General features: G+C 42.6%; 2 protein-coding genes across 3 annotated transcripts; both read right to left on the bottom strand.

The window, feature by feature from the left end:
* Nucleotides 1-19,877: 19,877 nt before the first annotated feature.
* LOC147438140 (uncharacterized) lies at nt 19,878-40,367 on the bottom strand. Its single transcript, XM_086487475.1, has 5 exons — nt 39,772-40,367; nt 38,065-38,986; nt 20,843-20,938; nt 20,419-20,555; nt 19,878-20,333 (listed from the first exon to the last, which is right to left on the bottom strand). The coding sequence occupies exons 1-5, from the start codon at nt 40,029-40,031 to the stop codon at nt 20,156-20,158; spliced, it is 1,593 nt and encodes a 530-aa protein (XP_086343601.1). The 5' UTR covers nt 40,032-40,367; the 3' UTR covers nt 19,878-20,155.
* Nucleotides 40,368-59,497: 19,130 nt separating this feature from the next.
* Nucleotides 59,498-96,164, bottom strand: LOC147438141 (uncharacterized). Of its 2 annotated transcripts, none has more exons than XM_086486068.1 (4): nt 96,012-96,164; nt 60,131-60,407; nt 59,924-60,033; nt 59,498-59,815 (listed from the first exon to the last, which is right to left on the bottom strand). In XM_086486068.1, exons 1-4 carry the CDS (start codon nt 96,093-96,095, stop codon nt 59,801-59,803), a joined length of 486 nt encoding a protein of 161 aa, XP_086342194.1. In that variant the 5' UTR covers nt 96,096-96,164; the 3' UTR covers nt 59,498-59,800. The 2 variants fall into 2 exon arrangements, with proteins under 2 accessions (XP_086342194.1, XP_086342195.1); XM_086486069.1 differs by lacking the exon at nt 96,012-96,164 and adding an exon at nt 60,676-61,510 and having other exon boundaries at nt 60,131-60,336.
* Between the last annotated feature and the right edge of the window lie 48,015 nt (nt 96,165-144,179).

Raw genomic sequence — 144,179 nt, forward strand, 5'->3', positions numbered from 1 at the left:
TCTAAAAAATATGTACATGTCAAATATAAATAATATAAGTGGAAAAAATATAAAGGGGTCAAAAGAAATCTCTCTCATTATGAAGCTACCATAAAAAGATAAATATTTTTGGTGTTCTAATTTTTTAGAAAAAAAACAAAATAGATGTAGGAAGGGAAAAATCACAATAGTGAAAAAATATACACATAAATAAAACTAGTTTTTTTGGATTTTTGTTGGGGTGGAGTTACACCAAATATAAGAGAAGCTTACATGAAAATATTTCTATATGGAATAAAGAGTATGAAAAATGGTAAGAAAAATTGTGGTAATGGTGAGGCAATGTACAGAGCATAAATAACACACACCTAGGTAGAAATATTTAAATAAATACCAAAATAATTATGAAAAAATCTTTTATTTAGGCCCTATATACAAAGAAATATTTACATACGCATGGGCCATAATATACTTATATTTTTTATATTTTTTATTTTTTTGGCTCAACTAGCCCAATGCCTAGCTAATTGAGGGTTTTTTATTTCAGTAAGGAGATATGGGAAAAGTCCCCTAACTCACACGCACCTATATACAGTGAAAGGGTGAGGGTAACCACAGTGTTTGAGTGATTTGATAGGGGGGGATAACTCACTATGGCAATCACAGAGAGCCGAAAAACGGCTATCAACAATAGTCAAAAAGTAGTGCGAAAAAAGCCAGGTAACATGATCAAAGCACAAAGAGATGTCATTTCCATACACACCAAGGGTTAGGGTAAGTCAATCCAACCATAAACTCAAATATAGAGAAAACCAGATCCAAAGCCGGAGACCTTATCCTCTCCAAATCCAAACCTTAAATTGGATACTAAGAGACATGCTACAACCCCGACCAATACCTTACAGATTTGGAGATATAGCCTTTATCGAGAGACACTAACCAGTCAACTTTCGGTAAGTACTTTAGAAAGCATGCAATACCTCATACCTATCACTCAGAAGAGGATCAAAAATCTGTTATTCTTGTAGTTAGACAAATGGTCAGTCGACAACCTCTAAGGCCAGCATAGAGTAGCTCCGAGTATCCTATACAAAGGATCAGCAAGAAGCCAGTCAATCATTTCAAATGCACATCCATTTCTCTATCAATATATAGACAAGCATGCAACCATTTGTAAGTTCAGTCAACATATACCCTTACAGCCAGTTCATCAAGCGAATCCCAGGTAAGTATTTCCACATAATCATCGAGCATGTACAACATGGCACCGCCACACAGTACTCTCTGCGGTAGTCAACAAATAACTATATGCCATACCCTTCTTATCCTAAATATTATTTACCAATGCAAAAAAAATTCTGCATAAGTACCTCTGTAGAGTCGACCTGTGCTTTCTTGCTAGGAGCCATCACCAAAATTGCTTGTAGAGTACAAAGCACACACCCGTTTGAATGCACACAACAGAATAAAGAAAAAAACCTTAACCGAATGGAAGCTAAGTGAGCCGCAGCTCACCTTATAAGGTTATTGGCTGTGGAGCCCGATCCGTAGTAGATGGCTCTGAACCCCTTGAGTATCCACCCACCAAGTCAGAGGATATGCGATGGTGCCACTTGCAACAGCCCCAGAATGGAGCAGGCGGCAATCATTTCCTGCATTGGCTCGCGTATCGTTGTCACGCTAGCATGATGGCCCAAAAAAATAGTGATACTCTTAGAGCCCCAATAGGTGCCTTAAATTTTTAGTTATTCCCCCCATGGGCTCTATTCCCACGTATTATTACCTTTACCTCTCCCCACAAGAGCCATAGGCCTAGAAAAATGTACCAAGTCCAAAATCCCGACCTCAAGCAGTGCTACACAAGAGATATTTCAAAAAAAGTCTCATTTACCAGGGTACCTATCTGATAGTATTTTCAATCCATACGGAGAGCAATCATACCCTCAGTAAATATGAGACATTATGCCATCTTATGATTGTCAAGGATTTTAAGATGGAAATTAGTGATAAATTATGGCAGTAGAATATCTATAGCCTAATTGTTTTACAATGGATACCCAGATACAATGTGGGAAAAAAAACAAGAGAGATATTTTATCAGGGTTGCGAGAATCCCAATGATACTTCACGATAGAATTCCCAATTATTCCTATCTGGGTGTAGAGGGAAAGATAGTTAGAGAAAAAAGGCTCTTCCCTTGGAAGTTTGCAAGATAAATTTCCAAAAGGGAGAGATATCAGTGTTATCAATAGTATCGAGGGGTAAAAGGTACCCCAGGTAGTTACCATAGATGAAGAGTCATCTATCCATTAGCAGGATACAGAGAGAGAGAGAGAGAGAGAGAGAGAGAGAGAGAGATTGACTCTGCATGCTTTATGCAAGCTTGCGAAAACTGGAGCAATAGCAGACTCTGCATGTTGCAGTCTTTGCTGTGTTTTGCCATGCTTCATGCCAGCTTGTGGCAACAAGAGTGGCAGCAAGATTCCATGCCTTTGCCATGCTTCATGCTAGGTGAGAGAGCTTCCACTCTAAATGGTCCAGCAGTCCATTCTTCTTAACAGGTTGACCACGTCGCTGCCCATGCTCTTCATACGCTCACCTCCATTCTCACCTTTTTGTCATTGGGTCCTCATTGCGGCTTCATGACAGCCTCTACTTCCGCTTCACACTGAGAGAGAGAGAGAGAGAGAGAGAGAGAGAGAGAGAGAGAGAGAGAGAGAGAGAGAGAGAGAGAGAGAGAGAGAGAAAGAGAGAGAGAGAGAGAGAGAGAGAGAGAGAGACCTTCATGCAGCGAGTCAGTTGCACGTTGTGTGTGTGTGTGTGTGTGCGTGTAGCTATTTTAATTATGATAAATACACACCAATGAACAAGATGTTCAAAAACAAGACTAGCTAAAGATGTTTAGGCAAAGATAAGTACAGAAAATACTCAGTCTTTGATTGATAGCTATACAACATAATAAGAATGAAGTATCATTCCAAATGAGTTTGTACAAAGGTATTAGAACTATCCTAATTGAATAATCAAGTGTTTTCAAAGTCGAACTACAGCAAGCTAAACCTTTTTAAGCCAAGATAGAATTCTCACCTGCATCCATATAGTCAAGACAACAGATATGTTAGACTTGGCTACGTATGGCAGGCTTCAAAGAATCTATCAGTTGTTATCCATGTCAAACCTAAAATTATTAAATTAGCTATTGTCCTACATATTAAAATGTCAAGGATTTTTTTAAAAACATCATATTTGTGCCAGAGTCTCTCCATATGTTTTAACTTCTTCTTTAAAAAATGTCGACTAATCCATAATATTCTATGTAAAGTATGGAAAAATCTTGTATGCAATGCTAAGTTTTGTAACTTCATCTTAAAATATGCTTCGAGGTAGAGCCCTTCAAAGCCAGAATCAACTAGGATTATCATTCGACCAATTTTTAGGCCAGATATCAAGAACCAAAAGTCATTGAGTCATCCAATATTCTGCAATATGTTATGCATATTTACTAGCAATATACCACATTCCATAAAGAATTCCCTTTGAAACTAAAGTAATAGCCAAACCATCAGCCCAGAGAAGTACCAACAAAAGCCAAAGAAGTATCAGCCAGAGCCATAGCAAGAACCAGGGCCAGCCAAAAACCAGGCCACCTCAAACCATTTCCAGAAATAGCTAGCTAATGAGAGTAGAGTCTATTCCAAAAAATTGGCCAGTCATATCCAGAGACTAGGATTAAAGACCAAAAAATGAGTTGTAGACACAGGTAGAAAAAAACTTGCTATTGAAGCATAGATAAAGATCAAATCTCAGTTTGTAAGTCAAGGCCACCAGGCTCCCCCTTATAACACTATAACCTCCTCAGGTAGCAATATTCAGCAATAGGCTAAAAGTTAGTTTTTCTACAGATAAACGGACTCTCCATATCACAACATCATAACATGTTTAGGTCAAAGCAGCAAAACTTGATTAGTAACCATATCTTGGTAAGAACCATAGGATAAGCCAAATCCTAGGTAGAAAATCATAAAAAACCAGATTATGTATGGTTTACATATATTTTTTAAGGCAGAACCACCACCAAGAACCAAATGTAGTGGAATATATATATATATATATATATATATATGGTTAAAAAAGGACTAGATCTAAGCCAGACATCCAAGCAACTAGCTGTAGGTTATATTTTTTGTTTAGTCAAAGCAAATACTTTTCCCCATATCACAATACCCCACCATACTCAAGTAGTAAAAAACCAGATCAATACCTATATGTTCAAGTATCAAAACCAGATCAGTATCAAAACCAGATTGGTACAAAAGCCAAAAATTTTACATGCATTCTATGGCAGCATAACCAGCATTGCCGCCAAGCTCTCAACACCATACCCATAAAGCACTAATTTTCCATAAGTTTTCATGATAGGCCACTACGTAGGCATGGTAGCCGTGGTATCATCAAGGGAAAGATGAGCTAGACTTGGAAAGGTAAAGCTATCACTTGTGGGCTCAAATTGCACTGAGACCCCTGGAGTAACAACATATGGAGGATCCATCGAACTTACCGAGGGAGTCTCCATTTGTGATAAGGTCGGTTGTTTAGCCTTTCCTATATCCTAGAATATTATGAGACCCGTTGAAGGCATGTTGATCCCCTTGTTCTGTCTCTCTAACTCAAAGACTCTATGGATGACCTCACAAACTCTTTGTTGTTGATCCTCCACACTAGTAGCATCCGTTGTGGATTGTAGGACATCTAACCAACCCACATGTTAGGTGTGACCTGTGTATAGGTTGGTTAGAGTTTCCGTTTGTAGTTCGTACTCCCAGTTCTCATTTAAGAACGCTCCATCTAGGATTGAGGTGCTAGTGGTGTCCTTTGAACTAGATTCAATGTGGCTCTCTATGGATCGACCCTTAGTGGTCGCTAATTCAGGAGCACTTGATTGCTCTCCTAGCATTGACATAAGGGCTTTCTCTTTTAATTATCTTCGTTACTCTGCCTTGCATACGCTCTCAATTTCCTTTTCCCTAGCCGCAATGATATATCGCTCAACCTCTTGCACTTCGGCAAGGCTTCTACCATCAGATAATATAACCTCATAGGGGTATAGCTCTAAAGAGTGAGGGGGCGCAGCGAATGGAGTATTCATATGCACACTTTGTAAGAGCATAGGATCTACGTAGGTCATGAATGGGGAATTTACTTCCCCACCCCCTCATTTACATCGTTAGCTCCATGTTCGGAGCGAGTGGCTCTACTAAATGTTTCCTTCAAGCAGCTAAGCACGCTCGGCCTGGACCATGGGCCCATGGCATGCATGTCTTGGATTGATATATCGGGATTAGGCATTGGGAAACCCTCCATGACGTCGTAGTCAGAGGAAGAGTCACTAGCCGCTATGTTTGGGTCTTGGTTTGTACTACCATGGGTCCCCGCCGAGGGCCCGGAACCCAAGGTAGGTGGATAATGAGAACTCTTGTAAGTCAAAATTCTCTCTAGTTGCTCCGTCTCTAGCATACGACCAGAGTGCATATGCATGTGCCTTTGGCACCCTACAAGCGTCGGCGAATAACTTTGAAGATTAACCGCTTACTTTTTTAAGCGTCCGTTTTCACTAGTTTTTTGATGTTTTTTAATGATCGATTTTTTAATTAAAGTGTGTGATAGCTCCAAACAAGCGTATCACTCAGAGGATCGCGGTGTGCTTTACAGCACAACGCTTGGTCACCTGAAGCTCCGTTGGTCCTCAAAAAGGTCGATTTTTAGCTACGTGTGAGACTAAAATATGTAATTTTAAAGGGCGATTGAGGCCTGAGCCTGAGCATTAGCTTGGGCTTGGGTCCGAGGGATATTCCCGATCCCGGTGCTACCTTTAAAATTTTAGGAAAAAAAAATTAAAAATTAATTTTTTTATTTTTTATTTTTTTGGATAAGGTCGCCGCGGCCACGATGTGCGCGCGACCACACACACACCTAACCTACCTACTAATACAACTACTGTTACACACTAACACACTAGTACAGCAACTCGCTAGCTAATAGAACTACTTACTGTACTTTACACAGAACTAACATTATGGATCTACAACCTTAATACTAACACCTTATCACAGAGAAAACACACTACCTTTCAAAACCTTATTAACAAAGAAAACACGGTACCTTTCAATTCCTTATTAACAAAATAATACACAGCATCAAAACAAAATCCTCCTTCTCAACACACACACCTTCCTTCTCTACCTTTCCTACAATTGAAATTGCACCACAAAGAAGCACCAAGTGCCATTCAAGCTTAGTGTATGGCATTCCCCGGCAACGGCGCCAAAAATGTGCATGTCCACCAAAAATGTGCATGTCTGTCGCACGTGTCAATGCAAAGGAACTTGCCGATACACTGTGTGCGAGCTACAAATGGCTCGAAGCACGCAACTAGCCTAAACTAGTAAGCTCAAAGATGGCGATGGTGTGTCACTCACCGCTCTACGCTTGCTGTCGTGGAGGATTCCTTGCCGTGAAGAAGAAGGAGTCGTCGCTGCGTCGCGGTCAACCGCTTTGCCGCCACCGTGCCGTCATCGAAATGCTCTCTCTCTCTCTCTCTCTCTCTCTCTCTCTCTCTCTCTCTCTCTCTCTCTCTCTCACACACACACACACACACACACATATACACACACACAAAGAGATGAAGAAGAAGAAGATGGAGATGGAGCAAGAGCACTCTTCAATTGCACAAATGAGAGAATGAGTGAATTTTAGGTTTATTTGACTTTTATATGAGCTCGCCCCATTCACACTTGGGCGCCCATGCTTAGCAAACCAATCCCTTGAATGTTCCAGTTAGAGTGCGCCTCTCATCGGCGATCATTCTTACCCTTTTCCTATTAGACCGACAAGTCCGGTACCTGACTCTACCAAATAAATACTACAACGTCTGTCTTAGGTGATAGGAATGTGCGTGAGGGTTAACAATTTGATACATAGATATGATGATCGATATTGAGCATGCAACACTGGTGAGAAAAACATATGGCTAAACTAAACTTAAGGAAGCTTTACTCAAAAATAGAGAAAGCATAAAGAAACTATAAAAGTTGAACTACACTACCAACCTAGTAATCATGTACAAATTTCATCCAAACCGGAGGACAACATTTGAGTAAAGCTACAAAAAAGCAATGTGAATAGTTAAACGTATCGTCTTGCAATGAAACGTCACAGACTGAAAGTACAAAGTATACAATGCAGGTCATGCAGAGGTGCCATACAAAAGTATGGTGGAGAGCTTGCACTGTGATCTCTCCAAAAATTATAAGAAATGGAAGCCGTGCCCTGCCTCATAGCGTTTATGTGTTACGCCAAGAAAACACAGAGTCATAGGGTGATGGATACAAATAACAAACCTTGTAGTTTTTATCGAGCTAGATTTGCCCTTCTGCAATTTAAACATCCAGTGTTGTGAATATATTTACAGGTTCCTACGATACACAAAACATGCATAAGACAAATATAGGAGATGTGGCATATTGATTAAACTTAAAGAGAAGCAGATCTAATTTTATATTCTATGTCAAAGGTTCGCTACATAAAGAGTTAAGGGTGCTTTTTGATAGAATTTCCCTTGTTAAAATTTCACTATCACTCTCTGCTCGGCCGTCAAATGCCTTATGTTGTAGCCAATTTCCTATTTGCACAGCGTCCTCTCCTTGTAGACTAAGCGGGGCTTCTCCTCATTTATGCAACTCGTCGGCCATGCAGTAGCATGCTTCATACATAGGGTCTATCCTTAAGAAATCTAGGAGCCTTTCAATCTATTCATGGGACCGGGATGATGCTTGAATCTAACCTTGAAAAGAGAACTCCATGTTGCGAACTTGCATTGGCCAAACAATACATTCGCCTACTGTTTTTCCTATGCAAGATCGCATGATACGGGCGTGTTGAGTTCGATGTCTCCATAGAGGAAGACACCATATTTAGTATGCTCATCACTATTGCTGGCAAACTTTGTAATTGTTTACTTCATTGCTTGATGTCAATCTGCATATGTCATGTTATATTCTATAGATGCTCTATAGCAAAGAATGGCTAGAGACTTACCTGAATTCATCTCCGAATTGATGTGCAATTGCAAACCTGCAAATTGATGCCTTTGTGAACCTCGAAAACTGACGCCTCTGCAAACTTACGACATTGCTTTTGTTTGCTTGCCAACCGACGCCACTTTTCACGGCCTTTTTTTAATAAATTTAATTTATATTTTGAAGATCTGATATGCCATGTGGTGGCTTCTGCGACCATATAGAGGCAAAAAGAGCCAATAATCTTCCTAAGAAAATAACGCTACCTTCTCTCTACTAGCTATCGTAAGCCCTGTGCACCCTTTAATGTGCTGCTCTGATTTGCTATCTACGTCCTTCTTCAATTCAACTCGACAACCATCTTTTGGTTGCCACTCAACCCTATTCTCATGCTCTGCAACAACAGTCCCCTCATTGTCAAAATGGGAATTTTGCTCTTGATGGACCCCTCTCTCTTGGATGACTAGCTGCCTTAATCATCAATCTCCTTTCATATCTATGCCTTTGCCATATTGTTCGTGTGCGATCGGATATTGTTTTACGTTAACCTCCTCTATTACCTGTACATCATGGATCCTCTGTAGATGGCACTCTTTCAATCCCCTTCTTTGCTCGCTATCCCCAATATGGTTGTACAGCTCGTCAACCTCTTTTCCTCCTCAAATATGTGCAGTTGCACACTAATTTTCCATGTCAATGCTTGCCATTTATTTTTCTTAACGCTTCTCCCTTATTAACAACTCATGGACTACTCATGGGGATCCTCCAATCATTACTCTGCTACCTCCCAAAGCCAATGCTCCCCTTCTACAACTCAACCAAATGCCCTTGTCAACTTCTACTTGCACTCACGCGCCTCCTGCTCCTGTCGCTTGATCTTTGGTGGTCGCACAACACTTCTTGGTCACCCTCGTCTTGACGCCATGCTCTACCACTGCAATGTTGCTGCATCTCCTTGGAGCTACACATTAATCAACTACCGTGACATCATATTCTACGTTGAATTGGTCATGAGAGATGTTTCTGTTTGTCTGCAGATCATTCTGAAATGCTTGCCTCATCAAATAGGCTATCAACAGAGCTAGACAAGGAGTGCGACTGAAGTCAAAGGCTAAATAGACCATGACTTGCACTAGTGGCAATATTTCCCAATGCCTTTCCCTCAACATTGAGTTATCTGCCACTAATTCCCTCACACATTCTGCTAAAAGCGCGAGCAGCTAGTTTCACTGAAGCCGATGGCTTAATTACTTAAGGATAACCATCATAAGCTTCGGTGTGATCGATCCTAAGCTTTTTTGCCCTCGTTCCATTTCTTTGCCCTCTATCGTCTACATCGCCGAGCGCCTAATAGCATCAGTAGAAAAATGTGTTGAACGGGCCTATGAAGGGAATGAGTTTTGTGATTCGACTCCAGATCAGGACAACTGATCATTGATTGAAATTTGACATCTTCTGCTTCAGTAGCACTAGAACAGACCTCTACCATGGGTTGATCTCACAAAATATATGATCTTTGATTGAGAGTGCTCATCATGTCGGCAAGCATCCGAAGTACCCTCCAGCTTGATGATTGGGAACGGAAGATTTGGAAACAGAAGATTATGCAGAGTGCTTTTTAATTTTATTCACTTGGTAGCTTTTCAAGGTACATTTTTTTTTTTAGCTTTCATGGCAGCGATCCTTTATTTTTATTTTCAATTTAAATATAATGCCATGTGGTGGCTTCTGCGTTGAGATACATTAGGTGAAATTTGGACTCACAAAGGGACCCTTTAAGGAGTTTGATTTTACCTCTCTCTACCAAAACGGACACATGGATAAATTTTTACAAACAAACTCCAAAGTTGACGGAGTTTTGACAGTTATAATGTCCTCTTCAAGCTCTATCTACTGATATATAGCACGCCATGAGATTCTTCATATTTTAGAAGATTTTTTTTTTGATTCACTTAGATTTCGATAGAGTTGTCACATCATAGGTGAATTTTAAAAAAAAGAATCTTCTAAAATATGAGAAATCTCATGACGTGCTATATATCAGTAGATAGAACTTGAACAAGATATTCTAACTGTCAAACGTCCGTCAAATTTGGAGTTTGTTTGCAAAAATTTATCAATGCACCCGTTTTGATAGAGAAAGATCAAGTCAAACTCCTTAAAAGGTCCCTTTGTGAGTTCAAATTTCACCTAATGCTGCAAAAAGAGCATTGGACTCGCCCACTAAAAAAAGGTGTAGTGCCGCATGTAAGGGGAGAGGGGGGGAGAGAGAGAGAGAGAGAGAGAGATCACACGAATGCCATGCATCAAGATGTGCATGTAAAGAGAGGGAGATCTTTTCTATGGGAAGGATAAGGAGGATGCAAAATAGAGAAGTTTTTGTTGTATATGGGACGGCTTGATGTTTGTGTCTTGTTGAGCACAAGGTTGATCACGTGGAAGCGCAGGAGAAGGAGGCCAATGCAAGATACACAAATGTGGGAAGACACAAAGTGTAGGAGTCATCGCACTCACAATGCCTTGGTGTGGGAGCAATCGGGAAGTATGAGTGCACTAATAGTACATTGATCTGTGGGAGCTGCAAGTCAACGGCCACGACGCAAGACAGTCATCGACCACAATGGAATAGAAGAAGCAAGACGAAGGGAGGATTGGAGATTATGGGGTTTCGATTGTTAATGTCTCAGGCAGGGCGACAAAGCAAGGGAAGTGAAAGGGGAGGAGAACATTGCAATAGCGAGGGGTGAGTGTTGTGCAGAGAGCTGATGGTGGCGATCCAGCATGTTGCACTATTGAAGCGCTTTCAAAGGAATGTTTAGGGCAGGTGTGCCATAGGTCCAACAGACGCAATGCAGTCCAGGAGAGAGGGCGAGGAGGATGGCCTGGTGTAGTTTGCAGTAGCCAGGGTGCACATGGGTCAAGGAGAGCCATGCAAAGGTTGGCTGGGCTTACCTACGCATGGCTATCATGCGCCTTGACAAATCGAACCAAGCATGGGGAGGCGAGAATAATAGAGGATTTGCATGAGTTGCAATGTTAGCCACTCAGAGACAACGATGTCGACTCATGGTGGGATGGGCAAGAGATGGGGAGACAACTTCATGTCGCCCCGTTGCATGTGTTTGATCCCCTTGACGTGTGCGAGTGGGTCATGAGGCTCTTTGAGTCTTGCAAAAACAGAGAAATGATTAGTTTAGTAGATGTGTATGTGTGTGTGCGCGCGCGTGTGTGTGTGTGTGTGTGAGAGAGAGAGAGAGAGAGAGAGAGAGAGATTATAACAAAGTGAAGTTTTCACACGAGCCTTCAAAGGCAAAAATGTGACTATTGAGGGGTCATGAGATTTAAAAATCTATTTTAAAAATGTTAAAATTCATAATAATAATGTGTGTGTGTGTGTGTGTGTGTGTGTGTGTGTGTGTGTGAGAGAGAGAGAGAGAGAGAGAGAGAAATAGATAAATAGATAGATAGATGTCATTATCGTCCTCGGAGGTCAAATATGACCCATGGGACCAAAACATGCGTACAAAGGGTATCTCCTCTCATCAAGGAGAGGGTAATGGTTGTTACATTAGCATGTGCGACCAAAAAAAAAAGGGGTCGGTAGGGCTAGGATAAGATCTAATGGATAGGTGGGACAACCTTAGGATGCAATACAAAATAAAGTAGAGTAAATGGGAACTATGGGGCTAGGGGGTGGTATCCAATGGTGTGATAGGAGGCTTGGGAGACCGAAACTCCTGTATGAGAGCCTTTCCTCCGTGATATACCGCCCACTTCCCTTGGGCTCTTGCTGCGTGTACTTTTTTGAGTTCGCTACCTTTGTGTTTTAGTTGTGTCGTGGTGAGCTCCTCGGCAATCCAAAAGCTAGTGCCTTTGAGGAGGCGCGATTGTTGGAGTAGCCGGAGTCGTCCTTCTTTGTTCTCAAACTCGAGGATGGCATGTCTGCATGGTGTATTTTTGTGGTTGAGCTTGTTGTTGATGCTTTTGATCATGTCGTAGTCCACATGGATTGGCTTGAGGGTTTCGTTGAGAAAGTTGATGCGTTCAGAGAAATCGTCTTCACACTTGTCCCATGCTTGGGTAGGCCCCCAATGCGGACCTTGAGTGTGTTTGCCTTCTTTTAGGTGTCGTTCTCGGATCTCTGTCTTCACACAGGTTTCGACCTTGGTCAATGCCACTGTGTGAGCTTGGGTAACCTTGGCCTCAACTTCCTTCACTTTGCTAGTGGCGAGCCCAACCATGGTGTCGAAACGCCCCTCAAGAACACTGAGACGTGCTTTGAGGTCACGATTTTCTTCCATCACCCTGTCAAGGGTTGCGTGGAGTTGCCCGATGCGATCCGCTTTGCTCGGTGTTGCAAGGACGGTGGCAAAGCTCGGGCAGGATCGCCGCGGTGTCAAAAACTTTGAGTTACTACTTAGCTTGTCTGGTTCTACAGACATACCTTGGACAATGTAGCACAAATGGGGTTGTTGGAACAGTGGCACGATCTCGTTCACAACAAAGATGGGAGGCCCGTGCTCTGGCTGGAAGACAGCGAGCAGACCTTGGCGGGGGATTTGTCGCGCTCACAGCTCGGGACCTGTTGTGTGGCTGGGCAGCAGCGAGCAGTGGAAGAGGTCGGCAGTGACGCGTGACCATGAACTGAGGAGGAAGGACGGGCAGGGCTGAGGCACTAACCCTCCCCCTCGGGCGCTACCCTACACCCGGGGAGAGGAGATGGCGCAAGCTAAGGCTTAGGCTGAGGGCTGTCACGCTAGGGCAGAGAGAGAGAGAGAGAGAGAGAGAGAGAGAGAGAGAGAGAGAGAATCTAAAGGATAGATTTATAAACTTTAAGCTATTAATTATTATTCATGATTAAAAGTGCACAGACTTTAGCCATAATAATTAAGGTGTTTAACAAAAAGATAATTATTGTTTTTAATTGAAACTTCACTTACAAAGCTTAGAAATACAAATTTTAAAAGATTTTGATCTACTAATTGTTTGCCTATGCATTCTTAAAGAACCTCATTAAAAGGGGTCTAAAAGCATGCTCCTTACAATACATCTTGCTCTATCTCATCTGCCATGGAGGGAGATTGCACCCTTAAAGATCATGCATGTCACTATAAAAGTACTCTTTCACAAAAAATCATCCAAACATAATGAAGATATTTTTTTCGTAACTAGTTAATGTATTTTATGTATTTGATGAGATAATTTACTATGTGTAAGTGGGGAGGGGGAGGGAGAAGAGAGATAGATTTAAAAATTTACTTTAAAAGGATGTTGGTTTAACATTTACAATATGAGACTACCAACGTCCAATGTTCGAACTATCTGACAAATCATATACTCACAATTGTGAATTTGTCAAAAAAAAACATTTACAATATGAGATTAAAATTTTACATTAACTCATTTTTGGCATGCACAAGGGGCATTGCCTTAACTTGCCTCACTCTTTTTGCTTTGATTAAAATGACCTTTGGTTTTTTTTTGTTTTTATTGATACAATCAAAATCAAAACCCTTCACCAAATGTCTTAATTTTAAAGTGAGTAAGCTGCTGAATTTTGAACCCATTTGTTTGGATAGAAAACTACAAAGATGCCTTGAGGGCTTTGAGGAAAAAATGGGAGGAAATGGCATGTGAGAGAGAGAGAGAGAGAGAGAGAGAGAGAGAGAGAGAGAGAGAGAATGTGTGTCACTCAATAGAGACAAAGACGATTGTTTTGTCATGGTTATCTCGATGTCGTGTGTCAGAGCCAAGGCCGATAGAGACAGAGAGTTTTCTTTTGCTAACCTAGTCATTTGGATGCAGGGGGTGCTCCTACCAGGAAGCTCACCGCCTAACAAGCCTCCTTATTGAGTTTCCCAAATTCAACAAGAGGAGATCATGAGGGAAGTACAAGAATTGGTAGACAAATGGATGGTGCTTCATCAACAATTTTTAGTAGCTTTGTAAGGATGATGTGATGCTAGGAATCCTGACTAGGAACAAACTCTGCTTTGTGATGGAAGATACAGAGAGCCTTGGCAGGTCTGAGGGTGTGGTTGAGAGCCATGGCCCAGTCTAAGGGCAATATGTACGAGTATGATGGCAAAACAGAAAGAGAAATCGTATGTGTGAAGGCGATGGTGGAGATAGAGATAGAGAGGTGATGAAGCTCTGTGCAGACAAGGCAAAGGGAGGGTTCTTTTCCTTTAGGTTGCAAAGATCCGGTACGAATCTGAGAAATGAATGGATTTTGGGGTTTTTGACCGAGTAGATAGAACAATTGTAGATTTGTAGTTTTCTAAAGTGATTATATCTCCACAATTTGGAAAAATGAAAAATTCCGTGTAAAATACAAAAGAGAAGAAAATGAAATGCTTCTTTCTTTTTTGCCATTCGAAGCTTTGCTTCGACTAGTTTTACGGGATGGTTCAGCCCTGAGACATGTGGGTGTGGATGAGTGGGCAAAATGAAAAGCTTCTTGCATTTGGAAAATTAGAAGACTTTTATTCTATATAAAGGGGTGGCCTTATCTATATGAAATGTGCCATGCTTTTGTGGAATACAATTAATTTTAAAATGATTAACGATACATAAAAAAGAAACAAAAGTTTTTAAACATTTATTGTATTCAAACTTCAAATCATTTGTTGCATCCCCTTCCAAAAAAAAGTTGAAAAATTGAATGCACCTTTTGGGAAAGATGATTTGAAAAGACAGGGTTTCTTTCTTTCCATTTCTCTTCAAGGCTTTTTTAAGCTCTTTTTAGGGACACATGTCAAGCAACAAAATTTGAACCACCTTCATCCATATGGATACTAAGGCCTTTAGAGGCCCAAAAAAAAAAAAGAACTCCTCCAAAGATATGTCACGGCCCAAATCCTTTGAGGGAGTTTTTTTTAACGCACACTCTCTCTTTAATAGGCTTTTGTTTTTACTCTTAAACGTGTTTAAGAGAAAACCTCCCAAAGAGTTTTCAAAAACAAAAGCCTATCCTACTCATTTTTGCATTTGGTCCAAAAGGAAAGGGAGAGAGCTATTAAAAAAAAAGGAAAAACCTCCCTCAAACGATTTGCGTCGACAAAGATCCTTTGATGGAGGTTTTTAAAAACTCTCTCTCTCTCTCTCTCTCTCTCTCTCTCTCTGTCTCTCTCTAGGGTTTTTGGAGTTGCTTCGCTCACAGCTTTGTTGCTTGAGAGTCCCTGTTGTCGAGGATGCAAAAGAAGGGTTCTGTGGTAGGGCGGAGCCTGGGTGGGGCAGTTGGAGGTCGAGGGCACTGGATGCTTAGAGGACGGCAGGCTCTCGGGTCAACCATCGGGCAGATTTGGCCTTACTTCTTCGGCCTTCCTTTGTGTGGCTCTTTTTTTGGAAATGGTGGAGGCCACCCCTCCAACCCTGCGAAGGGTGCAAACAGCGGCTCACCCTGTCTGCCGTACAACAACAAAAATCTCGCCTTGCCTCTCTAATATGACCATGCACTGTTAAGAGTTGGGTGGCAAGACTTTCCGCTACCTACTCATCATAGGTTTTCCAGAAGCAAGAGTAGAGAGAGAGAGAGAGAGAGAGAGAGAGAGAGAGAGAGAGAGAGAGAGCGATTTGCCTCTCAAGAGAATTTCCATAGATTCATCAAAGATGTACTGCACATTGAGAGAGAGAGAGAGAGAGGGAGGGAGAGGTTTTTTAAATGCAAAGAGAGTGTCTAGAGTCTTTCTTTATTGCATGCACTATGAGAGAGAGAGAGAGAGAGAGAGAGAGAGAGAAGGGGGGGAGGCGGGGGGGATTAGAAAAAGTGGGGAACAAAATCTTAATGGATTTTATGAAGATTCTCCCTTTCAAAATTTTCTCAAAAAAAAATAGTAGCTACATTCTCTATGTAGTTTTTTTTTTTTTAGTCTCCATCAAAGGGTCGGCCTTTTTTTACTTACACACACACACACACACACACACAGAGAGAGAGCTATCATGGATCTGTGGAAAGCTCCCCACCCTCCCTTTCTTAAAAATATTTGCCTCAGTCCCTTGCATTGGTGCATGGGGCTTGGGGAGGTCGAGAGGAGGGGGGGAAGGGGATAAGTGGAGATTATCTACGACTTAGCCACATTGAGTATCACATACGAAATTGTATCCACTAGTTGGGATCCTCTTTGAGATGGCTCCTTCCTTGGTTGGAAAGAGGCAAAAAGAGGAAAAAGGCCACGGCCAATCGGCATCTTTTATTTAAAAGTCTGCCGGGAAAACAAGGTAGGAGGTGAATTGAGGAATTAAAGTGCATGGATGGATGTGATGGCCCTGGGTGCAGTCGACCCCATAAGTATTGATAGCCCTTGCTCCCTAGGGTCCCCTTTTGTTTCACAAGTTTCTTACGTAAGAGGAGAGTGGTTATGCTTTTATATGACAAACATGCGACTTGGGTTTCCCCTATGTCCAAGATCGTGGACATTCGTAGAACCTGATTAGACAGGTATCATAGTCTAGTTAGTAGTTTCATGTGCTTGTATTACAATGTGTATGATACTATTTGGCTGGTAAATTTAGGGAGGGAGTAGATTTTGGAGTTAGAGAGAGAGAGAGAGAGAGAGAGAGAGAGAATGGCTCCCTTTTTCCACTGGTACAAGGATACCAGTCACATTCTTTAGCTTTCTACAGAAGGCTTCATCATCACATTGATTTGTATGGATATAGAATTGTCACTAGGATCGTCCACAATTGCAACAAGACAATTGTAGACACAACAATAATCACAGTGCTCTCCCTACTTGATTTATATGATACTCCACAATTGACAGGGTCCAATACTAAGACACCTTCAAACTAAACACCAAATATCTTTAAGATTCTTGAGACTCACGATGCAATTAGCATTGGGAATGAGGAGCTCTTTAAATGAGTTTTGTTTTCATGCCACTTCTATTCAAAACTATTCATCATAACAAAAGATTGAATCATATCAATTCCAAAATGTCCCACTATTGGATCCTACGTGTTTTAAGTGGCTCTATGGCACCTTTACCCTAGCACTCACCTTGCACCATGTCAAAATTGAGGCATCACCCACCTTGAAAAATGTATGTAGATTCTCCATGGAGAGCAAGATCCATGCGCTCTAACATGTCTGTGAGAGAGAGAGAGAGAGAGAGAGAGAGAGAGAGAGAGAGAGGGGGGAGAGAGAGAGTATATACTTCTTCTTCTTCTTCTTCCTCTCTCTCTCTCTCTCTCTCTCTCTCTCTCTCTCTCCCCCCAAAAAAACCTCTTCCATCCACCAATATGGAGTGATCGAAGGACTTATTAAGTTGCAATTTTTGATCGTGCAGGTGTATTTTTGTCGTGGAGACCACCTCCAGATCTACCTTTTTTCATCGGGAGGGGCTGACGGCTGTCTGCTTCAATTTTGTCGCAAAGAACCCTTGGCAACCTAGGGAGTGCTGTTATTTTCTAGCCAGGAGTTGGTGAGACTAGTGCTGCATTTTGAAGGCATGCAACCATTTGTGCCCAGTAGTTTTGTGATTTTCAACCAAAATCCACAGCAACCAATTAGAGAATTTTGTGTGGTGGAGGGGACCGATTTTGGACCGATTTCAACCCATACCCACGAGAGGTTGTTTGTAGTCTTGATGTTTGTTTGTGGAGGATTCCTTGCAATCAGTGTGGAGAGTCTTGATCATGGCACCAAAGAATGACATTGCAGAAGGATCTACAACCTTATCTTGATGGTGCACAATGAGATTGTAGTGGCCAAAGGTAAGGAATTGGAAAATGCTTATGCAATATCAACGCTCATGGGCTCAGCTCAATGCAACGATCTGGTCTTCCATCTTCCTCGAGTCGCTTGGACACATTCAAAGTATGACTGAGCAATGTTGAATCACATAGAGAAAGTCTGCTATTAGGTGTTGCCTATAAAGAGAACCACCTTGAGGTACAGTTGCACACTTCGGGCCCTCAGAAGTCAAAGTCCATGCAACATCACATTGAGTAGATGCAGGATATGCAACAAGCGATAGCTGATCTCTTTGAAGGATATGGATAACATTCCCCCGAGTATAGTGTTTTCTATTCATTCTTGGATAACATTTATGACTCCCAAGTATAGTGTTTTCTATTCATCCTTGATTACTTCAGGGAGAAATGGCCCAAAGAAGTTTGACTCACATTCTAGGTCCATGGAGGCAGCCAGTGTTACATGGTCTGACGATTATGCACTTGGTTCATCTAGCTTCATCTTCGCACACTCTCCCAAAGACTTGTGCGGACAGATAGCACTCTGTCATATTTATTTCTCAACACCACGGTCAGACAATTGCTCTTACTTCCTTGATAGATCCTAGAGGACCTGTCCAGTCTTTGGAGGATGGTGTGGCAGACAAGTCAAAGGTTGTTCATCTTTGTGATACTCGGTCAAAGATTACATGCATGTTGCCTTCTAGCTTTGAAAGCCAGACTCTGCAACAGGCTGGCTCGACTCTTTCCAAGAGGAGGCATGGCCGATCTCCTATTTTTCTCCCAATGACCACATAGCATGGTGTACATGTGGTGGATCTATAGCCTGTACAGTTAACACATCCACGGACCTTGGGATTGCACACTTTTGTTGCCATTGGTGGACGATATAGTCCATCATGAGCCTTGTGGTTTACGCAGAGAGGTAGTATGCTTGTTGAAGTTGTCAAATTTCTCCTCCACTCCTACAGGACCTAGATCCTTGGTCTTGTTGTGTACAGAAGATGTGATAGGGGTTGTTAAGAGTAGGACAGCTCATAGCTCAATCAAACTCTACAGTTAGTCCATCTCATGACATGGAAGGCAACACAATACACCAATCCATAGTTGTAAACAAGGCCCATTCTTTGTATGAAATGGTTGAAGGCAAGGAGTGTGAGTTCCTTGTAGGAATGGTGCTTGCAATATACCCAAGATATGAGAAGCGGTGTTAGAGTAGGACGGCTCATAGCTCAGTAAAACTCTATAGGTATTCCATCTGATGACATGGAAGGCAACACAATACACCAATCCATTATTGTAAACAAGGCCCGTTGTTTGGATGAAATGGTTGAAGGGAGGGAGTGTGAGCCTACCAAAGTTGCATTTTGCAACCATAAAAAATGCCTCTTTACATGTGCAAGAAAGTCAAAAAGGAATTGATATAGGTGGCATTGGCACCTGTCTGAGTAGCCAGCATCTGGAAAATGTTCTTGAAGGAGCTCGATCCCAATGCTCAAAAAAAACCTATGTATGCATACAATAAAAGAGGGAGGCATGAGACAAAGAGTGGGTTAGACCACAAGTAGAGGAGAAGAGATAAAAAAGAAGCCCGTTCTATAGCCTATGAGCTCCAATATGTGGATGGTGAACCACAATAATGTGTCCATCCAATGAGCTCTCACCTGGCTAGGGCATCGAACATACAATGTGTGTAAGAATCTCCACACAAACATGACGACTCTACCAAACACACAAACCATGGAAGAGACCTGCCTATGCAGACAATCATTCTTAAGCTATAATCTACACCTTTGTCAAGGAAGCACACACCCACACTAATCAATCAAGCATAGAATGCACAAAACTGCACACTGGCACACTTCAAAGAGTGCCCACACATACAATGGAGAGATCACCTCTCTCAACAAATAGGATCACATACATGGATATACACTAGAAGCAAAAGAAAAGAGAAGACAAAATCAATGGAGAGCAGTGTTGATTGCCTATCATGACAAGGGCCAGCATACATGTCAATTGGTTTCACCAATTATGCTGAATAAATCAACTGTCTATCAATCTGTTGATTGAGAAGAGCCTACACACGTGTGATTTCTGGTTATGGTCAATCATACATGCCAAATCTTCCACCGGAATTATTGCATGAAAATAACATTATTTAAAAGAATTCAATTGAAAATGTAATAGGCCCCGATTAACAGACCCACAACATCTGGAGGGCACAATTTCTGATTGAGTGGAGATCAAGCTTCCATCCACCAACTTCTCACCACGACTTGTGGTCTATATTTACAAGAGGACCTGCCATGATAATGTTACAAGTTAAAAAATGCTCCATGTTTACACAAATACCAGGGGCGCCATTTCATTTGATCTGCATGTGCTGCATTGATTTTGGAAGGCTACTCCCTTTTGTCTTCCTCGGAGTTGTCATCAAGAATGAATCCACTACTGGTTAAGGCCTTCCTTTCCTTTCTTTCAATCTTTGAAGCAATCTTTTCTGGCTCCACAACTACCAAGTTCAAAGGAAGAGCTTCCTCTTCATCAAAATCTTTTGCAGTCTCATCCGTATAATCAAACCTGTTTCAAGCAGCGAATCCAATCAGCCCAGTAAAAAGCAGTATAGGGCTGCATGACTCTTACAAATACTTGACAAACAACTCACTTTGCCAGGTTCGAAGATGGCGCCAAAAGTATACACAGTACGCACAACAATCCAAACGTTAGAACACTCCAGAAAGCACTAATAATCCATGCTTTCTGCCACTCCTCACCGAATGGGTCTGAGGATTTGAAGTAGAACTGCAATAACAAAACCACCCTCAGTCCCATCAGTTAATTGTTCATAGCCAATGTTCCTACCTTAGTCCCACTTCGAAGACTGAACATTGTCAACCACATTAGGAATATAGAACTAGTACATATATTTTGTATGTGCTTGCGAGTACGAGCTGTGTGTGCGTTCACACGTGTGCATGTAGTGCACACATATATATATGTACACACAGAAGCATTGCAAAAGAACACGCGCGAATGCACATACGACAAAAATTGCAACGAAGAGAAGTAAAAGGTAGACAGATTATCACCTCATAGCCAATCCAGGCCACCGCAATCATCACAAATACTGCTAATGTGTTTGTTAATTTTCTAAACAGCTCCAGCTTCACCAGCCACTTTTGTGCCTGCATCCAACCCAATCACTCTCTCTCTCTCTCTCTCTCTCTCTCTCTCTCTCTCTCTCTCTCTCTCTCTCTCTCTCTCTCTCTCTCTCTCTCTCTCTCTCTCTCTCTCTCTCTTTTTGCATGTAAAGTGGGGCTTGACCCTTTTACATTAGATAAAAATTGACCATCAGTCCATATACAAGATATATGGGAAAAACCCTGACAGATGTACAGTGAGATCATGGGGAAAATTCCCATAACAAACTACAGGAAACATCTAGGGATAAAGATACTTTAACCAGGTTGTGAAGTGCAGCAATCTGGATACTGATCAAGTCTACACAAATCTGCCCAAAGCTCTGTCCACCTCGAGCGATGTAGCGAAAACCATCAAGTCCAGAGCTGTTTATCTGACTGATATAAAGCATCCACTGTAATAACCTCCTATAGCAGCTCACAACAGCCAAGGGACAGTGAAACCCCTAGGCCGTGCCTCCAAAATCATCCGCATCCATTCTAACATTTCCTAATGATGAACTCCAAAAAAGGATGCGGATCTACAGCACAACCAAACTGTTAGAGAGGTAGGGGGACCCTCTCGCTGTCCACCTCAACAGCTAGGGGAAGGTACCAAGATGCACACCTCTCTGACCAAACCAGCTTTGCTAGGGCCTCTCTGAACTGACTCCAAAAAAATCTGCAAACTGCTTGATATCCATAAAGTAATTTAACCATTGTCTGCTCCTGTAAGATATCATAGACAACCTCCCTCGTCCAGAAGGAGTCACCATGTAAAACCTGTACTCTAAATCTAATCATAGGGGCTCTCTCTAGGCTGAGAAAAATGTGACCTATTATTGACAACTACAAGAAAAGTATGTCGACACATAGTGGCCCACTCCTCAAAGAAACATTTGGAGATCTCCATGGACCAACAGCAAAGAACTGAAGTGGCAAGATCTCAGAGAGCGGGACATTTGCTAGAGATGCAAAGCCTGTTGAATAGTCAAAATCCTCGGCAAACTGCAAAGACCCACTCTCCAGTTCCCCCTAAGCAAAGTCTATTGTGAGAGGCCCCTGAGACTGCATCTCCAAGAGATCTAAAGCCTGTTGGACACGTCTATCCTGGTGTAGTGTGCAGTGGAAGTGAATGACGGTGCAAGCTCAAGATGAGTAATCAGTGACTGCTCAAGGTTCCTTTTACTTATAGGAAGGAAGAGGCTTCCTTAACTTAGTGATTGTGATGTAAGTGATAGAGAGAGAGAAGAAGAAGAATTACCTTTATGCTTACCATTGGTCTTATCGTTCTTACCATTCGGTAGGTAGGTACTTTGAGACGACTTGTTCTCCTTAGGCTTACATTTGTTGTGCTTCATTTCTTGGACGAGAGCTATCGCCACCTGAGGCATTGTAGTCCGTAGGGTTGAAGACTTGCACATCGAACATGATGTACTCATCCAACCCAAAAAGGAAAGCCTCCTCTCGTTCTGCATGCGATTTGCGCAATTGAACATCAATCTGCAAAATTTGGTTAGAAAAAGACATAACAAAAGTGTCATTTTGCTTAAGACCACGCCAATCTTCTTTTAACCGATCTAGGTACTGCGGTGGCATAAATCGAGCCATGAGCTTGTCTTGGAAGTCGCCCCCAAGTAAGAGAGAGGGGTACGCCATCCTCGGCATGCTCAAGGTGCTCAGCCAATTGTGACTCTTGCCAAGCTTGATACCAATTGATGGCATCACCCGCTAGATACATGGCAGCAATCAAAACTTTAATGTTGCTAAAGTTCTTGTTAGTTGCAGAGTAAGCATTAAATTGATGCAAGCAAGAATGAATCACAGAAGCATCCATCTTACCATCATACTTACTGAACGTCAACTTCTGAGTGATTGGATTGTTGAAATTGTCGCCTCTACCTGTGCACGTGATGACTCACCGGTCTCCTTGAGTGGCTCGGTCTTTGAGGATAGTACCTGTAGGAGCAACTCCTACAGGCGTTGGTCCCGCTTTTCTTCGGCCAGCCTCCTGTGCTTACTCACGCTCGAGCTCTATAGCTGCCCTTCTTTCTTCAGCCGCTATGCGTTGTGCTTCGCGTGCTTGCTCATGCTCAAGCTCCATAGCTGCCCTTCTTTCTTCAGCCGCTATGTGTTGAGCTTCGCGTGCTTGCTCACGCTCAAGCTCCTTAGTTGCCCTTCTTTCTTCACAGTCTCGATCCATGGTGATAGCATCATCGACTTGACCAAAGTCTCCATAGGAGTTGGTGCAAGCCGTGGCGAAAATGGGGATGGGGGAGGATCAAGGAACAATCATCATGGTGTAGAAATTTTGTCTCCTCCAACTCCACTCTCACCACCTTCACGCAAAGTATCCATTCCACTTCTGGTGATGACCATGCACTGAGTTCTTGGGTGCTTGGGGTACTTGGGTTCTTGGGTTCTTGGGTGCTTGGGGTACTTGGCTTGCAATCTGCGTTTAAGAAGGCTTTTCTCTTACCCACGCTCAACTTCTTCCTACGGGTGCACCCCTTGGCAGCCTTATAGCAGATCACCCCACAGCCGCCTCCTCGTCATCGACCCCGCAGCACAAAGCACCAAGTACCCGCAGTATCTCAGTAGTACTAAGCATCTGCATCAAGTACCCATTAGCATCATAGCATCTCAACATTTAGCATCATTGTATAAGCATTTGTGCAAGTAATGAATCAAGTACTTGCTCTGGCAACAGAGCAAGGGGGGCCCTTTAGGGTGGTTGGGACCCGACATGATGTGTCGTCTCTCTTTGCCTCTTACTCTCTCATTCACTGTCTTCAGTTCAGTTTCTCTTTTCAAGTGAAGTGAAGTAACCTTGTGTTTGTGCGGAGTACTAGATCCAAGCTAAATCACTTCTGCTGCACCTGACACCTGGGGCAACTCAGGTTACTCCTGAACTGCCATCGAATTTTGATCCTCCTCTATCCCTCTGTCCAACTGCTCTGGTATCTCCTCTCGATCCTGGTCCGGTAATCTTTCCTCTAGAGGCCTGTTTGTGGGATACTCGAACCCCTACCAACCTCTATCTCACTACCCTTCTATAAACAAGGATAGGTTGTGTCTTCCCCTATCTACCTGCTTGTCTCCCTCTCTGCCTCTGTGTCTACTCTACATTGTGTTGTTGCTTAGCACTCTGCTACTGATGACTGCGCGAAGACCTGCTGCTGTACAAAATTCTATTGTGGTTGTGAGGGTCGTCTCCTCCTCCGACCAGTCTGTCTCTGCTATCGCCCTCTAGGACAATTCCTCACCAAGTGCCCCATCTCATGACATCTAAGGGACTCGTTCGGTCTACCCGTAACCACAATCCTGTACTTTCCACTCAAAAGTGATGGTATCTGGAAATATTGTGGAAGGGATAGTAGCCACCTTTATAGATGGCACAGATGTCTACGTCTGCACTTAGTGCATCAATGGTGTGCCAAAGATAGAACCCATCTGCTGTAACATGTCTGGCAACCACAACTGTGCTGGCAATTCTAGAAAAGCTATTTTCATTGGATACGTCGGAACCTTACATTTGTCCTCAAAGGCAGCTAGTGAAAAATGCTCGTACCACGGATGGAGAAAGACCAATCTGTCTCCGAAGCCGAGAGGAGTGCAGCTGATGACCCGTGATGAAAGTTTTTTTGATGAGAAAATAGCAATGAAAGTACCTCGGCCTAGTAGGATGATTTCCTCTACTTTGTCTTCATCCGACTCGTTAGAGTGCAAAGAGCCACTCCCGGATGTTGACACAAGCATAGGAGCATCCCACCAAGCAATCAATAGCTCCTCTTTGAGAGAGACCCTCAAGACGATCACCGATCTTGTTTTATTTCCCGAGAAAAAGATCCTTCCATTAGTTAATTAAATTGCCCATAGGCCTACGACCACCTCCACTAGAGAGAGCTATATCAAAGACAAGGGGAGACTCTCCCAATAAGAACGAAATATGTACAATGGGGGCTACATCACGAGATGGGCGGAGACAACAGCCACACGGGTGACGGTAGTGCCACCTAGACCATGGTGAAGAAAGTTCCTAGGCGCCAAAGTCGCTAGAAAGACTCTCTACGCTCCCGCATGCTATCAGAGCTGCCCTAGAGTCTCTCAAACTAACCCCTGAGAGTGTGAATCAGCTCCAACCAAAGATCACGAACAGTCTCTGCCGGTGGAACGGGGCGAGCCTCGAAGATGCGGAAGCAACAGGCTCGCCAAATGAACTAGAGTGCCAGGCCATAGACGAGCTCCCAGCACACCTCTCTCTCACTGCACCACTCCTGGAGGGTAAGCTCGATGGTAGGCTGCAGTGTAGGTCGACCCCCTTGGATCACTATCATCCTCCTGGTGGAATCCAACTCAAAATGGAGCGCAAGGCCCATGAGAGTGGACCAAGCTACAACACCCCAAGTTAATTGTCGAGCTGTTGAAAGAGCCAACATCAGCCAAAGAACCAAAGCCATGTTGTGCCATGGGGCAGTCCCATAAACAATGCCGATGACTCTCCAAAGCATGGCCACAAGCTGCATAGGCTACCGAAAAGCCATTGTGTACTAGCCAACTCCCAACTGCTATAGCTTTGTGTGCAACTAGCAACTGGAACAAATCGGTTGTCTGGAGTCCCACAACCGCTCCCAAAAACCTGACAAGAACTCAGCTGTGAGACTGTCACGTGACACATCCAACCCTATGTGTCCGTGGACAAGCTACAACACGACAAGGGTTCAGTCAGTCCAGTCAATCTAGATTTAGAAGTGATCTGGCACTTTTGTGAGTCTGTTCACAGACCGTGCATGTCCAGACACTTAGTGTAGATGCATATCCTCTGGTTGCACACAGCATGATCATAAGCATTCCCATCAGAATCCTTCAGGGGAATTTTCCAATGCATTTAGCCTATTTTCCCTATTTTTGACATTTTTCACTTATTATTTTTAAGTGACTTTTGTTGGAAAGTAGGTAGGGCAAATTGAGTAAGTTTGTATATAAGCAAACCTAGACTAGCGCGAATTCGCAGAAGAGGCAGCAGGAGCCCAAGCTCAACAGACAACTTCTCAGCAAGAACCCCCTTGGTGGTTTCCCTCCAAGCAAGACTTCCACTCCCTAGAGTTTTTGATCACCATCGCCTGCAGTCCCATTGCTTGGTGTTTTCAGCAGATCATCACCGTCGGGCAATCACAAGACCTAGCATTTTTGCATCAGCTTGACTCCTCAACATTTTTGCAGATCTTCGCGACGGAATCATCCCTAGAACCAACGTTTTCAGTTTTCTGCCTTTAGACACCGCAGATCAAGTCCCGAACCTCGCAGATCTCACCTTCCTGCAGCAGATCCTGGCTACACGGTCAGTTTCTGCAAGGTTTAAAGTTTCAGCCCGGAAAACGCAGATTTCAGCATCTACGTTTTCAGCGCTCGTCGTTGCATCGCCGTCACCGACATAGAGTCAGAATTCAGCAGATAAAGATTTGCAGATTTCAGCTCTTAAAGTTCTCAGATTTCAGCCTGTCTCGTCGTCGACATCATCGGCAAGTCCAAGCATTGTAGAGATTTGTGCAATCATAAGTAAACCGCTCTCGCCATAGAGAGTGGGGCCTTCGAAGGAGGGTTTTACAACGTCTCTGGTGTCGTATTCTCTTCTCTATCTCTCAGTCTCATGCACTTCCATTCACTGTGTCCATTCACTTTGTTTGTGTCCATTGCACTCTTTCACTAAAGGAACGAAAGGCTCTCCCTTCCGTAAGTAAAAGGAACCCTTCAACAGTTCGGAGCACTCGTCTTGAGCAAAGTTCAAACATTCACTCCGCTGAACCTAACATTGGTATTAGAGCTTTGGCAGTGTTCTGTATCACTCAAGTAAAGAACCACATAATTTTTTTTGCTTGTTGCGGTCGCACGAACCCAAGTTCGCTTGGGCTTGTCGATTCCTAATCGTGTTTTTGAAGAGTGACAGGAATCCCAGGAAAGAAGGGCTTGTCCAGCCTCCCCTTGTGCCTCTTTTCACTCATTGAGAGCGGACCGTGCACTTAGCGGCCGGCCAATCGACGTAAGGTGGAAAAAAGCAACCTTAGTGTGAGCGCAAGGCCGCCAAGGGGTGCGCCCACGGAAAAGAGCCGAAGTGAGGTGAAGAGAAGATCCTTCTCAAACACAGATTGCAAGCGAAAGAAAACCTCAAGAACCTCAAGACCCTCAAAAACTCAAGAACCTCAAGACCCTCAAGAATCCAAGAACCCAAGACCCTCAAGAACCCAAGTTCCTCATGAACTTAAGAACCAAAGATCATAGTGCATGGTCATCACCCGAAGCAGAATGGATACTTTGCATACAGGTGATGAGCATGAGAGAGGCGACAAAGAGTTTTCCCCACCAAAAGATTTTTCCGACCCTCCCCCTTCTCCATCTACGCCACAAGTTGTACCAACTTCCATGGAGGCGATGGTCAAGTCAATGTTGGACATGATGGCCCAACAACAAGAAGCGAATCGCGTGCGCGAAGAAAGAAACGAAAGAATTGCCATACAACAAGAAGCGACTTGCATTGCCTTGGAACACGAGCGCGATGAACAAAAAGAAAGAAAAGCACAAAGACAAGAGGAAGCTGAAGCAAGACGAGCGGCCTTGGAGGCCGAGCGTGAGGCTCAAAGAGAACTCCGCACTCAAGAATTGGTTCGTCAAGTTCTTGCCTCGAAGTCTGAACCAGCCAAAGATGTTGGTAGTTCCTCAAGTGGCGCAAGCCGGGATGCGGACTCCAACAACCCAGTCACAGAGAAGTTGACTTTCAGTAAGTATGATGGTAAGATGGATGCTACGATTATTCATTCTTGGTCGCATCAATTTAATGCTTATTTTGCGACAACTAAGAAGACAAGAAATAGCAAAGTTTTGACGGCAGCCATGTACCTTGCCGGTGATGCCATCAATTGGTACCATGCATGGCAAGAGGCATAGTTAGCCGCGCACCTAGAGGAAGCCGACGAATTCACACCCCTTCCCTTCAATTGGGTTGATTTCCAAGACAAGCTCAAGGCGCGGTTTATGCCACCTCAGTACCTCGCACGATTGAAGGACGATTGGCGCGCTCTCAAGCAAAATGGTATGCCGGTTATGGCTTTTTCTCATCGTGTTTTGCAGCCAGGTACCCAATTACGCAAGTCGGATGATGAACGCAAAGAGGCATTCCTTTATGGATTGGACAAGTATATCAAGTACGATGTCGAGGTGCTCGATCCAATCGATCTCAACAAGGCGGTAGCGATTGCTCTCGCACACGAGATGAAGCACAACAAGGGAAAGCCTAAGGAGAACAAGACTTCCACAAGTACCTCGCAAACTTCTCAAAACCCTCAAAACGGTAAGAACAGTAAGAATGGTAAGAACGGTAACTCTTCTAACCAATCTTCCAACAGACTCAAAAAAGAATTCACCTAAGGATAAGGCTAACACAATTGCTAAACCTAAGCTCACTCCATATGAAAAGGTAGCACAAGGAATTTTAGGAGGATACTTCACGTCGGAAGAGCAAAGCACTTATTCTAAGGAAGGTCGTTGTTTTCTGTCACATTAAGGGTCACTTAAAAAGAACATGTCCTAAGCTTGACTCTAATGAATCTAAAGAATCCACAGAACCCACTTCCTCTGTCAATGCAATCAATGACAACACGACCCTCCCATTGATGAGTCTCACATTAAATGTTATGGTCATATGACGGGGCAGCGCTTTGTCATATTGTTTGACCCAGGTGGTATGTATGATGTGATCAGTCCCTCTCTTGTTGAGAGAGCCCGCCTAGAGGTTAGTCAGAAATCTCCTGTCGAAGTCTCTGGCTTTGCTCCCGTTATGGATTCTATCATTACGAAAGAGTGTCTTGGTGTGTTGTTTACAGTTCAACAAGCTGCTTTCCGGTAAAAAAAATGTCTCTCCTCTCTCAGGATGTGATATGATTTTGGGCATTCGATGGTTTCGTGAGTATAACCCTCTCATTGATTGGACGGAAAATACATTCACTCTCAATGCCAAAAGTGACTCTCCCATTGTCATTCGTGGAGAGGAAGTTGTTCATTCTCCCTCTCTCATTGCTAACGTGCAGGCGAAGATTGAACGGATTCAGGAGAAGGAGACTCCCTCAATCTCTTCTTCTCCAAAGCATGACACACAAAACTTGCATGATTATGAGAAGCATGATGAATTAAATGATAATGATGAGCATGATGATTTGAATGCCAATGATTTGCATGAGGATTTAGTTGACAATGACAAGCATGATGATTTCCATGATGATCAAGATGTGATTTCTCACAAGCATGAGGATTTTCATGAAGATGATGTGATTGTTCACAAGGTTGATGTGTTAGTAGATGCTTTTTCTAGCGAAGCTAACCTCGTTGCAAATTCGATCAATCACGAAGAATCGATCTTGGCTCACGAGTTGAGGTCCAAAGAACCCCCTCAGGAAGAAGCGATCTTGGCTCTCGAGCCTAGGTCCAAAGAACCCTTACAAGAAGTACTATGTTTCGCATGATTAGTCAGCACGCACTGTACGAGTGTTTCATTCGTGATCGTTTCTTGTATTTTAGTCAGCGTCTTTATGTGATCCCTTTTCTTAGGCATGACATATTGTACGTTGAGCACGTTTCACTCATGAATGAGCACAGTTGTATGCGGATTGTTCATGAAAAGCTGAAAAGTATGTATGTAAGGAAGTCACATTCCATGTCTCTTCCTTGGCATGACACATTCGTAGAACGAGCACATGAAAGTATGAGCACCAAGCATGGGCATTTCCGTTGTGAATTGCCACAGTTGATTGCTTTAGATCAGAAGAGAAAGATTCGATCTCATTGTTTGCGTGTGTGTGGTGAACGGTTTGGCACTCCGTCTCTTTGTTCATCTACATTGCATGCACAGTCTTTGAGGAAGACAAGATTTTTTCCAGTCACTTTACATAGAATAGGTATGTTCATGGTTTTGTGTTGGAAATGGGTTCATGAATTTTCAACCATGGAGATTCTTGAAGAAGAAAGAAGCATGACACTCGACGAAGTTGAAACATTGAAGGAGCCACACAAGACTTTGTGTCGCTTTTGGCACGGCCCAAAGAAGCAAGCGTGGCAGACCTTTCTGAAGTTCAAGTACCACAAGACTCACACATCCGAGTAGGCCAGCGAAGAGTCCCTTCCAGGATTTCAGATGCTATTGGCGATCTCCCTCGACGCCATACACTTCGGTACCAGTACCTCACTTTGAAAAGGAGGGGATGTCACGTGACACATCCAACCCTATGTGTCCGTGGACAAGCTACAGCACGACAAGGGTTCAGTCAGTCCAATCAGTCTAGTCAGTCTAGATTTAGAAGTGATCTCGCACTTTTATGAGTCTATTCGCAGACGGTGCATGTCCAGACACTTAGTGTAGATGCATATCCTCTGGTTGCACACAGCATGATCATAAGCATTCCCATCAGAATCCTTCAGGGGAATTTTCCAGTGCATTTAGCCTATTTTCCCTATTTTTGACATTTTTCACTTATTATTTTTAAGTGACTTTTGTTGGAAAGTAGGTAGGGCAAATTGAGTAAGTTTGTATATAAGCAAACCTAGACTAGCACTAATTGGCAGAAGAGGCAGCAAGAGCACAAGCTCAACAGGCAACTTCTCAGCAAGAATCCCCTTCGTGGTTTCCCTCCAAGCAAAACTTCCACTCCCTAGCGTTTTTTATCACCATCCCCTGCAGTCCCATTGCTTGGCGTTTTCAGCAGATCATCACCGCTAGGCAATCACAAGACCTAGCGTTTTTGCATCAGCTTGACTCCTCAACGTTTTTGCAGATCTTCACGACGGAATCATCCCTAGAATCAGCGTTTTCAGTTTTCAGCCTTTAGACACCGCAGATCAAGTCCCGAACCTCGCAAATCTCACCTTCCAGCAGCTGATCCTCGCCGCACGGTCAGTTTCCGCAAGGTTTACAGTTTCAGCCCGAAAAACACACATTTCAGCATCTGCGTTTTCAGCACGTCGTGTTGCATCGTCGTCATTGCCGTCGTCACCGACATAGAGTCAGAATTCAGCAGATAAAGATTTGCAGATTTCAGCCATTAGAGTTTTCAGATTTCAGCCCGTCTCGTCGTCGTCCTCATCGTCGTCGACATCATCGGCAAGTCCAAGCATTGTAGAGATTTGTGCAATCATAAGTAGACCGCTCTCGCCATCGAGAGTGGGACCTTCCGAGGAGGGTTTTACAACATCTCTGGTGTTGTATTCTCTTCTATATCTCTCAGTTTCATGCACTTCCATTCATTGTGTCCATTCACTTTGTTTGTGTCCATTGCACTCTCTCACCAAAGGAACGGAAGGCTCTCCCTTCCGTAAGTAAAAGGAACCCTTGAGCACAGTTCGGAGCACTCATCTTGAGCAAAGTTCAAACATCCATTCCGCTGCACCTAGCAGAGACCCTCCTCCTACCAATGTTGCAGCAGGACGAGCCTCTCTCCGTGCTGCCAATATGTCGCGCCCCAGTCGAACTGTGTACTGAGAGAAGGGGATCCCACGGTGATCGGCCGAGGAGAAGGGATCTCTCCAGAACCACTCTCCAGGGTTCCACTGCACTCGTGCCAGAGGGTAGCTCTCCCAAGCACGCCGCCGCCACTGGCCTGTCTCAAGATGTGTTGGGTCGGAATCTATGACACAAATCCTCCCACAGATGCCCAAAACTCGTATCCTCTGAAAACAACACTCTGCAACCTGTGGAGCCTCTACTGAGACTCTGTGAAGGTAACCCTCTCCCTGAACTTCAAAGAACATGTGGGCTACGGACTTCGAGCAAGCCCGACTTGCAATAAGGACCTCTAGTCGCATGAAGGCCCCCATCCATCTGGGAGTTGTTGTCTCTAGACGGTGAGCCAATCAGTTGTTAAAGCCTCTGTAATGTCCTGGCACATGCTCCGCCCCCCACCCCCCCCCCCCCCCCCCCCCCCCCCCCCCATGCCTCGTAGTTGGATGCTTTGAACCTCCTCGGACAAACCTAAAAACTGGAGCCAATCACCGAGAGTGTGGGCTGGACCCTCTGCCATGGAACCCCAAGAAACATGAGGCCTACTACCAGCCAGGTGGCCTCTCTGAGTACTACCCATGGGTTCCAAACAAGGGGCTATCTCAAGCGCTCTGAAACCGGCCCGTAGGGCGGTAGACGTTAGCTTTCACCCGATCTTTACCACTTAACTTTACGACACGAAGCAATGACTTAACAAGACTGGAATTACACTTCAAAACAAAAGCACGGCCAGAAAGCTAGAATGCTCCCAAGCAAACAGAGACACCTGTAGGCCCCAAAGGTTGGCGTCCCCTTTCGGTATTTCTTTATTCTTTAATAGAGGGAATAAAACCTGTGATTTCCTACAAGCTGTCCCGCACAATCTGGGCTGAATTCCATATGTTCTGGCCCAATTTTGACAGCATAACTGTACTAGGAGACTTCACAGTCAGTATCCCCACGCAATAGACGACTTTCCCGATGCATACGGTCACTTTGCAAAACCTGGCGAGAATCTGCAGCACGCTGAATTCTATGTTTTTTGCCCCGAAAATGCGCCAGATCACCTCTACAGCGGTCCCCTCGCGTCCCCGAACCTCCTGGGGGTATTAGGGACCGTTTAGGATCGAAACCCTAAACCTACAAAAATACACAGCAGGCTGTAATTCCCTGTTTCGGGCTCCGTTTCGCGTGCCGGTCGCATCCATAGCAAGTCCTTCAGCTCCCACACCTGTAGGGCTACTTGCCCTTTGAATTGGACGAAATTTCTCACGTGAAACCTCTCCGAATTCACATGTACCTGCAGGGGAATAGCCGCTAGCTAATCCAATACCTGTGCAAGAGGCTCTTGCCTTGGCAATCGCGCATGAACCCACATAACTATACATTGGTCAAATGAAAAGCCCACTAGTGGGGCATAACATAACTGCTCGAAGGGGAGAGAGAGGGTAGTGCGTAGCGTGCAGGGCATCACTCCTGGCACCCCACTATACATAAGAGGGAAAGGAAGCACTCCATAGCTCTTAACTTGTTGCAATCCGCCTGTGGCTGAAAATGGCGCCCCTTTTGCTAATAAACAACTCGCCCAGTTCTCCCAAAGTGGCAGAATTGCTCACGAGCTGACACCTCGCCCAGTTTCCGACTTTGGCCAACTTGGCTAAAAATATCTCATCTGGTGCGTCAGTTGACTTGGCAGCAAAGCAATAAAATGTTCCCCTTGTCATTCCAGAGCTAATAGGAACACATTTCACGGCCCAAAATAGCAATTCCCTAAATTTTAGGAGATGCTTCCACGGCACTCACACTGGTCGTCTGACCATCAATCACCACTAGAACCACATCGGAAAATGCAATGTCTGTCAGCTATCAGGTGATTTACACTCGCAGCCCCACCGTGGCTAACCGTAGTCCATTTGCTCAACTTCAGTGCTCACTGGCCGTCCGGCCTAGACTCTCACTGTCTGCCTCACACCATGCAACTCGGGCATTGGCATTTCCAGAGGGGTGCTTTAAAACAAGTCAAATAAAATTTCCCCCAAAAAGAAATCAACAAGTAAAGTTGCCACAGACTCGTGATATACCCCCCTCTTGAAATCGCAAACGTCCTCGTTTGCATGAATATCAATCCATTAGTGTGTACAGCACTTCATGGACACCGTATCACGGTTGTCAACCTTTTCGTGTGTACACACCTGGTTAACATGGTACGAGACATACATGTTCATAGTTAACACTCTTGTGTATTCAACACTTGTTAACTCATGTATGGTCTACCTGTGAGATTGTTTCATTGACATAGTGGATAGCTTTCACACTATGCCACTGGCTTTAATTCAGTCCATAACTCCTAGTACACTTCGAATCCTTTCAAGCATAATAAACCAGCAGTTTAAAAATGCGTCAACATGTACTCATTAGAAGCAATTGTTGTACTCTTGACAACTGACAAGACATACTTACTTCTATAGCACTGAACAGACTTTTGGACAAAACTTTTATTCCCCAAGGGCAATTGCCAAGCAGGATACACTTCTATTGCACTAAATCCATAGATACATGAGAAGTGCTAGCTCCTGGATCACCCCCCTCTAGCGCAGGGTCTCTTTCCTTTTGACCTTTGCTCTTGTTGAGTTGGAGAATACGTAGGTGGTAAACCAAAGGCTTCAAGGTAGAGCTGCAATACATTTGGTGACTCTAACGGTTAACTCTCTTCCATCCACTTTGCATCCATAGGTGGATAGTTCTTGAACTTCACCAAATATCGCCTTGTAACCTTGCCTTTGACTTTTCTTTCCTTGTGTGCCATGATCTGTTCTGGGACCAAAATTTCATCAAGCTCTTCAACTTCTAGCTGCTTTTCAACTGGCATATCCTCTGGCACATCACCAATAAATGGTCTGAGAAGACTCACGTGAAAAGCATTGTGAATCTTCCAGTTCTCAAGCAATTTCAACCTATAACTGACGTCATTGACCTTCTTTGTTACTTGAAAAGGCCCGTAGTAATGCATATTGAGCTTTGTAAAGAGACTTTCTTTACCTTTTCGCTTCTTTAAGCGTGCCTTTTCAAACCGCAACAGTACCCAATCACCAAGTGAAAACAACAATTCACGACGGTGGAGATCAGCAACTTTCTTTTGCTTTGCCTGTGTCCTTTCAAGGGCATGCTTTATCTTCTGGTACATTTCATCCATATTCTGTACATATTGATCTGCTTGAAAGATCTTTTCCTTGGTATGCAAAATGGGAGAAACTTTCACATGACCTTCAACAATTTCAAAAGGTGCCTTGCCTGTTGAAGAATGCATTGTATTGTTGTATGCATATTCAACCAACTGCAAATACTGCTCTCACTTCACCTTGTGCTCTGACACATAGCACTTAAGCAGATCCAAGACAGTAGAATGGCCTCTTCTGACTGCCCATCTGTCTATGGATGAAACGACGATGAGAACTTAAGCGTAGTGCCCATATTCTCGAATATGCCTTTCCATAATAGACTTGTCATCCGTGGGTCACGGTCACTGACAATCGATTGTGGCATACCATGGTACTTAAAGATATTGTACATAAAGAGACCTGCCATCTGATCTGGTTTTATCTTCTTCCTAACAGGAATAAAATGAGCTTGCTTGCTGAATCTGCAAATAATGGTCAAGATTCCATCATTTCCTGTCTATGTTTTGGGAAGATCGAAGATAAAATCCATAGCTATGCTTTCCCATGGTTTATCTCGAATCGGCAATGGCTGTAACAACCCTGGTGCCTTTTGCCTGTCAAACTTGACCTTTTGCCAAACCACGCATGCTCGCACAAAGGCATCCACATCTCTCCTCAAGGTAGGCCAATAAAAGAATGTCTCAACCGCTTTCACTGTAGCATCTATACCATGATGCCCTGCATACACTGGGACATGAATCTCTACCATGACCTTATGTTGCAATGGCCTAGTGACACAGAGTCTGCCATGCATCATCATAAAACCATCTCTGAGGAGGTAGTGCTCATGCCGTTGTCCTTCCTGTAACTATTCGAAGATCCTTGCAAAATCTTCGTCATTTGCATAATGTTCCTTCATGTCATCAAGCTCATGATGATAAGGAATTGACAGCTGAAATTTGTGGCTTTCTTGATAACGCATCAGCCACAACATTCTTCTTGCCTTCCACATGCACAATCTGGAAGTGAAACATGAAGAGAATGTTTGCCCATCGCATATGCTTTTCCGATAGATTTGACTGTGTCAGAAAGTATCGCAAGGTCTGATGATCCGTTTGAACAACAAAATCAGCACCTAGCAGATAGTGTTTCCAACTTAAGAGCGCATGAATCACAGCCAATAACTCTTTTTCGTAGACCTGCATGGTCATCTCTAGCCCTTGCAAGATTCTGCTCTCATAGGCTACTACCCTGCCATCTTGCATTAACACTGCACCAATGCTACTGCCACAAGCGTCACACTGAACCACAAATGACTTACTGAGATCTGGTAAAACAATGACTAGATCTTAAGTCATCTTTTCCTTAAAGAGATTAAAAGCTGAAATCTCTTTCTGGGTCCATTTGAAAGTGACCTCTTTCTTTTGCAAAGCATATAAAGGTGAAGCAATCTCTGCAAAGTTGTGAATGAATCTTCTGTAGTAAGAACATAGCCCTAAGAAGCTACGGACATCGTGCACAGTCCTTAAAGCTGGCCATGTCTTGATTGCTTCTACCTTCGCAGGATCCATTCGGACACCATCCTTTGACACAATGTGTCCAAGGAAGTGGATCTCTTCCAAGAAGAACTCGCTTTTCTTGCCATTGATGAGCAATCTGTTCCTGCGCAACTCTTCGAACACAATGGTCAGGTGATGCCTATTCTCCTCTTCACAATAGACATAATTGACACGATGATGGAGACCGCAACAAAAACGATTGATATGAGAGAATGTTTGAAAGATGAAGAGACCATGACTGAGAGGATCGCGATAGAAATGATCAGCATGAGAGAAGGTATGGCAGATCATCCACAGAGTCTCCAAAACATTGAAGACTCTGTAGATGATTTGACTTGCCAATGAGATCCGACTCAATGCGGGTTGCGAATGACCACCATGGGGTAGATATGGGGCTGATTTGCGCACTTGACGCGGGACGAATCAGGGGCTGAATGCTGGCTGCAAAAACACAGACCTGAAACGCAAAAACACAGCAGATCCAATGCTTTGTGTAGGGCTGAAAACGCAACACAGCAGAGGATAGACCGGTCACTGGATGATGGGCAGCAGAGGCTCTTGTCTAAGGGGCAGATGGAGCACCAAAGGAGAGAGAGGAGAGGGGATGGCTGCAAACCGCAGGCTCAAGGTCCAGATGGGAGGGTGACAGAGAAGGAGAAAATGCAAGGTCCAAGAGGGGGCGATCGATTCCAACATGCCAAGGTAGAGGATGATGGTACGATCCCAGGGAAAACACTAGACGAAAGAACCACCATGTATGGGAGAGGGAGAGGGCTGCTTTTATAGTGGTTAAGTGGTCATTGTGGTCTAGCAGTCCGTAATGTAAATCATTGTTCCAAACTTGCAGTGTGCACATGCTATTTTACGAGACAGACCTAGACCTTGAGGTTTTGAGGCTCCGCTCAGACTTTAGGAAGGATAGCTCAAATTCACGCATAAAAGCAAGAGTATGTTAGCCTCATGGCAGTCATCCACAAGACAATGCAACCATCAGCTTCATCATGCACAGAACTGACTAGAACCTAAACATGCCCTCTGACATTCTTTGTGTTGAACGAGGTATCATATTATATGCCTATACACACCATGCCCCTCTCACCTGTCCCCCCCCCTCCCCCCCCCCCCCCCCCGCCCCAAATAAAAATAACACACACACACATTAATACAAAGTTCTACCTATTCCGTTTCTAATGTCTGCCATGAAATGAGCAATCTTGTCAATGCAGATAATGCATATATCTAGATGGATCCAGGATAAGCCCAAATTCACCTTCAAAGGAAAGTGCACCGAGACATCTTCACTCTGATCAGATGAAGCTGGGACATCTTGTAGATGTCAGGCATACTAAGCCAAATCTAGATGAAAGAAACAAAATTGCAAAAACTGTTTACAAAAATTCATCCCAGTCATTGATTTGCTCTCACAGAGAAATGTCATGCTCAGTTATGGCCCCTTTCTGTTACGACAGGAAGTATTCTCTAGAAACTGTCTAGCTATCTCACCAAGGAAAAGAGGAGTTTACCTGTAACTACATCCTAACCTGGCCGTAATTCTCTTAACATTGTGATAAATCGTAAAATATTAACACAACCTCCTATAAAATGAACTAAATGCAAGGAAATTAAAGAATCTGCTGATGACACATGGACTCTTGAGAGAAAATGAAACTGTTATAGACAATTCTATTATGCCAAAACACAGAGAAAAGAACAAGAAGCAGGTAAATCAGTAGAATGTGTGCAAATGAGAGAAGAGGAAATACACCAGGAGAATTGGGTGGGTTTTGGGGGGAAGGGGGGGGGGGGGGGGGGGGGGGGGGGGGGGTGCGTGGGGGGGTGTGGTGAGGATTGTTGTAGGGGTTAGAAATTGCTCAGGTGTGTGCACTGTGAACATACCTCAACTTTTTCGAGGGTCCTCGACAAGGAAACGAATATCCACAGTATAAAAAAGGCATCTAGAACTGCAACGGGTAAAACAAGCAGAAGTTTTGTTTTCCCTGAAAGGTCATTGATTGCTCCCACATTCTCACACATGTCCAAAACTTCAGCTGCCACAAAGTACGTCACAGCAAGGGAACCCGCCTTCGTTGTTTGTGCACCTAGAGTAGGCCGAACTATTCCATAACCGAGAGAAACTCCCAACAGAAGTAAACGAGATAAGGTTTTCTTCAACGCTCCAAATGTCACTGCCCAGAATGTAATACCAACGGGCCTTTGGCCAGTTGTATTGAAATTTGCGTAATCAAAATACCATAGTGTCATCTCCAGCATGCCAAGCGCAATGATAACTGTAATTTGATTTTGCAACTTTGACATGTTTTTCCAAAGCCATAGAGCATGGAGAAACCATACAAAGCCGAGCAGGATGTAGGCCAAGGACATTATTCCAAAGAACCCCAATAAGGGTGCCATGCTGCCCGGAAGGTAGCCAGTAGGATTCTTCCATATGGTGGCTCCTTCTATGGTCAGGCCTTTTAATTGAGGATCACAAAATGCAAAAAAAACACTGTAGAAACCTGTCTTACTGATATTAACGTTCTCTGTGGGCATGACCGCTTCTCGCATCTCTGTGTCAAAGTTAACAGATATTGTGAAGGGCCAATTTGGCTCTATGGATGAAGACCTTATAATGACTTCACCCTCCTTGCAACCCTCGCTTTTGGCCAGATCTGATGTACAGCAGATGGCATCTGAGTGCCCAACCTTGTCTCTATCTGATGCATCAAAAACGATTGCCTGAATCAAGCCTCTAGAAGAACCATCGTCAACATGCTCATGAGCAGACAACGCTGGCCGTCTAAATTTGATGGTATCAAATCTGATTCAACAGAAAATGAATAAGTCAAAGGATCTTGAATCAAAACCAAAATACAGAAAATAAATAAGCATTACTCTAAACAAGCGTTGGATGCTTAAAATTCACCTGATCAAAACTCAATTCAACAGGGATCTGGGCAAAGTATATTATGAGAAAATACAGATTAAGAGCACAAGTAACATAGACATGCTAATTAATCCATGCTCCACACTCCACAAAAATATAAAATGAATGTACAAACAATCCCTTTATTCAAGTTTCCAGTGAAATCAAGGCTAATGTTACAGGTGCAAGGATCAAAATGCAAAATCAAACTACTACACATGTTTGGTTGAACCACAGACAGTCCTGAGAAATGATGCACTTGGCTACATGTTTTCCTCAAACATCTTATCAAGATGGATCCATCAACCAAATTGGCACTTTTAAAGGTTTGGAAATCCGTGATCTTCTTGTGTTGGGTATACTCTCAAAGAATTTGTGAGGCTATGTGCACAACCGGAGGCAAGTATGGCTGATGGATGGATTGTCTAAGAAGCTTTCCTATGTCTTGCCTCTGTACATTCTACCACGCCCCATATATGGACAAAAGAGGGTTCCCGTTGATCTCATTGGACAGTAACTGTGGCACAAAACCTTTCACACAAAATCACCACTCTAAATTGTGGGTACAAGTTCTGAATGGAGAGCAGATCAGCTGATACTTTTTTATATAACTGCTTAATCCAATAATCTCTACCCCTCCATGACTAATCCAAACAAGCGGCACAAAAGAGCAAAATTACCTGATATAAGATCTGCCATTTGCAATACCGCCCGCATTCACATCAGTTGATGTTGATGCATGCATTCCTTCGCTGCCTCCATAGAAGAGAAAACCATTCTGGCTTGCTTTAAATTCCTCAACAGAGTACTGATGCACAGACCCTTGAGCTCCATCGAAAGGGGCAATGCTCAAGGTGAGCCAAAGGAGTACACAGATAATGTGCAAGCTCTCCATGGGATCAGAATTGATTCCACGCTTGCACGAAGGCACAACTAGCATTTAGCTTGATCAGCAAGGGCAAGCTTGGAATGCAGCAATCCAAAAGGGGAGATTCAGGTTCTGTGGGCTGCAGCGCTCAAAGCCATACCCATCTGGCACTATAGAAAGATTTGAGGACAACAAGGAAGGTGATGGAGAGAGTCGAGAGACCGGTAGACGAGCTTTCCAGCTGCATTTTTTATGAAAAGAGATGTTACTAGTAATGGGTCACTCTGCACAGAAGACCCAAGGAAAAGAAGGTAAGAGGCCGGTCGCTGTTGAGAACCTGCAAACCTTCTTCGTCAAATTGGCATTGTGTCTTTGTCACTGGGCTGTTTTTATCTATCCATCGTCGCACCTGCCACCTACTCAAATTCGCAGTTTAAAAGCTACGAGCACACGCCTTTTATGGTTTACATGTCAAGAGCAAGAAGAAGAAGAACAAGAAGAGAACTTTTAACGTCGTAGGAACAACGCCAAGGGAAACTCGCTCTGCGCGCACGTGTGTGTGTGTGTGTGTGTGTGTGTGTGTGTGTGGAGTAGGCCAACTCGTGTACGCCTAGAGCTAATTGTTGCTCCAAAAGCAGGCACCGGTGAGAGTTTCGAGATGCCAAAATTGGACAAAGAAATGTGGGAGCTCCGTTGATTTGTTTGAAGAAAACTTGGGCTCTACCGTGAAAGTTGTAGACTTGGGGCATCTCCAGCAAAAGGCATAGTTGCCTGCAAGGCTTCATAGCAAAAACGACAGACAAAACATCATTTTCCTATGTAACAAAAATGTGTCCCATTGACGAGACTAGCATGGGGGATATTGGTGCCAAAACGGTCAACAGGAATTAACTCATTCCACAATCAATCGCAAGTAACCACCTCATATCTACACTACCAACAATTACCCCATTTGTGGTGTCTTGAAGTTAGAGTAGCTCTTTTCTATTTTATTAGGGGTAGGACGGGTCCTAAAGAGGGACCCGTCTTTTTACTGGCACACTTACCCTATTTGCAATGCGACAATTTCACATTACTTTTTTGCATGCTAAAACATGGCTTAAGGAAGAAGAGCAGTAGGCCTGCATTCTTCAATGTGTGTATTTTTAGCGTGCAAAGGGTAGGTCTAATATTCAATGGGTCATGTGAGTCTCTTGCTTTAGAGTGTCATGAGTCCATTCTTCTATGTGTGTATTGTTAGCTTGCAACGGATAGGGTAAAGGTGCCATATTAAGAACATTCAAACTATCGGGGCTTGATTTGAGGCTATGGTGCGCTGATGCGAGCCCAAAGTGGTGCAAACTAGAGCTGAGATCATCTACTATTTGCAAAATAAACGTAGCCACATCTGGTTTAGAATTCGTCTCTTGCAAAAGCCATTTCTAAAATAACATTTGATAAAACCATGTGCCTATAGCAAGACCCACCACATGGGAGTTAAAGGACAAGAAAATTTTGGGTGCCAAACCCCTGCTTTGACCAATTGGATACTAATATTGTACCATTACACCGTTGATAGCATTCTGTTTCTAGGGTCGCAGCGTATAAATCTATTGGAGCACTGTGTGGTCCTAAATGGGAACATATCTTATAACTCAGGTATTTATCCTAGTTCTAATATTCAATGGGTCATGTGAGCTTCTCTTGTTTTAAAGGTATGGCATACATTCATCACCTTGTTACAAAATAAATTAGGCACGTTGCAATTAGACAATGCTAACAATGAGGTTAGTATAAGGAATTCTTACTAAAAAGTGTCACTGATGTGGTCATATTGTAAGGTTGGTTCTAAACCAACTCACCATGTCTTAAACCCCCCGCCCCCCCTCCCTCCCACCCACACACATCCAAAAAAAAGCCCCTCGGGCTTCCTCAAGCTAGCCATCACACAATGCACAACCATGCATGCTCATATGAGAGAGATACAAATCAAGACACACACACACACACACACACACACACACACACAGGTCCTCCAACCTCACACCTGCGCAGAATAATCGAGCCTCCTCATTGGCGTGGAGCTAGCAAGCATGCAAGGTCCACTCAAAGAGAGAGAGAGAGAGAGAGAGAGAGAGAGAGAGAGAGAGAGAGAGAGAGAGACTTCTGATCCAGTCCACCCATGAGCAAGTTTGTGCTCAAGCAAGAAAGATGATTGTTGGACTACTAGAAGCCTGAGAGAGAGAGGGGGAGGGGGGAGGAAGTGAGGAAAGTAGAAAGTTCTATTTTGAAAGTAGAAACTAGAACAATTTTCAATTTTAAAAACTTAAAAAGAAGTGCAAAACACAGATGTGGAAGGAACATTGACCTTCTCCATGCTCAACAGCATCGTGAATTGCATGATTACATACCCAAATGGTTTCAACCTATATATGATGAGATGAGTCTATGATTTCCAGATGAAGTCAGTTAACATTCCCCGCTTTCAATTTGAATGCTCGTCCCTAAACACTATTGAAAGGTGGCACTGGAGGCTAAAAGGTTGTTGAAAGCTTCGGCTCTATCTTTGTGTTGCTAAGATCCAAATGCCATTGTACATTCTGCAGGTCCAAATTATTGAGGATTTATGTTGTTTGGCTTTAAGAGAGTATGATGCTCATTATTTATTATGAGGTAGGTACAAAAGTAAGATAAGAAGACTAGGTTCTAAATATCTAGATGACCAAAGGGGAAAAACCCAAAGTGCCTTTCATATACACTTCTTCTTCTCTTTTTTAGCAAAACTTACAATTAGTGAATGAATTTTATAAAGCATAGCATAAAATTACAGAACCAACCTCAAGCTCAGATTGAGCCTTGAGGTGCATAAGATTACAAGCCTTTCATATACACTTACATGTAGTAGCACTAAGCATAGAAAGTATTGATTGGGTAGATAAAAGATGTTTGGGGGGTTCACCCATAAATATGTTAATATAGCACGTGAGTTCAACATAACGGAGTTTTTAACCATAGATTTTATCTTTATTTCACATACAGAATGGTACAACACAAAGAAAGTTTACACATATTGAATAAGAAAATGGTTTGTTTATTCATGAAAAAATCTACAGGTAAGACAATTTTTTAAATAGGCCTTGAATGCAAGTGATATGGAGGATTTACATATAATGACCCCCTAAGAAATGTTATTTGTTGATGTGATGATATATATACAGGAGTAGAGCCTTATATGACAACGAGGGTAAGTGTATCAAAATAGGAATTATGTTTACCAATTATAGTCAACCATATGTGTATGGGGTCCAATAATGGGGCATCTTATATGCATACAGAAAACTACATGAAAAACAATATGATGTGCGAAGAGAGTTTTTTGATGGATTCCTTAGAAAGAAGATCTAGATATGAAAGCATATGGCATGCCTTTACAAGCTATACCCATTTAAGAATGGATTTCACTTTCAAGGTTATTGTGCTATCATTTTACCATGCATTATGCGTGAGTGTAAGTCTCTTCACCGCTCCATAAAATTTATGCTAGTAGACTTCAATTTTTCTTCACACCTTTTCAAACATGAATAACTCAAATATGCTCAACTCTTCATTCTTTAACGCAAGCATCATTACTACAACTCTCAACATGGAGTCTAGTAAAACTTGAAGCTTTGAGACTAATGCTTTGCTCATTTAGGGACTCCGTTTTTTGACTCCAACTATGCCAAAGAATTTTTTTGCAACTTTGTGACTTGACTTATTCGAGAGTCTTACCATGAAGTAGGTTGTGAGTTATGCTCATGGCTACAATGACAACAATGTCATCCTTATTTAAGTTGTTGTTGGATTTGGAGAGTACATCAACCATATTTCAATTGTAACTTTGCATTGTAGGCATGAAACTTCTCCACACAAGTGAGTTACAGTTGTTGATGCTTGTGAGGCTTTTGGTTTTCAAACAATGTGCCTAAATTAGTTCCTCTTCTTGCTCTATTTGCAGCTTTGTGATGGAAGAATCAAGGAAGAATCTAGATTTGTTGGAAGCCAAATTTTCATATCTCCTTCATAATAATCATGTGCCTTCAAAAAATGTTGGGGATGAATCCATTTAGAAGAGCTTCTAACATGTCGAAAGAATAATGGAATTTCTTGTTATTGATTGTCTTTGGTACCCACTTCTTCACACTATTATCCTTTGGAGCATGGTGGGAAGCCCTTGAAGTAGACAAATTGGCATCGGTTTGATCTCATTTTGGAATCCAAATCTCCTTCACAATGGAAGACTTATGAGAACCGGATGCCTTTTGACTACCATTGCCTTCTTGCCCTATGTGTACATGGCCTTTCTCCATAGGCTACAATCTATAGTTTGAAACTCATATTTATTTTTTATGTTTGCAGTCACCTTGCTCTTGCAAACATAGAGGCTATCCATCCCAAGTGCTTGTTTTTCCTTGCTACCTTTGAATATTCAACCCATGTTGGATCATTGGCTCAAGCATAAGTGCTTGAGAACCGGATGCCTTTGACTGCCATTGCCTTCTTGCCCTATGTGTACATGGCCTTTCTCCATAGGCTACAATCTATAGTTTAATACTCGTATTTATTTTTGATGTTTGAAGTCACCTTGCTCTTGCAAACATAGAGGCTATCCATCCCATGTGCTTGTTTTTCCTTGCTACCTTTGAATATTCAACCCATGTTGGATCATTGGCTCAACCATGCACAAACTTGTTATCCATTTTTCTCTTTTGAGTCCATTGAGTTGAACTTGATTTATAAACTTGAGGATGGGTGTTAGCAAGATCAATGAAGACACATATGGGATGACAAGGCCAGAGCCATTGGAAAGATTCACTCTAGCTTTGCCCTTCTCTTGGTACATGGCCTTGGTAATGCCAAGGGTTGAACTAGGGGTTGATAGCACCAGAGCTAGTGGAATTTAAGGTGTTGCAATTGTCTTTGGCTTGACTTGCTCCAACAGTGGTACTTGTATATCAGTTCTATCTTTCCTAGAGGACATAGGCAAAGGGTCTTCTATTGCACTAACATTATGCCATCCATTTTCAACAAAGAACTACTTCCTAGAGCATATATCTTGAAGCAACCGCTTGGAATTCCACCTTCTCTACATGGTCCTATATGTCTAGTGTAGTATCTATGAGTCCCAAGCTTTCACCAATAGTAGTAGCCCTAGATACCATTTTCTGAGCCCCTTTTGAAGCAAGGCTTTTCCAAAATTGGTGTGAGATATTGTAGTGCGATTTGAACCTTGATCAATTAGAGCTATCCATCAGACACTAGCTCCATTTTCACAATTTAGCAAGACTCTTATCCTTGTTGGTGGCATTGTAGAGGATGTTTGCTTACTTTCTTTTAGACTGTCAATAAGATCTAGCTTAGTACCTTCAAAGAGGAGATTTTACAATTTGGTATTGACTAGAATACCTATCCTCATGGTCATGTCTCATTGGTTTTGTTAATGTATGGCTCTCTGAGGTGTTGCTATTGCAGACTTTCTTCACAATGAGTATATGATTAGCTTTATGGACTAGCCCATCACAATGTTTTTCCATCCAAATCTCACCTAGAACTAGGTCTTCTTGAAAGTTTCTTGGAGTCGTGACATAGAATTTTTTGAATAATAGCTGTTGGTCAAGGTTTGGGAAGGCTTTAGTAAGTCCTATGCACCCATCCATTGTATTTATAGTTGTAGCTACCTATAGAGGTGCTTTCTTAGAGTAAAATACTAAAAGACATCAAATTGAACTTGATTTTTGAATCTAGCAATTTTAAGTAATGTACATTGACCTTGTTTTCATCTTGATCTTCCAATGTATCCATTGCATTTTTTAGCATATTTTTTGTCCTTTTAGAGTCCCAACTTACTGCTCTTTCCAACTCTTGTGGTTGAGTTGCTTCTGTTGAAGTTATGCCTCAACTGCCCAATGTGCTCCTATTTTTATTATTTTTTTGTTTTTATGTATTTTTTACTTGTTTGACATGAGACTTGGGTTAGGCAATATAATTGACGTGTATATAAGAACCCCTAACCCCCATTGTATTAATCATCTAATTCATTGCCAAGTTGGTTAGTTTGTGCAATCACTAACTCTTGTTCTCTCTCTGGTGCATTCTCTCTATATCTATACTTTTGCATCGTCTACTTTGATAGCTTCTTGGTGTACCATATCCTTAGAAATTTTTCCTTTCCAATGTAATGTGCCCCTTGGTTGTAGATTTTACTACAACCACATATGGATTCTTCTCATCCACTTTTTCTTGTGACTTTTCCACATTAAGTCCTTTGGCTATGGTCAATTGTGTAGGAGCATCCTCAATTAAGATTGGAGTTGTTTGTTTAGCTCACATTTCAGCATTACATGTAACCTTGTGGCCTATATTGATTTTTGATTACTTAGTTGTTTTTTATCTTACCATCACTTGGGACCTCTAAAGTTATAGGGCTACAAGTCCTAAAGCCTTGCCCAGTACAAGATCCACTTGCAAATCTGTTGTGATCACAACAAAAGCTGTGAATTGATGTAGATGGAAGTTTAGACCACTTGTATTTTTTTGGGAGTTGTCTCTATTTATACCTCTTTATGTCATTGCATGCATTTTATCTTCATATGTATTCCATTTTTGCCGAGTTGTATTTGTCTGCATCCATTAAATCACACTATTTTTTTTCCATAAAATTGATGCTCGTAATCTTGGTTGAGGAAGGTCAGCATTCTGCAATTCCCACAGACAATGCCAAGGTGTTTTGGGAATATGATTACATGTCTAGACAATATTTTGAGCAACAAGATCAACTCATCGGATTCCCAAACATCTTGCACCAAAATTTGTCTTTGCTTATGTTTGGACCAATATTTTTTGGGGAGTCATATAAGTGGAAAAATTATAAGGCTGTTTTTTTTAGCATTATTCAAAATGAGAATTGAAAAGGTGCCTTCTAGGTTGGGGATTGCTCGTGGAGAAGAATAAGGTAAATGGTACCCATTTGCAAATTACCGATTACAGAGAGATTGGTGCAATTGTGAGCATTATTGTGTGTGTGTGTGTGTGTGTGTGTGTGTGTGTGTGTGTGTGTGTGTGTGTGTGTGACCATTTGAAGAGACAGAGATTTATTGCCACAAACTGAATAGAGAGAGAAGGAGGAGAACTTCACTACAGCTTTGCAAAATCAAGTAGAGAGAGAGAGAGAGAGAGAGAGAGAGAGAGATTCCTATTGCAAAATCAAAAGGGGGAGGGCCCTCCTTTTGCAGGTCGATAAAGAAAGAAAGAAGAATTTTGCAATAAATAAATGAATCCAACTTTTATTTCATTAAATCCACAAAGGGGTGAATCCCATATGCAAGGTGGAGAGAGAGAGAGAGAGAGAGAGAGAGAGAGAGAGAGAGAGAGAGAGAGAGAGAGAGAGAGAGAGAGAGAGAGAGAGAGAGAGAGAGAGAGAGAGAGAGATTAAAGCTGCAAGAACAATCCTAAGAGAACTTCAAGGTGTTTCTCGACATGGAAATCAAATTTGGAGCTTGTTATGTAACTTTGGTTTGCTAGCCCAAATCCCACATGATTCTCAAGACCAAGATCATTCCCACATGATTCTCAAGCCCAAGGTCATTCTCAATTTGACCATATTTCATCTTCACCAACAATTCCAAATCTAATACTTATTATAGCAGTAGATTTAGATACTTTGTTAAGTGGCTCTAATGTCGGCTCTTTGTAGCTGCTTTTCTTCTTATTCTTCCACCCTGGTTGAATGTCTTGGTTGCAACATATTCTTTCCAATGGAATCACTAGCTTTGCTTTTGATACTAGTTATGTATTTGCCTTCCTTAAAAGATTCTATTGCTTTTGTTCTTTTATCACTTTGCTTGTTTTGGTGGAGTTACTTGCACTTTGTTTTGTGAGAAAGGGAAATGCATTTGAAATCTAATGCTCCAAAGAGTGGTGTGAAGATTGAGGAGCTCAATGTCTTTGATTCTCCATCGATTGAGGTTGTTCTAGTGTGAAGATTGAGGAGTTCAATGTCTTTGAGTCTCCACCTATTGAGGTTGTTCTTGATGTGTTGCAGCTATTAGATGTGTGGATTTTGTTGATTCGGTTACAAATGCTCTTTTGGCTCTAAATGAATGTTATGCACAAAATTGAATCATTGCTTCCGGTGCCAACTTTCATGTTACTTTGCATAGGGGAGTGATTCTCCACTTATGCTTCCACACATGGTTTGGTCAAGCTTGGTGATTCCTCGCAGTTTGAAAGGCATTGGGGATGTGAAACTGTGTATGCATAGTGGCACTAAATTTATGTTTTGAGGTGTCAGACATGTGCCAAAGTTGACAAAAAGTTCTGTGTCAGTCGGTCAGCTTGATGACTTGGACTACACTACTGTCTTTGGAAACGGATCTTGGATGATTTGCAAAGGAAACTTGGTTATCTTGAAAAGCCAAAAGTCTGTCTCATTGTATTCTTTGTATGTCTCTTGCATGAAAGTGAATTCCATCTATGTTGCTCAGCTACCTTCTATTGAGTTGTGGCATAGAGAGCTTGGTCATATGAGTCATAAAGAAATGAAAAAACTTCAATGTTTGGGCTACTTACCCGTGTCAAATTATTTTAAATTTAGTTTTGTGAGCATCCTATGTCGCATAAGTCTCTAGAGGGGGCATTTATATATGACTCTGACTAGGAAGGTGTGGGTCTACCTCTTGAAGAGGAAAAAAGTATTTGCTACTTCCCAAACATTCCTCACGTTGGTTGAGAATCAGTCATGACAAGAAGATCAAGGCTTTGCGCATTGACAATGGGGGACAATATGTCTCCACAGAGTTCAACAATTTATGTAGCAAACAAGGCATTAGGTGGTAGTACATTGCGTCATACACACCTACTTAGAATGTTTTAGCAGAGCATATGAAACCTTATAGGAGAGAGTCACAACAATGCTATATATGGCAAACCTACCCACAGAGTTTTGAGGAGAGGCTATCCTTATCAGTTTACATTATCAATAAACTGCCCAGTGTGCCATTGAATTACAAAATTCCATAGGAGATGTGGATTACCAAGAATCCAAACTATGACAAACTTTGTGTATTTGGGTGTGAGGCATTTTCACATGCCTAAAGATCTACGTAGAATGTTAGACACCAAATCACATAAATGCCCCTTACTTGGTTTTATGGCATCAATGGAGAAACGAGATACTATCTATGGCATTGTAAATCTTGACACATAACTTGGAGCTCACATGTTATCTTCGATGAATCAAAGATGTGCAGGAAACCTATTAAAGAGGTAGAATATCAAAAAGGTAGATTCAAAGATATAGCTTCATCTATAAGATTAGACCAACAACTCAGTCTACTGGTGACGTTCCTAACACTAGTAATGCTCTAGAGAGAACAAATTCTGATAGTCAGGCAATTAGCTGCATGAGAGTCTCTCATGCACCTAAGCATTTTCAACCACGATTCGACTATCTATTGGTCAATGATTACAGAGATCCAACCTGCTACTAAGATGTATTAATATAGAAGATAGCATGAAGTCGGAGTAGGCTAATTAAAATACAATTTTGATTGTGGCAAATGAGACTTGGAGACTGGTAGAATTTCCAGAGGGCAAAGAAGCCTTGCCTTGCAAATAGGTGTATGAGAAGAAATACACGGTAGAAGATCTTGAGCCTAAGTATAAGGCTAGATTGGTTTTTAAGGGATTCAAGTAGAAGAAGGGTGTGGATTTCAATGATATGTTCTCTCTAATAGTCAAGATGATGCATTACATCTTGTGCTTAGACTAGTAGCCATTGAGGACATGGAACTTGTCCAAATGGATGTGAAGATGGAATTTCTTCACAAGAATCTAAAAGAGGATGTTTACATGAAGCAACCAAAGGGTTTTGAAGTTAAACATGACAAGCCTAGTAGAGTAGAGCAGGTGTGTAGACTACAAAAGGCATTGCATGGCTTGACGCAAGACTCAAGGTAGTGGTAACATAAGTACATGGAGTCCCAAGGTTATGTAAGCCAAGAAGACCATTGTTTGTATACCCAAAAGCTGATAGCTAGTCATCTTGATATTTTATATCGATGATATGCTCATCTTTGGGAATTTAAGGACGAGATTGCCATCCTAAATAAATCACTTAGCATGTAGTTTGTTGTGAAGGATTTGGGAGATGCAAATCACTTTCTTGGTATGTGTATCAAGTAGAGACAAAAAGAGTGGGCTACTAAAGTTATCTTACACGATGTATATCCACATAAACCTTGCAACATGTTAATATGCACGAGGGTAAGGCTTTATTAAGTACCCCAATGCAACCATATGCAAAACTTAGCAAGGATGATGCTCCCAAATCTAATGCTCAGAATTGGAAATGGAAAATGTGTCATACTCTTTAGTAGTGGGTAGTATTATGTACACCATGGTAGCCACTAGACTGAACATTGTGTTAGGGTAAGCAGAAACTTGTAGCACCACATGGGAAATCCCTCTAGCCACGTAGGAAAGATAAATGATGACATGGTCCAATAGCACCAGTATGCAACCTCTCTAGCTAATGATTGTAAATCACTAAGCCTATTTGAGAGGCTGTGTTTTAATCAATCTTTGCACTTTGAGCTATCATCATTGTGTCTATACTTTATCTTGATACTTTTGCCCTAAGCTATAGCCTAACCCTAATATCCATTGCTCTAACCCTAACCCTAGCATCATGGTGAGTGTAAGGCTTCATCCTCCATAGCCTAGCTCACTAATGACGCTTGGGGTAGAGCATGCTTCCGTCCCCCAATCCAACATGTGGTATCAGAGCTTGAAATGTGATTAGTATCTCCTGATCATGCTAATTGATCCGCATCTATTAACCCCTTCCATGCTAGATCTTGGGAGTCCCCTCTTGCCCACAAGAAAGAATCAATTGCTTTGCATTTTCACTTAGATTAGCATTAATCTACTTGCTAGTTACACTAGTTTTTGGGCACGTTCTTAGTGTATGCCTTGAGCCACTACCCTTGCTAGAGTGATTGGAATGGATTATATGCTTAATTTTAGCAAGCATCCCTAGTCTAATCCTCACTTAGAAATTGTTATAATCAGTTTTTTGCATTAGAAAATTAGCTCGTGTGATTAATGTGTCTGCATAGCCACTGTGCTTAGCTTTCGTTTGAGCCTATCCACACAAATTTTTCACTAAGCGTCACAAATTAATGCCTGGGTTAAAATCAAGCTTTTGAGCTTGGTCTTCTAGTCCCTCTGCATTAGTTGGATATCCTCAAAGCAAACATATTGAACACATTTGTGTTGTTGTCAGCCATGGAAAGTGGCTGTGCTTGATGTGAAAACTACCCGAAAAGAGGAGAAACACAGCGAGACTAACACGTGCTATATAACAAAACCCAAAGAAGATTGTAAGGGACCTGTTATGCAGAGAATTGCACTGACAAAAATTTTGCACAAAAGGACAAAATTGCCTGCACAGTACTGCCTGTTGTGGAAATGAAGGTCAAAATGAGCCCGAATGGAAAATTGGAGCAGGCTAAGCTCTACAAATTTACCCAAAGTATTATTCAACCTACTGATGATCACCAAAACTCACCCAAATCCGAGAAATAGAGCAAAGTGTGTTGACAATGCTAGCAACTATGCCCTAGAGGATGCAACCTACTCTAATACCAGTTGTTGAAAATAGGGTTGCAAGGAAACACACATAGCTTGGAGAAGATGAAGAAGTTCAAGGCACACAAAAGAGAGTAGTGTTTCTTAGTGCACAATGGAAAGATAATTTATCCCTATAATGATGGCATATATACAATGCACGGGGTGAAAAACCCTCCTAATGAGGGAAAAAATGTCATGGCGGTCCTAAGTGTGTTCACACACATCACTACCACATATGTATTGTAACAATACTCTTACAATGAGCCTAGCCTCATAGTAGTTTGCACATTGCATTGAGATGATGGCTATAGGATGGAGCCACAACCATTACAACTATATGGGTTTGTACATATGTAGTCCACTTGGGTCACGTTGGCCTTCACGTGGGGTTTCAAGCCAACTAGGCCAAACACCCACTAACCCATGACCAACACAATTCACTTACTAGGTTAATAGAACAATAAAGAGTGGATGAGTATTTTTCTTATTCGTGCACTCATCGCATGCATGCTCCGCATGTACTCACACCAACCTCAAAATTTATGAAAACTCAAAAGCCTAGTGGTACATCTTTCACTAGAAGCACTCCAATCGAACGTTAAAGAGTAGTAGTCAGACTTTGAGTCCTTTACAGAAAGAGCCATTTCTTGAAGACCATCTCTCCAAGATTGTACATATTCTTCCTTTACAGAGGATGAGTATGTTGCAATGCCAGATGCCAGCAAGGAAGCTATATGGTTGGCAAGTTTAGTGAGAGATTTAAACATTCAATAAGTTCTAGTTTTACATTATGATAGTCAAAGTGTCATTGCTTTGGCAAGAAATCCCGTATTTCACTCCAAGTCAAAACACATTGAGGTGAGGTATCATCTCATTCGGGCTACATTGACGGGTAAATGATTGAATTTTTTTTAGTATTTGAACCAAACACGACAAAATTCATTGATTTGAGCACCCTCGATGAGAAACACGTGTCGGCCCAAGATTTTTTCCAACCTTTATCATTCGCAACAGATGAAATGGCCTTGTGGATATTTTGAGGTATGCAGCAAAGAAGAATGCCTTGACAAAGATCATATCCAACATTGATTTTATCGTAAAGGTGACAGAGATTCCCAAGAGTTACAATGGTGACATCATTTTCAAGTTTTTATCGACAAAGGAAAAAGTGCACGCAGTGGACTCAATGAAACATCGATATGCCACTCATTCTGGACAAAGCCACAAACTTTCAACATAGTCTTCTCTAGGGTTGCACGATGAGGCCAATGCATTGGTTCTTTGAAGTGCATAAATGAGGTTTTCCCCAAGCTTCTAAACTATGGATGTTCTAATTGTGCACACTTTCACGGTAGTTTGTTGAGGGCACCGACACCCGGTGAGATGTGTGACACTTCATCAGGCAAAGTAGTATTTCACTTTTGTTCCAATGCTACACTATGCATTGGAACTTGTGATTGTTTTGTGTACTTTGTAATGCCGTCGGATGAGGGATGTAGTAGGTTGTTAATGCATCGAGGCACGCACTCCCATACTATTCGCGAGAGCACATCAAAATCTCTCATGGACAAAACCAAAGAAATGGTGAAAAGGGTACTTGTTGTTGACCATCAAGCGCGCGCTAAGAAAGTCCAAGAAAAAGAAATAGTGTTGGTGACTGTTCTTCGAGCCAATGGTATAAGACAGAAAAGGAATGAGCAACAACTATACGTTGGTTTTTGTTTGGCCCCACTTGTACAAAGCATTGTCTAGAAATATTTCTTTGGCATAGTGTTGTAAGGAATGAGATAACTGAGGTGTCAAATCAGTCATCTATTTAATTTAATAGCCTCTCAAATGTTATAAAATCACTTTGTATTCACATCTTCTTTTTCTCACCCCTCAACAACTAATGTTGGCACTACTCTCTCTAACGACAATGTATGACAATTTTGAGACGTCCATCAAACATGTTTGGGATCACCTGGAGGCCATTCCCAACAATGAAGCAGCATATGAAAAAAATGGTTCGAGCTAGTTGTCAATACAACATTGAGAATGTATGGCCTTTATTGAATGCGCACAGAGGTCAAAATGCACTCGTTGCAAAGCTTGATCGAAAAGAAGAAATTCTCCCGTCACTTGATAGAAGAGAGCTGGGATCATCACAAATACGAATGAAGAGAAACTGACTGAGCCGCTAGGGCCCGTGGTGAATAATCTCTTGCCTGCATAGAAGAGTAGTACTACAAAACTAAGGCCTTCAGGCGATTGATTGTAGGTGCAACATATAAAGTGATGTGTATTTACTACAAATGAAATGATATGTAATGATTTTTATGAATAATGAATGTTCATCTTTTTTATGTTTTGATCAAATTGTACAATAGGGACGGAATGGAGCGTTATGAGTTCTATTGAAAAGAATGCACATGTCTCATAGGATCTATTTTTATTTTAACCAAGGTTTCACTAAATTCCAGAAAAGCGCTCGCCTTGAAATGCTCTCCAAAAAGAAATCCCGATGACATGTGTGTCAAGTGGGGTATACTTTTAAAGCACAAGAAGTTCTAGATGAGCACCCTCATGGTCCTTAGCATTGCTATGGTTGATATGTGTGTCGACCATCTGCCGAAACTCGGCAAAGAAGCTCTAGGTTGTTGTTAATGTGTTCAAATGATGGACTCTTTTCAAATGCAATTACTTATTCTTGCATCTTGAAGATATGTGGCATTATGCAAGAAATGACATGGGCACCATATGCATGATGAGATTGTTAGTCAAGAACTAATGAAACACAATAGTGTGGTGGGGAATGCTTTTGAGTACATGTATGCCAAGTTTGTTATATGTTTTAAGCATAGCAAGTTCTTGATAGGTGTCTTATTTGGAATGTCAATTGTGTGGGTTGCTCTTATTGTAGGGTATCTCCAACATGGGCAAGCCAAGAAGCTTTGACTATTTTTAGCAAGTTGTGTAGCTAGGATTTCTCTCCATGTGCAATCACTCATTCTTGTGTTTTAATAATGCAAGAAGTTGACACGGGCAAGCACATTCATGCTGCAATGGGTGGTCATGCTCTATTGGAAAACAACATCTTGCTTGGCAGAGATTGGGTGGTTATCTATGCAAAGTTTGGTGTACTTTTGAGAGCACAATTTATTGGCACTCTTCTAGTGTCAAATGTTGTCGCTTGGATTGCATTTGTTGCAAGATGAAGTGACGGATGGTAGGTCTCATGGATGGCATTTGTTGCATTTGATCTCTCTCTCTCTCTCTCTCTCTCTCTCTCTCTCTCTCTCTCTCTCTCTCTCTCTCTCTCTCTCTCTCTCTCGACCATATTCTGGCACTCAGAGCTATCATTGAGGAGGGCAGGTCACATGGGAGACGGATTTATTGTAGCTTTGTGGATTTCCGCAAAGCATTTGACATGGTACAGAGAGCTCGACTGATGCGCAGACTGCAGGAGATGGGGGTGCCCACAGTGTTGATTTGGGGGATTATGGCTTTATACAAATCAGTGATGGGACATGTACGCACCCCAGAGGGGATATCTGACTTAGTTCACTCCACTATCGGGGTGAAACAGGGTTGCCCATTGTCTCCTACTCTATTTGGTATGTATGTTGATGAGGTGTCTGATTACATTGACAGAGAGGGTGATAGAGGTGCCCAGCTGGCAGGGACGTGGATCCCATTGTTGTTATATGCTGATGATATTGTCTTGATCTCTGACTCACCAGAGGGTATGCAGCGACAGTTGGATGCATTACACAATTTTGCAGAGGATAGTGGATTGTCTGTAAACCTTGGTAAAACCAAGGTCATGGTGTTTAACACCACACCGCAGTGGATCAGGAGATCGGCACCGACCTTCATGTATGGTCAAGAGATTGTGGAGTATACAGATGCATACACTTACCTTGGGATAGTCTTCACTGGGCCGAGGTTTTCTTTGGGGAGAGCAGCAGAGACTAGAATGACTAGAGCTTATGCGGCCTTGGGAGGCTTGGAGAGGATGTGTTCGCAGGTTCAGTTCCAGGAACCTCGGACAAAGTTATGGCTCTTTGATACTTTAGTAGCCTCAGCTATGATGTATGGGGTACAGGTTTGGGGACCTTCTGTAGGCCAGGATGGTTGGAGACGTATGGAGAGGCCCTTGGTATCTATGATCTCCCGATTGATTAGAGCCAAGGCCTCCGTACCTCACGCGATCATTCGAGCAGAGCTAGCTACCCCCCCCCCCATGGAGATTGAGGCGCTTACCAGATCAGTGTCCTTTGTGCACAGCCTATGGGATACTACTAGAGACAGATATGCTAGACTGGCCCTTGAGTCTTCCAGACAGTTAGCTCTACAGGGGGACACTTCATGCTGGTATGCACAGATGACTTCATGGTTTCAGACGCATGGCTTCACCATGGACAGGTTGCCCCCTTTCCAGTATTCTCTTCAGGCACCCTCGCTGTCTCTTACACGGGTGGAGATCACTAGACTCATTCGTCAGGACCTGATCCAGCTCGACACCAGGAGGACATGGATAGAGCCGCCTCAGGAGTTGAGCACGAAGATGGCTTTCTATAGAGAGCATCTTCTCCACCTCACAGGAGATGGGTTTGTGATTCGACCCAGCTACATGGACACACATATGTCTCATGGTTTGCGTTGTGCCATTGGTCAGATACGCACATCCTCACATCAGCTCGAGATTGAGACTGGTAGATTCAGAGGGATACCAGCAGACAGCAGGATATGCCGATTATGCCAGAGAGAGCCAGAGACAGAGTTGCACTACATATGTCATTGCACAATGTTCTATGAGATACGGGGGCGTTTCCACTGCTTATTCAGAGAGGGTTTTGGTCCTCTATCTAGGGTCATGAGTTATGAGGATCAGAGATGTCTTGGACTATATCTACTTGAGTTACACAGGTATAGAGACACTTTACTAGGGAGAGCTAGAGAGAGGCAGTCCCAGAGACACATTACAGATTTCTTTTCACTAGATATGGGACAGCCAGAGGAGCAGCCACCACTGCAGAGCTCGTCCCACACTCATTCGACCACTACTGGCACTCTCATCGACCGAGCATTGGAGCTACAGAGATACAGACGACCGCGACTGAGGAGAGGAGCTACACAGCATCGACGGAGACTACAACAGAAGATTCGAGCCATACTCTCTCGACATCCAGAGTGCAGATGAGGATGGATCCTCACCATTTCTTCCATCTTTGTTTCACACACTGTTACATCCAGTTTACCGGGTACCTATTGTATCAGCTGCTACACCCACGTAGTTTTAGATTGTAGTAGTAGTAGTAGTATTTTGTTCCACTTCTAGTTCTTTTCTAGTTCTTTTGTACCCAGACATGGTATTAGATTCACTATTTTGTAACTGATTGGTCTCATAGGTCATTTTGGCCTTTTGAAGACGTTAATATAACATTTCATTTTCATTTCTCTCTCTCTCTCTCTCTCTCTCTCTCTCTCTCTCTCTCTCTCTCTCTCTCTCTCTCTCTCTCTCCCCCCTTTTGCAATGAGATCAATAGGCACAAGTTGTTGGAAAAGGGTATCTTGCTTGGTGGAGCTTTGGGTGCCATGTATTCCAAATGTGATTTGTATGCAAATTGTGGTGTCCTTTTGAAGCACAGTAAGCTCTGGATGAGAGTCTTCGCCATGCTGGCCATTGCTTTGGTTGATATGTATGTCAAGTGTGGGGATAGAACAAATAAGCTCTACATTATTGTCATCTTATGCAAAGTGAAGCTCTCTCCAAATGCTATTGCATGTGCTTGCATCTTGAAGTTGTGTGACATAATGCAAGCATTGACATGGGCTACTTTTATTCATAATAGTATTGTTAGCCAAGGGATGTTCAAAAGAAAATTATGCTTGACAATGTTTTAACATGTATACCAAGTGTGGTGTACTGATGAAGCACAACAAGTTCTTGATGGGCGTCCTCACCATGCTTGACATTGTTTTGATTTATATGTATTGTCAAATGTGAGGACGACACAACAAGTATGATCTAGGTTGGCTATTGATCTACAATGTTGTTGACAGCAAGTGTGTACTATTTTTGAAGCACGAGTTCTTGATGAGTGATGCACCTACTACTCAAATTGGGTCCCCTCCCTATCAATGCGATCACCCATGCTTGCATATTGAAGACATGTGGCATTATGCTCATGATGGAATTGTTTGGTGGAGGGCTCTTGGAAATAATCAAGGTTGCTCAACATATTTTCAATTAAGAGTGTTGTTTCTTGTGTGCATTTTTTGTAGAATATGTGCAACAAGTGCCGCCATGAGTGCATCAAGAGGCTTTTCAATTATCATAAGAGTGAGGGCTTTCTCTGCTTGCCTCTTGAAGGCAAATGAAGTTGACATGGGCAAACAAATTCATGATGAGGTGCTCTTCCAAAAAACTCCTTGCCTAGCATTGGTTTGTTGTAACAAGGCAATAGGATATGTGATGTAGTTTGTGGCAATGGGTTACCTCACGACACATACTTAGGAAACATATTGGTCCATATGTGTGTTGTGTCCAAAGGACACATACTTATGGAACACATTGATCAATAGAGTAGCCACAATATTTTCAAGCTATATGCCCAACACGAGTAGGGCCAAGAAGCACTATGCTATTCTCAGCATGTGAGTTTCTTTTGAAATATGAATTTCTCTCCATATGCAATGTACCTATGCTTGTCTGTTGATGGCATGGAGAGTTCTTCTGTGGCCAGTCGTCATGGGTAAACAAATTCTTGATGACATCTTTAGTAGAGGCTCTTGGATAAAAAGATCGTGCTTCGCATTGCTTTGGTTGACAGGCATGTCAAAACTTGTGCACTTTTAATTCCTTTTTCAATGAGCTTGTTGTCCAGGTTGCTGTCTAGATGCAATCATCTATCTTTGCATCTTGAAGAGATGGAGCATGATACTGGATCTTGACATAGGCAAGCGACAGCATGACGAGGTTGCTAGACTGAGGCTCATCCAAGAAAATGTGATGCTTGGCATTGCTTTGTCTGTACCAAGGCAAAAGGAAACACTGCATTGTCTATGATTGCAGAGTATTTCAGAACACATGCTTTGCTTGACATGTATATGCAATCAAGACCAGCATCAATAGCATCATGCTTGGAAATGCTTTAATTGGCACATATGCTGAGTGCAGTGCACTTTTGAAAGCACAATGAGTTCTAAAGGAGCAGCCTATATGTTAAGCCATTTCTTAGACTGCACTTATTTGTTGGGTATGTCCAACATGTGCAGGATGAGGAAGGTGTAGGCAGTTTCAAGCAAAAACAGAGCCATGGCTTCTCTCCAAATGTGTTCACCTATGCTTGCACTTCAAAGGCACATGGAATTATGGACTATGTTGACATGGGTAAAAAGATTCATGACGACATTGTTAGCCACAAGTCGTCAAAAAAAGTCGTATCTGGCAGTGCTTTGATTGTCACGTATGCCATGTGTGGTATACTTCTGAGAGCTGCATTTACAGAATTTAGAGCTAAGGTTTCTATTACAATGTAGCCTCTTTCAGAAGTGCAAGAAGCAGCTCTGTTGAAGATGTCCTCCCGGATTGCAAGAAATGCTCATAAGGTTCCAAGTCTTCACTCCCTAGCAAGGGCTTTGTGCCGGTGTTCAATCCTTTTTATTTTTTCTAGAACACACAATTCCCATAGGCAATCTTTTCTTCCAAGTTTCGCATCACTGCAGAAGGCTTCAGCACAAATCCAAAATGCCATAGGAAAGACGAAACGAAATGTCAAACATCAATATGTAAAATTCAAAAGGTATTCATTGCCACAGTAAATAATTCACGGGGCATTTCCATTCAACACTACCTATGACAAAAGAAACCTTATCTTTGATATAGAAAGAACAACCCCATAAGCCTCAATCAAACATTTTCTTAAATTGAGATGTTGGAATCAAGTGTTTTAAGAATGTCAATGACGTGTAGTAAGTGGCTAGTACCAATACTGAGAATGCAAGTAATGCACAGTGTAAAATGACTACATACAGTCTTTCAAAATGAATATCTACAATCTGATGCCATGCCTGCGAAAGACACGTCTTGGCAAAAACATATTGCCTCCGGTAAACCCGCTAACCAGCAGAGATCGGTCATTGAATGCTGTGTCGACTCGGATCTGCTGAATCTTTTGTACCACACTCCAAGGAGGGGCACCTGATCAGAAAACCATTTTCTGCATCGCAGAAATTCAGGAGTTAAAAAAACCATCGGAGAGAGCGAGGGCAATTCCAACCAAAAAACTATATGCTTTCTTATTGAAAGTGGAGAAGAAAAAATGCACCTTGTCACACACTGGACATGTCTCTTGTCTCTCTGCCCATTCAAGAATGCAAGCTAAATGGAAATGGTGCCCACACTCAGTGTTAACCTTTGGGTTTTCAGGATCAAAGCCTAAGAAATGACCAAGGTTATGCTAGATTAGCATTGCTAATAAGCATTCACTTTTACATATGCAAGAAACACGTCAAACGCATACACTGTCACTAACCATCTAAGCAGGTGGGACAGATGTCCTCCTCATCCCAAAAGCTCATTAGCGAGGGATTCTTCAAATCATCTTCCATCAATTGCAGCTTTTGCAATATCCTCGTCCTCTCATCCAGCTGTTGCTGCACTTTAGGATCATTTGATTGTTGGGAGACTTGCCACGGTAGCGGCAATATCGGCAGCTCAGAAAGCGCTGTATTAGGGCCTCTGAGAAGTCCAGTGGTTGTTGCAGTGTCCTCTCTCTGTCTTCGATGAGTTATAGCTGAAATTGCTGCACACTAAATCTCATTGCAGAGCACTTGTCAGTGGATGCCTACCAAGGTGCTAAAATTTTCTTAAATTGATGTGCACACACAAGCACATCAAACTTTTCTTAAATTGCAGGAAATGTCTGGTGCATAATGTAATTTGATAATTTACTTGAAGACGCCTTGTACATCTCATCAAAAAAGATCTCCGCAAAGAGCAGAAGTGTGAGCTTCTTTAAAAGATTTAAGCATAATATAAGATTGCAACACATCAACTGTCCAAAACTTATAAATTTACCTGCCAGATGCTTTCAATCCTGATTTTCTAGGATTTGCTTGCAGCGCAAAGACTTTTGGTTGTGGGTTGGCCATTGGTCATTAATTACGCATGGCATTGCACACTCTATGGGTGGGTTCATGTTGCTTGTCACCATTGCCCAAAAGCAATACAGCATAAAAAAAGGATCACTCCTGATGCCACCATGCCTTTCAAGCTACCACCAAGGAAGACATGCCCCGACAAGATTCACCGAAAATAATTCACAACTTTAAATCACAGTTCAATTCGAGACGGCATGGCCCGGCGTAGTTCCGTGCCCAGAGGTATTGGCCCCAAAACCTGGCGCCCCTTTCAGTAATTCTTTTTTATATCAAATCTTGAGCAAAGTACAACTCCCGTCGGGAACCTCCGCTCTCAGACTCTGCGTCCAGATGCTTTGAGAAGTGAGGCCCTTAGGGCTCTTTTATTCTTACAAGGGATGCCAAAAGCAGAGGCCCAAAAAGTGTAAACTCAAAAGCAAAAAGTCCCAAAAGCAACTTGTTTCAAAAATCTGCCAGAAAAGCACTCAGCACAATTTACGGAAATCCGTACAAGCTGCCATGTCAGCACCTGTCAGTGCAAAACGCGGAAATCCATATTGTCTGCCACGTCAGCATGTCAACGCAGATTCCGAAAATTTGTACTGTCTACCACATCATCATCCGTACTGTCTATCATGTCCGCAGGTGGCACCACCCAAGGGCATCCACCGAACCACAAATAATAGAGATCTCATAGCCCAAACCCGCCAGCAAGCCACACAGGAAACATGAGATCGTCAGAACCTCTATCCTTCAAACAAAAAAGCACGACTAAATCAGGCCATGAGCCGGCTCCCATCCGGGATGCAGCGCGCTGAACCTATGCCAGCCTTTACCTATGCGATGAGACCCAAGAAAGAAAAATATGGAAGGGGGGGGGGGGGGGAGGGGGGGGAGAGAGGCATGGCGAGCTCGAGGGAGGAGCAGCCAGGCAACCCCCTCCCCCTCAAGGAAAACCCCTCTCTCTCTGGCACAGCCAACTCCTCAATTGCGCCACCAGACCAACAGCCACAATGTCCACTCCCTGCCGCAGAAAGCCCCATGATCCTCCCCACTCACAGCTTATCACACGCTGAGCTGGTTGTGTCACAGACTGCTGACGTGTCAAGCCACTAAAGACCCAGAGGATTAGAACTCCCTGAGCCTAACTACACTAGCCAACTTGCGGATCCCAGCCGAGGGGCCTAAACCCGAGCAGAAGGAGAAGCACAAAAGGTTTACCAACTTACAGGTTCCCGCCGAGTGGCCCAAATTATTAATGGGTTAGAATTAATAATCCTAGCCCTCAACAACTTACAAGAACCGGCCAAGTGGTTCACACATCCAAATTTGTGTGTGAAGGCTGATGACGTGGCAGGCTGTACGGAATTTCCGCATCTTGCGCTAATGATTGATGACGTGGTAGCAGCATACGATAAATCCATTGGGCGCTTGATTTTGGACCCCCAGCTTTTAGAACTTACTGCTTTTAATGTACATGCTTTTGGATGGGCCTAGGGCCTTTAAATACGTGTTGTGGGCTCTCTCTCTCAGAGCTCGTCCCACACTCATTCGACCACTACTGGCACTCTCATCGACCGAGCATTGGAGCTACAGAGATACAGACGACCGCGACTGAGGAGAGGAGCTACACAGCATCGACGGAGACTACAACAGAAGATTCGAGCCATACTCTCTCGACATCCAGAGTGCAGATGAGGATGGATCCTCACCATTTCTTCCATCTTTGTTTCACACACTGTTACATCCAGTTTACCGGGTACCTATTGTATCAGCTGCTACACCCACGTAGTTTTAGATTGTAGTAGTAGTAGTAGTATTTTGTTCCACTTCTAGTTCTTTTCTAGTTCTTTTGTACCCAGACATGGTATTAGATTCACTATTTTGTAACTGATTGGTCTCATAGGTCATTTTGGCCTTTTGAAGACGTTAATATAACATTTCATTTTCTCTCTCTCTCTCTCTCTCTCTCTCTCTCTCTCTCTCTCTCTCTCTCTCTCTCTCTCTCTCTCTCTGGCATTCTACCGCATGGAGAAGCAAAGCGGAGCCACAAAATTGTACCCTGTTGAAGCAATATAAAGAAATAGCAAAAGGGGCGCCATCGTTTGGGGCCATTGCAGCCTGGGAATGGAACTCAGCCACTCCATGTCTCATGTGGATTCTCTCTTTCTTTCTGTTCAGTTGTTTGAAGTGTTAAAGTTTAAACGTCTGTCTCAGTTTGTTGTTTTAGTTGGTATGTGGTGCTTGTCATGTTATAGTGGTATCAAAGCTTCAATCGTGTTTTTCTAAAAGCATACCGTTCCTCCCAAGAACAAACAAAGCAAGATTGTGTTTCTGGACTCCACAGAGTATCTGCAATTTCTCCTATCCTTAGCAGAATCTCCCAGTTCTACGTAGTTTTCAACAATACTGTTGCCGGCTCTGTTCCTCTTCCTCTGGCACTTGAAAGCACAAGGGCTTCAAATCCACAACCTACCTAGTCTTCGATTTCAATCGAGGGAGTTTTCAGGAATATGGTTCAATCTCCTGACCTGTACTGCATGCAACCACCTCCTCCACCACCATTGCCACCGCCTCCCCCACCTCCACCCGGATACAATGGTTGGAGTCTGTATGGTTTCCGCTATAGACACTATATTGCTTTTTCCAATCGAAACTTTATGGAAAAATCCAAGTTGCGTCATGTTGTCAAGGAGATAGCAAGCAACTAGTGGTTGGCCAAGATTTTGGAGGTAATCAAGCCACAATGTGGACTCAATTCAAAGCTGAATTTTACGAACAAGTCCTTCCACCCGACTTTGAGAAGAACATTCGGAAGGAATGGGATTGGCTTGCCCAGAAGGAACATGAGAAAGTCACTGCTCATGTTGACAAGTATTGGTCAGTTCTTCTGAAAGTTTCCCCTTTCATGGAGATTTCTGACGAGGAAAAGATGCGGAAATTCGAAGCAGGCCTTCAACCACCGCTTCGAAAGAGCATGAAGGTGTATCCTCATGATAACCTTCAATGGATAATGGAGTCGGCAGTCATTGCCAAGGATCTACATTCCACTGGAACCTCGAGAAGGATGGAACAAAGCACGTACCATGTGAGACAAAGAGCGGTTTATGATGACCATGGTGACTAAGGCAAAAAGCATCCCCCCCTGAGGACTTGCGTCAGCCTAAGAAGCCAGAGGGTACGGAAAAATAGCTCAAGTATCTGACGCCCAACCAAGTACAAACCTTCAAAGAGAAAGGACGATGTTTTTATTGTGGTGAGAAAAGACACATGAAGGCCGATTGCCCTGTTCGAGAGAAACAAAAGGAACAAGCATCTTAGAAGAAAGAACAAACAAAGAAGGAACCCGCTCCACTCAGGTCGAATTCTATTCTTGATGTACAAAGGAATACAGAAACGGAAAAAGGAAAGTGTGAGCTTCTAAAGGGTTGGGGATCTCTGAATAACCAGCAAGTATCGATCCTAACCAGCAAGTAATCGATCCTCTGTGATCCTGGATCAATGGACAATTTCATATCACTGGATATTGTAGAACGCTTGGGCCTCACACCGGCTCAACTAGACACTTCAGCCACATCTGGATCGGCATTTGAGGGGTTGAGTACCGATGCAACTCTCGTGCAGGGACAACTCAATCTGCAGATTGGCACACACAACAAACACGAATGATTTTTTATGGCACCCATCAAGGGATGTGATATCATCTTGGGTTTGCCATGGCACTTCTATATGCAATTAGTCTCAAATTATGTGGAAAAGATCTTGATTTTGAGCATGAGGACAAGAACATTAATTTTTGTTGATGCTGGAGATTGGCTATTTCCTATTGTAAGCGATATCTCCATTAAAAAGGAAATGAAGAAGTGCATTTTTGGATAAAACTAACAAGGGTTCGCTCTCTAGTTTGGAAATTAAACATTTTCAATTTATTGAAAGGTATAAGGAAAAAAAGGAAATGAAGAAGTGCATTTTTGGATAAAACTAACAAGGGTTCGCTCTCTAGTTTGGAAATTAAACATTTTCAATTTATCGAAAGGTATAAGAAATCAAAGCGATTCAGCAGGGTTTTTCTAGCACAGATTTCAAGCATCATGGGATGCCCAAATCTATTGTAAGTGATGGAAATCCTCGCATGATAGGAAATTTTTGGCATGCCTTGTTTGACAACCTTGGCACGAAGTTGAATTTATCTTCTACATACCATCCCGAAACGGATGGACAGGGTGAGATTGCTAATTCTACAATATTGGATATGTTGAAATCCTATGTGTTGGACAAACAATCTCACTGGGAGAAGTATTTGTCCCTTGTTGAGTACGTGTATAACAATACCACACATTCGTCTACGGGGAAGGTACCCTTTGAAATTCTTTATGGTAAGCCTTTGCTTCCACCGATCTTTTTAACTAAGGATAAGATATTGCAGCAGATGAGTTTGTCCGGGATATTGAACACTACCTATGGGCAAGTTAAGAGAGCAATATTACACTCTCAAGAAAAACATAAGAAAGCTGCGGACAAGCACAAAAGGAATTTGGACTTGAAAGTTGGTCAATTAATCTTAGTCAAGTTTGAGAAGGCGAGACTAAAGAAACAAGTGAAACTTTCCAATCGTTATTATGGGCCGTTTAAAATAATTGACCAAGTGAAGGATGTGATATTCTGATTATAGTTACCACCTAATTGAAGGATCCATAATGCTTTCCATGTTAATTTACTCCGGCCATATGTGGAACCGCCTCCGAGTCAACCTAGTGTTGAGGAACCCCCTGAGGTTAAGGAAACATAGGAAATACCCAACCGGAGCAAATTATTCATCATCAGGAGCGGCCACTAAAATCTGAAAAGATTACATGGAAGTATTTAGTAAAGAACTATTCTACCTTAGTCGCTGACTGGATCTAAGTAGGAATTAGCATCTTATCTCGAGATTCTGGAAGGATATGTTCAAGCACTATAATTGAGGACAACTGTTAGAAGCCAAAATGATGTTGCTAAGTGTCACGGGGACGTGGCTGCTGTTAACTATGTCAGGAGGACGTGGCAACTGCTAACCTTAGTTGTTGGTTTCTTTCCAATGATTTTTGTTTTATTTTTGAGACCCTCTTTTTGAAGTAGCAAACGGTCGGACATTGTATGGCCCATGTGAACGGTAGTTTCACCCGCAGATGGGAAGTGGTCGGCACTGGAATTCGTATAGTAAGAAGATCTCTAGGCTCAGAGCAAGATCATATAGGTCCCCCATCGCACTTAGCAAGTTGGTGGATACTAGGAAGTGAACTCAATAAAGGCACGAAGTCAAGGTGGGACTACCAACAGAAAGTATCCGAGAGTTGGGCCACATTGCACTTTTAGATGCGGTCCCAATGAAGATAGATGGTCAAAAGACCAGTGGGAGCCCAACGGAAGCATCTCCTAAAATTTAGGGAACTGCTATTTTGGATCGTGAAATGTGTTCGCGTCATTACCTCCAGTATGACTAGGGGAACATTTTACAACTTTGCTGCGAAGTCAACTGAGCAACCAGTCGCGAAATTTTTAGGCGGCAAACCTGAAACGGGAAAATGCTTGTAAATGCGCCAAGTGGCACATTTCTGTGCACTTGCCTCACAAAGGAAGAGGTAGCGCTGAAATTTAAGCTGGGAGAGGCCTCATTGTGCAAACTGCCACAGGTTAAGAGCTATGGAGTGCTTCCTTTCCCTCTATGTACAATGTGGTGCCAGGAGTGATGCCCTGCACGCTACACACTGCTCTCTCTCTCTCCCTTACGTGCGATTATGTGATGCCACACAAGAGGGCTTTTCATTTGACTAATGTATAGTTGTGTGGGTTCATGCGCGATTGCCAAGGCAAGAGCCTCTTGCACAGGTACTGGGTTAGCTAATGGCTAATCCCCCGCAGGTACAGGTGAATTCGGAGAGGTTTCACGTGAGAAATCTCGTCTGATTCAGAGGGCAAGTAGCCCTACAGGTGCGGGAGCTCGAGGACTTGCTACAGATGCGATCGGCACGTGAAACGGAGCCCAAAACGGGGAATTATAGCCTGCTGTGTATTTTTGCAAGTTTAGGGTTTCGGCCCTAAACGGTCCCTAATACCCCCAGGAGGTTCGGGGACGCGAGGGGACTGTTGTAGAGGTGATCTGGCGCATTTTCGGGGCAAAAAACAGAGAATTCAGCATGCTGCAGATTCTTGCCAGGTTTTGCAAAGTGTACGTATGCGTCGGGAAAGTCATCTATTGCATGGGGATACTGACTGTGAAGTGTCCTAGTACAGTTATGCTGCCGAAATCGGGCCAGATTAGGTGTATGTTAGCCCGGATTATGGAGGACAGCTCTTAGGAAATCACAGGTTATATTCCCTCTGTTAAAGAATAAAGAGATACCGAAAGGGGCGCCAATTTTGGGGCCTACAGGTTGTCGGCGTCTGCTCGGAGCATTCTAGCTTCCGAGCTGTGTGTGCACTTAAGTGTTAATTCCCGTCACAGGTTTCCTTTGCCCGTTCTCTTTGTGTGTGTCTAAAGTAAAGAATTTCGCGTGAAAGCCAAAGCCTACCGCCCTACGGCGGGCCGGTTTCAAGGTTCCGTTGCCGGGACATCAATCACTTTTTCCTCAAAGAGTGAGCCTCGGTTGCTTTGGGTAAAGACACAGAGTGCAGGAACGTGGGATTACACTATGGCCGACAAAGGAGCATTATGGAAGAAGGTTCCTCTTCGAAGGACAGGCAGGAGATTCCTATGGTCTTCGAGATTGACGAGAGCTCACGGCCACGTCAGACTGTACCTCCTATTAATGTGAATGTCCCTCCAGTAGTACAGGGCTTTATGACTGGGCAACTTGAGAATGATGCGTTCAGGACTCAGTTAGTTGCCGCGGTGAATGTCTTTTCGCAGCTGGTGCAAAATCCAAGGTTTATGGAGTTCTTGCAAGCGCCACCAGTGCAACAGCAAAATAGGCAACCTACACCGTGTACGGAGCATGTTGAGGCTCTAGCCCAAGTACTTAATGCGACTCAGCAAGAAAGGGAACACTCGCATGTTGCAGAGTCAGGGGCTCCAAAATAGATTCCTCCCGTGCTTGAACAGGTGGCTAGAGCACCTATTCCACAGGTTATGCCAGTTCAGCCCACCACCTTTTAGAGCCCGCATGCTATCTTGAATGGACAGGGAACTGGATACCAGGCTATGCACCCAGTTTTTCCACCATCCACGGTATATCGTGGGTATTTCGGGGGTGGATCAATGTTTCAAAGTATGGCTGGTTATGCCCTTGGAAGTCAGCCATACGTGCCAGGAACAGTATTTGGGGGTATGCAAGGCATGATGCCAAACCCCATGTATGGTAGTATCGGCATGCAACATACCATACCGGCATGCAGCAGGGTTTTCAATGCAACAAGGGCCAGTTTGGGGTTCCACAGGGTCATTCTGACATGGCTGGTTTTTCTAGACAGCAGCCAAATATCGCACCTCTAACGCAAAATGTGAATGGCCAAGATGTGCCGATCATGCCTACTACAGTGCCCATGTTGCAGACCATTCCTTATGACAACTTGGGGGCACTGGAGAAGCCCAGAGCTTACCAAGAAGGTGGTGCAACTGTAAAGTTTAGTACTTTTAGTGGCTTTGAAGATAAAGCAAAGGCTCTTACCTTCCTCCAGCAGTTCGATACAGCTTATGCAAGAGGGAATTTTACAGAGGCCTCGAAAGTTAGGAAAGCTGTCACTTTCTTAAAGGTCAATGCGCTTACATGGTGGACGACATTGTTAATGCAAGGGCACGCACCCGCCACTTGGGTTTACTTCAAGCAAATGTTTGCATCTGCTTGGCCTTCAAATGAATTTGAAGCCGACGTCATGACAGATTGGCACCAGCTTACTTCGGCTACATGCAAGAGCTTGCTGGAGTACAATCGGAGGTTTTGTAAAGCGTTACTCTCAGTGACCTCCTATAGATTTGTGCCATTGACAGAGCAGATAGAGAAGTATTGTTGTGGGCTACCTAAAGGGCTTCGGGATTACTGTACTAAGAACAGAGTGGCTACCCTCACTCAGCTTATGGAAGTTGCGAACACTGGTCTTGCCTTGTTGAAAGGAGAGGAGAGTGGGTTTCCGAGCAATGAGAAAGGAGGGCAGCAAAAGAAAAATTCAGCAAAGAAGCCCTTTGTGAAAATGGCTCCTGAAGCGTCACAGGGGTCAGAAAAGGCCACCAAAGACAAGGATTCAGCTGGGACTTATGGAGCGTAGGCAAAGAAACAGAGAAAGAAGCCTTTTGTGCGCAAGTCGCTCGAGGAAAAGAAGGTCCTAATGGTTGAAAACAAATGCTTTATATGCGAGCAGCCTGATCACTTTGCTACCAATTGTCCACAAAGGAAAAGACCAGCTGACTCAGATGATAAAGAAGACCACAAAGGCAAGAAGCCTAAACCCACGGCAGGTTTGGTGCCAGACATGGTGGGTGACAGGCCCAGTACAGATGCCAGTGAGTTATGCAGGACATGGGGTAAAGTTAGGGATCAGACGACACTCATCTTCTTTGATCCAGGTGCCAAAGTCAACTTTATCTCACCAGAGTTAGCTATGAAGCTGGGCATCAGAGCTGAAGAGATGGGGTACACAGCACACGCAGGGTTGGCATGTCCTGGCCACTCAGAGTGTGTTACTCCCATCATTGGAAAGCTGCGTCTGCATATTCAGCCGTATGTGGACACAGAAGAGTTCTACATCATGCCGCTGGAAAGATGTGACGCCTTGTTGGGGATCCAGTGGATGTTCCGAGTACATGGAGTCTTGGATGCCTACAAGAAAAAGATCACTGTACAGCAGGCAAAACTCACATCTTGGATGTAAAGCTAAAAGGAGAGTCAGTCCCTATTGTATCTGCTTCTGCTATCACTTCTGTAATAAAAAACCATCTTTCTGTGTACTTGATTTTTTCACGTGATGTCTCAGATAGTGATCAGTCAAATTTATCTGCGTTGAATAAAGAAAGGTCAACATTTTTGCAAAAGTTTAGTGACGGTTTTTCTAATTCATTACCATCGCAATTGCCGCCAGAGAGACCTGAGGACCATCGGATAGATTTGGTGCCAGGGTGTAGCCCACCAAACAGACCTGCCTACAGGGTTAGTGCAGCGCAACAGAAAGAGATTATGGGCAGGTTGAGGAGTTATTAGAGAAGGGGCTGATTCAGCCTAGTTCTTCACCCTTTTGCTCCCCAATGCTCCTAGTGCAAAAGAAGGATGGCTCATGGCGCATGTGTATTGATTACCGTGCGTTGAATAAGAATACCATCAAGAATAGGTTTCCTATTCCTCAAATTGATGATATTCTCGATCGTTTAGAGGGTGCTGCAATTTTTAGCAGGATAGACCTTAAGAGTGGGTACCATCAGATTCGTACAAGGCCAGAGGATGTGCACAACACTGCGTTTAGAACGACATTTGGTCTTTATGAGTTTCTAGTGATGCCGTTTGGTCTAACAAATGCTCTTGCCACGTTCAACAGAATGATGGACCGGATTTTCCGCTCGCATCAACAGTTTGTTGGGACATTCTTCGATGACATGATAGTGTATTCAAAGAATGAAGAGGAGCATAGGCGTCACTTGACCATTGTGTTCGAAGAGCTGCGTAGTCACAGGTTACTTGTCAATCCTAAGAAAAGTGAATTCTTCCTGGAAGAGATCCACTTTCTTGGCCACATAGTCTCAAAGGATGGTGTTAGAATGGATCCCGCAAAGGTCGAAGCTATTAAGACATGGCCAGACTTGAAGACTGTGCACGATGTCAGAAGCTTCTTGGGATCATGTTCCTACTATAGAAGATTTTGCAGAGATAGCATCCCCTCTTCACAGTTTGCAAAAGAAAGAGGTCACTTTTAGATGGACCCAAAAAGAGATTTCAGCTTTTAGTCTCTTAAAGGAAAAGTTGACTTCAGATCCAATAATTGTTTTGCAAGATCTCAGGAAGTAATTGTGGTCCAGTGTGACGCATGTGGCAGTAGCATCGGAGCAGTGCTAATGCAAGATGGACGGGTAGTAGCTTATGAAAGCCGAAATTTGCAAGGGCCAGAGAAGACAATGCAAGTCTATGAGAAAGAGCTCTTGGCCGTGATTCATGCGCTTTCTAGCTGGAAGCACTACCTCTTAGGTGCTGATTTTGTTGTCCAAACAGATCATTAGGCCTTGCGATACTTCTTGACACAGTCAAAGTTATCTGAAAAGCATATGCGATGGGCAAACATTCTTTCCATGTTCCACTTTCAGATTATGCATGTGGAAGGCAAGAAGAATATTGTGGCTGATGCGTTATCAAGAAAGCCACAAATTTCAGCTGTGTCAATTCCTTATCATCATGAGCTAGATGACATGAAGGAACAGTATACTGCTGATGAAGATTTTGCAAGGATCTTTGAACAGTTACAAGAGGGCCAACATCATGAGCACTACCTCCTCAGAGATGGTTTTATGATGATGCATGGCAGACTTTGTGTCAATAGGCCATTGCAACATAAGGTCATGGAAGAGAGTCAAGTCCCACCGAATGCAGGGCATCGTGGTATTGATGCGACAGTTATAGCGGTAGAGATATTCTTTTATTGGCCTACCTTGAAGAGAGATGTGGATGCCTTTGTGCGAGCATGCATAATTTGCCAAAAGGTCAAGTTTGACAGGCAAAAGGCACCAGGGTTGTTACAACCACTGCCGATTCCGGATAAGCCATGGGAAAGCATTGCTATGGACTTTATCTTTGATCTTCCAAGAACGCCAACAAGGAATGATGGTATATGGACCATTATCTGCAGGTGCAGCAAGCAGGCCCATTTTATCCCTGTCAGGAAGAAGATAAAATCTAATCAGATGGCACGCTTGTTTATGTACAATGTGTTTAAGTACCATGGTATGCCACAATCGATTATTAGTGATCGTGATCCTCACATGACCAGTTTGTTCTAGAGAGGATTGTTCGAGAACATGGGCACTACGCTCAAGTTCTCGTGTTCGTTTCATCCACAAACTGATTAACAGTTAGAAGAGGCTAATTCTACTGTCTTAGATCTGCTGAAATGCTATGTGTCAGATAATAAGGGCAAGTGGGAACAGTATTTGCCTATGCTTAAGTATGAGTACAATAATATGGTGCATTCGTCAACTGGCAAACCACCTTTTGAGATTGTTGAAGGCGACAAAAGGGTTCCTCCCATTTTGCATACAAAGAACAAAATCTTTGAGGCAGATCGATATGTTGAGAACATGGATGAAATGTACAAGAAAATCAAAGTTGCCTTGGAGAAGACTCAGGCAAAACAAAAAAAGGCTGCTGATCGTCACCGTCATGAATTTTTGTTATCACCTGGTGATTGGGTATTGCTAAGGTTCGAAAAGGCAAGGTCAAAGAAGATGAAGGGCAAGGAACGGTTGTTTCTTAAGCTCAGCATGCGTTACTATGGGCCTTTTCAAGTGCTTGACAAGATCAGCGATGTGGCTTACAGGCTGAAATTGCCTGATGCATGGAAGATTCATAATGCGTTTCACGTGAGTCTTCTAAGACCCTTCGTGGGTGATGTGCCAGAAAATATGCCATATGAGGATCAGCCAGAAGTTGAGGAACTTGATGAGATCCTACTACCTAAGCAAGTTTTGGCACATCAGGACAAAAAAGTTAAAGGACAAGTTGCAAGACGTTATTTGGTAAAGTTCAGGAACTATCCGCCTATGGATGCAAACTGGATGGAAGAGCATTAACTGTCAGAGTCACCAAATGTATTACAACTTTACCTTGAAGCCTTTGGGTTACAACCTACCTATGCCCCAACCCAACGTGTGCAAAGGAGGGGTAATGATAGAGCTAGTACATCAAATGTACATATGAATTCAGTGTAATAGATGGAACTGAAAAAGGTATGAAGGTCTCATTAAGTCATTTGTATCTATGTGTTATGACCTTTCTTGCGGATACATGCGGCGATAAAAGAGTGTTAATAGCAGAAGATCATCAGTGGCGTGTATTTATGGTATGCAACCGAGGACATTTGCGATTTCAAGAGGGGGGTATGTCACGGAGACGTGGTAGCTATTAACTATGTCACGAGGACGTGGCAACTGCTAACCTTAGTTGTTGGTTTCTTTCCAATGATCTTTGTTTTATGTTTGAGACCCTCTTTTTGAAGTAGCAAACGGTCGGACATTCTATGGCCAATGTGAACGGTAGTTTCACCCGCAGATGGAAAGTGGTTGGCACTGGAATTCGTATAGTGAGAGGATGTCTAGGCTCAGAGCAAGATCATATAGGTTCCCCCGTCGCACTTAGCAAGTTGGTGGATACTAGGAAGTGAACTCAATAAAGGCACAAAGTCAAGGTGGGACTACCAACAGAAAGTATCCGACAGCTGGGCCACATTGCACTTTTGGATGCGGTCCCAATGAGGATAGATGGTCAGAAGACCAACGGAAGCATCTCCTAAAATTTAGGGAACTGCTATTTTGGGCCGTGGAATGTGTTCGCGTCATCACCTCCGGTATGACTAGGGGAACATTTTATAACTCTGCCGCGAAGTCAACCGAGCAACCAGTCGGGACAATTTTAGACGACAAATGTCACAAAGTGATGACGTGGCGGATAGCAGAAACCCTAATTTCTGCCAAAAACCCTAAAACTCCTGCAAACCCTAATTTCTGCCAGAAACCCTAATTTCCGGAAATCGCGGAGACGGATTATTATTTTATTTTATTTAAAAATGGAAAATGATGAGCGACGCAAATTTCGCTTTTTCTCTACTTAAATGAGAAAGAGAGAGAATGCTTTTGCTTTCATGTTTTGACTCTCTGTGAGAGAGAGAGAGAGAGAGCAATTGCTTTTGATTTGAAGCTTTTGGGGCTCTACTTTTGGGCATCCCTTGTAACCTTTAAATTAGTGGTGAGGGCCTCACTTCTCAGAGCATCTAGACGCAGAGTCTGAGAGTGAAACCCTAACCGCTCTCTTGTACTTTGATGATTGATTAATACAAAAAGAAATACCGAAAGGGGCGCCAGTCTTTGGGGCCAATATCTCTAGGCACGGAACTCCGCCGGGCCGGTGCAAATCTATTGTGATCTGTGAATTGTTTTGAAGTGGTTATTTGGTGTTGTCGCGGTTGATTCTTGACTTGGAGTGTCCAAGTCTGTTACAGTGGTATCAGAGCACGGCCGATTTCTCTTCTACGGGAAATCCGATCCCCGAATTTTTTTTTTCCGCGGCACCTATGGCTTCAGGCAATGATCATTCGACTCCCTCTGCATCTGGAGATGCGGGCTAGGATCACAACGAAGATTCAGACAGAGAGTATGGCCCGCCTCGGCCTACTCAGGCGGAGCAAAGAGAGATGGAGCGTCGTCGATTGATTGGCGATGCAACAAAGATGATGCTCAATTTTGCCAGGGACCCAAAGATGGCAAAATATATGAACCAGACCTCTTTGGAAGAGGTACAGATGGTGGCAAAGAACCACAACACCACTCCCGAAACCTGCTCTCAAGAAACCTTTTTGCCTCCAAGGAATATACGGAGAAGGAACTGCAGAACGTGGTTGATGCACGGATTGCTCAGCTTTTCGACGTGCAAAAGAAAGGCAAAAAGCACGGCAAAAAGCAGAAGAAAGGCACTGACTTCCCGGGATATTTGGGTCGTCGGTCGACAATTTGACAAGGCAAAGAAACAGAGAAAGCGTGTTCGATTTGAAGGAGTACCCATTTCTTCTTCTTCTTCTTGAGCGAAGAAGACAGAAAAGGTAAAAAGCGAAGCAAGAAACAAAGCTTCGGAAAGGGCAAGAAGAAGGCTACATCTCGCTTAGAGACTGACAGTTCTATTGAGGACTCGTCTACAGATAGCTCAGATTCCGATGACGGAAAGTTTTATGCGAACAAGAAGAATTTTTACAAGCCAACCAGTATGACTTTCTCGAAGATAAAAGCAAGAAAGTCCGAGAGTTTAAGGAAGATGGCCACTCGATCAAGTTTGATACTTTTCAGGATACTCAGATGCTTCGAAGGCTTTGTCTTTTATACAGCAGTTTGACATCACTTTCGCGGGAGGACGCTATTCAGAGCACTCCAAGATTCGGAGAGCTGCCTCTTACTTTAAGGGGAATGCTCGTACTTGGTGGTCCACGCTTCTTTTAAACAAGACTGCACCAGTTAAATGGCTGAAATTTAAGAGGCTTTTTATTTCTTCTTGGTTGACTCAAGAGTTTGAGCGAGATATACGAGCTGCTTGGAACCATCTTCGGATGACCAAGAAAGATACAATCAATGCTTATTGTGAAAGATTCTAGAGCTCTTTTCTACCCGCCTCTTCATTCAAGAAGATCTCGTTCAGAGAACAGATTGAGCGGTTTACCTTGGGTCTACCTACAGAGATCCGAGACCACTGCTTGGAACAGAAGTCAGCTTCTATTCAGGAGTTGATGATTCATGCGAAGCGGGGCTTTGCCATTCACTCTGGCAGTCTGACCTACCCCACAGATGAGGCCATGACACAACGAGCCGAACAGACTTCTAGGAATGAAAGTAGAAAGAAAAAGAGCAAACCATAGAAAAAAATGATGCACGACCCAAGCTTACTCCTGAGGAGAGAGCTCGCTTCATCAGAGAGGGGAAGTGCTTTGGATGCGGGGAACAGGGACATATCTCCGCGAAGTGCCCTAATAAGGCACAGAAAGAACAGAATGATAAAGACGACGATAGGTCTGAGAGTTCGAGAGCAGCTGAGGAATGTGGCAGAAAAGGCAGATAGAAAAGCAGAAATGGTACCACATGGCGTGGGACCTGCACCGAATCTAATGAATGAAAGTACAAACTTTGCCGCTTTTGGGGCAAAGTGAAGGATCGGGAAGCCCTTTTGAAGGAGCCAAGGCCAACTTCTTTTCACTTGGAATTGGCGGCTCGATTTGGAATTACACCCGACAGACTGACGCCACAGGCGGAGGTAGTTCGACTGGCACCCGGATGGGATGTTGCCATTACACCAAGCATTAGCAAACTTTGTTTGCAATGACAGGGGTGTTCAGGGCACGCGAGTGAAGTTCTACTCGGGAACCCTTGGTACCACAAGAACTACGCCGTGGTTGACTACCGGGCCGAGAAAGCGACTTTGATAAATGAAGGGCTTAGAGATTGTACTTGATGAACTTCAGTTTTCTTACTCATTCTTTTGGGAGAACTGAACGATGGATAAAGGTTGAATATGTTTTGACCTGAAGAAAAGAACGCCAAGATTTTTTTTTCTCCACGCTCTTACTCAGTGGCGGCATTACCTACTCGGAGCGGATTTTACTGTCTTTACAGACCATCAGAGTTTGCGCTACTTCTTGTCACAAAAGCAGCTTTTGGAAAAGCAGATGCGGTGGGTGAACATCTTGTCACAGTTCCACTTCCAGATTGTCCATGTGCAGGGACAGAAGAATGTGGTGGCAGATGCTTTGTCTCGGAAACTGTTGGTTCTGGCTATTTCCGCGATACATCATAGGAGCTTCGAGGATATGGTTGATTAGTATGCCACAGATACAGATTTTGCAGATATTTTCACACGGATACGGGATGGGGAGAAAGTAGCTGGATACTCCCTTCGGGAAGGCTACTTGATGAAAAAGACTATGTTGTGCGTTACACAGCCGTTGAGGGAAAAGGTTATGACCGAATGCCACTGTCCACCTTTTACGGGTCACCGCGGCATTGCTACCACCATGAAAGGGGTAGAGAGATATTTCTTTTGGCGGAGACTCAAGAAGGATGTGGAAGAGTTTGTGCGCACTTGCTTGGTATGCCAGAGGTCAAGTTTGACAGGCATAAGGCAAAGGGATTGTTACAGCCTTTACCCATACCCACCCACCCCTGGGAAAGTATTGCAATGGATTTCATTTTTTATCTCCCAAGAACACAGAATGATCACGATGATTTTCCGATTACATGGCACGTATGAGATGATTGTCTCCGACAGAGACCCCAGATTTATGAGTTCTTTTTGGAAGGCAATTTGGGAGAACATTGGCACGCGGTTGCAGTTCTCGTCATCGTTCCACTTGCAGACTGACGGGCAATTTGAGATTGCCAATTCAGTGATTTTAGGTTTATTGAAGTCTTGTATCTCGGATCAGCAGACTCAATGGGAAAAGAACCTACCTTTGGTGGAATTTGCCTACAGTAACACGATACACTCTTCGACGGGGAAGACGCCATGTGAGATTGTTGAAAGTGCTGCGAAGGTTCCATCCTTCCTGAGCACGAAAGATTAGATATTTGAAGCGGATGAATATTCGCGAGATTTGGATACGGCTTTTGCCAAGGTTCGCGAGACTTTGCAGGAGTCTCAAGAACGACAGAAAAAGGCAGCGGATCGCCATCGTCGCGACTTGAAATTGAAGGAGGATGATTGGGTGCTCTTACTTTTGAGAAGGCATGCCTAAGAAAGAAAAAGGGAAAGGAGAGGCTTTTTCCAAAGCCTAGTATGTGATACTACGAACCTTTCCAGAGTACTGAAAAGATAAATGATGTCTCCTTCTGATTGAAACTGCCAGATACTTGGAGGATTCACAATGCATTGCATGGGCTGAAATCTCCGCTGTAAAAACGCTGAGGCTGCAGGTGTTCTAGCGTTAGTATTGCTTGACAAAAACGTTGAAGGGACAAGCCTATCTGATGCTGAAAACACTGGTAAGGCAGAGCTGAAATGGGCTACTCTGATGCAAAGGCCTAGCATTAGTAAAAACGCTGCATAGGCCAGGCTATTTGTGAGCAAAACGCTGACTGGCTGAATTTCTTGAGTCCAAAAACGCCAAGCACTGGTCCTGATGGCGATAGCTGACTGTTGTAGAGGAAACGCCAGATGGGGGAAGATGGATGGTGATGGATCTTGATGCTGAGGGGGGGTACTGCTGAGAAGTTGCCTGTTGAACGGGAAGCTCCTGTTGCCTCTTCTGCCAGAAACTGCTAACTTGGGTTTGCTTATATATTAACTTAGCAAAATTGCCCTACCTAATTTTGTTGGAAAGTCACTTAAAATTAATGAGTGAAAATAACCAATAAATAGAAAAATAGGCTAAATGCACTGGAAAATTACCCTAACTGATGCTAATGGATTCTGATGGGAATTCCGATGATCATGCTGTGTGCAACAGGAGGATATGCATCTATGCTAAGTGACCGGGCATGCACGGTCTACGAATAGACTCACAAAAGTGCCAGATCACTGCTAATCTAGACTTGACTGAACTGACTGAACCCTGCTATGGTATAGTTTGTCCATGGACACATAGGGTTGGGATGTGTCACGTGACATCCCCTCCTTTTCAAAGTGAGGTACTGGTACCGAACTGTATGGCGTCGAGGGAGATCGCCAACAGCATCCGGAATCCTGGAAGGGACTCTTCACCGGCCCACTCTGATGTGTGGGTCGTGCGGTACTTGAACTTCATAAATGTCTGCAATGCTTGCTTCTTTGGGCCACGCCGAAAGCGACACAAAGTATTTTGAATCTCCTTTCTTGCGTCATCTTCGTGTAGAGTCCTGCTTCTTTCGTCTTCAAGAATCTCCATGGCTGAAAATTCCTGAAACCATCTCCAACACAAAACCATGAACATACCTATTCCATGTAAAGTGAAGGAAAAAAATCGTGTCTTCTCTAAAGACTGTGTATGCAATGTAGATGAACATAGAGACGGAGTGACAACCCGTTCATCAAACACATGCAAACAATGCGATCGAATCTTTTCTGTTTGATCGAAATCAATCAACTGTGGCAAATCACAGTGGAAATGCCCATGCTTGGTGCTCATACAATCATGTGCTCGTTCGGAAACCGTGTCATGCCGAGGAAGAAACATGGAATGAGACTTCTTGGCATACAAACTTTTCAACTTTTCATGAACAATCCGCATACATTCATGCTCATCCATGAGAGAAACGTGCTCAACATACAATATGTCATGCCTAGTAAAAGGGATCACATAACGATGCTGACTAAAATACAGGAAACCTTCACGAATGAAACACTCGAACAATGCGTGCGTATCAATCAGGCGAACACATAATACTTCCTGTAAGGGCTCTTTGGACCAAGGCTCGAGAGCCAAGATCGCTTCTTCGGTGTCTATAGAATCGTCTTGTGGGGATCTGTGGACCTCGACTCGAAAGCCAAGATCGATTCTTGGTGATTGATCGAATCTACAACGAGGTTAGCTTCGCTAGAAAAAGCATCAACTAACACATCATCCTTGTAAACAATCACTTCATCTTCATGCAACTCATCATGCTTGTGAGAAGTCACATCTTGATCATGCAAATCATCATGCTTGTCATTGTCATCCAAATCATCATGCAAATCATGGTCAATCAAATCATCATCCTGCTTCACACAATCATGCAAATCTTGTGTGTCATGCTATGGAGAAAGAGAGACTGAGAGAATCTCCTTATCCCGAATCCTTTCAATCTTGTCTTGCATATTAGCAATGAGAGATGGAGAAGGAGAAGTATCCACTTCGTGAAAGACAATAGGAGAATCACTGTCACCATTGAGAGTTACAGTGTTAGCCGCAAATTTTATGACAGCATCAGTCTCACGAAACCACTTAATGCCTAAAATCATATCACATCCTGAGAGAGGAGAAACAACAAATCTTCTAGTGAAGGCAGCCTGTTGGATTGCAAACAACACATCAAGGCATTCCTCGATGATGAGAGCGTCCATACCTGGACGAAAGTCAGAGACCTCGATAGGAGATCTCGAACTAACTTCGAGGCGGGCTTTCTCAACAAGAGAGAAACTGATCACATCATGCATACTACCTGGGTCAAACAATATGACAAAACGGTGCCCTGAGGTACGACCATAACATTTAATGAGTGAATCATCAATGGGAGGGTCCTGAGAAACTTTGGGCACAATCGTGTTATCATTCATTGCATTGACAGATGTAGTGGGTGCTGTGGGTTCTTTAGATTCATTCGATTCAAGCTTAGGACATGTTCGTTTTATGTGACCCTTAATGTGACAATAAAAACAACGACCTTCTTTAGAATAAGTGCTTTGTTCTTCCGAAGTGATGTAACCTCCTACAATTCCTTGTGCTACCTTTTCATCTAGAGTAAGCTTAGGTTTAGCAGTTGTGTTAGCCTTACCCTTAGATTCATTGGAAGAATTCTTTGATGAGATACTGTTGGAAGATTGGTGAGAAGAGTTATCATGCTTACCATTCTTACCGTTCTGAGGAGTCTGCAAGGTACTTGTGGAAGTCTTGTTCTCCTTAGGCTTTCCCATGTTGTGCTTCATCTCCTGTGCGAGAGCAATCGCTACCGCCTTGTTGAGATCGATTGGATCGAGTACCTCGACATCGTACTTGATATACTCGTCCAATCCAAAGAGAAAAGCCTCTTTGCGCTCTTCATCCGACATGCGTAGTTGGGTACCTAGCTGCAAAACACGATTAGAAAAAGACATAACCGACATACCATTTTGCTTGAGAGCGCGCCAATCGTCCTTCAATCGTGCGAGGTACTGAGGTGGCATAAACCGCGCCTTGAGCTTGTCTTGAAAATCAGCCCAACTAAAAGAGAGGGGCGTGAAATCGTCGGCTGCCTCTACGTGTGCGGCTAGCTGTGCCTCTTGCCATGCGTGGTACCAATTAATGGCATCACCGGCAAGGTACATAGCTGCTGTCAAAACTTTGCTATTGCTTGTCTTCTTAGTTGTCGCAAAATAAACATTAAATTGATGGAACCAAGAATGAATAACTGTAGCATTCATCTTACCGTCATACTTACTGAAAATCAACTTTTCTGTAACTGGATGGTTGAAATCCGCGTCGTGGCTTGCGCCACCTGACGAACTTCCACGATCTTTGGGTGGTTTAGTCTTCGAGGCTAGGACTTGGGCAATCAATTCTTGAGTGCGTAGCTCTCGTCGAGCTTCACGCTCGGTCTCCAAAGCCAATCTATGAGCGGCACGATCGGCCTTCAATGCTACGTTTCGTGCTGCCGCTTCTTCCTTCCTGAGCTCTTTTCTTTCTTTTCTTGCATCGCGCTCGCATTCTAAAGCAAGGCGCTTGTCTTCTTGTCTATCCATCATTGCCATCATCTGCTTCATCATTGTCTCCATAGAGTCTGGCGTAGATGGCAAAGGGGGAAGGTTGGAAAAATCTCCTGTGGGGAGAATCCTTCATCGCCTCTCTCATGCTCATCACCTGAATGCGAAGTATCCATGCCGCTTCGGGTGACGACCATGCACTATGATCTTGGGGTCTTAAGCTCGCGAGGAACTTGGGTTCTTGAGGGTCTTGAGGTCCTTGATTCGTGAGAATCTTTGGTTCTTGAGGTTCTTGAGTCTTGAGGGTCTTGGGTTCTTGGGGTTCTTGAGGTTTTCTTTCGCTTGCAAATCGCGTTGGAGAAAGATCTTCTCTTCACCCGAGTTCTACCCTTTTCTGCGGGCGCACCCCTTGGCAGCCTTGCGCTCACACCAAGGTTGCTTTTTCCCACCTCACGTCGATTGGCCGGCCGCTAAGTGCACGGTCCGCTCTCAATGAGTGAAAAGAGACACAAGGGGAGGCTGGACAAGCCCTTCTTTCTTGGGATTCCTGTCACTCTTCAACAAAACACGATTAGGAATCGGCACGCCAAAGTAAACTTGGGTTCGTGCGATCGCAACAAGCAAAAAAAAAAATCTTGTGGTTCTTTCCTTGAGTAATGCAGAACACTTCCAAAGCTCTGATACCAATGTAAGGTGCAGCGGAATGAATGTTGTATTTTCTCAAGATTAGTGATCTTTATTGCTCAAAGTTCCTTTTAGTTCTTTAGGGAAAGAGAGAGCTTTCCGTCTTATGGAGAATGTTGTGATCACGAACAAAGTGAGTGGATATTGTACGTGCAAGTGAATGAGACTGAGAGAAGGAGAGAGAAGAGATACGACACCGAGAGGTTGTAAAACCCTCCTCCGAAGGCCCCACTCTCGTCAGCGAGAGTGGTCTACTTTGATTGCACAAAGGTGTACAATGCGAATGCAACGGGACTATGCCGATGGCGACGACGGTGATGACGATGACGACTCAATGGCTGGAATCTGTAGGCTTCTAATCACTGAATTCGGGGACTGTTTCGGTGGCTGATAATGACTGTTTTAGCTAAGTTTTCTTGGCTAAACTTGGGAGGGACTTCTGCAACTAAATGGGGGCTGATCTGCTACTATTCTATATGCTGAATCTGCGTCTGTAAAGGGCTGCAATCTCTGCTGTAAAAACGCTGAGGCTGCAGGTGTTGTAGCGTTAGTGTTGCTTGACAAAAACGCTGAAGGGACAAGCCTATCTGATGCTGAAAACGCTGGTAAGGCAGGGCTAAAATGGGCTACTCTGATGTAAAGGCCTAGCGTTAGTAAAAACGCTGCATAGGCCAGGCTATTTGTGAGCAAAACGCTGATTGGCTGAATTGCTTGAATCCAAAAACGCCAAGCACTGGTCCTAATGGCGATAGCTGACTGCTGTAGAGGAAACGCCAGATGGGGGAAGATGGATGGTGATGGATCTTGATGCTGAGGGGGATACTGCTGAGAAGTTGCCTGTTGAGCGGGAAGCTCCTGCTGCCTCTTCTGCCAGAAAGTGCTAACTTGGGTTTGCTTATATATTAACTTAGCAAAATTGCCCTACCTACTTTTGTTGGAAAGTCGCTTAAAATTAATAAGTGAAAATAACTAATAAATAGGAAAATAGGCTAAATGCACTGGAAAATTCCCGTAACTGATGCTAATGGATTCTGATGGGAATTCCGATGATCATGCTGTGTGCAACCGGAGGATATGCATCTATGCTAAGTGACTGGGCATGCATGGTCTACGAATAGACTCACAAAAGTGCCAGATCACTGCTAATCTAGACTTGACTGAACTGACTGAACGCTGCTGTGGTATAGTTTGTCCACGGACACATAGGGTTGGGATGTGTCACGTGACAGTTAAAGTTAGATATGGTAGATATATTGGAACTGATAAACGCCATCAGGAACGGACAACTCTGATGTGTCATCTGATGGCTGACATTAAGCATCGTGAAGGAGTTGTCTCGTAAGTTTGAGAGAGACCGAAAAATGGGTATCCCCGATGCATCACATGATGGGTGATGGGAGAATTGGATTGGGAATGTTTCATTGGTCTGCGAGAAAATCCGAGGTGAATAAAGGATTACGCATAAAGACGCAAATACAAGAATAGGAATGGATTCTAAGAAGCTTTTTCTAAAAAGCAGTATATTTTTAAGTGCTTGCCGGGAAAGCAAATGCTTTCCCATGAGGAAATCTATGTCTACATTGCATATGTGCATGAGGTTTGCATCCAGGGACCCCTGGGGAGTGTTGTGGAGCATCACTTTTCAGCTCGCTGAGTTTTTATTGAGTTTTTAAACACGTTCACACTACTTTTTTTTTTTTAAAGCATGCCCAAGAGGAGGCGCCCCCACATCTGCTAAAAACAACTAGGCAGCCAGTGATCTCTCTTCTCTCTCTAAAGCTGTTGCCAGCCCTCTCTCTCGCCTTCCAGCTATTCCTGCCGCAGTCCGAAGCCTATATAAACACCCTAATGCCCTCATTTGACCCAATTTTGTCAGCGTATCTGAAGGAGACTCTGTCGCCAGGAAACTACGAGCGATCGCTAGAAATTAGCGTATGGAGGTCGCTTTTCCGTACTTGGAACGACAAGTGAAGCTTGTGAATACGCTCTACGAGTTGTTGCTTTTTGTGTTTGTGCTTTTTGAGGTACTCCATTACGGAAGAGCAAGGAGGCTTCGGCCTATGCTGGGGGATTCTGGAAAATTCAGAACAGTCTACGAAGCTTTACGCTCTGAGTACAGACGAGAAAGGAATTGAAAGCTCATCTCTTGGAAACGACCATCGAGTCTAAGATCTAGAACGAAGGGGTTTTCTCTGGTTTTTGTGATTGTAAAAAGATTCTCCCTGAATAAGGAATGGACCAGGCCATCTTCTCATCCGCAATACCGTGTCGATCTTCTCTCTCGTTTCTTTTGGTCAATATTTTATTTATTTTCAGCTCATTGATTATTCGTGTGGGCTCCCGTTTGTGACACTTGCGCTACTGTAACAAATTCCAATTTTCCTTTCATGAGTTTGTAACAAACCGCAGCATGGTCCATGAGTTCTTGAATAGTAGATACTTGTTTAGATAGACAATATTTCTTTACTGGTGATGGCAGCCCGATTGTATGGAGCTCGAATTGGTCTCTCAGGGAAACCAAAGAAAAACACTAAAAGGTAAACATCCAGGAACCTTTGCTTGTAGTCTTCCATGGTTTCCATGGCAAGAATTTTCAAGTTACCCCATTTTGCCAGGAGTTGTACTTCGAACAGAAAGGTCATGTAGCTTCGGGCAAAAATATTCTTGAAAGCGTGCCAAGTCCTTGAAGCATACGGCTGGGTACCTATTGAACTCCACCATTGCATAGCATTATCTTTGAGAAATCCCGCTCAAAAGAGATCTTTGATTCTTCTGTGTAGTTCCCAAAGGCATAGGTGTTGTCAAACTGTTGCACGAACTACAAGGCTTTCTTCTTATCTTTCATTCTAGAAAAAGTGAAAAATTTTATTGTAGTTCCCCATCCTTGAAATCTTTTGGTTGATTGGGTGCAACTCTAGAATGTCTCCGTCCTATGTGTAATTGTCAAACTTGGCATCCTTGTCACCAAATTTAGAAACCTACATCTTGTGGTAACGCTGGCGGTTATCCTTCTTAAATTGAGCTTCTCCTTAGTGTTATGTAGGGAAGTAGTATGCGTTCTCTTCTTGGAAGAAGGTTTATATATTGTATCAGAAGTAGCAGTAGTAGTAGTATAATGAGGCGAGTGTGATGGTGTCACAAAGTGATGGTGTGGCGTGCTCAACTGGAAGAGAAATGGTTTGAGTGGACAAGAGAAACTGAACCTTTGAAGAAGTTGTGGCCGAGTGGCCTAAAAGGGGGTTAAGATTCATAAATCCTAACCCAGCAACTTAAAGAACTTGGCCGAGGGGCCTAAAACCCTAAAAACCAAAAAATCTTAATCTCTAGAAGAGAGTCCCCTAAATCGCGTTGATTGCTAAATTGGCAGGGCAGTACATAATGTTGACGTGGCAGGCTGTACAGAAGTTCCGGATATTGCGTTGTAGTGCTAACGTAGTAGGCTATAAGGATTTTCGTAATTTGTGTCGGTAGATTTTTCAGTTTTTACGCGTGGCTTTTGGGGACTAGAGCTTTTGGAGATAAGTGTTTTTGGGATCTGTTGCTTTTGAGCTCTGCTTTTGGGCATCCCTTGTACTGTTCATAAGTTCCCCTAGGGTCACTCTCTGGGAGCATCTGGACGCAGAGTCTCATATACTTTGCGAGCATAAATACCGAAAGGGGCACGAGTCTTTATGTCACGAGACTGTGGCAACCACTAACTTTATTTGCTGGTTTCCTTCCTTTGATTTTTATTTAATTTTTAGGACAAATGCCCGAACATTGTATGGCCACTGTGAAACGGCCGTTGGCCGAGAGTTTTACCCATAAGAGTACACGCCAGGCAGCCACAAGATGGTTGGGCCACTAGTAAAGAAGTGGCTAGGCTCAGTTAAAAGTCATTTAGGCCCCTCGACAGGACTTTATAGGTTTAGTGGGTACTAGGAATTAACCAAAAGGACCAAAGTAGACACACGGCAGTAGAAGAGCAACCTATAGGCCAATTGTAATAGACTTGTTACCCCAAGTTGAGAATCTGATGCAACACACGTGAGAGAAACTAAAAAACAACTTAACAGACTGGAACAAAACAGAGAGAGACGACACAACACGGTGAAGTTTCGCGCCAGCCCCAAAGTCTGGAGCCCCTTTCGATATTTCTTGTTATATTAATGCTTGGTACAGTACAATGTCCAAGGGTCCTCTTCTCTCCGCAATGCTCCCAAGCCATTTTGAGGGAGAGAGGCCCTCACAATTCTTTTATAGGCCCATCATCCATGGCATTCTAAAAGCGATTACATGAAAAGTTGCTAGTCCCAAAAGCATCCGGTCCCACCTCTCTAGCACGAAAAGCTGCCATCGGAAATTGCAGCGCAATTTGCGAAAATCCGGATGCTATGCCACGTCAACAATTCCCTGCAATTTACAGAAATCCGTACGTTGTGCCACATCAAGAGTCCACGTAAAATTGGGTCCTTGCTTTATTCTAATGCTCTAGTGTCCCCTGGGCCCAGCGGACAAGACCCCATAAGTTGGAACAACTTATGATAATGAATCTGCAGTTTTACTAGGGTTTGTCCGGTCGGACATGCCACGCAATCACTTTGTGACATACCCCACTCTTGAAAGAATTGTAATCACCCTCAATTGCGCTTGCAAAACCGACATAAGCCAGAAACTAGTTAAGTAAACACTGACTCTAAGTACTGACGCACTAGACAACACAAATCCAACACTCGCACAAAGATGACAGTCACTGAATATTCAAATCACATTCACATCACTACCCCCGTCTAGATCTTGGATGAGAATCATGATCTATTGGCATGTATTTAGCAATCACATCCACAAGTTTTTCACTGATCCCTCGCAGATGTCTTGATTGATTAAATCTTGTTACTATCATGTCCATCTCATCTCTCCAGAGAACAAGACTAAAATGCTACAGTCATTCCGTCTTTCAAACATACACTCAAACACTACTCACATGAGAGAGCACATATAATAAATTCATTTCAAAAGTTCCCATTTCGAAGTACTTGCATAAAGTCGTACAGCAGAATACTGTCAGCCCATTAGTATCCCTGAAATCACAAAGGAAGTCAGTGACTTGATTCCATCTAGGTAATCTGTGACAAAGGAGCGGAGTAACTCCCCTCTTGTGCAGTCCCGGCTGCACCTGATTCAACAACATACTGATCTCCGAGAACTCTTGGAGTACTCGAAGCTAGTCCAAAAGCCTCAAGGTAAAGTTCCAATATCTGAGGAGTATCTGCTAGGTCCTCCTCCATCCACTTCGCACCCAATGCCGGATAGTTCTTGAACTTAACTAAGAACCATTGTATCACGTTACCTTTCACTTTCCTTTCCTTGTGAGCCAGTATTTGTTCTTGTACGAGAATCTCCTCGGTCCTTTTCCACTTCACGTTGCTCCTCAAGCTCCCTGTCAACTGGCACCTCACCTTTGAAAGGTTTCAACAGACTCACATGAAATGCATTGTGAATCTTCCAAGTATCTAGCAACTTCAATTCGAGGGATACATCATTGATCTTTTCTTGAATCTGAAAAGGGCCATAGTATCGTATACTTAGCTTTGGAAAAAGCCGCTCCTTACTCTTTCGTTTCTTTAGGCGTGCCTTCTCAAACCATAAAAGCACCCAATCATTCTCCTTCAACTGCAAGTCGCGTCGATGCTTCTGCTGCCTTCTTATGCCGTACTTGGGACTTCTCAAGAGCCTCGCGTTCCTTGGCAAAAACAGTGTCCAGATCTCGAGTTTACTAATCTGCTTTATGCTCCAATTGCGTCTATGGTCGTGGTTCCACCTTCATCAAGAATCTCTGAGGAGGAAAATTCATACAACCATTGCAAACACAAAACCATAAACATACCCATTCCATGTAGAGTAACTAGAAAAATACTATTCTTCCTAAGAGACTGTGCATGCAATGCAAATGAACAAAGTGACGGAGTGCCAAACCGTTCGCCAAACACATGCAAAAAGTGGGATCGAATCTTGACCTTTCGACCTAAACCTATCAAGTGTGGCAAATCACAACGAAAATGCCGATGTTTGATGGACAACCTTGCTCGTGCTCTTTCTGAGACTATGTCATGCCACGGAATAGACATGTAAAAGCGATTGACAAAACGGACAATCGGAAAACAATATGAACTCCTTGAATGCAAACTTTTTTCCTTTTCTAGAGTGATCCGCATACATCCGTGCTCATCCGTGAGTGAATCATGTGCACCGTACAATACAGTATGCCTGTGAAAAGGGAACACATAAAGACGGTGACGAAAATACAGAAACCGTCACGAATGAGAAATTCGAACAATGCGTGTTGACTAATCATGCGTACACACAATACTTCCTGAGTGATTTCTTTGGACCTCGACTCGAGAGCCAAGATCGGTCCTTCATGACTGATCGTATCTACAATGAGGTTAGCTTCACTAGAAAAATCATCATCTAAACCATCATCCTTGCAAACAATCACATCTCTATCATGCAAAAAATGTGTTTCATGCTTCAGAGAAGAAAGGACTGAGAGAGTCTCCTTCTCACGTTTCTTTCAAGCTTCGCCTGCACATTATAAATGAGAGGTAAAGAATGAAGACCCTCCTCACCACGAATGATAATGGGAGAGTCACTTTTGGCATTTAGAGTGAGCGTATTGTTTGCCCAATCAATGAGAGGGTTATGCTCACAAAACCATCGAATGCCTAAAATCATATCACATTCTGAGAGAGGAGACACGACAAATTTTCTACGGAAGGAAGCTTGCTGAACAGTAAATAACACATCAAGGCACTCTCGTGTAATGAGAGTCCATACTAGGAGCGAAGCCCGACACCTCGAGAGGAGTTGTCTGGCTAACTTCCAAGCGGGCTCTTTCTACAAGAGAGTCACCAATCACATCATGCATACTACCAGAATCAAACAAGATCGCAATGCGTTGACCATTCACATGACCATAACACTTCATGAGAGACTCATCAACTAGATGATCATGAGAAACTTGGGACACGCTAGTGTTCTCATTTATGGCATTAACAGAGGATGTGGGTTATGTGGGTCGTGAGGATGCGTTATTAGGACATGTCTTCTTTATATGACCCTTGAAGTGACACTGATAACATCGACCTTCCTTAGCATAAATGACTTGTTCTTTTGATGTTATGTATTCTCCTATAATTCCTTGTGCAGCTTTTTCATCTGGGGTTATCTTAGGTTTAGCAGGTGTTTTAGCTTTACCCTTAGATTCATTTTGAGAGTTCTTTTCTGAAGGCTTAGAGAAAGATGGGCTAGAAGAGTTACCATGCTTACCGTTCTTATCGTTCTCTGGGTTCTGAGAGTCTAAGAGGTACTGTAAGAAGACTTGTTTTCCTTAGGCTTTCCTTTGTTATGCTTCATCTCCTATGCGAGAGCAATCGCTACCGCCTTGTTGAGATCCACAAGGTCGAGTACTTCAACATCAAACTTGATATACTCGTCCAACCCGAAAAGGAATGCCTCTTTGCTGCAAAACACGCTTAGAGAAAGACATAACTGGCATACCATTTTGCTTGAGACTATGCCATTCGTCTTTCAACCGCGCTAGGTACTAAAGTGGCATAAACCGCGCCTTGAGCTTGTCTTGAAAGTCGGCCCAATTGAAAGAAAGGGGCACGCCTTCTTCGGCTTCCTCTAGATGTGCGGCCAACTGTGCCTATTGCCACGCTTGATACCAATTAATGGCATCACTGGCAAGATACATGACTGCCGTCAAAACCTTGCTATTCCGTGTTTTCTTAGTTGTCGCAAAGTAAGCATTAAATTGATGCAACCAAGAATGAATAACATTAGCATTCATCTTACCGTCATACTTACTGAACGTCAACTTCTCAGCGACTGGATTGTTGGAGTCCGCATCTCTGCTTGTGCCACCTAATGAACTGCCCACATCTCTGGTTGGCTCGGATTTCGAGGTGAGTACCTGTAGGACCAATTCTTGCATGCGTTGGTCTCTTTGCGCTTCACACTCTAACTCCATAGCCGCTCGCCTTTCGTCAGCTGCTATGCATTGCGCCTCTTGTTGTAGCATCGTGTCCATCATCGACTTGATCAAAACCTCCATAGGATTTGGTGCAACCCATGGCGTGGGGGAGGATCAGGAAAAAATCCTCCTAGTGGGGAACTTATATATATATACCTAGATGAATCCAGGATAAGCCCAGATTCACCCTTAAAGGAAAGTGCAAGGTATAGACCCATGGTTGTCACCCACAAGACAATATAACCATCAGCCTTCTTCGTCACCAACTCCACTCTCCTCACCTTCACGCAAAGTAACTATTCCGCTTCGGGTAATAACCATACATTGAGATCTTGGGTACTTAAGTTCTTGGGTACTTAAGTTCTTGGGTTCTTAAAGTTCTTGAGTTCTTGAGGTTCTTGAGTTCTTTAGCTTGCAATCGGTGTTTGAGAAGGCTTTTCTCTTACCCGAGCTCGACTCTTCCCTGCGGGCGAACCCCTTGGCAGCCTTGCGCTCACAACAAAGTTACTTTTTCCCACCTCACGTCGATTGGCCAGCTGCTAAGTGCACGCTCCGCTCTCAATGAGTGAAAAGAGGAACAAGGGGAGGCTGGACAAGCCCTTCTTTCTTGGCTTACCTGTCACTCTTCAAAAACACGATTAGAAATCGACACGCCCAAGTGGACTTGGGTTACGTGCGACTGCAACAAGAAAAAAATAAACAAATCTTGTGGTTCTTTCCTTGAGTGATACAGAACACTGTCAAAAGCTTTGATACCAATGTAAGGTGCAGCGGAAGTGAATGTTGATATTGCTCAAGATGAGTGCTCCGAACTGTGCTCGAGGGTTCCTTTTACTTACGGAAGGGAGAGCCCTCTATTCCTTTAGAGAAAGATGCAATGATCACAAACAAAGTGAATGATACTGTGAATGAAGGTGCTGAGACTAAGAGAAAGAGAGAGAGAAGAATACGACATCAAACGGTTCTCTCCATGGGCCCCCCTCTCTATGGCAGGAGAGGTCTATGCTATAGATTGCACAAATCTGGTACAATGGTCTAAATGCAATGGACTTGCCGACAATGTCGACGACAATGATGATGACGACAAGGACGGGCTGAAAACTGAAAACGCTAGGACTGAAATGCTGAAATCTGCAAACCGTCGACACTCTGCTGAATACTGACACCGTGTCGGCGAGGATACCACTGACGACGACTCGACGACGATGCGCTGAAAACGCAGATGCTGAAATCTGAAAATAGCCGGCTGAAACTATAAACGCTGGTTGACTCAATGGTTCGGCGAGGATCTGCTGCGGGTAGGTGAGATTTGCGAGGCTAGGGGCTAGATCTGCAAAGGCTAAGTGCTGAAAACTAAAAACGCTAATGGTCTTGGTTGATCTAACATGGGGAATCTGCAAAACACTAGGCTTAATCTGTAACTGAAAACGCCAGGCTGATCAGCTGCTGGAGAAAACGCTAGGGGCATCTGTTGCAAAAAACACTTCCAAAAACACTGGCTGCTTTTGTTGGCTGACAACGCTAGAGTCTTCTGTCGGTCTTGCTGAGAAGTCGCATTGTAAGTCACCTGAGCTTCTTCGGCTGCTTCTTCTGCTAGAAATGGGCGCCCCTTGTCTCCTTATATAGCTGTTGAATGCTGGGTCGAACAGTTACTCCTACAGCCCACGACCTGGAAATCAGTAAAATTAAATAAATAAAATGCCCAATCCTCTGTAAAATGTTCTGTCCCAAAACTGGTCAGGATTTTGACCTTCTACTTGGACAATGCATATGCTGGGTTGTATTGGGTGTGCAATTAGAGGATATGCAACTACTCTAAGTGCCTAGACATGCACGGCCTGCGCACAGGCTCACAAAGGTGCTAGAACACTTCCTATGCTAACCTAAACCCTAGACCTGAGATAGCTTGTCCACATGCACATAAGGTTAGATGTGCACGTGACATGCAAGATAACACCAAGGGAGCCTCAAGAAAGCCTTGGGGGGCTTATACAAGGCTTGAGATTAACCAAAACAGGAAATTACAGCATGCTGAAATTGACCTGCAGCTCACCGGAAAGCTTCTAAAGTGCAAGGGAAATTGTCCTACACGTGCACTTTTGACCTACAAGGATTTTGGCGTCGTTATGCTGTCGAAATTGAAAACCTGCAACAATTACAGCCCTTGACGTGTTCGGGTAGCTTAGTGAGAGTTAGATGAAAGTGTTCGGGTCATTTATTTGCAATTGAACAAAGAAATACCGAAAGGAACGCCAGTCTTTGGAGCCTACAGGGTATCGTCGTCTACTTGGGAGTGCTCTAGCTACCAAGTCGTGAACTGTTTTGAAGTGGTGATTCCATTTATAGGTTTATTTGTGAAGTTACTTTGTGTCGTAAAGTACAGGGAAAGTTAGACGGTTTAGAATCGGGTGAAAGACAATGTATACTACCCTATAGTAAGGCTACAGGATGATTTCATGGTTCCGTCACTGGGACAATATCACTTTTTCCTCAAGAAGTGAGCCTTGGTCTGTTTTGGGCGAAGACACAAAGCACAGGTACTTGGAATTCCACTATGGCTGACAAGATGAATGGCACTAGAGAAGAGGGTTCCTCTTCACTGGACAGACAGGCTATTCCTACAGTGTTTGAGGTTGACAAAAGTTCACAGCCACCACTGTCTATAAATTTTACTGATGTGAATGCACCACAAGCTCAAGGGATAATGAGTGGGCAACTAGATGAGGATGCGTTCAAGAAACATTTGGTAGCTGCTGTGAATGTACCCAGGTTGGTGCAGAATCCCAGGTCTATGGAGTTTCTCCAAGCTCCACCAAGAGCGGGAGCATTCCCATGTTGAGAGTCACTTGAGGCTCCAAGGCAAACCTTTTCTGTCCATGAACAGGTGGCTAAAACGCCAATTGCTCAGGCCATATCAATTCAGCCAGCCACCTTTGAGCCTCCAAATATTGGTGTATATGGACAAGGAACTACCTTCCAAGCTATGCATTACGTATTTCCACCACCCAAGTGAACTTAAGTGAACTGCCCAATGTAGTCCCAGTATCTATTTTGGCTTTTTAGGTATTTATTTTACTTATTTGTCAATATCTCGGAAGGGCAATTAACTAAGGTTGGTATATATGCAACCCCTTGCCTCCATTGTATTACACACTCAATTATAAATTGCCAAGGTCGATTGGTTCAGGAGACTCTCTCTCTCTCTCTCTCTCTCTCTCTCTCTCTCTCTCTCTCTCTCTCTCTCTCTCTCTCTCTCTCTCTCTCTCTCTATATATATATATATATATATATATATATATATATATATATATATATATATAAGAGGGGAGATCACTTGGGAGACGCCTCTATTGTTGCTGTGTGGACTTCCGCAAAGCCTTCGATACAATGCCCAGAGCTAGATTGATGCGCAGACTGCAGGAGACGAGGGTACCCAAAGAGTTAATATGGGGGATCATGTCTCTATACAAGTCAGTAGTGGGGCATGTACGCGCTCCAGAGGGGATTTTTGATTTGGTTCACTCCACCATTGAGGTGAAACAGGGTTGCCCGCTGTCTCCTACACTATTTGGCATGTATGTGGATGAGGTTGCTAACTACATTAAGAGGGATGGTGATAGAGGAGTACAGTTGGCAGGGACATGGATCCCACTATTATTATATGTTGATGATAGTGTTGATTTTCGACTCCCCGGAGGGGATGCAGCGTCATTTAGATGCTTTGTCCACATTTGCCTACGATAGTGGATTGTCTGTTAACCTAGGAAAAACCAAGGTTATGGTGTTTAACACCACACCACAGTGGGTCAAGAGGTAACCACCCACTTTTACATATGGCCAGGAGTGGAGTATACAAATGCATACACCTATCTTGGGGTAGTCTTCAGTGGACCGGAGTTTTCATTGAGGAGAGTAGCAGAGACTAGATTGACGAGAGCTTATGCAACCTTGGGAGGACTGGAGAAGATTTGTTCGCAGATTCATTTTCAGGAACCTTGAACAAAGCTGTGGCTTTTTGACACTCTAGTGGCTTCACCTATGCTCTATGGGGTTCAGATTTGGGGGCCCTTAGTGAACCACCAGAGCAGATCTGGTAGCACTGATGGTCGGCATCACTGTCTACATAGCACGCCCGTAGGCATCAAACGAAAAAATGTAAAACAAGATACAACTAGGCACATGGCCAAACGGAAAAGACTGAAGGCAAGGTTAAATAGAGTGATAAGTGCCTTGGAAAGCTAAATGGAGAGAGGATGGTAGTAGCCTCTGAGAGATAGGCACTTCGACCAAAAGCCCATTCAACAACTGTAAATCAAGAACCAGAGCCACCAAAAGCCACAAGTGATGAATATGACAGTGAGCAGCTATGAGAAGCTCGGTGTCGGGCAAAGCCCGCCAATTGGTAAAATTTAATAGCAAAAGGTAATGGAGGAACAGAAGGGAGAGAGCAATTAGGGACGAAGGTGAGTGTGAAGAGGCAACTTACATCACCACTAGACTTCAACAGGATGGCACAAGGTGGGTAACAAAGCGAGCAGTCCACTCGTTGAAGGTCGCTCTTAAAGACCATAGCTGAGACCATAGCTGAAGAAAGAACTCCAAAGAGACAGTGTAAGAGGCTTTGAAAATTGCATCCAAGTGGAAACCGTATGAAGAGTCTTGAGAGAGCAAGGACAGAGAAGAGTAGCTTATTGACCACCAAACAAGCCACAACCAGCAAGTCACAACAGCAAGTGAAGCCAAAACAACAAAACCCCCAAAAAGCTCACCCAAAAGAGGATAAAAACAAACAAACAAAAACAATAAATAAAAGCAACCTAAAGGAAAGAACAAGAACAATAAACTCGAAGGGCATGCATCCACAGATGCGCGCGCGCACACACACACACTAAAAGATACAATCAAGAACAACCAAGAAAGTTGAAACGAGGAAAGAAGAGAAAGAAAGAAACAGAAAAGGAGCAAAGAGGAAACAAAGGAAAGAACAAGTACAATAAACTTGAAGGGCATGCATTTGCGGATGCCCGCGCGTACACGCACACTGAAAGATACAATCAAGAACAACCAAGAAAGTTGAAACGAGGAAAGAAGAGAAAAAAAGAAACAAAAAAGGAGCAAAGAGGAAACAAACCTAAAACAAGAAGAGCACCGACGAAGCAGCTACACCAATAGAGGGAGTCCAAACAACTGCGGAGGACTTCGCGGCACCAAGAGCAGGATGGCTTGTGTGGGAGGCAAGGTCGCGCAAGCAACCTTCTCCGGGCACAGACAGCGATCCTGACGGGCTGGATAATAGACGGCACCTCAAGAAGCAGGAGTGTGACAAAAGAGGAGAGGGGTTCTATAAACCTTAAGCGACCATCATAGTTAAAAGTACGGTGGTCCGTTCCTCATGAATCAGAATGAAGAATCATGATTGAGCGATCCCAATATTTGCCCACCAAACCCCTGCGAGTTGTTTGTCGTCTATTCATAAGGCATGGTCCACAAGATAAATAAACAAAATATGATAACCCCCACAAAGTGGAATCCATAAAAATTTTACATATCATAAGTATTTCGGCTGGTCCTAATAATCTGACTCTCTGCATACGTGGCGCAACCGGTGACCGGGGCGCCCGTACACGTAAAGACCCCCCCCCCCCCCCCCTCCTCCCTTCCACGTGGGCGAACCTTTTCTGTAGTTTAAAATCTATAGCTGATTGCAAGTGGGGTTTGAGAATCCAGCGCTGATAGTGTGGTGGTTAGGCTCTAGAGTTTAATCGTGTGGACGTGTGTTCAAACCCTCCCCTGCTCAAACACCTTTTTGGTTTAAACATACCCTTTTGGTTTAAACATCTGCCCTACCTTGAAAAATTCTAAGGCACCGAAAATGACTGGCAACCGGCTTGACCGGTTGCTAAGCATGACATTTGGCTGACTCTAAGGTGTGCCACATCACCTAGAGTCCAAAATCTAGACACAGCCGAGTATTTCTTTGTTCTCAAGTTCTAACTGTCACCTGCGGTTAAATTTCGAGCGCTAGTGCCCTACATGGCACTCTTTTTAATGGCAATGGCTACTGCCACATAGGTGGCAGCGCTCGAAATTTATCGTCGGTACTAACTGTCTTTGTTCTCAAATTCTAACTGGCTATTTTTATCAGGTCCCAGAGGTGGAAAGTTCTCCTCGCTGAAGATCTGATCTCTATCAAAACTACAAGAAGGTACAACAATGTACATTTGAGCCTTATGAGGCTCTAGTGAATCAGCCTCTCTCTCTCTCTCTCTCTCTCTCTCTCTCTCTCTCTCTCTCTCTCTCTCTCTAAAAACAAAGATAAAGGGTATCCAAGCGAAACCGTGTCCTTTACAAAGCTATATAAGTTCTCAGCTTCCTACGACTCCCTCTTCCAAAAAATTGCATGCTGATGAAAGAGAAACTGGCATACTCAGCTTCACACACAAACACACACACACACACACACAGAGAGAGAGAGAGAGAGAGAGAGAGAGAGAGAGAGAGAGAGAAGCTGGAAAAACTTACAAGACCGCAGCACCAGCAGTGCGACCAGAATCCGCAGCACCAGCAATGCGCGTAGAATCTTCGAATCGGCATCAGCGCAATCATGAGATACCAGCACGAGAGGAGAGAGCGCGCGAAAAAGCGGCAGCCAACTATTTTTTTTGTCAATTATGACGTGTGAACGGAATCGTAGGCGCTTTTCTAGAAAAGCATAAAATGCGAGCCCGCTTTTTCCGCTGCAAAAGCACCCGGCCACCCCCTAGCACTCTCTAACTCGGGGTCTTAATGAACCCAAGGCACTGGGAACAACGGTTGCCGGCGGGCAAGGGGGATCTCGAGGAGGATGGACGGAGAAAAACTAGTCTTGCTTGGTGGGCCTCGCTATATAACATGACATATGCAAATTGACATTTAGCATCTAGCACTACAGGGAACAAGACCATGACTAATTTGACAAGGTGCCAATGCGTGAAAGGGATAAACATTTGAAAAATCCTATAATACTTTTTGCGAGTAGTTATGCACATGCAATTCATTTATAATACATGCACCCAAGCTGCAACTGATCTCATCTACTGCTTGTTTTCTTTCAAGAATAATGGAATGAAGGAATTTAGGGTTCGTTGCATGTATGATAGAACATGACATCTTGTACAAAGTTACATGTAGCCATTGGACCGAGTTTATGATATTACACGTGTTACAAAGCTCCTGTGCGTGACTACAAACTGAGGATAGTTGGATAAGATCACCGAACATGAGAACACATTTCTTGTTGAAGGGATTTGTCAATGTACTGCTTTTGTCTTACGATAAGGTCAAAAGTCGTTTAGGTTAACATGGATAGCTCGTCTATAATTATAATATTTGTCTCTTTTATGTCCAATTACTGCTCATCGGTCTCATGAATAGAGAGGGCATACTATTGATTCATGGTTGGTATCTTGAATTGGTAATGGATTGTAGATGCAATGATGCTAAGTCTTGATGTTGCACCTTTGATGGCAAAGCGCGCAACAATAATGCAAAAGTGAGGGCAGGAGGAGTGTCTTTTCTATTTTTTTGTTGACCTCGATTATCACTATATATGTACGATGGACATTTCTAGATTGTGAGCAAAGATATCACATTGCATGTTCCAATCTTTATACAATGCAGTAACTTTCAAACCATGACTGTACCTAGCATATGGACGGTAAGCTAGTTTCAAGTTGGCAGTAATTTGCTCTCTAGCTTATTGACTCTTGGAGTGAAATCTTTTAGCAGACACCTAATATGGAAGAAACAAGGACATATATAGTATGTCATCAATTAGTTAGACACCTAGTATGGTATCAATTATTTAGAGCTAAAGAAAGATGCACAGGTGAATTCACTACTGTGATACACCACATGCATTCACTACTGTAATACATCACATGCATTGGCTAGCAGTCGTATACAAAGAGTTGCATGTGTAACTAACATGTGTAGATGTTGATCAACATCGAGTATATAGTTTTGAAAACGAGATCCAAATAAACCGAAGCAGAGGAAGTAATTCAAAAAATTCTAAAACAAGCAAATAGATAAAGCATGAATGAAGTGCAACAATAAATGAAGTGCTTTGCTGACCTACAATGTTGTATTGCTGCCTTTTGATTGTCCAATCTACAAGTCGATATGTGAGTCAAGCTACAAAAAAGCAATGTGAATAGTTAAACATATCATCTTGCACTGAAACATCACAGACTAAAAGTGCAAAGTATACAGTGCACGTCATACAGAGGTGCCATACAAAAGTATGGTGGGAGTTGGCACTGTGGTCTCTCCAAAAATTTATAAGAAACGAAAGCCGTGCCCTGCCCCGTAGCGTTTATGTGTTGCACCAAGCAAACGGATGCGCATGGGAAATTGGATGCAGATAACGGACCTTGCAGTGTTGTCGAGTTGAAGTCGCACTTTGGCAATTGGGATGTGTAGTGTTGTGAATATATGTCCTCCCTGCCATACACAAAACACGTAGATGCAACTTTATGTGCTACATCCTCTGATCAATATTACATTCTCTCTCTCTCTCTCTCTCTCTCTCTCTCTCTCTCTCTCTCTCTCTCTCTCTCTCTCTCTCTCTCTCTCTCTCTCTCTCTCTCTCTCTCTCTCTCTCTCTCTCTGTGTGTGTGTGTGTGTGTGTGTGTGTGTGTGTGTGTGTGTGTGTGTGTTGGTGTGTGCACGCGCGCGCGTGTTGTAAGCTACTTCGGTCAGCAATTATGTATTCTTGCCTTCGTGAGTCCATCCGCTGCATGACTAACTACTTAACTTCCGCTACAATGCTGCTACATCTCCTTGGAGCTACACATTAACCAACTCCCGCGAACACCATATTCTGCGTTGAATTGCCGATCATGAGAAAAATATTCTGTTTGTCTACAGGTCGTTTCGAAATGCTTGCCTCATCAAATTTTCAGATAGGCTATATATTATGAACAGAGCTAGACGAGGAGTGCGACTGAAGCCAATGGCTCGTCAGACTATATTGACTTGCACTAGTGGCAATATTCAACAATGTCTGCCACTAATCCCCTCACATGCTAAAAGCACAAGCAGCTAGCATTGAAGTCGCAGGCTTAATTACTTCAGGACTCTGTCGTCTGCATTACCAACAGCCGGAAAGCACCAGCTGAAAATTGTGCCGAACGGGCCTGCGAAAGCAATGAATTTTGGTGTTTCGACTCCAACAGATTAGGCCAACTGATCATCGATTGAAATCTGATATCTTCTCTTTCAGTAGCTGCACTCACGAAATATATGATCTTTAAGAGTGCTCATCACGTCGGCAAGCATCCGAAGTACCCTCTAGCTTGATGGTCTGCGAAATATAACTGGGGTTTGAATTAAGGTCTCCGATACAGCTCCTTTCCGGTTTTCCCCGGCTTGCTGGGCGGAAAAGAATTGAGAATTAGGCATGGGGAGTCGGGACCTGCTGCATATCATTTCCATGAACATGAAGGATGGCCGATCAGGGCACATGATTGTTGAATATGAGTAACGCAGTTCAAGTTGGATCAGCCACTCACAGGTAGTCTCTCTCTCTCTCTCACGCACGCACGCTCTTGCAAAGAGTGGCCAGAGAACCCTGCTGACGAAGCTCTTCTGGGGAACCTTAGCAATTGAGCAACGCAGAGCGCTTTTCTTATTTCATTCACTTCGTAGCTTTTCACGGCAGAGTGTTCTTTTATTGAGCTTTTCATGTTTAAAAAAAGTTTAAAATCTATATGCCACGTGGTGGCTTCTGCGTTCAAATATTGCAAAAAGAGCCTTGGGCTCACCAAGTAAAAAATTAAATGTGTTCATCCGCACCCCCCTGTGTTCATCCCCCCCCCCCGCCCTCGGCTAGTGACTCGAACCCAAGATCTCCTCGTTGGCAGCCCGACACCCTAACCACGCGCCCGCGTGGGTTTGCTTGTCCCCAAGGTGAAGCTTCTATCTGATAAAGTGAACTTGGACAAGATCACAAGTAAACAAGGACAAATCGGACGGCGTCCGTGCTTCGTCGGAAATGTGCTTCACTTCATCGCCTTAGATCCCACCGCTTACACTTCATTCAAGATCCCGTGTTGAATAGTGTTGAGGCTGGCCACCCATCCTCGTGGTGGGTCCGAAAGACCTTGCAATCTGCTTCCCCCAATCTATGAAAGTCAAACAGGCAGCGCGCCCTTGCTCCGCTTTCTTTTGTGTGCAGTTCGACAGTTGAGGATGTGGGTCATTTGCTAGGCTTGTTCTTAAAGCTCTGTAAAAATCTAAAGTTAAGAAACCTTTCCTGTACCTTTACTCGAGGGTGTCAATATTTGTAAAACTACCATATCATGTGCATTCAAGACATGTTTGTAAAACCCCTTATCTATAAAATTTGTAAGGAAATATATTGTACCCTTTTGTTTCAAAACCTATAAGTTTTTTCCAAATTTGAAAAAAAAAGCATCCTTATGTATATATATTTCTGTAAGTTTCAAGAACTTTAAATACCCTTATGTTGAACTCACGTGATAGGTTACATTATTTTCATGTGACCTCCCCGAGTACCTTTAGGTGTAGTTGAAGTTCTTTGTTCGTAGGACAAGTGCAACTTTGCAAGTGCTTTGATGCACTCACCAAAAAGTGAGGTCCCTAAGGCAAGGCATTTCGTCTCTAGGTTCAAGCCACAATTATGTGAGCTCTTTCCCAATAAGTAAATGCTAGGATTCTTGGGATTCTCATGGGCAATTGAGAACTCCACTCCAAATTGCCATCCCTCGTCCCAATGCAATGCTTCACGACAGATTTGACCATGACATGAGGCTTGTTGGGGTCATATGGGTCCTCTCAATGTCATTCAATTCACTTAGGAATGCCAATGTGTTAAACATTAGGGTACATGTGAGGAGCCTCAAGAGGTCATTTATGAGAAGGTATGCAAATGTCTAACTCTCTCATAAAAAGGAGGAAAGGAGGCAAAGTCCATCATATGGATCTTCCTCTTCTTTCTCTCTCCATGTCTCTCTCTCTATGAAAGGTTGTTGGGCAGAGACGAATCTTGCATGAAAAAAAGGTGTGTTACTTTAGTTGAATAGGCGCTCTAACTATGCGAGATCGAGAGTTTAAACTACAAGAATTCCCGCTTGCTCACGTTTCCATAAATGACTCTCCTCTTGATTGTATAATTTTTCCAACTTCCTTGCACTGCTTTGGAAGTCCTTTTGGACTCTCTAACAGATAGTCTCCTCTCTTGCTAAGAGTGGTCTTTGTAGTTTACTTCACTAACGTTGGGTCCCTCTCCTATTCAGAGAGCGCTCTAGAATTCCCTTTAGAATATAATTTATTGACTCTGAGATCCTCTCGTGTTGAGAGTGCCCTATTTATAGATGTAAGTTTCCCAAAAATTATAGTCTAAAAACGATAAGAAAAGCTCATCCCAAAAGCTTAAAGCTTTTTGCTTCTTGAAAAACTATGTGGGAATGCTTTCTTGATGACATGGCCACCCGGTTTTTAAACAACTACCACAAGTCGTTCCAAAAATCTTTGTGCTACCTTGATGCTTTTATGTTTCATGGCTATCACCATTGGCAGGAGTCTAAAAAGCCCTAGGGTGTTGTCTTCTTTGTTGCCATCATGCTGTTGTTGGCCACTTATGAGATTTTTAATTTTTGCTTGTGAGCCACTTGTGAGCTTTTCGCTCTTTAAATTTCCACTACTCTACCCATTTGTGAGCCAAATGATGGCCATTTTGGGCACACTTCCCTTCACTCACTTAATGGACGGCCAATTAATTGGTCCAAACCACATATGTCCACAAACTCCAAAGATTAGCCAAGCCCTAAATTATTGGGCGGTGTAACATTTAATGGCCTAATAACTTATGTGTAGCGGAATTTAGCATGAACATAGTGGGCATTTCATTAGGATAGATTCCTAATGAGAATTACAAGAGTGCTTGGGTGGAGAGAGCAACAAAAAGCATAACACCTAGTTAGATAGCATCGAAAATACTTTCAAAAGAGAGAGCAATTAAGCTATTGACAACAGTTGAGGACCGGATTTTCATGGAGCCGGTCCCCCCTCCAAAAAGGCTTTGTATTATGGTTTCTCCCATCAAGAGAGACATTGTACAATACAATTCTTTGTGTTCCTTCAAGACTAGCTAGTGCAATGAAGATAGAAACTTCATGCACTAAGCAAAACACTTAACAAACACAACTTGAATTATCCCCGTTCTCAGACCCAAGACCTCACACACCTTCGAAGATGGTGAGAGCTAGCAGGGTATGAGAGTAGATTGAGAGGAAGAAGGAGTATCTTATGAGAAAGATGTACATCTCCTCACATAATCACTCATATGTAGCATAGCTTAGCTTAGTAATTAGCTTGGTAGAGGAGATGAGCATGCATTGAAGCTTGGCTCTTGGTTGGATTTGCATCCACATGGCAAGAGAGTGTTGATGTAGGCTTCTATCTCACAAGCTTGGAGTAGGTGACGAGTTCTCCATTAAAGCTTGGGAAGAGATAGTCTTCTCTTTCTTCACACATGAGCTTGTGTGAGTGTGTGAGTGTGTGTGTGTGTGTGTGTGTGATAATGCCTTGCAAAAATCAGCCCCCTCTCTCTCTTGGGCGAGCCCTCTTGCTAAATGCTCTTCCTGAAGCCTCATTGGCCCTCCCCAAGTCAAGCCAATTACAATTAAGCAGCATAAGTGATAGCCTTCCGACATGTGTCCCCCTTTCCCCTTTTGTGAGATCTTTAGGTAATTAAATAATTAAACTAAACTCTCATTGGACCCCTTTGCCTCCTGGCCAATAGGAATCAGGCAAGCCATGGGGCTCCTGAATGCTCATTGGACCCCTTGGGAGACTGCCCAATAGTCTTCTAGGAGACTTAATTCTCATTGGTTTCTTTTATTAAATGTTTTTAAATTAATTAAACTAGATTTACTCTAGCTTAATTTTCATTGGTCCACTTCAAGGGTCATCCAATAGAAATTGGGCACTCCTTGTGGGCATCTGGCCTAGGGAGCTGACATGTGTCCCTCATTCCCTTTGTGTAAAGGGAGCCTCTGTGTGTGTGTGTGTGGCTTTCTCTCTCATCCCCTACCTTTAGGGCTCGTCCCCTCCCATGTAGGGATGTGCAAAGACTTTTAGGGCACACACAAAGCATCCAATTTTCCCTAGGGTTGACCTTTGGACACAACCTTTGAATTTTGGAACCTTAGCATTTTGGAAGTCTTAATGGGTTGAACCTTAGGGTCTTTTTAGCCCATTGTTGCACATGGCTCTTTTGCAGATGGCCCCCCCTTTGGATCCCTATTTTCCCTCCTTTGGATCCCTACTGTGGCCGGTCTGCTAGCTTAACCAATATTCTAGCTTTTTCTCCCCTGGCCTTCCCCACATTAAATGATCAGTTTAATATGAGAAAATCATTTAGGAGAATTAGATATTGATTATTATGACAGGCGGCACCCTAGTGCCCACTTTATGTTCAAAGACCAAAATACGTCTACCCAATATATAGCCCAATTCTAGAAGAAAACCTTCATCCCACAAATCTCTTTAAGCCAATCATCGAGCATAATTTCTCCTTCTCAATTTCACAGCGTTTGGCTATCTTGAATTTCTAAATGGATTGTTGCTAAGTTGAGGCACACTTAACTAGCTCAACACTACTGTAAAATGTTTATCTTCTCATCTTTTCATCTTGTTGACATAGAGTGACATGATAGCGTTCTCTTTATTTCCCTCTCTTTGCACATTGAGGGTAACCCCCTCGTAACCCCCCACAACACATTAAGACCACAATTCTTTACTCCCCCCTTTGGGGACAAATTACGCAAGCCCCATAATGCTCTCAATAGTCATATTTCATCTTTGTTAATGTACATGCTACACTCATATGTTGCTGCAGGCTAGTTCCTTTCTATTTTACCACCAAATTCACCAACAATTGTTGCCCTCCCTCCCTATGTATCTATGTCCACAACACTCCCTCTGTCATCCTAGCAAGCACTAGCCCCATCAATTCTCCCAGCTTTAGCATTCTCTATCCGATGCCACCTTTCCACCTCTAAAGAAAGTGCTCTCATGCTTGTTAGAATGTACCCCTATTGGTAATGTTCAAGTGCCCAAGTGGTATACATTGTTATCCTTTGCAGTTGGGGATGGCCGTTGCAAAGCGAAGATACTTGTAGAGGAGGATGTCAAACCAGAGAAGTTGGTGGGTGAGGGGGATGGAGGTAGCATGCTTGGAGAAGCGAGAGATGCCACAATAGCTAGAACCCTCAAACCTAGCCTTGCATCAAGAAACTCTAGACTTGTTGGTGATCCCTGAGGGATTCACTCTCAATATAAAGAGACATGTCACCTTGTTGGGGTAAAGGCATTGTGCCGCTTACCTGGGGCTACACATTTTAGCTGCCAACTCTTACATCCCTTATTCTTTATTCATACAAATCAATAAAGAGCTCTCTCACTATCTTATTCTCAGAGGTGTTGTGTGTCTGCTTATTCATCTCCTTCCTCACCACATGCACAAATTACACACGACCACATGCTCTTCAACCATTATTAGTGTCAATGGCTACGATGGTGTGATTTGTGGCCTCGAGGGCTTTGCAACGATAGCTTGGACACCGGTTGTGACGAAGGAGGTAGCTTAGAGCTTGAGCTTCCCGGTAGTAGCGAGGCTTCAGCACAATGGGGAGCTTGAGGAGTGTGGTGGCATCCAAACTGCATGCGTGATAGCTCCGCATCCACCTACAGTTCAAGGTCTATGGTTTGGATCAGAGAAATAGTAGAAACCTATTTCTCAAATAAGGGATTACTTAGCTACGATAGTTTGATAGTACTTAAGTATTTTGGTCATAACTTGAGTTGAGAAGCTTCGATCTGAAAACCTTTTTCAATCTACATGGATCTGACTTCAAGATGGACAACTTTGTAGAAGAAGCTATTATCTAATTCGAAGTGCAAGCATCAAAAAATGCAAGATGATGCTACGTTTGAAATGCCTGTCATCGGAGTGAGATGGATTTTTGAGGGATTTTTTTGGCATTGGTAACATCTCTGTCTGTGACAGTGGAGGTACTACATTGGCACATGAATTCAATGTTGACTTCGACACTCACCTCGACTTTGACACTCAAGTAGATTTTCAACATGCCGGTTGCTTCACACACGAGCCTCCGAGGCATCTTAGTGCACTTGAGGAGTGTAGATTAATGTATGTTTTGTTGTGGATCAGCAGGTTGCATTGATTGACTGTATCGTGGTCTCTTATGGCATTAAAACGATTTGCAATTCTCCTAGGAACGCATCTTTCTCAAAGGCAGAGGATTGGAGCCACGAGCGGACTCCTCAACATTGGCCCGTATGGATTGGCCGATGAGCCCTCAAGCTTGGAGGTAGTGAGTGGTAGGAGATTTTTGCTATGACTGTATAGGTGAGTGGTATCTTGGAGGTAGAGGGTAGGAGATTTTTGCTATGACTATATAGGTGTGGGGACTCTTGACAGATATGGGATCTAGACGAGGCATAGAGTTAGCATCGAATTATAGGGTGGAGTCTTGCACGGGTATATAGGTTTTATGTATGATTTCCTGTGGTTTTTCAATAGTGAGTCTCCAAGTTTTGCATGCCATAGATTGGCTTGCAATTTGCATTTCCTACAAGTCCTTTAGACACAATTACAGGACCATGTAGCATTTACTTTGGGATGCTTTGTGATGTATATGATTATGTGGTTTATACGGTTTTCACTGCTTTTGCGTAGGGATCTATTTTGGTGGAGTGATTGATTATTTATGCGCATTGTTTATGCTGGTACTTGGGCAATATTTTTGTCTCTCTGATTTTTCCTGGTTTTCTTGCCATGTTTTGATGCCATTTCCATTTAGGTATGTGTGACATTGAGTTTATAGAGTTGACAATTGAGAATTCTTGTCGACTTTTGCAATTTTGGCATTGTGATCATGTATGTCACATTTGATGGCGTTGTTTCATGCATATGAGGCAATATAGAAGAAACATGCCTAATGCAAATATGCCAATGACACCACTTCGTTAGGCACTTGTAGTGGTTGAGTATACTAATCATGGTGATGTCAGTTTTGCCTCCAATTTACATGCTATCTACTTTACGTGCACATTTTCTCCGCGATGCTTGCTAGATGATGATGATGATGTTGTTTTTCATGTCATGCCATGTTGTGAGTGGTTCAACAATTTTTCTAGTGGGATATTTGATTATGTTCATTTGCTGATAATTTAGCATGTGACATTTTTTGGTGCAGGAGATGTATTTTTGTCATTGCCTAGTGGTGCATCATTACACACCTCATATGTGCCTTATGTTCCTAAGCTGAGAGTTTCATTTCAAGAGATACTTACAAAATAGTGGCTATTATGTGTTGCTTGGATAGAAGTATTTACAGATGCATAAGGGTTCAATAGAAATTACAAAAGGTACCCAGAGTGGCATGGTTTACCCTTTTCACATTTCTAATGTACAAAATGGTAGTGCCTCTATCACTTTGTAAACATGTAGAAAGATGTGATGTGTATCTTTTACTAAAATGAGCTACAGGACGTTGTGCACAAAATGTATATGGATTCTATGGATACATAGTTGAAGTAGCAGTGTTGTCATGAGCCATTGAGTCAAAGATGATGGATATGGAGTTCTGTTATATGTTCATGCTAGAAGCTAACATGGTATGCCAAGACGTGCGCATCAAGTTCATATGGATGAGGGGAGGTGGTCTCCATGGATTTTGGGGGGGGGGGGGGGGGATCCTTCCAGGAGTCAAAATCGAGACCTCCATATGTGACTAGCCATGATGGTGATGATGCACTTGATGCTCGGAGCGTTGAGGTGGATAGCTTAGTTGAGGTCACATAATTATCATCAACATTTGGGAGCCTCATGAATGACCTTCTAGTGTTGAGGCCCAGCCTAAGAGTTGTAGTGGGAACAATTGCACTTGGGATTGTCAGGGTGATGATAGACACTAACATGATGCCCATTGTATACACATTATACCTTATGCTTTATAGATGCCAAAAAAGGGGCTCTCTCACACTTGGTCTAACAGGTGCTCCACCCACTCTATGTGTTTTCTTATTCTTCTCCTTCCTCACCACATGCATTTATGCCCACTTTGACACCCACCTTGACTCTGACACGATAGACTCTTTGACATCGGCATCTATGGATTGGCTAAGTGCTCTAGCTTAGAGGTAGTGAGTGCTAGAGGGTGGGAGATTTTTACAATGACATTATAGGTGGGTTCAACCAAGGCATAGAGTCAACATTGACCTAGAGGTGGAGTCTTGCACACATATATAGGTTTAATGCATGATTTCTTGTGGTTTGCAAGAGTGAGTCTTTGATTTTTTTGTAGCCACAAATTAGCTTTGCATGACACCCCTAGCATAATTGTTATCCATTGTGCCACTCAAGTATTTGAGAATTGATTTGACACCATCCCAATACTTATTTCCAAGATTGGACATGTACCTACTAACAACTCTCACTGCATATGCAATGCCAGTCGTTGATTTACGATTGTCAACACAGCTTGCATAATCATTGTCAACATATCCTCTAATGGATAACTCTTTACACCCATAGCATAATTTTTTATTCATTGTGCCACTCAATTATTTAAGAATCAATTTGACATCATCCCAATATATAATTCTTTCCAAGATTGGACAAATACCTGCTGACAACTCCACTGCATAAGCAATGTCAGGTCTCGTACCCACCATAACGTACATAAGATTAGCACAAGATGAAGCATAAGGAACCTTAGCTTCACGGGTTTTTCCTCAATAGATTTGGGACAATCGTTCTTGTTGAGTTTCAAATAGACATGCAATGGAATATTCAATGACTTTGCTACAGGCAGGAGCATGTAGTGCCTGCAAAATACTTAAAACAACATGCTATCATCAATAAAATCAACATATCTTCATACCTAAAATATTGTACATACACAAAATCCAAAGCGAGATTGATAGGAGAGGATAGAGAGCGAGATAGAGCATGAGAGAACGTGCAAATGCACCTCCTAGAGAGGAGTGCTACAGAGGCAGGGTGAGAGGAGAGGTAAAATAAGAGAAGAAGGACAGAGAAAATTAGGTGCAATCTCCCCCCGTGCAAGAGTGAGAATTTTCCTTTTGGACGTATTTACTTATAGATTTCTTGAATGCTCAAAATGATTACAAATTGTCTGCCTGAACATAAAGTGACCATAGCTCATAAAGAGCATAATACAATATCAATAAGCATGGTATCTTTTTCCATTTCCCGTAGAACTACCTTGATTTTCTAATTGTTACTTGTAATAATATATATGTTTATCATTTTCATTACATACCTCTTTGTTAGAAAAGCAGCTGTAATCAGTTGCTAAGTTAAGAATCTACAAATCATACTTGTCAAAAATAATGGTTAAAATTATGTGTCAAAAGTATCATGTATCAAAATAAAAACTCATAAAGTTAAAGAAAAAAAACTCATATGCGTAGGAAGTATATGAAAATCATCATATCGTCATGAAAATAGGAAGTATATGTCATATCGTGATGTATTAGGATATCATTTGTCACAGTCATCATTTAATAATCAAATCTCATTAATTTCAAATCCAATTCAATAAACATTCTTGACATTATATGATCATAAACAAATGCAAATTCAATCACTTTCATGATATACTCGAGTAACAAAATCACACTAGGGGCAATGGTGCAAGCCATTGCAACATGATTTTGTAATCGTTGTTACCTAAATTAACAAAGCGAGACCAATTGAACGTAACTAGTGAATCTATTGTTTGTAGTGGCTTTGCCTCGATGAATTTGCACTCATACTACCCAAATTGGCAAATTTATACTTTGAGTTGATGTTGCCTAAACCAACAAATCTACAGCAAGATGAACATATGTGCATTGCCTAAATCATTGAATTTGTGTTAATGTGACCAATGGACTAGGCAAACATAAAAGACAAAAATAGTATTTATGAAAAGCGAAGTTCATACAAAATGTTTTTCATTATCCCAAAGCACCTTAATGTTGGAGTGGTAAAGCCCAATGTGCTGCGTCTAAGTGTTGGGAAGTCAGAGACTAACCAAGAACTAACACTGACCATTCATTCTACATAAAAGAATAAGGACTCATAACCCTAACACTATTGTGTTTTGGAGTCCACCCAAACCTGTGTCTCCTCTCTTCTTCTCTCTTCTCCATTGTTGCACACACACACATGCTCTTGCACACGCACTTCAACTGGTATCAGAGCTCAGGGATGGGAGCACCATTGGAGCTCAACGGGGAAGCAGGCAGAGAAGTAGCAAAAACTGCATCACGTATTTGCAGATCTGTTTTGACCTATCAAAACATCTTCAATTCCCACTACTTGACTGGTTTTTTGCCCTCTTCACCTTTGCAGAAGAAAGTTTTCTCAAAATCTTCACCAATTTTGAGATACGTCACTCAGACTGCCTGTAGGTAGTGAAGTACAAGCTACAGATTTTTACAGATCTATTTTGACCTGTAGAAACAGCTTATTTCATGTCCATTCCCATGGTACCCAACCGTTGTTGCGTGGTCTACAACTTTGTAGAAGGAAGTTTCTGCAAATTTTGCACGATTTGAGAGAAATTCAGTTTAGACAACAGCGCGGTCTACCTTCATCGGTTCTTCTGCGTACAGGTTTTCGTTGCAGACTCTTTTTGCAATCTCTGTCACATGCATATTTGATGTAAGATCTTGAGGGTCTGTTAAATCAGACAAACCGCCGCAGCGATTACAGGAAAGATTTTATGAGGTTGATGTAAGATCTTATGCAGTTTATGTATTGTGATGGAAATATACAAAGCCTATTGAGAGGGTCGTGGTAAGGTTTTATTGAGTTGGGGGATTCTCAAATGTGGAAATCCTTTTGGTGATACAGGTTTTGGAACGAGCCCCCGACATCCCCATAGTTTTGGCATCGACATAGGATGTGTGTCTATGCAGTTAGTGCATATTGGTGTGCATCTGCTGACCCGCCATTGTTGGCATTGCTGTCATCTTTATGCGTATGCGTTTAACAGTGTTTAGTTGGTCAGAGACACTCTTCTAGAGTTGGAGACACTGACAGTGACAATTCTTTGAGATTCTATCTTGCCAGTTTAGCCACTTTGATCAGCGTTTCAGTCATTGTAGACATTTGTTTTGGGTTTAAAAGTTAGTTTTGTAGGGGGAGACTCTCGCGAAATTTTTCAGGTTTTCTATCATCTTCTTTAGTGCAGCGGATCTATCACTTTTGTTCCTTGTCGAGTGATGGCTTCATCATCGGAGAACTCTTTGTTCAACATTGAGAAGTTAGATGGCACTAACTTCCCATTTTAGAAGGAACAAATTTACATTGTCTTAGTACCGAAGAAGCAGTCTGGCCAATAAAGATGAAGGGGATAAAGCCTAAGGATATGATGATTATGATTGGGAGGAGTTGGATAAGCTTCCCAGGTCCACTGTCATGCTGACTTTGTCAAAGAATGTGTACTTCAATGTGAACATGGAAAAGACTAGCTGTGAGCCGTGGAAGAAGTTATGCGACCTGTATGAGAAGCAACGTGCAACATCACAGGTTTATTGACTGAAAAAGTTAGTTGATTTGAAGATGGATGAGGGCACACCCATGTGCAACCATCTCAATGAGTTCAATACAATTTTTAGTCAGTTTTCTACGCAGGGAGTCAATTTCGACGATTCGATCAAAGCAATGTTCTTGCTAGTTACGTTGCAAGAAACTTGGGATACTTTTTGTACAACCATAAGTAACTCAGCACCTCTTGATGGTTTAACATGTGTTGAGGGCATTTTGCTTACTGAAGAGGTTAGTAGGAAGAATCTTGATGCTTCTCGTGGTACTAGCAATGCTCTTGTTGTTCATGGTCGATCACAAGAAAAGGGCAAGCAGAATCAGAGAGAAAAATCTCGTAGTAAATCATGTGGCCTAAAAGACATTGGGTGTTATCATTGTCACAAAAAGGGTCATATGAAGAAAAACTGTCAAAAGTGGAAACAAGAGAAAGGTAAAGACAACAAGTCGGAAGAAAGCAAGACAAAGGAAAGCAGTATAAAGATTGAAGAGATCAACAATGTTTTTGTTGAAGATTTTGATGGAGACATTTATCTCACATCTGCCATGGATTCAACATTTTTTGTTTCCGCTGATGACTATGCTTTACAGGATTGGATTCTTGACTCAGGTGCATCATTTCATGTGACTCCTCACAGAGAGTGGTTTAGTACATATAATGCAGCCCGTAAAGGTCGTGTTCGTCTTGGCAATGATTTTGCTTGCGCATAGTTGGTGTCGGCGATGTGCAACTGAAATTTCAAAATTATTCTTCATTCATGCTCAAGACGCCAAAGGTTATTTAGTGGTAGCACATGGTTCAAATCTTGGGACTTTATACATGCTACATGTATCCAATGTTAAAAACCATGTAATTTGTGTAACCAAGCAACCAAGTGTTTCTTTTGGCATCGCCGGTTAGGACATATGTCTCAAAAGGGAATGAAAATCTTGTCCCATTTTGGTTATGTTCCTGCCTTCAATTTCTCAGACTTTTTAGTTTGTGAGCATTGTCTTTATGGTAAACAAACACAATCACCACACAAAAGGGGAAGCACTCGAAAAAGTGAGCCATTAGAGTTAGTGCATAGTGATGTGTGTGGACCTATGCCTAACGTATCCATGGGAGGTTCATTGTACTTTGTTACATTCATTGATAACTTCTCAAGGAAAGTGTGGGTATATCCTCTCAGGAAGAAGGATGAAATTTTATCAAAAATTCAAAATTTTGTGGCATTAGTGGAGAATCGGTCTGGCAAGAAAGTCACGTGCTTAAGGTCAAACAATGGTGGTGAGTATGTCACTAAAGCCTTTCAAATTTTTTGTTATTCCAAAGGCATCAAAAGAGAGTTGACTGCTCCATATAACCCTCCACAATATGGTGTTGCTGAGAGGATGAACCGTATCATACAAGAGAAGTTACGTATCATGTTGTCTAATGCAGAGTTGCCTAATGGATTTTGGGCAGAAGCGTTAGCAACTGCTGTCCATCTTATAAATAAATCTCCTAACAAAGCTTTAGATGAGAAGGTACCTGAAAAGCTTTTGTCTGGGAAGCCACCTTCTTACAAGCATCTTAGAGTCTTTGACTGTGAAGCATATTGCCATGTTCTAAAGGAGTTTCGAAGCAAGTTGGCTCCTAAGTCAAAGAAATGCATATTTCTTGGCTATGGAAATCCTAGCGAGATGGGATTTTGGTTATGGGATCCTGAAGCTAAAAAGATAGTTCGCAGCAATGACGTATACTTCAATGAAGAAAAGATGCATAAGAAGCATGTGCATACAATGGAGATTAGGAGAGTTATCTTCCAAGAAGATGGAGTTTTCCACAATAGGGTTGAAGTGCCTAATGTCAGACAACAAGGACAGAATCCTCCTGTAGTACAAGATGTTGCTGAGGGACAACCGACTCAAGGAGTTTTTTTAAAGGTCTACAAGAGTTTCAAGGCCTCCTAATAGATTTACTCCCTCACTGGACTACATTACTTTGACAGATTGCAGAGAGCCTTCCTGCTATAAGGAATCCATGTCAATGGATGACAAGGAAAAGTGGGGGAAAGCTATGCAATCAGAAATGGACTCGTTGCATAAGAATCAAACTTGGAAGCTGGTTCGGTTGCCTAAAGGTAAAAAGGCATCACAATGCAAATGGGTGTATAAGCAAAAAATTACACCTCATGATAATAAACCCAAGTACAAGGCACGACTTGTTGCTAAAGGATTTAAGCAGTAGCAGGGTGTTCTTTGATGAGATCTTTTCTCTCGTTGTCAAGATGACTACTTTGCGTTGTGTACTTGCGTTGGTTGCTACAGAAGACATGGAACTTGACCAGATGGATGTCAAGACGGCATTCTTGCATGATGATCTTCAAGAAGAAGTTTATATGCAGCAGCCAAAAGGTTTTGTTGAGAAGGGCAATGAAGACTTGGTGTGTCAGTTAGAAAATACTATTTATGTTCTAAAACAATCATCAAGGGAGTGGTATCATAAATTCTACTCGTGCATGCTCTCTCAAGGCTACAAACGTAGTGATATGGACCATTGCCTCTGTACACTAAGCAAGCTAAAGATGTTCCATATTGCTACAAACGTAGCGATATGGACCATTGCCTCTGCACTAAACGGGTTAAAGATGGTAGTTTGTTGATTTTGGTCCTTTATGTGGATGATATGTTAATTGCTGGGAAATGCAGGGATGAGATTTCAGCCTTGACGTCAAAGTTATATGCAAACTTTGAAATGAAAGACATGGGCGAAGAAAGTCATATCCTTGCTATGCACATTAGGCGAGATAGATGCAAGAGATTGGTCTATTTGTCTCAATGTGAGTACATTGCTAAAGTGCTCAAGCGTTTCAATATGGAGAGGGGGAAGGCATTGAGTACTCTATTGCCTCCATATGTGAAAGTTACTAAAAATGATTGCCCTAAGTCTGAAAAGAAAAAGGCTGAAATGGCACAAGTGCCTTATTCCTCTACAGTTGGGAGTTTATGATTGCTACACGTCCTGATATTGCTTTTACAGTGGGAGTTGTTAGCAGATATATGTTAAATCCAGGCAAGAAACATTGGGAGGCAGTGAAAGGGGTTATGCGATATTTGAATGGTACAAAAGACATGTGCATTTGCTTTGGAAGAAACAAAGCCTGTGTAATGGGTTACACGGATGCAGATTACACAGGATACTTGGACAAGAGAAGGTCCACTTCAAGCTATGTTTTTGAATTCATTGGAGGTGCAGTTTCATGGTGATCTCGTTTGCAAGATTGTGTTACCTTGTCTACTACAGAGGCTGAATATGTTGCAACTTTAGAAGCTTGCAAGGAAGCTATATGGCTTGGTCGGCTGGTGGGAGACTTGGGAATTAATGTTGAGATGCCTCTGTTACATTGTGATAGCCAAAGTGCTATACAATTGGCAAAAAATCCAGTGTTTCATGCAAAGACAAAGCATGTGGATCTGAAGTATCACTTCATTCGTGAGGTGCTTGAGGACAAGCGATTGCAGCTTGCCAAGATTCACACCACTAAGAATCCTGCTGATCTTCAAACAAAGGTCTTACCTTCAAAGTGGTTTGCACATTGTCGAGCACTCATGGGCATTGGTTAGATGATCATGGTCATTGTCTACCTGTATTATATGTATATATACATTGTCGCCTCAGCTTAAAGACACATTGTCCTTTAAGTGGGAGGTTGTTGGCATGCTAAAGCCCAATGTGTTGCACCTAAGTGTTGGGTGGCCGGAGACTCACCGAGAACTAACACAGACCATTCACTCTACATAAAAGAATAAGGACTCATAAACCTAACACTATTGTGTTTTGGAGTCCAGCCAAACCTATGTCTCCTCTCTTCTTCTCTCTTCTCCATTATTGCACACACACACATGCTCTCACATGCGCACGTCACTTAGGTCATGTGAGTAGCTATATAGGCTAACACTAGTTTGGTACCTGGACACTGTAATGTCTTGTGGACATTATGATGTGTTAACACTTGAAAAAAATCATAGGTCATATCTATGTTCCAAACAATGTCAAATGGATTTTTCTAAGAAAGCTACCAATGGATAAGATCTGAATATGCAAGAGCAAGCCATTTTTTATAAATGAAAAAGCTTTTATAACTCAAATGGACACATGAGAGACCCTTGTTTTTTCTCGTTTTTGTCTTGTCCACTCAACTTGAATGATTTTTTTCCTAAGTCAAATGAGTTTTATTTGCCACAATACTTTATATGCCACTCCAAACACCACATATTCATGTAATTCAGAACCAACGCCCTATAATGATGGGCATATATACTATGCATGGGGGGGAAAACCTCCTAGTGAGGTAAAAAATGTCACGGCGGTCCTAAGTGTGTTCATACACATCACTACCACACTCACCACACATATGATAACAAGTCCCCCTTGGGAGTGATGCAGGGAACAAGAGCTGGCACCTAGTGTATAGGGAAGTGCCTTGCAAAAAGTGATGCAGTGAACAAGAGCTGGCACCTAGTGTATAGGGAAGTGACATGCCCTGAGGACACGATCAATCCACAAAGGGAAACAAGCCCAAAGCTTTGCAGAAAGCTTTGAACTTCTCACAAGGCAATGCCTTTGTGAATAGATCTACAAGGTTGTCCAGTGTCGGCATATAAGCCAAAGTTGATATCTCATGCTGAGAGTCTCTCTCTGACATAGTGATAATGCACCTCAATGTGCTTTGTGCAAGCATGAAAATATGGGTTCCATAAATCATCCATAAAGTTTCTGAGACATACACACTCAATCGTAGATGTGAAGACTGCCTTGTACTCAGCCTCACAAGTAGAAGTGGCCACAATAGGTTACTTCTTGCTCAACCATGATATGCATGAAATGTAGAGCATGAAACAAAAACCACTTGTGGACACTCGTGTGTCATAGCAACCAGCCCAATCTCACTCTGAAATGGCATGCAAAAATGGCGGCAATGATTCCCCCTTGGAATAAAACAACTCAAGATGTAAAGTGACACTCAAGTAGCAAAAGATCCTCTTCACAGTCGGCCAATGCTTAAACCCTGGACTATGCATAAATATGTTAACATGTGAGACTGCAAACCAAACATCCAGCCTCCTATTGCATACATAAATAAGACATCCAATAGCCTAGTAAAGAATAGCATCAGCAATATCTACATTATCATGAAGACTCAATTTCAACCTATCTCCATCGGAGCTGCAATAGGTTTGCAGTCCTCAAGTCCAAACTTACATGGTAATGTCTTTATGTATCTTGCTTGACACAAAGCATTAGCTACATCACATTGCTTAAATTGTATGCTCAAGTAATGATGCAAAAGCCCCAAGTCTTTCATCTTGAAATTTGCATTCAAATCAGCCTTAAATTCAATAATATGTGTCTTATTCAGGCCAGTAATCGGTAAATCATCTACATATAGAACACCCATAGAACAACGATGAGAAATACATCACCCTCACACTTGACATACAAAGTGCTTTCCCTTGGACTGTTACAAATGCCTTGTTTAACCAAACAAGTGTTGCTTTCTCATGCCAAGCACAAGGAGACTACTTCAACCCATACAAAGTTTTCTCACATTTTGCACACTTTATCTTCTTGTCCTTTCTTGACAAGACCACAAGTCATAGTTACATATCCTTCCTCAAATATGACATCATTTAAGAAGAAGTAACAATGTCTGATTGATGTGCACTCCATTTAAAATGAGTTGCCAATGCACACAAAAAACAAACAGTATTGGTATGACACGTGGGAGCAAAAGTCTCTTCATCGTCAATAGCTTTCTCTTGTGCATAACCTTTTGCAATAAGTCGAGCCTTGTAGCGATCAATCTCACCATCCGGCTTGTGTTTCAACTTGTAAACCTACTTTGTACCAATGGCCTTTTTGCCAAGAGGCAAATCACATAAAGTCCATGTGTCATTTTTATAAGTACATCATATTCTGATTGCATGGCAACCATCCAATTTTTGAATTCTATGCTTCATCAAAAGAAAGAGGTTCCTTCTCATCACATAAATAGAAACAACCAAAGCATAACAATCTGACACATAAGATGCATGGCAAGAACTTGAATGAGTATGACTAGACATAGGTGCATCCAATTTACTATCACACAAAGTATGCACCAACCATTTTGGGATACATCTAGCCCCCTCATTCTCAGCCCTTTCCACATCAAGTACATCATGTATATCTGCATCAGTAATAACAGGCTGGTGTGTAACATGTTCAAAAACACCTATAAGCTATACATTTGCTTCATTGGAATTTACATTCGAGTCTCCACCATTAAAAAGAGGCAACAAAGTGTCATAAATGTTCTGTGAGCTTACATTATTATCTCTGGTACATGATAACAAAGGCTAAACAGAATTTTCCACAAACACATTATCTCATAAAACCAAGATATGTTTTGTTTGTGGACGAGATAACATGTAACCTTTGATTTTAGTACTGTAACCAACAAAAATGCATTTAACAGCCTTATCATTCAATTTTTCTACGCTGCATTTGTGGCACCAAAGCATAAGCCAGACAATAAAAAATGTGCATGTCATCAATAGGTGGATTCTTATCATGCCATGCTTCATATGGAATCATAGACTGCAAGGATTTGGTAGGACACCTATTAAGTACATAAGTCACGCATGTGATAGGCTCGAGCCACAACAAATGTGGTAAAGCTTGACTCTTGACCATACATCGTGCCATTTTACCTATTTTCCCTTTCAGCAACACCATTTTGTTGAGGTGCATATGGCACTGTACATTGGTGTTTTACCCATGATAAGCCAAAAATGCATTAAACTCAAGAGACATATACCCCCCCCCCCCCCTCGATTTGAATGGAGGGTTCCCATAGTACATTAAGAGACATTTTAAGTCATACCTAGAAATTTCTTGAAGCACATGAACACTTCAGAGTTAGCTTTAAGCGGATACAACCATCCATGCCTGGAGTAATCATCAATGAAAGTCACAAAGTATAGGTAATTGCCGAAGGATGGAGTTTGCATAGGCCCACAAACATCACTATGCACAGGTTGCAACCTGCATATAACCCTTACTGAACCATCCTTTGGAAAATTTGAATGCTACATCTTACCCAAAATACAGCCTTCACAAACATGCTAAAAAGGTGCCTCATCAAGAGGTGGCAAAGACGCAACCGTATCAGATTTTTGCAAACGCAACAAATTGGCAAAATTTAGATGCCCAAAACGTGCATGCCAAAGTTTTGCATTTCTTTGAATCCACAATTACATTTGAAACTTTTTGTACACACTTGTTTGACAAAGTGAGCTTCTAGATCCCATAGCAAAACATGCCAAATGGAACTATTTTATTACCAAAACTGAGATCATGAATTGTACATCTATCATCCACAAATTTGACAACAAGACCAAGTCTTGCAAGTGCAAATGTAGGAGAAAGGTTCTTTTTTATCCCTAGTACATGGAGTGAATCAACAAGTGTGAAAGAGCTTCCATTTGCAATAATTAGCATGATCTTTCCAAATCCCTTGGCCGGACAAGAGGTATTGTTGGCACAAGTGATTGTATCCCCATGAGGAAAAGACGAGAGAGAGGTAAACAAGTCATGATGTGATGTAATGTACTTTGTAGCACTATCAAAGTACCATACATGTGAACCTGTAGCAACTGACATACATGCATCATGGACATAAGGATCATAAATGCACTCTGTACTAAATGCACACTCTGCATCTACATCAGCATCACGATCTCCTTTCCCATAAGATTCTACAATAGCTGCACTTGTAGTGGAACCAGCCTCTTTCTTCTTGGCCTCTTTTGCCTGCAATTTAGGACACTCCTTTATCAAATGATCATTAGCCATGCAATAATGGCAACGCATCTTCTTTTTGCCTTTTTTACCAGAATTCTCATAGAAGGTACTACCAATGGAAGCATTAGAAGCGGGTCATCTGCTACTCACTGAAGAACCATGAGAAGTGGTTGTATTGCTATTGCCACCTTTTCTTTGAGTAGTAACAAAAGCATGTTCAACTACACGATGTCTAGCCCAGTTCTTTCTTGAAGTGACTCTTGCAACAACAATGTACATAATGCATCAAATCTCATAGCTTGAGGGTTTCCTTGGGTTATAAGTCTCTACATACTAGCAAAACTCTGGTAAGAATGTGCCAATGCATCATGAATAGTTTGCATAAGTGAACTGTTAAAAATGACTTCGCCTACAGAAATGAGTTGCTCATTAATATCCGAAATACTAGTAAGGAAAGTGTCCCTATAATCTTCCTCTTGCATAATCTTCAACTCCACCTCTTTACATAGCAATGCAATTTTAGCATCATTGTGACTTGCATAAAGACCAGCCAAAATATCCCAAGCTTGTTTTGTTAATTTTACTTGGTAAATGTGAGGAGTAATAGTGCGCTTCACAAATAACACAATCAATGCATCAACCTGTGCATCTCTAACATCCCAACAAGACTGCTCAGTCGTAGACAAATTATTGATTTGCCAAAATTTGCACCATCCTCAATAGGGCCTCAACAGAGCTTGTATCCATAGAAGGCAGAGATGTACATCAATGCCTTGCACAACATTCAAAATTCCCTTTGACACAAGAAAATGTGTCATCATGTAAGCCCCCATTGGATAGTTATCCCCATCTAGATTATCCTAAGCAACAAACATCTTTTAAAAAATTATGTTGTTGTCAACCATGGCGAGTGACAACACTTGATGTAAAGACTGCCCAAAAAGAGTAAAATAAAGCAAGACTAACACGTGCTTTATAGGACAACCCAAAGAGGACTATAAGAGACCTGTTTTACAAAAAATTGGACTAACAAAAATTCTGCATAAAAGGATAAAAATTGACTGCTTAATTTCTTCAATTTGGGTGAGCACGCGGGTGCTGGTAGCGCTAATGAGTGCCCGAGAGGACACAACCTGCTTTGATACCAATTGTTGGAATTAGGGTTGCAGGGAAACACGCACAACTTGGAGAAGATGGAGAAGCTCAAGGCACATAATAGAAAGTATATTGTTGGAATTAGGGTTGCAGAGAAACGCACACAGCTTGGAGAAGACGAAGAAAGCTCAAGGCACACAATAGAGAGTGTGTTTCTTAGTGTGCAATGGAAAGATAGATATCCCTAGAGTGATGGGCATATATACAATGCTTGGGGGGGAAAAACCTCTCAAAGAGGGAAAAAATGCCTCAGCGGTCCTAGTGTGTTCACACACATCACTACCACATGTATATGGAAACAAATCCCCCCTGGAGTGATGCGGTGAACGAGAGCTGGCACATGAGTAAAGGGAAGTGCCATGCCTTGAGGACATGATCAATCCACAAAGGGGAGTAAGCCCAAAGCTTTGCGGAAAGCTTCAAGCTTCTCACGAGACAATGCCTTTGTGAAAAGATCTGCAATGTTGTCCTATGTTGGCACATAAGCCAAGCTGATCTCTCCTGATGAGAGCCTCTCCCTGACATAGTGGTAATGCACCTCAATGTGCTTTGTGCGAGCATGAAAAACTGGGTTCCTCGTAATTGCCAATGCGCTCTGACTGTCAGTGTAGATAGTGTTGGCAGTGTCCTGTCCAACACCCAAATCAGCCATAACACCTCTGAGCCATACACACTCAACCGTAGCTATGAATACTGCCCTGTACTCATCCTCACAACTCGAAGTGGCCACAGTAGGTTGCTTCTTGCTCAACCATGATATACATGAAATGCCAAGCATGAAACAAAAACCACTTGTGGACACTTGTGTGTCAAAACAACCAACCCAATCTAAGTCGGAAAAAGCATGTAAGTCTGGCGGCAATGATCCCCCCTTGGGATAAAACAAGCCAAGATGTAAAGTGCCAGTAAGGTAGCGGAAAATCCTCTTGACAGCCTGCCAATGCTTAGACCCTGGGCTATGCATAAATCTGCTGACCTGTGAGACTACAAACTGAATATTTGGCCTCGTGTTGCATACATAAATGAGGCAGCCAATAGCAGTTTGGTAAAGAGTGACATCAGCAGGATCGCCAGCATCCTGTAGACTCAACTTCAAACATGTTTCCATGGGAGTGGAAATAGGTTTGCAATCCTCAAGTCCAAACTTACATAGCAATGTCTCTATGTAACTTTTCCGAGACAAGGCAATACCACCATCACACTGCTTCAACTGTATACCCAAGTAATGATGCAACGGCCCCAAATCTTTCATCTTGAAAGTAGCATTCAAATCAGCCTTAAATTCACAAATTGTCTCTCATTTGGTCCAGTGATCAGCAAATCATCAACATAAAGAACCACAATGAGAAGTACATCACCCTCACACTTTACATACAATGTGCTTTCTGTTGGACTGTTACGAAAGCCTCATTTGACCAAATGAATGTCAGCTTTCTCATACCAAGCACGAGGAGATTGCTTCAACCCATACAAAGCCTTCTTACATCTACACACTTTGTCCTCCTGTCCTTTTATGACAAAACCGCGAGGCTGCGTTACATAAACTTCCTTAAATATGTCACCATTTAAATATGTCTGATTGATGTACATCCTAACCAAAATGAGCTGCCAACACACATAGAAAATGCACAGTAGTCATACGGCAAGTGGGAGCAAAAGTCTTCATAATCTATGCCTTTTTGCTGTGCATAACCCTTTGCAACAAGTCGAGCCTTACGGCGATCGATCTCACCATCCGGCTTGCGTTTCAACTTGTAAACCCACTTCGTACCAATGGCCTTTTTGCCAGGAGCCAAATCACATAAAGTCCATGTTTCATTTTCTATAAGTGCATTGTAATTTGATTGCATGGCAGCCATCCAATTTTTTGAATTCTGTGCTTCATCAAAAGACAGAGGCTCCTCAACATCATGTAAGCTAGACACAGCCAAAGCATAACAATTTGATGCATAAGATGCATGGTGAGAGCCTGAACAAGTACGACTAGACAAAGTGCATCCAATTTACTGTCACGCAAAGTGTGCACCAGCCATTTTCTCATACCTCTAGCCTGCTCATTTTCAGCAATTTCCTCATCAAGTACATCATGTACATTTGCATCAAAAATAGGCTGATCTATAACATTTTCAGAAACCCCTATAGGCTATACATTTGCCTCATTGGAACTTACATTCGTATTTCCACCACTGAAAAGAGGCAACAAAGTGTCATAAATGTCATGTGAGCTTACATTACTGTCTCTAGTACATGACAGCAAGGGCTGAACAGAATCTTCCACAAACACTACATCCCGTGAAACCAGAATACGTTTGGTTTACGGATGATACAGCCTGTAACCTTTGCTTTCAGCACTATAACCAACAAAAATACATTTGATAGCCTTATCATCCAATTTTATGCGCTGTGTTTGTGGCACCAAAGCATATGCCAAACAGCCAAAAACATGCATGTGCTCAATAGAAGGCTTTCTATCATGCCATGCTTCATATGGAGTAATAGACTGCAAAGCTTTCGTAGAACACCTGTTAAGTACATAAGTGGCACACATGATGGCCTCAAGCCAAAAAGAATGCGGCAAAGCTTGACTTTTGACCATACATCGTGCCATTTCCGTCAGTGACCTGTTTTTCCTCTTAGCAACACCATTTTGTTGAGGTGTGTAAGGCACTGTACATTGGTGTTTTATCCCACGACTAGTCAGAAATGCATTAAATTCATGAGACATACACTCCCCCCCTCGATCGGAACGGAGGGTGCCCATAGTACATTTCGAGACATTTTCAGCCATAGCAAGAAAATTTTTGAAGCACATATAAACTTTGGACTTCGCTTTAAGCAGAAATACCCATGCATGCCTGGAATAATCATCAATGAAAGTCATGAACTACAGGTAATTGCCAAAGGACGGAGTTTGCATGGGCCCACAAACATCACTATGCACAAGCTGCAACGTGCATGTGGCCCGAACTGAACCATCCTTTGGAAACTTAGAACGCTGCATCTTACCCAAAATACAACCTTCACAAACATGTTTGACAGGTGCTTCAAGAGGCGGCAAAGAAGCAACCATATCGGATTTTTGCAAACGCAGCAAACTAGCAAAATTCAGACGACCAAAACGTGCATGTCAAAGTTTTGCATCTGAAATAGCCCTTGAATCTGCAACAGCATTTGCAAAATTTTGTCCACACTTGTCATACAAAGTGAGCTTATACAACCCACGGCACAAAAGGCCAGATGCAACAATTTCATCACCAAAGCTGAGATCATGAACTGTACATTTGTTGTCCACAAATTTGACTAAAAGTCCATGTCTAGCAAGTGCGGATACAGACAAGAGATTCTTCTTGATCCCAGGTACATAAAGTGCATCAACAAGTATGAAGGAACTACCATTTGTAGTAGTAAGCACAATCTTTCCAACTCCCTAAACCGGATAAGAGGCATTGCTGGCACAAGTGATTGAATTCCCATGAGGGACAGAATCGAGAGAGGTAAACAATTCATGATGTGAGGTAATGTGCTTTGTAGCACCAGTGTTGAAATACCACACATGTGAATCTGCAGCAACTGACAAGCATGCATCATGGACAGCAAGATTGGAAGTGCACTCTGCGCTAAAAGCCCATTCTACATCAACATCAGCAACACAGTCTCCTTTCACAAAAGACTCAACAATGGCTGCATTTGTAGTGGAACGAGCATTTGCAGTGGAACCACCCTCTTTCGTCTTAGCCTCTTTGGCCTTCAACTTAGGACACGACTTGATCAAGTGATCATTAGCTTTACAATAATGGCAATGCATCTTCTTTTTGCCCTTATCACCAGAATTTCCAGACGAAGTGCTGCCAGCAGAATCATTAGGAACATAAGTTTTGCCACTCGCAGCAGAACCATAAGAAGTGGTTGCATTACTGTTACCACCCTTTCTTTGAGAAGAAATAAAAGCCTGTTCAACTGCACGCTGTCTAGTCCTGTTTTTTCTAGAAAGTGACTCTTGCAACAACAATGTGCATAATGCATCAAACTTGACAACTTCTGGATTTCCTTGGGTCATAAGTCTCCAAGTACTAGCAAAAGTCTGGTAAGAATCTGGTAAGGCATCAAGAACAGTCTGCACAAGGAAATTGTTTGAAATGACTTCACCTGCAGAAATAAGTTGCTCATTGATATCCTTGATACTAACAAGGAAAGTGTACATATCATCTTCCTCATGCATAATGTTCGACTCCAGCTCTTTACACAGCAAAGAAATTTTAGCCTCATTGCGGCTTGCATAAAGATCAACCAAAATATCCCAAGCATGTTTTGCAGATTTTGCTGAATGAATGTGAGGAACAATGGTGCACTTCACAGACAACGGAATCAATGCAATGAGCCTGCGCATCCTTTACATCCCAATGAGCTTGTTCTGTTGTAGGCAAAACAACTCTAATAGCAGCAATCCTTGCAGCAAGACCTGCAACATCCTCAACATCATCTACATCCTCAGAACCAGGACGTACATCAATGCCCTGCACAATGTGCCAGACGCCCTTTGACACAACAACATGTTGCATCATATAAGCCCACATAGGGTAGTTGTCCCCATCCAACCTGTCCTCAGCAACAAACATCTTGAACACATGTGTGTTGTTGTCAACCATGGTAAATGCTGCAGCTGATGTGAAAACTGCCCGAAAATAGGAGAAACGGAGCGGGAACAACACGTGATATATAGCACAAACCGTAGAAGACTATGAGGCACCTGTTATGCAAAAAACGGCACTGAAAGAAATTCTGCACAAAATGACGAAATAGCCTGTGCAGTACTGGCTGTAGTGGAAACGGAGGTCGAAATGAGCCTGAATCAAAAATCTGGGTAGACTGAGCTCTTCGAAATCTCCCAAAAATTTTGTCGACCTGCGAACACTTGCCAAAGCTCACTGAAATCGGAGAAAGTGAGAAGGCGTGTGCTGGAGCAGCTGGCGACTAAGCCTGAGAGGATGCAACCTGCTCTGATACCAATTGTTGGAATTAGGGTTGCAGAGAAATGCACACAGCTTGGAGAAGACGAAGGAATCTCAAGGCACACAATAGAGAGTGTGTTTCTTAGTGTGCAATGGAAAGATAGATAGCCCTAGAGTGATGGGCATATATACAATGCTCGGGGGGAAAAACCTCCTAAAGAGGGAAAAAATGCCCCGGGGGTCCTAGTGTGTTCACACACATCACTACCACATGCATATATTGCTTAGTACACAATGGAAAGATAAGTTAGCCCTAGAATGATGGGCATATGGACAATGCACGCGGGAGAAAACCTCCTAGTGAGGGAAAAATGCCCCGACGGTCCTAAGTGTGTTCACACACATCACTACCATATATATGGTAACATTTTTGGTTATATATTGATTTTCAAAACAACTTTGTAGTGTTTTTCTTATGTAGTACCCATGGTGCAAGTCACACACTATGTAACTTGATAAAAATTCATTATGATTTTTTCTTGGCATTTTCTACTAAATGAACCAAAAAGGACATTGTATTGTCCAATTGTGGAACCAAACTAGTGTTAATGAAAAATCATTTCCATTCAATGTAAGTACAAGTCATGACGTTTAGGGATTATTGACTTTACCGTTCATAAGACAATGGAGGTAAAAAAAGAGGACTGCCTTCTACAAATGACGGACGCTTTTCTCCCTTGCTCCTTGAGTGTAGTCCCTTAGGTATATCTACAAAGAGATTAACTCAAAAGAAAGTGAGCGTTTATCAAATGAGTATACTAAACTGGGAAATTGTCATATAAGAAGATATCATAAGAGATGGTGCATAATGTGGAGATGGAATAAACACTAGGATGGTGCATTATATATGGCATTTAGGCCTATAGAAAGAATAGAATCATTAATAAAAATTCAAATGTTGTTGTTAGATGTATATCAATGTGTCTGTGTACCTATGTTTCTCTCTGTACCTATATACATCTAATGACAAATGTTTGTGTTAGATGTATATCAATAGAATACATCGATAAATTACGTACTTGAAGGTTCTCTATAAAAAAAAATCTAGTAAACGAACTGAAAAACAAGCCATGTTAGTTGAGTCTGTGTACCTATGTTTATATTTGAATGCAATTAATAGATATGTTTGGAGTGTGGCACGGTCTTGTACGAGAGAGTTGGTATGTTGAATGAACTCATTATTATAAATTACAAGGTAGTCTAGATATTTGATTGTGTAATAAGCAAAGCCACAGTGCTAAAATTTGATATCATGTTGTTATTATATTATCATTCGAGCTTTTTTACTGACTTTGAAAAAACAAAAGTAATTAAAACGAGGAGAGAGATTGCCTAACCACTCTTTGTAAATCATTATACTCTAAATAAGTTAGAAATAAAATGAAGATCGTCATCAAAATCATTTGGTTAATTTCAATCAAGACAGACACTTGTGTATTCCCTTTAAAAAAATGTAAGCATAATGATGTTAACCAGTTTTGATGTGATTAACTACTAGAAAAATATACCAATGAGTCATTTGAAGAGCAAGAGATTAAGAAAATTTCCATAGATTTGTGAGTGTCACAAATTTTAAGCCAGACACATGCATTCACTACATTTAATAACATCAATTTACGAAGGAGTCATGTAAAAGCCATGTGGGGTAGCTTAGCACTAATTAGGAATTGCAAAAGTGGTCACAAAAACAAGCTTATGGTAAGAGGGTTTATAGATATGATCAAATAGCATTTGCTATATGTCCTACTTAAAAGTGTTAAAACCAGCTTTTGATATAGTGCTGGAAAGGTTCTTGAACGTTGTGTTACATGTTCACTGAAAAAAGGATCATAAAAAGCATGTCATAATAAAATCACAAATCATAAGTAAATTAGCAATGTAAAAGGATCAATAAGGTCATGTCATCATTGTTACATAGGCTATCCGAGATAGTGGTTAATTATTTGTTTTTCTCAATACACATTAATATTTCCTAATTTGGAAGTCTCGCTCAAGGTTTGTAGGCCTCTATTGAATGTTAATAGTGCCATAGATTCTAGAGCTTAACTGTTATGGATTGTTACCTGCTTTTAGCAACAACACCTAGGCTTTATATGCCATATGTTAGAAGGAACTGAAATATTGGACCCACTATTCCAAGAGTCCTTAAAGATCAATCAAGGTTTGATTTTTGATGGGCATAATAACAAATAAAACATCCAAAGACCAATAGCAAGGAGTTTCTTGAACGAGATCTTCTGGAGCAACTCTTGTAATTTCGTAGTTGACAATGATTAGGAAACTATTCCAATGAGAAAACTTATAGAATGCCAAACCTCATAAAATTTTTATCTTCATGGCTAACATCTCAAGTGAAAGTGGGGTTAGTATTGACCATGTTAAGATCCAAAGCTCGTACGAGGTCAGTGCAATGACCATTAGGCTTGAATGCCAATTCAACATTACAATAATGACTACCAAGTAATACAATGGTTTGATACAATTCAATACGGTGCCGTATGGTTGAGGCCAATACTCAAGAGGTTTTTGAATGAATAGCTCCATGGAGACCTTGCCAATTGAGGTATATCCAAAGTCACAAGAAGATGGAAACTTTCACAGCCATGTGATTGGTTGTGTGATCATAGGGACCACAATAGTTTGATGTTTGAAACATATATGGGACCATCGTTAGATAGTAATGATATCCTTTAGCGTAGAAAATGGAGCATATGTAAGAGTAGTAAGAGTGAGAGAGAGGGTGTGTTGTTGTGTTCATAATTGTCATCACTAGGACTTTATTCATCGTATCCCTCCCTACGATCATTATGCTTTTCTGAGATTCCTTCACTCAATGTTCCTATAGCTATTATCCCTTCTATATTCATTGATGTTATCATGGTATCCTTGTCTTTTGTCACTTCATTCATGTTGGTTATGTCTCTCATGAGCTCCACGGTCAAGTCTTCTGCATCCTCCCATTGTGTTGAACGTCCACTTTACTTCTAAGGTGGACCTTTTCATCTGCACAATGTATTTTGAAAAAGCTAAGAGAGTAATCAAGAGGATCTCATCATCTACTTCTCCTTGAGTTTGGTCAATTCTTCAAGGTCCAAAAAGCACCACCCCACCATGTCCTTACTGCAACTATTATCATACTAATTGACCTCAGCTTTTCCACCAACCGTGAGGTCACATAATTTGTGAAGGGCATCTTGTTGGAGGGTTAAGATTGGGACATCCTCATCGACGCCAAAGGTCTCATCCAATGGAGCCACATCAAGGTCTCACACCTTGGGCTGATGTTTCACTTAGAGGGAGAGGGAGAATCGAGAGCCAATGGATGTCATGTAGGCGCAATAGGGGGGGAGGGTGGCTTGTGACATGGTTGGAAATCCATGGCAGCTTATGTGTGTGTAGCGAACAAGGGATAAAGAGAGAGACAGTTGGATGGAAGTTGTAAAGTAGAAAGACAGATAATTGGATGGTGGTTGTAGGAAGAGAGAGAGATAATTGGATGATGGTTGTAGGAAGAGAGAGAGATAATTGGATGGTGTAAGGCAAGCTACATGGGATTTGCCTTGGTCGGCATGCATAGAGAGAGAGAGAGAGAGAGAGAGAGAGAGAGAGAGAGAGAGAGAGAGAGAGATGGTGAGGGAGAGCCAACCTTCTTCTTCACAGTAGCATACAATAGCACATTAATTTTTGTTTGTGGCTCATAATCGTATAATATACAAGTAAAGGTTAGCGGACATAAGTTAGTGATGGCTAGTGGGTGCCCGACCTACATGGTTAGCAACCCAATGTTGTTTTTGTCAATATGTGGTTGAGATTTTGCTAAGTTTCTTAAGGAAAATTTTTTCAATTATTCTCGGAATTCTCGCCATGTTTTGATGTCATATGCATTCAAATATGTATGCCATTGAATCTGTAGGGTTGAATTTTGAGAGACCTCGGTCTCATTCTTTTTGGCTTTTGCGATGTTGGCATTGTGGTCATACAAGGCACATTCAACGGCGTTTCATAAAGAAGTAATCAAAGAAAAGAGAGATACAATCAATTTCAATTCCAAAATCACATAAAAAAAGATTCAGAGTAAGTGTGAAGTTTTGATACTATGTAATGGAACAATAATCTATATATTGAATATAGCACCTTTGGAAGTGGTTTGGAAAAGGGAAAGGAGGATATTATGAGCAGTCTACCCATTGCTTATATTCTTAGGGGCATTCAAAAACCTTCCAACCACTATCTTATAAGCTTATGAATTCTTTCAAGAATCTCCCTCCCTTGCACTTACATGGTCCAATAAGTTTCCCATGATCGATCTCTCGGGTTGGTGATACAACCAAGCCCACGACATCTTCCTTGCACATTTGTGATTCCATTCAATTTGCATGACATTATGGGAGCTGGAAACATGGTAGCAAGAGGTCACAAGCATATACAACGTGGAATGGCATCCATGGTATTGAATGGCATCGGCACAAATGGACGACATAATCTTTGATGACATATGCGAGCGTTGACAAAATGACTAGTTGATAACTATAGAGGACCGCATCAAGGTCCAACATGACATGGGGCAACTGTTCTTGACATCAATCACAATGGACTACACCGATGACAAGTCATGATAATCAACTACTAGAAATGGTTCATGGCACTATCTAGTTGCAAACACATCACCACCGACATCTCCTCCTCATCTCCATAGCCACATATTGATTCAAATAAATTGCTCGTATTGAAGCTACCTAAACGTATTAATGATAGGACACTACATCACCAATTTGCAAGGTAGAGGGACACAAATTTTGCAAGTGGTTAGTATTATGAAGCTGGTGTTAGTTGGCTACACTACCACAAAGGCGATTTTGAAAACAATTGGCAGTGACAATACCTGTGTCTTCCCAACATGCTCTATTAGATATGGCAACTCCCAAGTTGCAAGCATGAGAGAGAGAGAGAGAGAGAGAGAGAGAGAGAGAGAGAGAGAGAGAGAGAAATCAAGTTGATCTTGAGAGAGCTTGACACGAGTAGAAGAAGCCGACATTATTAAAACTACCTCTCTAAATCATTAAAAGTGCTTCTATTTTTTTATAAGATCTCTAGACTCGTGTATGCTTTAGGCAATAGAGTTTCCATTAAGGGTACTATGGCTCATATTATGCATGCTCTAAGGGTTATACCCAATAAGAGTTGTATAATACTCGATTTCCTAGTAGTCCCCCTATCAAATGTTATCCACTTTTTCTTTACTTGCCACTTTTAGTGGCTTACAAAAGTTGTGGGTAAGTTGTACATTATTAAAGCTTTGAACTTTGAGATGTGTCCCCTTAGAGTGATGTCTCTGCTTTCTTGGATTTACCTCTTTTGTGAAGGCTTTGCCAGATTCTAAGAGATTACAGTATAGGGATGGATCTACAAACAAGTGTATATGTTGTGCACCAAAGAGGGTCTTAGCTCATTATGGAACCAATGTCTATTCCTTTTACAAAGATGACATGTGTTCAAAATAAACAATTATATTAGTGTCAATTTTTTTAATCAAATCCTTGCTTCATGGTTAATGTAGATTCCATGAACTTTAGGATTTTGTGCATATTCTGCCTCAGTTGAAAGGCCCTTTGTAAATAAAATTTTTGTGATCTTCATTTAGTCCAAAATTCTGCAAGAATTCGAGAGTCCAAGCATTTTCAAAGTAATTTGGACGTGCATAGTTGAAAATCTCGGTTGGAAGACAAGAATTTTTGAACTTAATACCTTCACTTTGGAGCGATCTTTTCTATGAGGCAACTACTTGAGAATGCACTTTCTAACAATGAAATAGGGTATACTCTCACTTTAGGGCTTGAGTGGCCCAAAAACCACGTCCTTCGTTGTCTTTACGTGTTTGGAGATGCTATGAAGCAAGAATCCTTAGGGTTAAAATCATGTTTGTTAGATCAAAGCAAGAATCCTCAAGTACATCTTTGAGGTAAACAAACCACTGCCATCAAGGAGAAAGGATGGCAAAAATTTTCAAAAGAAGAGTGGAGAGGCAAGCACATCATGGACAAAGAACGAAAAAAGATTCCCAAAAGTCACCTGCGAGAAAAATTCAAAAAAGAAGGAAAGACTAAAAAATAGAGCCAAATAAAGAGATAGGAGGGAAGAGGTAAGGAGAGAACCAAAGAAAGAGGTAAAGGGAAGAAAGAGAGGCACCCAAAGGAAGTGAAAAAGAAGAAGCATGTCACTCCCACGAAGAGCCCAAGGAGGACATGAACAACTCCTAGAAGTAGCCCTAGGACATTACAAGAAACGATATAAAAAATCCACGTGACATCATGAAAAATAAGAAGCTATGAGAATAAATTTTACTGTGTAGCTCACCTAAGATCCATTTTGTAAAGCAAACATTTCGATACAAAATATGAGTGCAAATAAGTAAAGTTTTTCATTTGGAATGAGAATGTGTTGACAAGCGTAAGCGCAAAACGGACCCTAGCGGCCTCTACGCTAAGCCCGTTTACACAGAACTCGTCAACGGGGAATGAACATGGGGCACCACCTAGCTTTGAGCGGCTAGGACGCGGATAGCAGCTATTCAAATAACACTAACACAGCACACCGCACAGAGAGAGAGAGAGAGAGAGAGAGAGAGTCAGAGAGATGGAGACATGGACGGAGGAGATGAAAACCCTTTGGAATGTGAGGGCAAACTTGATTCAAGATGGTATTTACAAAACCCTTCATTTTGGTGAAATGGAGACCGCGGAGAGAGAGAGAGAGAGAGAGAGAGAGAGAGAGAGAGAGAGAGAGAGAGAGAGAGAGAGAGAGAGAGACTACAGTGCGTTCTCTAGGGAAATTTCATGTTTGCAAAGATCCTACTCCTGTGCGTAGTGACCCTTGGAGTTAGTGTATGTGCATGACTTCTCTTTCAAGTGCTAACCCCCCGATAGTGACCTCTCAGTGCTCTTTTATAGGTGCAGGCTACATTAGTTTAGTATAAACTAATTAGGTTTAGGGCCCTAAGTTGGAGAGACAAAGCAAGCCGTGGATGGGTGGCTGGTGCTTTATTTTGGGAGAAATAAGAAAATGATATCCTCCTAGGTGGGCCTTTGCGACCATCACCTAGAGAGAGGTGGACGTGGAAAACGGAAAATGAATTACCCTACATATGTTTACTGAGGAAGTGCTTCATGGATGAGATGCTGGTGAATCGCAAGCTTCACTGATGCATTGGTGTAGCGCACTCATCAATTTCGGTGCCGGCTGGGGCATGCCTCTGGCGTCATTCTTTGATTTGTTGTCGCCATCGCGTGTTTTTGATGTCTTTGTCGATGCGTCGATGTCCATTTTCTTGCTTCATTTTCCTTCTTGTGCCTACCCTGTGTGTGTGTGTGTTGTCGGTGTGTATGTGATTGTGTGCGTGCGCTTATGCGTGTAGTGTATGTATGTGTGGGTACATGTACGTGTTTGTGAGTCTCTGTGTGTGTGTGTGTGTGTGTGTGTGTGTGTGTGTGGAAAGAGAGAGAGCTGATTTTATTTTCCTCTTCTTGCTGACACAAAGAGAGAGAGAGAGATGGCTTTTTTCGATAATAGAGGAGAGAGAGAGAGAGAGAGAGAGAGAGAGAGAGAGAGGGAGAGAGGGAGGTGTGTGGAGCCAAGCAAGAGAGGAGAGAGAGAGAGAGAGCTGACTTTTTTGGATAATGGAGGAGAGAGAGAGAGAGAACGAGAGAGTAGCGGCCCCTCGCAAGAACAAGGAGGGGGGAGGTAGCGGCAACCTGTAGCAAAGCGTTTTTAAATTATTTTTTATTATAAAGCTCCCCCGATTGGGGCTAGTTCCCACGGCCAATGTCTTTGAAAACCGTCCATCATTAGCCCTCCCATTCTGGTTCTGCTTCTGATTCTCTAGGAGCGGAGTTGGGGGTTCTGCCTCCTCTGGAATATCTACCATGAACTCCGGATCAAACCTTAAGAAGTACCTTTTGAGCCTCCATCCATTGACTCTGGTCTTGTGAATTCGACCATCTGCTTCCATCAATTTGTAGCTACCATTCGCATATCGCCTTTTGATGATGAATGGCCCTTCCCATCTGGGCTGAAACTTCTTATCTTTCCTAGTGTCGAATCTGTTGTCGTATCTCAATACTAACATCCCTTTCTTCATACCCTTTTCCTTAAGCCCTTGATTGAATGTGAGTCGGAGTCGTTTTGCTTGCGTTGCATAGTAGTTGATCACATCTTCCCTGTCTAACAGAAGCCTTTCTAGATCTAAGATGTGTTTGGAGAGATAGGCAATCGGGCACTTTAACCGGCTAGCCGTGACTCGCAAGCTGGCATCCTGCAATACGATGGGTAGAATGGCCTCTTTTCCATATACCAGATGGAAAGGGGTGAAACCTAGTGATGTTCGGAATGTCGTGTGGTAGGCCCAAAGAGCGGCCATGAGATGCTTATCCCAATCACTTGTGTGTTTATTCACCTGCTTTTGTGATGATCTTACAGATCATGCCATTTACCTTTTCCACTAGACCATTGCACTATGGATAGTATGGGTGTGTGATGCCTAGCTTTTTCATCATTTCTCCCACCAAGTCACCTCTGAAACTTGGCCCTCTATGAGATATTATCTCCAGAGGTGTACCAAAACGGCAACAGATGTGCTCAAATATGAATTTTGGCACTTCTTGGGTTGTAATACGTGTGGTGGCTATTGCTTCTACCCATCGGGTCATGTAGTCCACACCAACTAAAATGTACAGTTTACCCGACTGGGCCCTTGGTAAAGGACCAATTGCATCTATTCCCCACTTCTCAAAGGTGCCATATGAGATGATAGGAGTCTGTGGCTCATAGGTTAGCGTTCGATCACTGGATACTTGACAAGCTCTGCATGTTTTACACCAATGATGCACATCCCTGTTCAGACTAGGACAAGAGAATCCTGCATGTAAATCTTCCTACTAGTAATATCTAGAGCAAAGTGGCCGCCACAAACACCATCATGGCAACTGGAGATCGCCTCCGTGATTTCATTGGAGATTGGCACTCGCCTGAGGATCTGGTCTCTGCCCTTGCAGTACAAGGTGTTGTTTATAGGGTGGTATCTTGTTGTCTTTCGAACAAGCCATTGTTTTTGGCCCTTAGTTTACCCTTCAGGACACTCTCCTATATCTAAGAAGCTAATGATATCAGGCATAGCATCGCTACCCTGGAAGAGGGGCAGCTTCAGTTTGATTGCTCCTATGGGAACATCTTGTATTCTTTCCTTGGCTAGAGCATCTGCTTCTTGATTTTCTACCCTAGGGACATGAAATAATTGCACTGCTTCAAACTTTCTTAAAAGATGCTTAACTTGGCGTAATTGGCCAAGCAAAACCTAATTTTTACAAACCCAAGTGCCATTTATCTGCTTTATCAAGAGCATGGCATCGCCAAACACATTTAGGCACTAAACCCCTTGCAAAACACATTGTTCTAGTCCAAGAATTAGGGCCGCGTACTTTGCTTCATTGTTGGAGTGGGAGTGTAGTAATAACTGCCCAATAGAGAAGACCTTTTCCTTTTGCTCATTGAAAATGACGATGCGAGCTGCAGCCTGGTCCACTGTTCTTTTGTAAGCTCCATCAAAGAAAAGAGAGTGAGCTCCTTCTAGCTTAGGAACTTCCCCCATTGGTTTCACTCCTTTGCCTTCTGTGTTGAACTTTAGCTTCTTCTCATAGTGACGATGAGTAAGAATACCTGCTAGAGTAGCTTTGGTGGAGTTCTCCACTTGCATAGTGTAATCAAACTCTTGTAATCTAACGAGCCACTTAGAGATTCTAGATGAGACATCCATATGTTGCATACATATGGAAAGACTTCTTCCATTGTTAGAATTACAAAGGGTCTAGGCAATAGATAAGAGCGGAACTTTGTAGTGGCAAACATCAATGCAAGCACCATGTGCTCTACCGTGATGAATCCTTTTTTTTATGGGGTCGTGACACAACCAGAGAAGTAGATAGGACGCATGAATAGGTTTGGGGGTCCTTCTGCATTAGTACGGCCCCAAGTTTATCACTTCCTACACTGGGGTTAGCAAAAAATGGCTTGTCCCATCTAGGGGATTCAATGGTGGGAAGTGAAGCCAGGATCTGTTTCACTTCACTAAATTGTTGCTCATTTTCTTCACTCCATAGGAAGACATCTCCATGGGTGACTTGTTGTAAAGGGAGAACCACTTGAGAGAGCAAGTGAATGAACCTGCTCAAATACCTTACCTTCTGAAGAAAAGATACTAATTGCTTAGCTGTTGTGGGTGATGACAAAGATACTAAAGCTTTAACCTTGCTTGGGTCAGCCTCAATTCCTTTGGCCGGGAAGAGTGACCTTGCTTTCACCAATGTGAAACATATCTATGTTAAGCTGGCCACCCAAGGTTTGCAGCCTAGTCAGGCCATCATAGACCTTTCTCAAGTGGAGGGAGCGAGAGCTATAGATACAGAAATCATCTATGGAAACCCATATTGACTTACCAAAGTATGGTTGGAAGACAAAAGTTACATAGCGGTCGCATGTGGCCAGAGCGTTGGTAAGGCCAAAAGGCATCACTTTGTAAGCAAAACATCCCCATGGTGTTATGAAGGTTGTCTTTCTTTGGTCTTCTTCTGCAATGCTAATCTAGAAGTAGCATGAGTATCCGTTACATACTGTGTAGCGCTCATAACCTGCTACCTCATTGAGAATCTCGTCTTGGAACGGGAGGGGATAATGATCCCTCTTTGTTGCTGCATTGAGAGGTTTGTAGTCTACACAAACTCTCCACTTACCATTCTTCTTTGGCGTGACCATCACTTGAGAGACCCACTCTGAGTCTCTGACGGGGTAAATGAAACCTGCCTATAGCAAATTCCTTACATCTTTGAGCAATGCCTCTTGCTGAATTACCCTAAGCCTTCTGAGCTTTTGCACTACAGGCTTACTTCCTTCCTTGAGTCTTATGCGGTGCTACACCACTATGATGCCTGTGATCTTGTCATAACCATAAATGAAAAGTGTGTTGAAGTTACCCAACATAGAGATGTACTCTTCGCTCTCTTCACTAGCTAACTCACTGGAGAGCATCTGATGTAGCTTACTTGTATCCACCAAGGGTTGCGTACTTGATGTCCCTCTTGGTTCTCTGGTGGTGCTTCAGACTGTGTTAATCTCTTTAGATCTCTGAGGATGACTCCCATCACTTTGATGCTACTGTCACTCTCTTTATTTGTCGTCGTTTCTTCTCTCGAGGTGGTCAAAGAGTCACTTTTAAATTCATCTTCCGATGCCTCCAAGATCATGTTGTGTTGCTTACTTGTCTTCATGTCATAGAATATGGGCTTCCCTTTAGCATTCTTCATCTGGATCATTCCAATACTCCAGTCCTGCTTAGTCTCCATAGCCATGAGCCATGGTCTTCCGAGAATGATAGGGTAGCCCTCCCCTTTGTGTGGCATGACAAAAATTTCTACCTCCACTTCCGTGTTGAATGCCTTCACCTTGACTGCATTCACAATGCCTACGCACTTAACTTTGATGTTATTTGCCATTTTAGCTCGGCAGGGTGCCGGCCTACTTACTTCTAGGCCTAGATGGTGCATCATTTTCTCACTCATTATGCATATCTGTGCGCCACCATCTACGTAGATGTTTGAGATGCGTTGCCCCTTTATGTGGGAATCCATGATATGTAGGATGTTGTCTAGATTCCTCCCAGAGATAGCCCTAACTATCCTTGGTCTTGAATTTCTAGTACTTACCATCTTCTCCATTCTCTCCTCATCCTTGGTGCAAGATGGAGTAATTGGGGCCAGGTTATTTTCGGACCCTGCATCAAAACATCTTGAACTAGGTCATATGGTTTAGCATACTCACCCAGCAAAAAATCCACGATGTCAATCTTCCGCCAAGGCTTAGACTCATGCTTGCTAGACTCTCCTTTTACTTTCATCTTTTCCTCCCTTTGAGAGGCCTCTTTGTGCCTAGCACGCTTCACTCCCATGGCATGCACTTCTTCTACTTTTCCTTTTCCTTTGTCCTTCTCTTTGACACGCTCTTCTACCTTTGCCTCTCCCTTAGCTTCAAGACTCATGACACTTACTACTTGGTTTCTAGCAGGTGGTGGAGGTAGGGGTGGAATAAGAGGTTTTGGTGGTGGCGGCGATTGTACGGGCGGTCGAAGGATTTGGACCAATAGAATCGGCTCTGGTTGCCTGGGCGGTGGTGGCCTTGCCCTTGGCGGAGAAATCTGATTCTGTCTTAGCCCTCTATTGAAGTTTTGCCTTCTTGGATGAGGACAATAGTACATTCCATGGCCGTCCTCTCCACAGTTGTAACAATGGTGATCCTGATTCTATCTTCACTGCCCTCTTTCTTGCTCTAGATTTCTAGCAGGTGCATGCCCTTGCTGCACCAAATGTACCGAAAGATTCTCTAACTGGTTGGTGATTCGGTTGAGCAAGTCTTGTTGATCTTCAGGCGGTTCCTGTGACTGATTCCTCTGGACGGCTGCTCTGCAGGTGCGGCTAGGTGTGGTCGGGCCCTACCCGATTCCTCTTCCTCGGTAGTCCTGGCTTGTAGATGCAATTTCTTATCTTTAACGCGGGCTACTTCAATTGCTACCTCATATGTAGCAGGAAACCTTCCCTTCACCTTCTCTTTAAGAATTGGCCACCATAAACCGGTCTTTCTTTAGGAAATTGGGTGCCCCTTCGCCCTCCCTCAGCGATGCAACCCATCGTCCCCATAGGTCCACGAACTTCGATTCGTATGCTGCATATTCAGCCATACCTCCTTGCTTCAACTCCATCAGCAATTGCCACAATTTTTTTGATGTGGTGCCTTCTCCAAAGCACCTTAGAAATGAGGCTCTTAGCAGGTGCCACCTCTCCTTGGTGGCTTGCACCAAGGCATTGTACCATGACCTTGCTTCTACTTTCATTAACAGTGGAAAAATGCATAGATGCAAAGCATCATCATTTCTTTTAGAGACGACACGTGCTATTTCAAGATCATCTAGGAAATCTGAAGCATCTTTCCCCACCTTATCTGTGAAGGTTGGGAAGGATACATTTGCCATTGCAAAACAAGATTTTTTTAAAAACTTTTTTTCTTTTTTTTCTTAAATACAATTAGCTTAGCGGCTTATAGCGGCTTCTTACAAGGTTGGGTGGATAATCAAAACGTGATGAAAATTGAATCGTTAAAGGAGTGATGGTAATCTAGCACAGGGAGGATAATGGGATTTGGGGAGCTAAGGATCTCTCCTAGCACCGCGGCACCAAACAAGAACTAAATCTTCTGCTGATAGAAGATTTTTCTATCTACATATATATGTACGTGCATGTGTTGCAGAAAGCTAAACGAAAAAGAGGTTGGTCCGTTATCCATGATGCACAAAGTGTAGAGTACTCACTTACACCCTTACCATGCCGGTGTTGACAAGTCGGCACATCCATAGGAGGTCGTCGCCCTTCATAAGCTCCACCTTCCCTTCATTGCTCAGCACGTATGGAGTGATGGCCACGTGTTTGACCATTCCTAGACTTTTAGCTAGCAGCAGTTGCAAGTAGTTACCGTAATCAGCTCATTGCATGAATTCCACACCCATAGTAGATAGTTTCTGTAGGATGAGTTGCACGAAGAGAGAAGGAAGGCCCTCTACCCGCCTTCCAAAGCAGCGAGGACAATAGCCAAACCACTCCTCTCTATGGCATGGGAACCTCCTTATCACCTCCACTCCGGGGTTGTTGAAGTGAACTGGTAGCACTCACATGCGCGTTGCAAATTGATAGGCAATCTTCTACCGCTTTACCTTGGATGACTTTCTTTCTGGCAGCTTGGGCACGATTCTGCTTTCCAGAGCCGAACTCGAAGCACTCGCGTGACCAGGTGTTTCTTCTTCCTTGGGGGTCATGTAATTTAGGATTGGCCTAGCCCTCCTTTTCCCTTGGCACGAGTAGCCCCTTTGGGCCTCGTGGGGTGCATTGTCGGTGCATATGTGATTGTGTGTGTGCGCTTATTCATGTAGTGTATGTATGTGTGTGTACATGTATTTGTTTGTGTGTGTGTGTGTGTGTGTGTGTGTGTGTGTGGAAAGAGAGAGAGTTGAATTTATTCTCCTCTTTTTGATGACTACTGTACGTTTTCTATGTGCATTGGCAGCTCATTTTGGTTGGGATGTACATCAATCAGACATTGTTAGTGCTTTCTTGAATGGTGACATATTTGAGGAAGTTTATGTAACGCAGCCTCACGGTTTTGTCATAAAAGGACAAGAGGACAAAGTGTGCAAATGTAACAAGGGTTTGTATGGGTTGAAGCAATCTCCTCGTGCTTGGTATGAGAAAGCTGACACTCATTTGGTCAAACAAGGCTTTCGTAACAGTCCAACAGAAAGCACATTGTATGTAAAGCGTGAGGGTGATGTACTTCTCATTGTGGTTCTTTATGTTGATGATTTGCTGATCACTGGACCAAATGAGAGACATATTGCTGAATTTAAGGCTGATTTGTATGCTACTTTGAAGATGAAATATTTGGGGATGTTGCATCATTACTTGGGTATACAATTTAAGCAGTGTGATGGCGGTATTGCCTTGTGTCAGAAAAGTTACATAGAGACATTGCTATGTAAATTTGGACTTGAGGATTGCAACCCTATTGCCACTCCCATGGAAACAGGTTTGAAGTTGAGTCTACATGATGCTGGCGATCCTGCTGATGTCACTCTTTACCAAATTGTTGTTGGCTGCCTCATTTATGTATGCAACACGAGGCCGGATATTCAGTTTGCAGTCTCACAGGTCAGCAGATTTATGCATAGCCCAAGGTCTAAGCATTGGCAAGCTGTCAAGAGGATTTTCCACTACCTTAGTGGCACTTTACATCTTGGCTTGTTTTATCGCAAGGGGGGATCATTGCCGCTAGACTTACATGCTTTTTCGGACTCAGATTGGGCTGGTTGTTTTGACACGCGAGTGTCCACAAGTGGTTTTTGTATCATGCTTGGCAGTTCATGTATATCATGGTTGAGCAAGAAGCAACCTACTATGGCCACTTCGGGTTGCGAGGCTGAGTACAGGGCAGTCTTCACAGCTACGGTTGAGTGTGTATGGCTCAGACGCCTTATGGCTGATTTGGGTGTTGGACAGGACACTGCCAACACTATCTACACTGACAGTCAGAGCGCATTGGCAGTTGCGAGGAACCCAGTTTTTCATGCTCGCACAAAGCACATTGAGGTGCATTACCACTATGTCAGGGAGAGGCTCTCAGCAAGAGAGATCAACTTGGCTTATGTGCCAACACAGGACATCCTTGCAGATCTTTTCACAAAGCCATTGTCTCGTGAGAAGCTTGAAGCTTTCCGCAAAGCTTTGGGCTTACTCCCCTTTGTGGACTGATCCTGTCCTCAGGGCATGGCACTTCCCTTTACTCATGTGTCAGCTCTCGTTCACCGCATCACTCGAGGGGGGATTTGTTACCATATACATGTGGTAGTGATGTGTGTGAACACACTAGGACCGCCGGGGCATTTTTTCCCTCTTTAGGAGGTTTTTTCCCCCGTGCATTGTATATACGCCCATCACTCTAGGGCTATCTATCTTTCCATTGCACACTAAGTAACACACTCTCTATTGTGTGCCTTTAGCTTCCTTCGTCTTCTCCAAGCTGTGTATGTTTCTCTGCAACCCTAATTCCAACAAGTTCAAGCTTGTCTGAGAGCAAATTAGAGGGTTAGGAAAAGGGCAAAAAGGGCTTCTGGAAAAGGAAAATCTAAGCAATGTAAAAGCGGATCCCAAAAATGTCAAAGATCATACCAACAAAAGGGAAAGTCAAGACCTGGTGTACAAAATGCAAGTCGAAGGAAAATAGGTTAGATGAGGGTTGAAAGATGCTCTTATTCACATGGGTCTCACAAGTCAGGCAACATGGGCAAGACAAGAGTTCAGACCGACGCCAGTGATGGTAGCAGGAGAAGTAGCAAAGCAATGACATATCAAAAATCAAATGAAAGAGTGAACCAAACATCGTATCCGGAAGAGGTGATCAATATAATGATAGATGGGACGCTGATACAGATCACCACAGTAAACAGAGACACAGAGAGAAGAGGTTTGATCATAAAGAAAAGTCAGACACTTAGAGTGGGAATCAAACCATCTTAGTTCTAGACACCTGGAACGCTCAATGATTAATAAGTTGCTTTTCTAATATTTTAAGGTGGGAAGAAAGATGACCCAAATCTTAATATACAAGAATTTGATCAGTATGTAGAACTAAAGGACATTCACCGAGGATGAATGGGATGAGTACTTCCCACAGACACTGAAAGATGCACTGAGGAAGTGGTACTACCGCTATCTAGCCTGCAAACTTTAGACATACAAAAAGTTGATAAAGGAATTTCATTTAGAATGCACTGACAACAGGGGAGATGAAGATATACTCTATGAACTAGACAAGATCAAGCACGCCAAGTTGTCGGTTAGGAGTTATGTGGAGAAGATTAAAGAACTCACCAGACAGTTGAATGAGCCATGTTCAAGAAAAAGAATGTGTGCTTGGTTCTTAAGTGGCTTAAAAATCAAGAAGATGAGGAAATACAAGGTACTAGCACCAACGAAGAAGTCCAATGATCTGGTGCAAAGAGCTCTAAAATTGGAGCAACACACCAAGAAGGAGAGAGACCATAAAAGAAGAAGAGACTCGATTGACAGTGAGCCATCGACGGAGAAGTCAAGCTCCATCTCCACTTCAAGTTTGTTTGAGAGTGAATTAAAGGGTTAGGCAAACACAAAAAAAGGGCTCCTTAAAAAATAAATCTAAGCAATGTAAAAGGGATCTCAAAAATGACAAAGATCATACCAGCAAAAGGGAGAGTCGAGACCTGGTGTAGGAAATGCAAGTCGAAGGACATAGGTTAGATGAGGGTTGAAAGACGCTCTTATTCACATGGTCTCACAAATCAGACAACATGGGCAAGGCAAAGGTTCAAGCCGATGTCAATGATGGTGATAGGAGAACTAGAGGAGCAACGACACATTAAAAATTGGATCCAAAGAATTAACCAAACACTATATCCAAAACAGGTGATCATTATAATGATAGATGGGATGCTGAAATGGATCACCACAATAAACACAGAGACAAAGAGAAGAAGTCTGATCAAAGAAAAGTCTAGACACATAGAGTGGGAATTAAACCATCACAGGTCTAGACACATGGAACGCTCAATGATTAGAAAATTGCCTTTCCAATATTTAAAGGTGGGAAGAAAGACGACCCAAATGTACATATACAAGAATTTGATCAGTATGCTCTTTTTTTAACCCAAGGGATATCAGTGCAAAGAGCAAGCTTTGAGTCTTAAAATATGAAGAAGGTCTTCCAGGCAAGTGTGCAAGATCCTATGCTCAGTTGTTGAATCTACAAGAAATTGAATGTTACTTGGCGATAACATCATGAGAGATTAATTTAAAAGAGCCATCTCCTTGAATCTGTTAACCCATAGATTAAGATGTCATCCCACCCGTGAATAGGAGAGCTTGATTCCATCGTGTCTATGCACAGGACTTGCAAGAGAGCGATCACGCCTAATAACAAACTCTTACTCAGTCCTACCAATGAGCAATAATTTGTCTATCCACATTCAAAGCAACCAAAATTTGGAGAGTGAGATTGGATTTTTGTGTGTGCATAAAGGAGGCAAGGACTATTTGTTGTGCATGCACAAGGGAGGGGAGCTGCGAGCTATGCAATAGGGAGGCTTTTTGTTGTGCATGCACAAGAGAGAGGAGCTATGCCAATGGAAGCTAGGGCAAGAGGTTTTTGTTGCGCATGCACAAGGGAGGGGAGCTGCGAGCTATGTAGTAGGGAGGCTTTTTATTGTGCATGCACAAAAGAGAGGAGCTATGCCAATGGAAGCTAGGGCAAGAGCTATGTGCAAGGGAGGCAGCCCATGAGTTGTGCACTAAGGTGCTATAAGAGAGGTATTTGCTCTTGCAAAGAGGCTAAAAGCCTTTGTGGATGCATTGAGAGAGGACTTCCCTCTTGCAAGAGCAAAGGTCGAGGGAATCAACCATCATCCATGGTTTTGAAAATGACATGCAAATGTAGGTATGTGGCCTCCTCATTCTTCACTATTATCATAAAGTGCTATTTGTATGTGTTACCACCATCATCATTCCATCTTACATGTCCGATAGGAAACTAATGCATGCAATTGGAAGAACACCAAAAAATGTAAAGAGAGGCAATAGAAAGCGACATTGCAAAGAGGCTAATGAAGCCTCGTCTAGTCACGAATATCATTTGAGTGGAGAGAATGATGAGCATGATAAAGAGACTCTTGCTTTAGTAAAGATCCTCACTAGAGAATTAGAGAATGTTTTGCGCGCGCACACACACACAATCGAGTGAATGTATAGATGCCCACACACTACATTGCGGACTTAAGAGGGAGGGATGTAGTGCTCATCTACTATTTGTCAAGTAACGCATGATTTTCCCCAATGGGGCAAGGCATGGAATAAGCGCATCAATATTATTCTATATATCCAAGAGAAGCATGCCATTGAGATTGATATTCCTTGTAAGAAGGTTGATCAACCCAAGGATAGCCACCGAGCTCCATTGGCAGTCAAGTCGCGATCCCACAAACAAGCAAAAACTCAGTTTGTCAGTATTAAGACCCATGCCAAAACTTGCTAGAAAAAAAGCACTTTAACGATTAAACAAGGATGCACAAAAAAATATTGTCCTTTAGCTCCTTCACAAAAAAATCCCCTGTGAGGTGTGGAGGAGAAATATTTTGAAGAAGAAATGGCGGAGTGGGAGAGAAAGGCACACTGAATTAGATTGAAAAAATGCAAGCAAAGATTGCAAAAGGATTCAATGAAATGGAAATTTCACTACTTTTGTGCATTACATTTATATCTAAACATGTCTACTTATATGGTTCATAATAAGCAGGATTTTGCTAACTGATTGGCATGATCGTATGATACTAGTCAAGAAAATACAAGGGATTTAAAAAAGGGCAATGAGAAGATAAGGAGGAGCACTCTAGAAATGTAGGGAATAGCAAGGATGGATCCATAGATCATAAGGGATGAATTGAAGACGATGAGGATGTGGTTACTCCTAGGCTCCAAGGAGGTTGTGCAAGGTAATACTTAACCTTCATTGTAACATATAAGACATGCTTGTGGGTTTGATCTTTTGTTCTCTAAATGTCTCAAGTTGTAGCTACCAATTCAAAATGGCTAGGTGAGTAAGGTGCATATAGATGTTTCCTCTCTGATGGCAGGCACAAATACGGGCAACCCTTCTCCAACAAAGAATGCATGGTATAGTCGTAATGCAAGAAAAAGGTGCTTGTATAGATTATCTTTGGTATAGGTATCTCAATTGCATTCCATTCTATATGGGTTGGAGGTTGGCTATGACAAGGATCTTGTAAGTAACATAGCAGCAAGGAAAGCCTCTTCTCCCACTTTGTCCCTATTTTTATTGTAGGACTCTCCTTTGTCTCTATTGATTGGTTTTTACGATAGATGGCTCGAAGGCACTCTTGGGAAGATGCTTTAGATCGGGTGTGGTTTGCCAAAAGTTTTTGCTATTCATTTATGCAAACCAGTCCCAATGAATGAGTCGCTCTTTCAACGCGGATGTTCACTTTATTTCCAATTGTAGATGAGTAAGTCTTTGTTACCGTTTATAATGCTCCTTTCTATGCAATGTTATACGAATTTGGGTGGTTGCAAAGATCATTGGACACCCGTTGTGTTCTTCAATTGGAATTTGTGTCCAGTTCCATGCCTTCCTAAGGACAAGAGAACAATTCTTTTCTTTGATTTTCTCTCCATATGCTCCTTCAATTAATACATCTCACCTCTTAATAGGTATGGATCTTGCGCTAGCGAACTCCTCTTTTGGTGCACATGCTCCTTTTATGTTGTTTGGTTTTTGCAAGAAAAGGGTTTTGCAACATTTTTCGGTTTACACAACGCATCCTCCAAGGTATATTGATATAAAACATATATATGAGTAAATATGGATGTAGTCGTGCA

The sequence above is a fragment of the Adiantum capillus-veneris genome, chromosome 17 (assembly GCF_014529385.1).
Source record: "Adiantum capillus-veneris isolate H3 chromosome 17, ASM1452938v2, whole genome shotgun sequence".
NCBI classification, from domain to species: domain Eukaryota; kingdom Viridiplantae; phylum Streptophyta; class Polypodiopsida; order Polypodiales; family Pteridaceae; genus Adiantum; species Adiantum capillus-veneris.

Bases quoted from the DNA above. Each gene is read 5' to 3' on its own strand.
- LOC147438141 (XM_086486068.1), bottom strand. From the start codon at position 96,095: ATGATTGCGCTGATGCCGATTCGAAGATTCTACGCGCATTGCTGGTGC. The intron at 60,408-96,011 runs GTAAGTTTTTCC...AATGAGATTTAG, and splicing joins ACTGCTGGTGCTGCGGTCTT to TGTGCAGCAATTTCAGCTAT. The intron at 60,034-60,130 runs GTTAGTGACAGT...GTCATTTCTTAG, and splicing joins CTGTCCCACCTGCTTAGATG to GCTTTGATCCTGAAAACCCA.
- LOC147438140 (XM_086487475.1), bottom strand. From the start codon at position 40,031: ATGCTAGTTGTGCCTTCGTGCAAGCGTGGAATCAATTCTGATCCCATG. The intron at 20,939-38,064 runs GTATGTTCACAG...GGTTGGATGCAG, and splicing joins GGACCCTCGAAAAAGTTGAG to GCACAAAAGTGGCTGGTGAA. The intron at 20,556-20,842 runs GTGATAATCTGT...TTGTTATTGCAG, and splicing joins TGGCCTGGATTGGCTATGAG to TTCTACTTCAAATCCTCAGA.